Source organism: Anthonomus grandis, unplaced genomic scaffold (assembly GCF_022605725.1).
Source record: "Anthonomus grandis grandis unplaced genomic scaffold, icAntGran1.3 ctg00000121.1___fragment_1, whole genome shotgun sequence".
In the NCBI taxonomy this organism is placed as follows: Eukaryota; Metazoa; Arthropoda; class Insecta; order Coleoptera; family Curculionidae; genus Anthonomus; species Anthonomus grandis.
In genome coordinates, this window is record NW_026088435.1 from 43682 (window position 1) to 174139 (window position 130458).

The window sequence follows — 130458 nt, forward strand, 5'->3', positions numbered from 1 at the left end:
AAATTTACAGCAAGCTGAAAAAATCAATCTCATTTCTTCTCAATTTCTCTCAATCAAATTCATCAATTTCTTCATCAGACAGATGCTTCGTCATTGGTGGCTCTGTTACTTTGCACTTTTGCCAATTTATTAAAGCAATATATGATTCCGCTTCAAAATTGAACTTGGGAATTTCAAATTTTCTTATCGTGCTATTCAAATTTACAGGAATTTTTTTCTCATTCGACCTGCAACTTAATATTTTTCTGTACCCTAATTCTCTTATATGACGACGTGAGTCAAGACCATCGTTAGTATAATATTTTCATGATGGCCATGAAAGCCACTTCGTTGAATTACAGGATCAACTACAGCTTTAAGTTCTTCACTTAAATATCTGCTGCCAAAGGTGAAGAGCTCCAAATGTGCACAATGGTACAGTTTTTACTTGAAACCAAATCTTCACATATACTCGCAGAATATATTCTGTCAACACTTTTAATTTAGGCGGGGGATTTCTTACCGCAATGTAAGCCCGCAAGATACGATTCGCTGTTGTTAGCCATCTTGCGTGAGATAACTTGCCAGGAGATTTATTCGCTAAATTAGATGGACAGTTTCCAGTAGATTTGGCAGTGCAAATCTCGAATAAATATTTTTGATCGCTACTTAATTCTTTTAAATTTACCTCAGGCAAATTAACTTTGATTGTTTCGTAGCACACGACAGGTAATCGCTCACATGTTTCAATAAGTTTGCCGATTGAACCCGAGAATGATAATGGTCCTGTGGTATTTCCGTCCAGATGTCGAACCAAATGTCGCAAAGGCAACTCGTTTGCATGTAGTTGACATATTAGCCATTGCAAAGGTCGTTTAAGATGTAATTCCAACAAATATATTACACCACCGTGAGGCCCAGTGTTAATGACAGTACCATCGCAGCTAACCGCAACTAACTCGCTAACTAATACTTTATTTTCGGTTAAATATTTTAGAATCGTTAAAGCTACGGTCTTTGCAATACCGTTTTCAGGTGTTACGTGTCCTATATAGTAGCTACCTGGTTCCTTTAATAACACTATGTGTTCTTCGACAATGATTTTCCTAGATGACGATTCACCCTGTTTTTTAATGTGAAGAGTTCTATCTTTGCGTCCATCAAAATAGAGAGCTTGAAGACTAGTACCATATTTTATTATATTTTTTTGTAAATCAAGTCGTTGCCTTTTTCTTTGTCGATCTAATTTGGACTTGTCTATTACATAAGATCGATCAGTTTTGGATATCAATCCAACATCTTCCAGAACTGCACTGGCGATCATTGCTCCTTTTCTACTTGATAATCCAGCTCGGTCTATTGCTTTTGCTAATGCAGGAAAGTCGAGGGTTATGCCCGTAGAAGTTGACGGCCCTGGTTCGAAGTCAGTGGATCACAGACTGGTTCGCTTTGCACTGATATATCTGATACATTACGCGAAATGTTTTGTTGACTTTTGTCCTTCGGAATAGAGTATATTACGTGAGAGGTCCCTGCTTTTTCTTTTTTGTTTTTGCTGAAAATTTTACTTGTTTTGGCATCTACTTGCCCTATAGACATTAATCGTGTAGTTCTTTGGTCGTTTAGTATTAGACTTATCACGAAATTTTTGAAGGGAGGGGCCGTTCCGTACAAATTTACCTGGCGGGGAGGCTTAACGTTGTTTAAATTGAATAAAAATGTTTGTGAGTGTGTTTCAAGCTATTTTTAGTTGTTTGAAGCAGCAGTCTTTAATAATATAAAATTTTTTTTAGGGGTCCGGCGGGAGGGTAAAATAATAAAAAGTAAAAAATTGGTTTTCATTATGGACCATTTGGCAACTTTTTTTACTACAGGCATAAAAAACCTAGAGAACCGACCCACCCTAGTGTATAACTCATAAGCCAAGGCAGTTGAAATTATGGAAATTTGTCTAAGAGTAGCTCTATTAATTCTATTGACACCTATTTCAATATTTTTCAAAAAATATAGAAGAACTTGAAAAAAGTGATATTTTTGGGAAGGGGTGAATTTTTTCTTGGAAAATCACAAAATGCGTATAACTCATAAACCAAAACAGCTGAAATTATGAAAATTTGTATAGGAGTAGCTCAATTAATTTCATTAGACACCTATTTTCGCATTTATTGTAAAATCTACAGAGGGTTGAAAGAAAAGGGATTTTTGGTAAAGGGTTGCATTTTTTCTTGGAAAATCCACAATGAGTGTATAACTTATAAGCCAAGGCAATTGACACTTTGAAAATTTGTATAGGAGTAGCTCAATTAATTCTGTTAGATACCTATTTCAGCATTTTTCGAAAAATGTACAAGGAGTTGAACAAACTGATATTTTTGGGAAGGGGTTAATTTTTTTTTTGGAAAATCACAAAATGCTTGTAATTCATAAACTACGGTAGTTGGAATTTTAAATATTGGTACAGTGGTGGCTCAATTAATTTTATTACACACCTATTTCAGCGTTTTTTCAAAAATTTACAGGGAGCTGAAAAAAATGGGATTTTTGAAGAAGAGTGACTTTTTTTTGAAAAATCCACAAAATGCGTATAACTCATTTACCAAGGCAGTTGAAATTATGGAAATTTGTAGACGAATGGCACAACGAATTTCATCAGACACCTATTTCAGCATTTTTTCAAAACACTAAATTTTAATTTCATTAAATACCTATTTCAGCGTTTTTTGGACAAAAATACAGGGTATCCAAAAAAAGTTTTGGAACCAAATTTTTCATAAAAATGTGGAAAGCCTCAAAAAAAACGAACCAGATGAAAAGAAAACACTCAGATTTTAACCAAAACCATTGATTTTATTTAAATTAATTTATTATTACAAAAATACCCTTCTTTACTGAAACTTTCCTAATTGTACAAAAAAATCCCCAGATTTAGAGCAATATCTTTAATACCTTGGCAACACTGCCGAAACCCCCAGTTAAAAAAACGACCCTCAGGCACGGAATTTTAATTTTTCAACGGTGACACGTTGATTGACGTTCTGCGTTGAATGGAATGGAATGCGCGGAAATTTTTTTTTATTTTTTCTATTGCGATCGGACCAAAAAACAACTTTTTTCTCAAAATCCCGACTATATTTAAAAAAAAAAACGCTGTATCCAGTGGAATTTTTTACAAAATATGTAAACAAATATTCAAAACTATACTAAAACATATTTGGTACAAAGAGTATATTATATTAAACAAAAAAACTACAATAAACTTAAGCCTTAACCACCGCTTTCCCCACATTTCCACCCTTGAGCATATCCACGAATGCCTTGAACATATTCTCGAAACCTTCGGTGACCGTTTCATGGTACTTCAGTTTTCCTTGTTTAATCCATTCGGTGTTTTGTTTGATCCCTTCCATCCATCTAGCCACCCATCGTACCACTATGAACCCTTCCACCATCAACTGTTTCGATACGATGGCGAATTGGGGTGCGGAAACTATAGAAATTCACTTAATTAATCATTCTAATAACACTCATTTTAATTACCTTTAGGTATTTCTTTCTCGTTGTAATAAGAGATGGCGCCGCATACAGACACTCTACCAAAGTCGTTCATTTGGTTCATTACGATTGTGCTGATTTCTCCCCCCACCTAATAACAATGAAGAATTATTGTAATTACGTTAATTAATTAGTGATAATATCATACGTTATCGAAATAGCAGTCTACGCCCTTGGGAGCGGCCTTCTTCAAAGCTTCCTCCACATTATCGGTTTTATAGTTGATAAAACTGTCAAAACCGAGTTCCTCGGTCAGCCATTTGCCTTTTTGGTCGGATCCTGCGATACCGACCACTGTGCAACCTAAAAAGTACGTTTTTCAGACTTTACTAGTTTAATATATCAGGATTTGAATATCCCTCAATCTCAAGAGAAACCTGAAAATTTTGAGGGTAGAAACGCGATTCTAGATTAAAGAACTGGGTTGTTATGACACTATTGGTTGGGGGCATTGGGTCCTTAGCAAATTCTTACTATTCTGGAGAATAATTGCATGAAATAATTAGGATATTCTTAAAAGTACGGAAACTTCTTACGGAAATAAAGGGAATTTCTTACTGATTAATTTGATATACGAACGTTTCTTATACCTCAAAAACTTACTGAGTTAGAGGCAATTTTGTCCACCAAGGTCCTGGACTAATCGAATTTAAGGTTATTGAAACGCATCAAGATTTTTATTTATTAACGAACATTTTCAGGTGTAACTTTGGAATGGCTTGGAATATCTTTTTAATTTTATTATTAACCTTGTAGAGCTTCTGAGGATGGATTAGAGAAGATAGAAACGTGATTCTAGGTTAAACTATTAGTAGCTAAGACAGTTTTGGTTGGAGCTGTTCTTTCTAACCCAACAATTCTCCAGCATATTTTTATGAAAAATTAGAATATTTTTAAAGTGTTTTTAGGGTAATAAAGCAAATTTCTTACTGATTAATTTGATATACGAACGTTTCTTGTACCTCAAAGATGTTTTGAGTTACAAACAATTTTCTCCACCAAGGTCCTAGATACATCGAATTTGAGGTTATCGTAACATCAATATTTTTGTTATTGGCGGGCATTTTTGTTCATAACTTCAGAACCACTTCAAATATTTTCATAATTTTTTTCACACTAATATGGCAGAGCTCCTGAAGATGAATTTGAAGGTAAAAACGTGATTTTAGGTTAAAGATTTTGGTAGCTATGGCAGTTTTGGTTGGGGCATTGCTTTCTAAGCCAACTTTGACTTTTCTCGCGACTATTTTCATGAAATAATTGAAATATTCTTAAAAAGATTTTCGGGACATAAATGGAAACTCTTACTGAATAATTTGATATTTGAACGTCTGTTATGCCTCAAAAACTTACTGAGTTAGAGGCAATTTCGTCCTGGACCAAACATTTGGGCATATCTTCGGAACTACTTGGAATATCTTCATAATCTTTTCACACTAAAACAATACAACTCCTGACAATGAATATGTCATTTTGAGTTAAGAATTTGGCCAATTTTACCTATTGTTGATGGTATGCCAAGTCTAAACAACCTTTGCCATTTGTTCTTGAACTGAAATTAACCTGCTAACGGGAGAGGAGCTAATTAAACGCCTTTTAATCATAAAAAGTGACACCGTTGGGGTTGATAACAGTTCTATCAGAATGCTAAAATCTAAGTCTCTAGACATTGGTGCACTTTGTAACTCTTTCGACTGGATATGTTCTAGATTTGTAAAAAAAAAGCTTCATTTACTCCAGTACCGAGGATGGCCAATCGAAAGAGCATAAGTGAGTTAAGACCAATTAGAATTTGGCCAGTTGCCTCAAACCTTCTGGAAGAAACTGTTATTCATAAAAATATTATTTCCAAATGCATGGTAAGGGTTTGGAGAATATTACGATTATGCTATGGCAGTGTTTTCTGCAAGGAAGATTTTTTTTTAGACAACCACTCACTTATTAGTTCAATTAACTGTATCATAGCAATTAATTTCTCCTAGGCAGTTGAGGCAATTAATAGAGGAGCTCCTGAAGATGAATTTGATTGTAGAAATGTGGTTCTGAGTTAAAGATTTTAGTAGTTATGACAGTTTTGCTTCGAGGGCATTGTTTCCGAGGACAATTTTTGCAGAATATTTTCAAAAAGTTTCCAGGGAAAAAAGAGTGTTTCTTACTGTATAGAAGAGTTTAATATATGTGTGTCAAAAACTTTCTGATCTTCTGATTCTGAGGGGCAATTTTCTCCAGCAAGGTCCTGGACCCACCGAATTTGTAGTTATTGAAACGCATATTATCACATCAAAATTTTTAATATTGGTGGACATTTTTGGGCAACTCCGGAACCACTTAGAATATTTGCATAATTTTTTTGCACAGTAATATAGCGAAACTCAAAAGGACGAATTTGAGAGCACAAAATTGACTCCGAGTTAAAAATTTGGGTAGTTAAGGCAGTTTTGGTTGGAGCTCTATCTTCTAGGCGCACTCTTCTTGAGAATATGTTCATGAAATAATTGCAATTTTCTCAACGGGGTTTTTAGGGAAAGAAGAGCCTCTTACTGAATAATTTGATATATATAAACGTTTGTTGTGCCTCAAAAACTTACTGAGTTAGAGGCAATTTTGTCCACCAAGGTCCTGGACCCACTAAATTGAAAGCTACATCAAGATTTTTATTTTTGTGGCATAAAACCCGATGAAGGGCTTACATAAAAGAACTTAAACATCGCATTAATCAACTAGGTTGTATCCTTTGGTTCTGTGTCTTAAGTGATTTAAAGAATCGTTCAGTATTCCCTCCTGGTCTTTGTTAGAGAGATTAATGAAATCTTCATTGAATATGTATCCTTATTTTCTATATCTAACAATTTATAGATTTCGAAAATATGTAAGTTGATATTTTTAAAGACAAATATCTTGTCTTAATAGATATTGGTTCTTTAACTTCGACCTGCTTAAGGACTCCTTTATATGAGGGAGAAAAACCAAACGTTGACGTAGACAATAAATAATTTGTCTCTCATTACATTGGTGTCGTATTTATCTAAGTGGCATCATATAAAGCGTGAATAAACCAATATTCAAAATTATATTTAACATTTGAGGATTTTTATTTGACTGTCATTTTTAGGTATTATTTAACTACTTGGAATATTTTTTCAATTTTTTCACACATACGTAACAAAGCTACTGAGGATGGATTTGACAGTAGAATTATTGTAAATTTGAGTTAACAATTCGGGTATTTAATATTGCTGAATTGTCCCAAGTCCTAGTTGGTGATAGTTTTAAAAGATGAATTGAATGACAACCGATATAAGACTGGACGTGACAGATATTCACACATATCTCCGAACATCTATTAACTCATTCTCTGCTTACCTTTAATTTTAGCAATTTGTCCAACAATACTTCCCACTGCCCCGGCGGCTCCGCTTACCACTACAGTTTCGCCAGCTTTCGGCTTGCATATCTCCAATAAGCCAAAGTAAGCGGTATTTCTAAGAAAAAAAACAATAAATATAAGGTTTAGGGACTACATGGGTAAGCTTGATCTTACCCCGGCATACCCAAGACCCCTAGGGCCAAAGACAAAGGTAAGCCTCCCAAATCGGGTAAAATCGTCGTGGGTAATCCGGAGAAGTCGCCATCGCTGTTATCGCTCGCGATCGTGTGAGTTCTCCAACCGTATTGTCCGACCACGTATTTTCCAACTGGGAATTTTGGGTTTTTGCTCTCAACGATCCTAATAATCGATTAAATTTATAAACTGGGTTTTTTTTAAAGGAAATTACACTCACTTGCCCACCTGGGATCCGATCATGGTGGTATTTAACTCACTTCTTGGCATGTAGGCCCTCATATATGGGTCTACGCTGAGGTAGACTGCCTCTACCAGGAATTCTGGAAAAAATATATTTTTTAAAATGTTTTTCATATGTATAGAATATTAATATATCACTCGCCTCCTAAGGAAGAATTTAAGAAAGTATTCACTATAACTGGGAAGGTTCTTTTTATTTCAAAACTATGCCAAGAATATTTTAAATTGATGATTGTGTACAGTTACATCGGCAGAAAGTATATAATAAATTTAAAGTCATAAGTTCCCGGACTAAAGCGAGCAATTGCGCACCGTAAGGCGTTAAAGTGAAACCGAAGATTCGGTATGAGGACGTAATGCAGCAAAGTGAGACAAAACATCCGATGTCAAGACATATCGTTGGTTTACTGCCCGAAACAAGATAAGTACATTTTTGCGTTTAGTGCATTTTCGTAACTAAACTTTGTATATTATAAATTTACTACATAAACCAGATAAGTGTTAGACAATGGAAAGGTAGTAAATAATATAAGTTTGTTTTGCTCAAAACTGTACGGCTAAAACCTGGTAAATGCACATTTAACGCAAAATGTTACTTATCTGGTTTGGCAGTAAGTCGACGATATTATGCTTGAGAATCGCGTATTCCGAGCCTATAGAAAGAAAATCATTCATATTTATCAAAATATATTGAAATTATTATTTTTTTAATAAATACGCATTTTTAATAATAAAGTTTGTGGGGGTGAGAGCAATAAATTTATGAGAGAAAAAGGATAATAAAAATGAACATACAGACTGTTGATTCCTTTCTTCTATATACTTGAGCTGCCCGTCACTCTCGCTACCGGCCGGTATTTTCGATAATTGGCAAGGTTTTAGGGGTTAGTTACTTAATTTGAGTAACTAGTTAAGTATACATTCGAATGCATGAAAATGGTTCCCTTTTAAGTGCTTGTCCACTTCTCTCACGTCTGGTTCCTCGTTTATTTTTAAGAGGGGAATGAGGAATTTTGGTGTTAGCGAGCAGACATATTTTTAGATATAGGGGTCATTTAAAATTTATTTAGAGAAGTGAGATTAATATAAGTATTTAAATAATTACTGCAAGTAATGCTAATGCCATTACTGAACAAGGTTATATATTAATATTTAAAGTCATAAACATGTCATAAGCCTCCGGACTAAAGCGAGCAACCGGGCCACGTAATAAATCAAATTGAGACAGAAGATCCGATGCCGAGACATAACGCGTCAGAGCGAGACAGAACAGCCGATGCGATTACGTCACGTGCTTAAGAGTCTTGTAGTCCGAGCGTATAGGGATGAAAACGATTTTCTTGGTAATGCGCAAATGTAACTTTCATGTTTATTAAAATGTATTGAAATTATCGATAAACGTGCCTTTTTTACAAAAAAGTTATTTAATTATATAAAAAGCCAAAAAATTTAATAAGACCCGGACTAATGAAGAGAAGATTTAATGTTTTTAGGTAAGTGTGTTGTTTTTTTGTTTACAAGCGTTACAAAGTGTTAAATTTCAATAAAAAAGATATTTTTTTCTTAAATATTAAATATCCTTTATCCAATTTTTTTTAGACTAGAAAAATGCATGTCACTGACTGGTCATGGATTATTTAAATTCTTTTTAGATAAACCGATTAAATTTACAAATTTCACAATTTGTTTGTGGCGTGTTATAATTAAACTGAGATGAATGTTTTATGAGGCTTTTTTGTTGGTATTCGGATGCTTTAAAACCTGATAATTTATTTTTAATTTTCAAAAAAAAAATATTTATAACTCCTTTATTAAGCAATTTGTAGGAAAAGAGTATTGGAGCTTTATTTTGGGTATTCAATTATAGAAGCAAATGCAAAAATATAAACACTTATTTCTCCTACAGTTTTCGAGGTAGGAAAAGAGAAAAATGGTTTTCTTAGATTTTTTAGAAAACCATTACATACAAAAACGTAAAATACTTTCGAAATAATTGTCATCCTTAAGCCCGCCAACTTTTGTCAAAATTAGTTTCCGGCAGACCAATAGTTTCTCTAAGAAAAAATAAAAACCATTTTTAAGAGAAATTTCCGCGAGGGTTGTCTCTTTATGTCTTGACTCTTTTCTTGCTTAGCTAAAAAAACAATTAAATGCTCTTAATTTCATATCCCTAGACCGCACAAAAAACATGACAAGTTTTTTTTTATAACAATTATACAATTGAAGACTACAGGCGAAAAAGGATGAAGGTGACAAATCCAAAGTTTTGTGCAAAACAGATTTTAAATTTAAAAACCTTGTATTTTCTTATAGCTTAACTCTTTTTGGAAGATTTTTTTTTTTAAAGGTAGGCTTGTGTATATGTTTTTACTAAAAGAGTTTAAAACTACTAATTTTTTAACATAAGCATCTAGAAAAAAATTTCATTATGGTTATGTACACTAAATCAGGAAAAAAAAGATGAATGTCCAAACATTTTTTATTCAGTTACATTTAAATTTTTAAAGTAAAGTTGAGCTTTGACACTACCAAAACGTTTTAAATCCTGCAGGTTTTGGTATTTCTTAGCATTGATGGGAATCCTGTTTTCATATTTGAAATTTGAAAGTTCAAATTGTCCTGAAGGTAGATCTAATATACCAACTATATTGTCTGCATTTCTTAATTCGCCTTTGGCTGCTTTTCCTCTCGCTTTTCCTTTTTTGGTAGTTCCCAGTTTTTTTTTTGTAGGCACTACGACGCTTGAAATAAAACCTCCATTGTACGAATCACGATGATCGATCATTCTGGGCTCTTCTTTTTTTATAAGCAGTTCTCTGATTGGGCGGTTTTCAAAGGGACATTTTGTTACATAATAGTTTGTTAAATGATCAGTCCAGCTTCGAAAAATCTCTTGATCTTCACAGCTAACTACTTTAAAGGGACTTGGTTTAACGCGGGCATTTCCAATGTGATCATTCCAACCGAAAGGAAGTTCGACAAAAGCTTTGGAATTGATTAAGCCCATATTACGATCACATTCCATGTAGCTATGTCCTCTAATTGGAAAAACTATTTTTATACACTGAAGTCGGCCTACTTTATGTACAACATAATGAAGCATTCGAAACAAAGTATAATTTTATTCTGTCCACAACACGAATCACAAAAAATCACAAGTTCTTGAACTTCGGGATTCAATTCATTGACTATGTAATTAAACAACATAGAAGCAACTTCGTCTACACCTTTTTTTGCGGCGGTTTCTGTGTACGTATAAAAAAATGCCTCACCACTGGCTAAAACGTGAATATTAAATAAGTAGAACGATAACTGTCGTTTGTAGTATACGTCATTAGTGCTAATGTTTGGCAGTGGCAAGTTTTTTTGATATTCCATAGCAATAGCTTCAATATGGCGGTGTTGTTGAGCTCTTTTGATAAAAAGCCTCTGCCTTCTTAAGGTGAAGTTGATTTGTCACATGTAATGTAGCAAGGTTTGAAGCCTGTGAAGGATCTGCAATTTTTGCTTTATATTCATCGCAACTGCTGCATGTGTCACTGCGCGGGTAACCGAAACTAATATTAAATTTGTTTACAAAGATAGAACGATATGACTGATATGAAATTGATCTAGTCGGATGTAATTCCTTAAACATTTGGAACATTTTCTTAACGTTTAACTCCTCTGGTAGCTAGGTTTTTTCGACTTGTGAAGGCTATAGTGTGACTGTCTACCTTTAAATGATCGAATATGAGCAAAGACAGCATTAGTGGTTTCTTGGTGTAACTTGTTTGGTAACTGGTTTGGTTTGACCATCTTCACCAACATGTCCGTCTTTAACAAGCTTTTGCTGGATGTTTTGAATGCGCTTCGCTGATATTCCATGTAACGACAGCATTGCCTTGTAGGAAACAGGAATCTCTTTGGCTCCATTATCTCGCATTACTCAAACCTTGAAAGAAATTAACTACTGTCAGACAAGTAATGAACTAGAACAATAATACAACTTACCTTATATTTGTAGGAGAATGAGTGATAAACTACATCTTCATCGTTAGCTTTTCTTTGGCGCCGTCTTTTAACTGGCTTATGCGAAATGAGACCTGCCAAGTATAAGGTCTTCTCATTATGGGATTTTATTTCATTAAAGTTTTTAATAATCGCCAAACGGTCTTGAACACCAATTACTTCAAAACATTTTAACCTTGAACAATTACAACTGCTACCAGTTTCATGTGTTTGCAATCTTAGTTTTTTTGACGAGTCAAAAACGCGACCTAATTTTGGCCTTTTTTTAGTAACGGTGAAGATTCACACTCGGCCATCTTAAAAATTCCGTGAAAAACAAGTGAAGCAGATAAAAACTCGCGAGTCACATTACCGCAATGCTTTACATAACTGTTTTCTAATACATTACTAATAATTCCTAATACATTATTCCAAATACATAATTCCTATATATACATAATTCCTAATACATTACTGCTTCCTGTCCTGTTGACGCCCGAATTTACTAGCATACAAGATTTTTTAAGAGTGAGGAATTTTTGGACTCTCATCCGTTTTGTATAAATCGAGTGGACCATCATCTTTTTTCCCCTGTATGGCATATACCAAAACGCACTTTATATGATCATCTCATTTGTTTTCCTCGGTACGGTATAATAGACGTAAAATACTGGATTTTTTTCGCGATTTGGTGTGTCTATCTCAATTTTTCGTTTTTTGGACCCTCATCCTTTTTCCCCTGTGGTCTTCATTTCTTATTTCAAATAGAACTTTAACTGCCTGGAAGTAATTTTTTATTTCCACGAAAAAAAATAATTTTTTTATTCCGTCTAGGTAGTTGTGTGAACTATCGAATTCTACTAAATTAAGTGTTTGAAATGATAGTATAGAACAGCTAATTTTACAAGTGCTAGTACTAGGATTTGCTTCAATTAAAACAGCTTCTTCAATTTGTACTGTAAGTAAAGCTAGAGGCCTTTCGATGTCAAACTTATTATTGTACATACTTAATTTTTAATATCCTGTATAAATGACTTTAGGGTGAAATTAGAAGAAAAAACTACTGATATTATGAGACATCCTATATACAGTACCGAGCAAAAGTGGAGAAACATTTTATTTAATAAATATAAAGCCAGAGTAGTCGACTATTATTGCCAATAAACAAATAACTCACATTATTTCTTTAGGTTCAAAGGAATGCAAAAACATATTTGGTATTTATAAATTCTTGCAACAAAAACAATCTATTTGCTTATCTTTATTTTATGAGGAGCGAAAGTAGAGAAACATTTTTAAAGTTCTTAGTTTATGTTTGCTTATTGAAAGCAATACACAATAATATTTTGTTAATTAATAAAGAATAACCTGTAAATATGTCTCGAGGTATTACTTGGGCGTTATGTATAAAACAGTTGATAATATCAAAATATCAATCGGGTGTTAAGCAAGCAATCATTGCTAAGCAGTTAAGATTAAACCGCTCAGTCGTTTCCAAAACCATAAAGTTACACCGCATTAGGAACTCATTAATAAGTCCACCTAAAACTGGTAGGCCCAGAAAAACGACGCCTAGAGTTGTCGAAAAGATTAAATCCTTAGCTCTTAAAAATCCATTTAACACAGCAGTGCATATAAAATCTCAACTAGACGATGTAAATATTAGTGTCCATACAGTTCGAAGACGTTTAAGGGACAGTGGCTTGCCGGCAGAGAGGGAAATGTACAAGTGTGGGGTTGTTTCTCTGGTATGGAAATGGGCCCCATTGTCACAATTCATGGGATTATGGATCAGTTTAAATATTTAGAAATATTAACTGATAATATGTTGCCATGTGCAGAGGAAAACATGCCATTGCAATGGAGGTTTCAACACGACATTGATCCGAAGCATACAGCTAAAATTATAAAAAAAATTTATGAGGACAAAAAATAACTGTTGTTAAGTGGCCAGCTCAGAGTCCTGACCCATAGAGAATCTATGGGATTTAGTAGACAAAAAAATTCGTAAGGAACATCCCGAAAAATTTAAAAATGGCGACGAGTTGTTTGAAGCTGCATGGCATTCTGTACCCAAGGAGACCTTAGGGAATCTGATTGGATCTATGAAAAGGAGATGCCTTGCAGTTATTAAAAATAAGGGATATTTAACTAAATATTAATTTGTTGTTATTATATATTTTCTTTAAATATGTGTTTCTCTATTTTTGCTCCCTCTTTTTTTTTTAATTAACTTACATATGGCTTTATAATAAGTAGAATTATATTGTTTATGTTTTATTTTTATTATCTAGTTTGGTGTAGTATTTATAGGATAAGAAAATTTTAGTTAACTTAACAAAAAAATAAAAAGTTTCTTTACTTTTGCTCGGTACTGTATATATTGCAAAAACAATACTCACCATTATCCTTTAATTCGGGTAAGGTTTCCTCCTGTAAGACGATATCGGTTTCCTTAGGGAAACCCACGCTACGTTTAGCCAAAACCCATTTTTTAGCAACCACCATTTTGTTGTTTAATAAAATTAATTAATTACGCACTTAAAAGCAAACAAACAAGTTAAGCGGTACGACCGGTGATATGCTCGATTGAGAAGCAACTGTGAAATGTCAGTGTGAAGGTCAGTTTTTGCAATTTTATACGAATTATTCACACACACACTCACGCCTACGGTTATTAACAAATCTCTTATGAGTTATTATGATGATATGGCATGACAACTTGTTTTTTTTTGTAATAAATATTATTTAGGTGAGTATAAAAATTGTAGAGTCATTATGTTCGGTAAATACAGGTACAGATTTATTTTTAGATTAACGCGGGAAAGGCCTACTACCTGAAAATTGAGGTGTCAAAGGTCAATCATTTTACTTATACGTCAGTTGTCAAATTAACATAGGCCGTATGTATCCATGGAAAAGCCGTTATGACAGTTTGCAAAAAATGGCGGCGATGAGCGCCATCTTGGATTATGAGTTAATAAGAATAATTTAGCTGACATAGAGTAATATAATTATAATAGTAAAAAGAAGAGAGAGAGGGAATTTTAATGTGATCAAATTAATACACAACCTGATCATAGTATCAAAGTCTAACTGAATATTTCAGTGGAAATATATAGACTTTGGTAGTACTTTTCGTGAACTAAAAGTGTTAGAGAGAGGCATACTTATGTCTCTAATAGTGTGTAAGACAAATGAGGGTATAGCCGATGACCTTCTTGGCAAGAACAATTCATTATCCTAAAAGTTTCAAAAAATTTAATGAAAAGCACAGGTTGATGATGAAAACTCAAATGCGAAACGTCGGATTTTAAACTTAAATGAATATATGCACTTAATTGTAGTATCCATGAAGAACCTTTAAAACAGTTCAGATAAATTGGAGCCATCTTGAATTAAAACAGTCAATTATGCATAATAAGTCGTTCAAATGGGAGAGAGAGACAAGGGGTAAATGTTAACGTTATCAAATTAGTGCACAACCTGATCGTGGTATCCATGGAAAAATCATTCATCCAAAAACGTCAGTCCATTTACTTATACGTCAAATTATATCCTGGACAAACCATTATGACAGTTCACAACTAATATGGCTCAATTAAAGACTTCAATTAATAATATTGGATGAGAACATATTCCCACAAAAAAATTGTGACTATCTTAGCGATGATTCATGAGGAAGCAATGATAAGTGAAATACGACAACCTGTCGCTGTCCACTAGTTTGCCTGGGATTTCTAAACAGCAAGCAACAGAAGGCGCCATAAGAGGCACATGAGCAAAAACATCCCCCATTTTGAAAGAAGTTTGACACATGCACAACAAAATGGCCGATACCAGTGTGTGTGACGATGTTAGAAATGGAGCTGGATGAGTAAGCAATGACAAGTGAAAATTTAGCTGACGTAGACTAATAATTTCAATAATATGGTTCCAAGTACGTAAAACTCGCCGCAAGAGTGTGAGGAGAATAACGTGTAGCAAAAAAAAATTCGTACAATCTGAACAGATTGATTTATAACAGCACTTTTGGCTGATATAGAAAAAGAGAGAAATCTTAAGAATGACTGCTTGGAAAAGCTGTAATAATAATAATGTGGCTGACGTAGAGTATTTAAAGTATGGTTCCTATAACATTAGAATCGCCATATTGTATAAAAGAAGCAAAGGAGGGTGAAGAGGATGACGTGTACCAAGAAAAACATGCACATTTCTGCCAACAGATCAATCATCATATCAAAAGTCAATCAATTTACTTTTGAAGCGTTTTTCAGTGTTGCCAACTATGAAATTTCAGGATCTACAAAAGTTATCCTCAAAATTCTCCAGATTTCACCAAATACTAGGTCAGTGGAGGAGAGGTTACCCAGTAGTTTTTAAACCAATCAGAAGCTTCCATTGATATCCTGCACTTCCCTGCAATAGGACATCCTGTGAATTTATTTAAATTTTTTTTGAAGCTACAGGATTATTATGGAGCCCAATAAATAAAGCAATTAACAATATAACAATAATTAGCTCTGGAATTCTGTTTATGTAGTCTAAAATTCGATTTCTATTGATGAGGTCTTTCTGTACTTATCTGTAGTCGGTTTAAAATTGGATGATACCCATAAGGACGACACTTAATTTTTCTAGACTTTAAAGTATTTTTTTGTTATTTATATAATTTTTTTATATATTAAATTTAAAGCGGAGTAGTAATGTGTCGTTTTATTTCAGCAGTGAGATGTTCATTGGCAAACACATTTTCCGTTGAAGTGACTTACTTCGACTTACATCTCGCCGCTGACTAAACAATTTCTTCACCATTTTTTTTAGTTGAGTTATTTCAACCAGAACAAATAACTCCATATTTTTAATACAAACATCATTATATTAAAAAAAAATTACAAAAACTTAAGCTTTAACCACCGCTTTTCCCATATTTCCACCCTTGAGCATATCCACGAACGCCTTAAACATATTCTCGAAACCTTCGGTGACCGTTTCATGGTACTTCAGTTTTCCTTGTTTGATCCATTCGGTGTTTTGTCTGATCCCTTCCGTCCATCTTGACGCCCATCGGACCACTATGAGCCCTTCCACCCTCAACTGTTTCGATACGATGGCGAATTGGGGTGCAGGAACTATAGAAATTCACTTAATTAAACCTTCTAATAACACTAATTATAATTACCTTTAGGTATTTCCTTCTCGTTGTAATAAGAGATGGCGCCGCACACAGCTACTCTACCAAACTCGTTCATTTGGTTCATTACGATTGTGCTGATTTCTCCTCCCACCTAATAGCAATGAATTATTGTTATTACATTAATTAATTATCGATAATATCATACGTTATCGAAATAGCAGTCCACGCCCTTGGGAGCGGCTTTCTTCAAAGCTTCCTCCACATTATCGGTTTTATAGTTGATAAAACTATCAAAACCGAGTTCCTCGGTCAGCCATTTGCCTTTTTCGTCGGATCCTGCGATACCCACCACTCTGCAACCTAAAAAGAACGTTTTTCAGACTACCGGTTTCATATATAATCAGTGTTTGAATGTTCTTGGAATATTTGATATTGAGGTTAACGTGAAGATGGATTTGAGGGTAGAATTGTAACTCTGAGTTTAAAATTTTAGTGGGTAATTTTGCAGAAGTGTGCCAACGCTCAATTGCTGGAATGAAATGAATGACTACTTGTATAATACTAGACATGACTAGAACATTGCAACGGCCATAGGTATTAGTCTAATAAAAGTAGTATAGTTAGTCCTAATAGGATGGTTTTCATTAATGTCTTTAAGGTAAGTTACTTATTGGTATAAAAATTGCAGTTATTGGCTCTAGATTGACCAAACGTCTTCATTTTTGTTTATTAAGAAAAAGAAATATGTCACAGAATTTTGATCCATAAACATATACGTTGTTATCAATAGCTTCTATAGCAAGATCTGGTAAGTAGTTTTATTTCTTTGAATCCCAGAATGTGCTTTAACCCAGCAGAATGAGAATATTCTGTTGTTCTTTTTTTGATAGATTTGTAACGTTTTGTAAGATTTTTAACATATAATTGACTTTGTCTGTATATGCTGGTGTACCTTGGATGGGGAGCAGGATTTAACTACATTATATCTAATGGAGATATGCCAACGATAGAAAGAGATACTTGATGCCATATTTTTCTACAGGTGACTAGAATAAAAAAGGCGAACCTCGCATATATTCCAAACTTACATACAATAGTTAAGGCACTATTAATCAAACATATATAAATTTCATAACATCTATTGGAACTAACCCACGGAATACGCCATGCTTACCTTTAATTTTAGCAATTTGTCCAACAATACTTCCCACTGCCCCGGCGGCTCCGCTTACCACTACAGTTTCGCCAGCTTTCGGCTTGCACAACTCCAAAAAGCCAAAGTAAGCGGTATTTCTAACAAAAAAACAATAATTATATAGTTTAATTATTAATTGGGTAAGCTTGATCTTACCCCGGCAAACCCAAGACCCCTAGGGCCAAAGACAAAGGTAAGCCGCCCAAATCCGGTAAAATCGTGGTGGGTAATCCGGAAAAGGCGTCTCCGCTGTTATCGTTCGCGATCGTGTGAGTTCTCCATCCGTATTGTCCGATCACGTATTTTCCAACTGGGAATTTTGGGTTTTTGCTTTCAATAATCCTAATAAAGGATTCAAATTATAAATTCATTTTTTTTTTCGGAAATTTCACTCACTTTCCCACTTGGGATCCGATCATGGTGGTATTTACCTCACTTCTTGGCATGTAGGCTCTCATGTATGGGTCTACACTGAGGTAGACTGCCTCTACTAGGAAATCTAGAAAGAAAACATTTTTTTTATGTTTTTAATACACTAAAACAATTTTTCTAAGAACGTATAAATGATAATTCAATATACTGGGAACATTCTTTCTACTTTAAATTAATGGTGGTGTAGAGTTAGAATGAGAATATTCGTAGTGTGTAAATAAGTACATCGACAGAAAGTAAATAAATTTAATATTTATAAACTTAATATTAATTTAAATTTTAAGGTAAAAAAAAATCATAAGTCCCCGGACTAATGCGAGCAATGGCACACCGTAATCCGTCAAAGTGAAACAGACCATCTTATGCGAGGACGTAGTGCGTCGAAATGAGACAGAAAATCCGCTGCGATGACGTCACATGCTTAAGAGTCTTGTAGTCCGAGCGTATAGACAAAAAAAATAATTTTTTGGAAATTATTTAAATTTCTATTAAAATATATTTAAATTTTCAATTTTTTATAATAAACGCCCCCTTTTGTCGAGAAAGTTAATTATTAAATTATTAATATTTAAAGGAAAAAGATCCGGACTAATGGGAACACTAGTTCATCTAATGCGTCAAAGTGAGTCAGAAAATTTGTCCGTCTAAAGTCTTGTAGTCCGGGCGTAGGAAATACACAAATCTAACTTTCTTGTTTTATAAAATGTATTGAAATTAACGATTTTTTATAATAAATGCCCGTCTTTTGATAAAAAAGTGAATTATTAACATCTAAAAGTGAAAAATATCATAAATCCTCCAAAGTGCAAGCCCAAATGAACACTTTCAACACCTTTTGACCAAAAAGAGCGTAGAATTAATTATTAATATTTAAAGTCAAAAAGTATCATATCTCCTCGAACTATGGCGTGCAACTGGTTCAAGCAAATAAGTGAAATAGAAGATCTGATACGACAACGTTAAAATAAGCCAAAGCGAGACAGAAAACACAATGCTTTCAGGTTAGGTCTTCTGTCTTGGACGCCCATCAAATGTTTAATATATGACTGACTTCAGGGTGAAATTAATATTGAAAACTACTGACAACCTCATGAGACACGCCTTGTATATATTACAAAACCAATACTCACCATTTTCCTTGAGGTCAGGTAAGGTTTCCTCCTGTAAGACGATATCGGTTTCCTTAGGGAAACCCTCGCTACGTTTAGCCAAAATCCATTTCTTAGCAACCACCATTTTGTTTAAAATTATTTAATTAGCCACTTAAAACAAAAAAAACAAGTCAATTAAAGCGCTCGATTGGGAATCAACTAATAAATATGTGTGCGTCAAGGTCCGTTTTTGTAGTTTTAGAGGAATTTTACGGTTATCATTAAAATCTCTTATGATAATTATTATGGCATGACAAGTGTATTTCTAGATAAATATTATTTACGTGGTATAAAATTGTAGAGTCGTTATGTTCGTTAGACACAGTTAGTACAGAGTGTCCCAGAAAAGTATTTGGTAACTTATAATAAGCTGTCAAAAATCTCTCGTATAGTATATTGACAAGAGTGTCGTATGCTACATGATTTGTCAATCCCAAGCATATGTTAGAGAGAAAAACATACTTATGTCTGTAAGAGTGTGTAAGATAAAGAAGGGTGTGACTCTTTTTTGTCAGAAAGAACCGTCCAAGAAAATTGAATGAAAAGTACTGGTTACCTCAAATCCGAAACGTCGGATTTTAATAAAAGTGTCATTTATTTTTAAATAAACGCGGCAAAATCCTACTGTCTAGCTATTAAATTAATATGCAACTTAATCGTGGTATCCATGGAAAATGAAATTGATCATAGTTGCTATGACAAGCAAACGTCACTTTTGACGTTTAATTTACGCCCCATACGTCATCTGTTAAATGACGTATGGGGCGTATAATCACAGTATCCGTGGGAAAAGCGTTATGACAGTTTACAATAAATGGCGACGATTGGCGCCATCTTGGATTAAGAAGTCAATTAATAATATTAATAATAATTTACCTGACGTAGAGTAATAATAATAGTAAAAATAAGAGAGAGAGGGAGGAAATTTCAGTGAAATGTTAACATCATCAAATTAATACACAACAGGATCGTATTATCCGTGCAAGAGCCCTTATGTTAGTTCAATACAAATTTGCATATACGTCATGCAAAAATTTAACTAACCTGGTAAAAAAACGTCAAATTCGTAAAAAAATTATGATCCCGGTTGCCATAGCGACAAACTTCAATAATTTGACTTTTGACATTTCATTGACACATCCGTCAAAATTAATACACCGTTCATTATCGTAGTATCCATGAAAAAGCGATTATGACTGTATGTGTAACTATTAAATTATAGACGACTTGATCGTAGTATCAATGGAAAGAGCAATTTATTGTAGTCCCCTTTGACATTTAATTTACGTCCCATACGTCATTTGACTAGTTAATTAATATAGGCCCTCAAATTACGCGACAGTTTTACCATATATCCATAGGTCCTAATGGCGTAGATTAAAAAAGTCAGTTAATTATAATAAATCGTTCAGGTGGGACAAAAAAAAAAGATTGAAGAAATTTCAGTTTAAAATTAACTTCGTTAAATTAATAGACAATCTGATCGTAGTATACATGGAAAGTTATTATCAAGTATTCCATGGCAAAAATTTGACATGACGCGTTATTTGTCAAACTAGTACACGACTTATTATCGCATTATCCTTGGAAAAGCCATCATGTGACAGTTCGAAACAAATGTCAACGAGCGCCATTTTAAATTTAAAAAATCAAGATGGCGGTCAATTGTCATTCAGCTGATTAGAGAGAGCGGAGAATTTTAACGTCAGTTTATTATACAATTTAATCGTAGTATCCCTGGAAAAATCAATAATTTGACTTTTGATATTTCATTTAGACATACGTAAGTTTCTCTTTATGTATACTAGACCGAAAACCAGTGTTGCCAAGTAAATAGATTTTAAGCCAAGGATTGGCTTCATTTAAAATCATTTATTGTCACAAAAATCTCGAGTAATGCCGTTTTTTAGTAAAGGTTTACCTCAACCCCCAGGCCTGGAAAAATATCTTTAAACCAGTTAACACTGCCCACACTATTCTATTTAGAAAAAAATTAACCATAGGCAGTGTTGCCAACTATGAATTAAAATTGTTTTGACTACAGGACTATTAAGGAAACACAAGTAAATCAGTGAACAATATAACGACATTATAATTTAACGATATAACTTCCTCTGGATCAAATCTGGGATTCTGTTTATGTACTCTAACATTCGATTTCTACTGTGAGGTCTTTCTTTAGGCGATTATAAAGACTGACAAGGACGACACGTTTATAGAAATAGGATTCCACAATCCATGGAGTTCCGACAGGGTTTTTGCAGGGCAGGGGTTTATTCGTTCAGTATTTAGCATGTGGATCTGGTGCTACATACTGTATGGAATATATTCTTTTGCTGCAAAACCCTACATAATTTTCTGCTATAAACTTACTTTGTTTTAATTAATGAAAATATCGATTAAAAGAAACAAGTGTTTACAATAGCTAGTTCAAAGTGTTTACAATAGTACACCAGCTTGAGGACACTCCTCAAATTCGCCTTAAAATTCTCTTGGAGACTATTTTTCGCTATTTTTGGTTACCTGAATTAATGACAACCAGAACAAATGACTCTTTATTTTTGGTGCAAACATCCTTATATTAAAAGAAAAGTGACAATAAACTTAAGCCTTAACCAGCGCTTTTCCCATATTTCCACCCTTGAGCATATCCACAAATGCCTTAAACATATTCTCGAAACCATCGGTGACCGTTTCATGGTACTTCAGTTTTCCTTGTTTGATCCATTCGGTGTTTTGTTTCAACCCTTCCATCCATCTCCCTGTCCATCGGATCGCTATGAATCCCTCCACCCTCAATTGTTTCGATACGATGGCGAATTGGGGTGCGGGAACTAGAACTTTACTTAATTAATCATTCAAAATACATTAATTTTAATTACCTTTAGGTATTTCTTTTTCGTTGTAATAAGAGACGGCACCACATATCGCTACTCTACCAAACTCGTTCATTTGGTTCATTACGATTGTGCTGATTTCTCCCCCCACCTAATAAAATAAATTATTGTTATTATATTATTAATTAATTATAAATAATATTATACGTTATCGAAATAGCAGTCCACGCCCTTGGGGGCGGCCTTCTTCAAAGCTTCCTCCACATTATCGGTTTTATAGTTGATAAAACTATCAAAACCGAGTTCATCGGTCAGCCATTTGCCTTTTTGGTCTGAACCAGCGATACCGACCACGGTGCAACCTAAAAAGTACGTTTTTCAGACTTTACTAGTTTAATATATCATCAGGGCTTGAATGTTCTTGGAATGTTTGATATTGATGTAAGCCTGAAGATCCCGAGGATGCATTTGAGAGAAGAAACGTGATTCTAGGTTAAAGATTTTGGTAATTAAGGCAGTTTTGGTTGGAGCTCTATTTTCTTTTTTTTTTTAAATCAAATTTGGTTCAATCGATAATCTACAAATTATAGTTTATAACTAAAAGCAGAAAACCAAGATGGACGGTTAGTCTGTGTTTGGTTTCATGCTTTAAAATTACAAGATAACAAAAAGTAAAAGGAAATATGAATGTATTGTAAATCACCAGGCATGAAACACTCATTGATGTGATCAGTCACACAAAGAACTGCATGTGCGCAGTCCTATTTTTTCATTTAATTCCAAACTGATTTTTCCCCATAATGTTTTTATAAGTACCTATTTATTAATCGAAGTCTTCTAACCTAGTCCACTAATTTAGAGACAGTACTAGTTAAAGCTACAGACCTATAATTATTAAGTGCTTTTTTATCTCCTGATTTGTCTAAAGGTGTTACAATGGAGTGTATTTACAATTTTTTGGAAATCTGCCTATATTAAAGATTAGATTAATAAGATTTTGTAATGAAAAAAGCAGATATACATGTTTTTTATTAATTTGGCTCCTATTTTCTCAACTCCGGGTGCAGCATTGGTTTGAAGTGATTTAGAGATTTCTTCCATTTAGTGTAATTGGTTCAAGGAACATTGACTTCTAAGCCAACTGTTCTTGACTGTCTTTGAATATTTTCTTGCAATAATTGGTTTTTTCTAAAAGGGGCTCTAGGGAGATAAAGGGAATTTCTTACTGAATCATTTAATATATGAACGTTTCTTGTACCTCAGAAACTTTCTGAGTTTTGCGATAACTTCGGAGCCACTTGAAAGATTTTCATCAATTTTTCACACTAATATAGCAAAATTTCTGAGGATGGGCTTGGCAAGCTGACAGTAATTTTTTTAATGTCACAGGTCGCTTCTCTTTCATCGTCTTAGGTAGAGTGACAAGTGACATTTATTTGTTTGTCATTACTGGAGTCTAGGGACAGTAAGTATGACGACATTTGTATATGGATTAGTATCGGACTAATTGAAATTAGACCAGGTTTTCTTAGGAAGGTGAGTTAATAATTTGGGTAATTAAGACACTTTTGGTCAAACAAATAAAATTCCTGGAGTAACAGAAACACATAATTCAGAACATCTATTAACTCACGGAATATTTTATGCTTACCTTTAATTTTAGCAATTTGACCAACGATACTTCCCACTGCCCCGCCAGCTGCGCTCACCACCACAGTTTCACCAGCTTTCGGCTTGCACAACTCCAAAAAGCCAAAGTAAGCGGTATTCCTGACAAAAAAACAATAATTATATGGTTTAACGATTACTTGGGTAAGCTTGATCTTACCCCGGCATACCCAAGATCCCTAGGGCCAAAGACGAAGGTAATCCACCCAAATCCGGTAAAATTCTCGTAAATTCGTTTCCGCTCACGATCGTGTGAGTTCTCCAACCGTATTGTCCGATCACGTATTTTCCAACTGGGTATTTTGGGTTTTTGCTCTCAATGATCCTAATAATCGATTAAATTTATAAATTGTCTTTTGTTTAAGGAAATTACACTCACTTGCCCACCTGGGATCCGATCATGGTGGTATTTACCTCACTCCTTGGCATCATGGCCCTCATGTATGGGTCTACACTGAGGTAGACCGCCTCTACAAGGAATTCTGGGAAAAGAATCATTTGTTTTCAAATGTTCTTCATTTCCTAATATTGAATATATAAATATTCAATATACAGGAAATATTCTGTTTTCTGTCCTTTAATCCAAGAACATTGAAATTATTAATATCTAAATTAAAAAAATGTCATTAGTCCCCGGACTAAAGCGAGCAACTGGGCACGTAATAAGTTAAAGTGAAAGAGAAGATCCGATACGAGGACGCAATGCGCCAAAGCAAGACAGAACGTCCGATACGATGACGTCATGGGCTCGAGAGTCTCGTAGTCCTAGCCTATAGGGATGAAAATTATTTTTTCTCTAATAAAATTTAGGTAGAGTATAAAGAGTAGGTATATAGGTCCCTAGTACACCAAAATATCTGAGGTGCATTTTCATTATTCATACTGAGATTTAATTACGGTGTCTCAAAATCATGTTTAAATTAAACCACTTTTACTTTCATTCTACTTATAGTAATTTGATTATCTAAAACGTATTGACTTATTTTTACATAAATGGGTCAAATCAGACAAACGTCCAAAAGACGCTATGTTAGACATTACCAATTTAGTGACTTAACCTAAAAATGACATCTTTCAACTGTTATTCCAGCATCACCTTACGTCATTTCAAATTCTTCATTCCTGATCAATAATTCATACGTAAATACCTGAATCTCAAACAACGACGCATATAAAAACATTTAAAACCGAAATGATTATACATATTCATTAAAATTATCGATTTCTTATAACAAACGCTCATTTGTAATAAAAAAGCTAATTATTACTATTTAGAATCAAAAAATGTCATAAGTCTCCGGACTAAGGCGAGCAACTAGGCTACGTAATGCGTCAAGGTGACACAGATCATTCGACACGTGAATGCCGTGCGCGGAAGCGAGACAGATAATGCGGTGTGATGACGTCATATGCTTATGAATCTTTTAGTCCGAGCGTATAGGGATAAAAATGAATTTTTTTTAAACACATATTTTTTTTTTATATTCATCATTATTGATTGATATTATCGGTTTTTGTTATACAATGAAACAATCCCTTAAGATCAAATTTTAGGGCCGATCAATTTTTTAATAATTGTCTACTATATATTTATAAATGACTTTAGGAGAGTAATATTAAAAACTAGGAACAATATTATGAGAAATACCCCTTTTTACGAGCCTTATTGCGAAAACTATACTTACCGTCAACCTTTAGTTCGGGTAAGGTCTCCTCTTGTAAGACGATATCGGTTTCCTTAGGGTAACCCTCGCTACGTTTTACCAAAACCCATTTTTTAGCAACCACCATTATGTTTTTGTAAAAATTAATTAAGTATCCACTTAAAATGAAAAAAACGAATCAATTAGGTATAAAAAACGAACTCGAACAGAACTGTGAAATGTGAGTGTCAAGGTTCGTTTTTGTAGGTTTTGAGGAGATTTACAAGCACACGGTTATCAACCAAATCTTCATTCATTGATAATTACGGCATGACTGGGTTTTTTTTTCAGATAATTATTATTTACATGTATATAAATAGGTGTAGTATCCATGGAAAAATCACCATATCTCAAACGGCTATGGCGATAAACGTCAATGAATGTAATTTTGACGTTAGAATTACTTGTACGTCATTTGTCAATTACGGCTTAATCGTAGTATCCATGGGAAAACCATTATGGCAGTTCACAACAAAATATGGTTGCGGTGGGCGCCATCTTGGATTAAAAAAGTCAGTTATTTATAATAAATCGTACAGGTGCAAGAGACGGGGAGAGAGAGAGAGAGAGATTTGAAAGAAAATTTGAATTAAATATGAACGTCATCAAATTAATACACAACCGGATCGTAGTATGTTAAGTTGATACCTATTAAATTAATCGTAATGCCCATGAACAAATCATATGACAGTTTAAAAAAATCAAGATGGCGGCCATGGGTCTATCAAGCGGAGAGGGGGAAACACAATGTTGATAAAATCAAGGATCACTTGGATTTTAAAGAAAATCGAGATTAAACCGGGTCATTTCGGTGGAGAGAGAAAGTCTTAATTTAAGATTTAACGCGTCAGTGTCATATCAATACATCATAGTATCCATGGAAAATTATTATCAAGTCGGTCATGGCAACAATTTGACATTCCGCTTACACGTATGTTAATTGTCAAATTTTTACACGACTGATTGTATCCGGGGATAAATTATTATGACAGTTCTCAGCAATTATTGGCGGCATATTAGATATATTAAAAAAAAAACAAAATGGCGGCTAACCGTCATTCCGGTCGTTAGAGAGGGGGAAATTTTACCGTCATTTTAGTCATTCATTTAGGTTTTTGACGTTCCATTTACATATGCGTCAGCTGTCAAATCATCAATCGTGGTAACCATGGAGAACCGATTATGACTGTACAACAATTAGGGCGCCATCTTGGATTTAAAAATAAACAAGATGGCGATCATCCGTCATTCAGGTGGTTTTTTTAGGTGCGCTGTGTATATATTTACATTATCATAGGCACTCAAGATAACTAAAGCAACTACTTAATGGATTTAATCTTGAAACGCGAAAACAAGGACATTTCAGGACCAAGACTGATGTCCGACACCTTATTATTATTCAATTTAATCGGATTTAAAGATTAATTTTTGTTTAAATCATTGATGTTGCCATGAATGATCGTTTCTTTTTATTGCAAACTCATCATTATATTGGAAAAATCATTGCAGGAATAAAAAAGCAAATAAAGTGGCCACAATGAGTAAAAAATCAGATAACTTACACCAAATACAACGTGACTGAGATATTATATGCACTTTAATTGTATAAAAATAAATTTTTTATCTTCAAGAGGGTCATAAATCAAGACTGTAATCTTGTAATTTATTCCATACAAGTAATTAATTACCTAAAAAATAAAATGGTGAAAGCAAAAAACGTACGTCCTGAAGGAATACTTCCAAGGCTTCCCGAAGCCCACTGACATTCACCTGGAAGAAGAGGAGCTCCCGGAAATCCAACAGGATGGTAACTCCCCTCTTTTTCTTAATAAATCAACCGCATTCAACTGAAATTTCATTGCAGAATTCTTAGCGGAAGCAATTTACTTAAGCGTCGACCCTTATATGAGGAAATATGTGGCCAGACAACCACTCAATTCCATCATGGTAGGCACCCAAGTAGCCCCGGTAATTTTTCCATCTATTAATTAATTCATGATAAAAAAAATGTCATTAAAGCATTACAGAGAGCAAAAACCCCAAATTCCCTGTCGGTAGATATGTCATGGCTCGATTCGGTTGGAGGAGTCATACAATCCACAATGGGGAGCCAGATGGCGCTGGGGTAGCACCATTTTTATTACCAGAGGCTGACATGGGGGATCTACCCTTGTCTTTGGCTATTGGGATGTTGGGAATGCCTGGGTAAATTCAATAAATTCAGCATTAAAAATTGCTATGACATAGTATTTAAAAGTTTATTCCAGGCACTCAATGAGGCACTCTACAATACTCACTATACCATTTTAGTCTAAACTCATCTAGAGTATTCTCTTTGACTGCCTGAAATAGTCTTTGAACTACTCTTCCAGATGAGTAAAGTCTTATTCCAGGATCATTCGCCTTACTAAATTTTTTTTTTTTTTATAGGAGCTCTGCTTATTTTGGATTGCTGGAAACCATCCACCCTAAAACAGGTGAAACTCTGGTTGTCAGCGTGTGCAGCTGGAGCTGTTGGCAGCCATGTGGGGCAAATTGCCAAAATTAAAGGTCTATATGTAATTTCCAACATTTTTGGTCTAAATTTGCCCATATTTAAGGTCTGAAAGTGATCGGAATAGCGGGTTCAGATGAAAAAGGGGAATGGCTAACGAAAGAGTTAGGCTTTGATCACTTTATCAACTATAAGACTGATGATATTGATAAGAAATTAAGGGAATATGCGCCTGGTGGGGTGGAGTTATATTTTGATAATGTATGAGTGTTTTTCAGCTTAGAGAAATGTTAAAAATAGGTTTTTTCAGGTTGGAGGCGAGGTTACCACCCAAGTGCTAAAAAACATGAAAACCTTCGGAAGAATCAGTGCCTGTGGTTCTATCGCTGATTATAATGAACAAATTCCAAAAGGTGATAATTCTTCCATCTTCAAAGTGAGGAGGGATCTTTACGTACTTTTTGTTGTTTATTTAGCCTCAATGATTCAGCCTGCCATGGTCTTTAATCAACTGATGATGCAGGGATTCCAATGTATGCACTACAAGAACCGATGGGATGAAGCTTTTAAGCAAAACCTGGAATGGCTCAAACAAGGAAAATTGAAATACAAAGAAACCGTTACTGAAGGGTTTGAAAATATGTTTGACGCTTTCGTTAATATGCTTAAAGGCGGAAATGTTGGAAAAGCCATTGTAAAAGTCTAAGAATAAACGGTCATAGTGATGTTTATTGTTTTACTATAATCAGCTGTTCACACTGATGATACATAACCTAAAAATTACATTTGTGACGTAACAGTTGACACATAACCTTAAATATGGTTTTGTTTTGTTGATTGAAATGCAAACAGAAGCACTTAAATTTAAAATATAAGTGCAATCCTAAAGACAATATTTTCATTAAAAAACGCCAAAGTAATTAAGAAAAAAATTTTGACTTCTCTCAATAAGCTGTTCACTTTTACCCGCTTAACTTTGGCAACGTCGGAGACGTAACCTTAAATAATGTTTTTGTTTTGTTAATTAAAATGCAAAAGAAACCACTTAAATTCGAAATAAAATTGCCACTGGAATAAATGAAAGTCCTAAAAACCGTGTAATGTCGAATAAAAAACTCCAAAAACAGTTTCAAAGCAATCAGCTGTTTTCTTCTGTCAACTTTGACAACGTCGGATACATAACAACCTAAAATGACATTGATGTTGTGACACATAACCTTAAATTTAGTTTTATTTTATTCATTAAAATGCAAACAAAAGCACTTAAATTTAAAATATAATTGCAAGTTTAGTAAGTGGAGTCTTAAAGGCCGTATTTCCATTAAAAAACTCCAAAATAATTAAGAAATAAAACAGTGTTCATTACTAAGCAATCAGTGGTTTGCGTAACTTTGGCAACGTCGAACACATAACCTTAAATAACATTTCTGACATGTCACATAACCTTTAATATTGTTTGGATGGGGCTGTTTATTTTTGAAAAAGTAAACAAAACAGTCTTAGCTTTTTCAACAAATAGCATTGCAAAAAAATGGCAAGAATGTGATCCTCTTTATATGAGCAAACTGTCTATTTTAAACCTTTTAGTCGGTGACACTACATACGGACGTCGGTAAAATAAAAATAGAACTCTTTTGCGAGAGTTGCCCGAAAGCATGCGAAAACTTCCTTGCCCTATGTGCCAGCGACTACTACAACGGATGTCTTTTCCATAGGAACATTAAAGGATTTATAGTGCAAACTGGAGACCCCACTGGAACCGGCAAGGGAGGCTCATCAATATGGGGTAAAAAGTTTGAAGACGAGTTCAAAGAACAGCTTAAGGTAGGATTCAATTTCATCAGTAGTGTCTTATGTAAAATAAGGTATCCTAAATAAATATTTATGCTTTAAAACTAAAAAGGTAGTAATGATAAAATGGGAACACATACCTGTTTCTAGCACCACACTAGAGGCATGTTATCAATGGCAAACAATGGACCGAACACCAATGGAAGTCAATTTTTCATAACGTACGCCGCACAACCTCATTTAGATCTTAAATACACAATATTTGGAAGGTAAATGGTTATTTCTATGCGAGAATAAAAGTGACACATAAATAATATATTTTAGAGTTATTGATGGCTTTGGGGCTTTAGATGAGTTGGAAAAACTGCCAGTCAATCCAAAAAATTTTAAACCAATTAAGGAGACAAGGATAAATAGTGTTACGATACACGCCAACCCTTTGGCAGGTTGATTTATCAGACTTTGTTTTAGTTGACTAGTTAATATTTGTACAAATTTTCATGTAAGTTACAACATTTTATATCTTAAGCTTTTACTTATTAATCAGTAATAATTAATAAAGTATCACAAGCATCACAGTCTTTAATTCAGGAAAACCACCCTGCAATAACTAAACTTGCACTGTATTAGATGTGCTAAATTTCCTTAAAATCTCCGGTTCTATGGTGCTTAACTTCTTAACTCTCCCTTGGCCGGTATTTGTAACCTTAATAGGTCCATCGTCCCACCATTGTCTCTCAGCGGAAGCGAATATTATAAAAGCGGTTGCGGGAACCACATAACCGATGGCCGCGATTATAAACACGATCCTCCACTGTAGGGGATTTGTCTGAAATGAAAATGGGAATTATCATTATCAGATTTAAATAAAGAAAAAAATGAATTACCTCATCCGTGACGATATATTGAACGGATAGTGGGGCACATAGGGCGGCCACACTAGACAACGAACTGGCAAGTCCCACAATGATCCCGGCAAATCTCGGAGAGAGATCGATGGGATTCACCGAGTGTCCGAAGAGTATTCCCGAACCGAACACATTGGCCACCGCTAGCATGTAAACGGCCAAATGTTCTTGGGACTGTTTTAGGTATGCCAAGACTAAAAGGAAGGCTGCTGATCCGTAGCATGCTGAAAAACGTCGGTTTTTAAATGTTACTCTTTAGTTCAGGAGTACGTTTTTGCCCTTGAACCTATCCTCAGGGTGGCGTTAAAGTTCAGACAATGTGAACATTTATGAAGTGGTTCTTTAGTTATGTGCAATTTGGTTTGTGGATCTGTATGTTGGAATGTGCGTTTAAGTTCAAATTTGGTGGTGTTTGGACCTTGGTTGACAAAATGGCCTCCAATTCAGGGAGTTTTAAAGGTACAAGAAGTGTTTATATATGAAATTGTTGAGCAAGTAATGCCCTTTTAAGAACTTGTGAATTATTTCGTGGAAATATTCGCGAGAACAGTGAATTTTTTGAATGAAAATTAGTCGAAAAAGTGACTCAACCAAAGCTGCCCTAATAATTATTCTAGAATCACGTTTTTACCCTCAAATACAGGAACTCCATTATAATAATCTAAAAGGATTATAAAGCTATTTTAAGGGAAACTTATGTTATGCCCAAAAATATCTGCTAATGAATACTAATGTTGATGTTAAATTATGGGTTTCAAAAAAACTTCAAATTTAGAAGTCTTTGGACCCTGGTTAGCAAAATGTCCTCAAACTCAAGAGTTTTAAAGGTACAAGAAACGTTAATATAATATGAACCTGTTGTGTAAGAAAGTCCTTGTAAGAATTTGTCAATTATTTCGTGAAACTATTCGCGAAGACAGTCGGTTTTTTTATAAGAAAATTAGCGTGAAAAGTGCCTCAACTAAAACTACCCTAACTTCCGAAATAATTAACCTAGAATCACGTTTTTACCCTCAAATTCATCACCAAGAACTCCATTACAATAATCTTAAAGAATTATGAAGCTATTTTAAGTGGATCCTAATTTATGCCGAAAAATGTCTGCCAATAAATACAAATCTTGATGTTAAAATATACGTTTCAAAAACTTCAAATTTGGTGGTCTTTGGATCTTGGTTAACAAAATGGCCTCTAACTCAGAGAGTTTTAAAGGTACAAGAAATGTTAATATATGAAATTGTTGGGCAAGAAAAGACCCCTTTTAAAATTTTTAAATTATTTCATTAAAGTATTTGCGAAAATACTGAATTTTTCAAAAGAAAAATTAGCAATTAAAGTGCTTCAACTAAAACTACCCTAACTTCCGAAATAATTAACCTAGAATCACGTTTTTACCCTCAAATTCATCACCAAGAACTCCATTACAATAATCTTAAACAATTATGAAGCTATTTTAAGTGGATCCTAAGTTATGCCGAAAAATGTCTGTCAATAAATACAAATCTTAATGCGTTTCAAATTTGGTGGTTTTTGGACCTTGGTTGACAAAATAGCCTCTTAAAACTTAGAGACTTTTTGAGGTACAAGAAACGTGTATGTTGAAAACCCTTTTAAGAATATTTTAATTTATAAAACAGTGAAAAATTTATAAGTAAATTAGCAAAAACATGCCCTAAATAAAAACTGCTTTAACCACCGAAATCTCGTTTTTAACTCCTTATACTAGTGTAAAAATTATTGATTTACGTTCTTACCATAAATCTCGAAGAACTTCCTGGTATTGGTACGAGAGAGGTAACGTTTTTCGATCAAAATGTCAGATAACGGTCCATAAATGTACATCGCGAGCACCCCTACGACCGAAATCAATGAACTAATGTAACCACTCTGAAAGAAAAATTAATTCCTCACTTCATAGGAGGAAATCCGAACAAAATTCTTAAAAAGACTTATACTTACCGCATCCACATTGTAATTCATAACGGTTTTTAAATAAGTGGGTATCTCGTTTTGCAGAAATATGACCGAATAGCCCGAACCAGCGGTGGCGATCACTAGGGCCCACACGTGTGCTGACGTAAGTATTTCTTTCCAAGGGGTTGGTATTACCTAAAAGAGTTTTTTTTTGTTATGTATATCGAACAATTTTTATAAGAGGTGCTTAATTCTTACCTCGGTTTCTTCAGCCTGAGCCAAAGACTCTTCGATATAACGTCTTTCGGCTTTAGTGATGGTAGGGTGGGTAGCAGGACTGTTATGACCAAAAAATAACCACAAAATACACCATAAAAAGCCACAACCCCCAAACAGGTACAAGGAAACCGGCCAACCGAGGTAAGATTTACAAATCGCTCCTGTTAGTGGTAGGCATACAATAGTGCCAATACTTATCCCTATAAGAGGTGCATTTAGTTCCAGAGTCCTATGCAATATGGGTTTGTTGTGTAGTGATGTCTGGGAAGGGATTGAACTTTCTAGCAGTATTACAATATATAAAAACTGAGCTTTACAGTTCAACAAATTTAAGACGATCCGGATCCTCTTGCTCTAATTTTATATAATAATTAAGTAGAGTCGATCAAACCATAAACAAACCTGAATAGACAAACGTAGACATGCGTCCCCTTTCGTCCTGCGGGGCCCAACGTCCTAGCATGGTGTGTACGGAAGGGTAGACGCATCCCTGGCTGATCCCTTGCAGTATTCGACAAGCCATAACCCCCTTGGAGCCGAAACAGGCGGCTGCTAGGGGTATAAGGGCGGTGGCGCAAGAGTTTACCGTTAGGGCGGCAAATAGGATCCATTTGGGGCCGTATTGCTTGGCCGCCTGGCCTGCCGCCACTTGGAGCACCAGGTAGCTCCAGTAGAACGAGGACAGGATGATGTCGCGGTCTTTCCATGTGTAGGTCTGGCAAAGAAGGTGAAGAATCACTGTTATTGGTTTTCAGACTACTAACGTCGTTCAGTTCCTCGACTGTTTGGACGTTTTTCAGTCGTTCTTCTACGTCACTGTCCTTCCAAGTTCTTTTAAGTGAGTATCAGGATTCATTGGATATATAAAACATTATTATAATTAGAAAATTGTAGGAGCTTCAGCGATTCTGGTTAAGCCATTAAAAAAATTCCCACTTTTATATATAAAAATTTAGAAACTCTTTCATGCAATTTATTGAAGTTTGCAGATCAACAACGTTGTGATTTATGATTTTGTTGATTTTAGGACAGTGTAGAGGAAGACCCGAAGATAAATTTTATGTATAAAATATTGTTTTAAGTGGAAAATTACAGGAAGTACAGAAGTTTTGAAGAAGCCATGTCTAAAAGCAATTTTTTCCATAAAAAATATACTTTTTGAAAAACTATTGCAGGCATTTTAAAGTGGTTTTCACTCAAAATTGAGGCAAATTCTAAGGAACGTTTTTATATACGAAGAATTCTTGTAGATCAAGAACTTTATTACTTATTTACAGAGTTATTTTTAGATTTACGAGAGGCTAAAGATGGAATTTAAGTTTAAGATTTAGCAATTCATGTAGGCATTTTTGAGAATAAATAGCTCGAAAAGTTATCGAGGAATTTTCATTTTTATTTTAGGAAATTACAAGGGGTTCCTTGAGGACAAATTTCTATATAAAAATTCTCTTTAAGGTAAAAAATTAAATGAACTACAGCTGTTTCAGTTGAGCTATGCCTGGTATTATTTCTGTCCATACAAATTTCACTTCTGTCCATGATAACTTGAAAACTATTCCTGGCAGCTTAATAAGGTATTTACTCAAAGTTGAGGTAATTCCTAAGGAACATTTTCATGTACGAAGAATTCTTGTAACTCAAAAACTGTCTGAGTTATACTCAGATATACGTGAGGTGGACCTTGGCGAGGCTTAAGATGGAGTTTTATGTTTAATTAACAGTTCATATATAGGCACTTTTGGGGATAACTCCAAAAGTTATTGAGGAATTTTCATATTTCTTTCAGGGAATTATAGGAGCTCTCCTAAAGGCAGATGTCTTGCCAAAAAGTCCCTTTTAGGTGCAACATTCATTAAGCCATAGCTGTTTCAGTTATATATCCATATAAATTTCACTTCTGTCCATGATAACTTGAAAACTATTCCTGGCAGCTTAATAAGGTTTTCACTCAAAGTTGAAGTAATTCCTAAGGAATATTTTCATGTACGAAGAATTCTTGTAGCTCAAAAACTTTCTGAGTTATACTCAGATTTACGTGAGGTGGACCTTGGCGAGGCTTAAGATGGAGTTTTATGTTTAAGATTTAACAGTTCATATAGGCACTTTTGGGGATAACTCAAAAAGTTATTGAGGTATTTTCATATTTCTTTCAGGGAATTATAGGAGCTTCCGTAAAGACAAATGTCTTGCCAAAAAGTCCCTTTTAGGTGCAACATTCCTTAAGCTATAGCTATTTGAGTTTAACTATGCCTGCTATCATTTCTGTCCATACAAATTTCACTTCTATCCATGATAACTTGAAAACTATTCTAGGCAGCTTAATAAGGTTTTTACTTAAAGTTGACGTAATTCCTAAGGAACATTTTTATGTACGAAGAATTCTTGTAACTCAAAAACTTCCTGAGTTATACTCAGATTTACGTGAGGTGGACCTAGGCGAGGCTTAAGATGGAGTTTTATGTTTAATTAACAGTTCATATATAGGCACTTTTGGGGATAACTCCAAAAGTTATTGAGGTATTTTCATATTTCTTTCAGGGAATTATAGGAGCTCTCCTAAAGGCAGATGTCTTGTCAAAAAGTCCCTTTTAGGAGCATTTATTAAGCCATAGCTGTTTCAGTTATATATCCATATAAATTACACTTCTGTCCATGATTACTTGAAAATTATACCAGATACTTTAAAGCGGTTTTCACTTGAAGTTGAAGCCGTTCCTATTAAACCATATCATACGTGAACAGTTCTTGTAATTTGACAGTTGTGTGAGTTATACTCAGATTTATATAAAGATGATTACCTATCAATATTATCGAATCCTTCATAATCTGAGTCATCAGATAAGACCTCGATTTCAAGCGATGCATTTGGCTTTTTTTTCATAGTAAAAAATTCCATTGAGATTACATTCTTTTATGGTTGTATGGATAAAGTGTAAATTAATTTTTTTAAATAATTTACTTGTTTTTTTAAATATGACCACCTTAAATGTGTTTACATAGTTCAAGAGCTTTGGAGTTATAATTATGTAAATCTGATAATTTTGACACTCTAAGTTATCACAGTCTGGGAATTTAATTAACATTACACGCCAAAAAAGTATTATAGTCCAAGTGCTTTGTAAGAAAAATCCTATTTATTGATACAATATTAATAAAATGTGAATAAGTATTTTTTTATATTATTCAGTTATCACACTTATCATCTAAGGCATATAGAGAGTATTAACTAGGACGAACAAAATATAAGTCCAGGAGCTTGAGAAGAAAAAACTGATTATAAAAGTGACTCCAGTGCTAACACTATAGAGTTTTTATCCCTAAGCTCTTGGACTCTGAAAATCGACCCTAAAATGGAAATTTTTTACATTTCAATGTACCTACCGGAATTTTATCGTTAACAGAGGCAGTGCTATCGGTCATGGCGACAATAGACAAGGAGAGAGTGATCCTGGTCATCAGCTCGGTGGTCACCCCTGTAAATAACAGAATGGCTTGCACGTGCCTTTTTCCAAATTTTGGACCTAAAATTTGCCATTAAAATTATTTATTTATAAAACGGATAGTGGTTTTATTACCTTTTTCCATATTTTCCTTGTAAAACGTACTTCCACCCTTTCGTATCTGAATCTTTTATAAGTAAGTTTCATTGATTTCGCTGCTGATTATAAACGAACCAAATTATCACTAAATGTCGTCCGATTGGGTAGTTTGTCCTAGGCAATTGACCGGCTTATGATCTTAATAAACATGTCTATAGATAAGTGCTAAGTCAACAAATCAAAAATAATTGTTTTTTAATCTAGTGCAAAAATTTAAATACGTATTTCACTAATTATCAGCCTATTGAAACTTTTTATCACTGTATATAATATACCAGGTGTCCTCTTTGAATATGTTCGAAATTTCAAACAAGGTTCTTGAAGATGAATTTGAGGGTAGAAATGTGATTCTAGGTTAAAGATTTGGATAGTCAGGGCTGTTTTGGTTACTAATTCTCACTTTCTTTGAAAAGTTTTTCACGAAATAATTGGAATGATCTTAAAAGGGATTAATACAAAGAAAGGGCATTTTGTATCAAAAAATGACATAGGAAAACAATTCTTGTAGCTCAAAAACTTTTTTAATTAGAGGCAATTTTGTCTGTCAAGGTACAAGAATCATCAAAATTCAAGTATTTGAAACGCATATTGCAGCATCAAGATTTTTTATTTTTTGGCGGACATTTTTGGCTATAAATCGGGAACCACTTGGTATATTTTCATACTTTTTTCACAATTATATAGCAGGACTCCTGAGGATGGATTTGAGGGTAAAAAAGTGATTCTAGGTTAAAGATTTGGATAGTTAGGGTCAGTTTAGTTAAGGCATTTTTTTTGCCAAATTTCTTATTTAATGTTCACTTCTCTTGGGAAGAAATTCACATATTAAGTGGAATATTCTTAAAAGGGTTTAATCCAAAGAAAGGAAACTTCGTACCAAACAATTTCATAGCAGAACAATTCTTGTAGCTAAAAAACTTTTTGAGTTGGAGGTAATTTTGTTTGCCAAGGTCCAAGAGGCCTCAAATTTGAAGTTTTTGAAACGCATATCTTAAGTCTCCTTGTAGTTGAACCTTGGAGCGAAGTTGAAGCAACTATATCTATTTTTGGGCATAACCACTGAAAATATTTTCGTAATTTTCACACAATTATGGAGGAACTCCTGAGGATGGATTTAAAAATAAAAACCAGGTCGTATTTACTTAATTATTTAATTTACTTTAAGAATGCTGCTACACATATACTTAGTTACAGTAAATTTTGTTACATAACCTCACTTATCACTATACTGTATATAATATACATATAGGACTTACAAGGTTTTTAATTTCAACCCATTTTTTGTCATTATTCTCCATATAAGTCTAAAAATTACATAATTTATATAACTAACCCCCAAAACAATTGCAACTAAGAATCCATAGACGTCGATCAAATATAACTGATAAAAGGGCATATCGATGGCTGGAGATCGCATATGTGGCGCCCCCCCGTGCCTCGCCACGTACTCCACCCAGTAGATGGCGCTGTCCATGGGCGACATCGGCCTGTCCCCGAACCTTTCCGATAATAATTTCGCATTCTTCTGTGTCCTACAAACAGAAAAGATCGTCAATTTTCGCATCAGATTTACCAGAAAAACTACTCACCGTGGATCCAAAGCCTTATTTACGGCATCAATGATCGATTCTTCCGTGGCGGTTTGTAGATGCAATAAAACGCCCGCTCCGGTGGCTTCTAACGCATGCGCATTATGGTTCTGATCCCCGAATTGGGGCATTACTACGATCGGTACCCCACAGTGGACCGCCTCGATGGTACCAAGCAAACCCCCATGAGAAATAAACAGTTTTACGTTCGGGTTGCCTAGAAATGTAATTTTGGGTTAATTAATTGCGTTAATTTGTTCATTCCGGTGTTGCCGTGACTTAACCTCAACTTTGTCTTTATTGAAGGCAGTAACAAAATTATTACTAACTACTACGTTTTTTTTTAGTTATTTGGGGGTGGCTTACACCCCTTCATCCCCTGAAAATACGTGTGTCTCTGAGACATATCGTGTAATTTATTATCTTTTATTGAGGTGTAACAATTACTGTGATTTTTTAACATTTATCTTTGTTGCTGCAAAAAAAAAATTAAATCTACTATCTATCTTTTGCCTATATGTAATTATGGTTTTTGTCTTAATTTTATTTTAGAAGCATAAAGTCAGATTTAATCCATAAATATGGAAAAAAAATACATTGCGTGCAGATCTTATTTGGGCGACTGTAAAAATTTGATTTTCGTTTCTGATTCTGATGCTTCTGAACTTCCATGACATTTTCATTTTCTTCACAAACTTAATAAACATACCTGGACTGTTAATGCATATGGCCACGATACCAAAAAATGGTCAAAGACTTTAATTGTTTTGTTTCCCTACAATTGGCACTAAACTAAAATTTGTCAGAGTGACTAACATCGAAAGGACACAATCACGCAAAATGGCGGCCCCCTAGTAGTGGTCATTTACTTTATCCTTGAATCGGCAATCCAGGTATATTTATTAAGTCCGTGCATTTTCTTATAAGCAATTATTGTGACAAGTGACAGATTGATTATTCCCTTGTAGAAAGCACTATGTTGTTGCTACTCACAAAGAATATCAAACTGGGGCATCCATTTCCCTAGAAGGACGTTCTTAGGCTGATCCACCATCGAGTCATTGTCTAATTTCCAGACGACCCTTTGGGGAAACTTGGCGAAAGCATTTACAAAAGCCTTTCGCTGCTTCTCTGGAAAACTCTGACTCTTAATCATCGATCCCAGACTGAAGTAGATCACTCCCGCCTCTGCCCCGTTTATCCAGTTTTCAATATCCTGGATATTAACGAGGTTACTACTGGAAACTTCAGAGTGTTCAAAAAAAATCCTTACCAGGGGTAGCTTTTTGGGTTTCCGGTTATGCACGTGAATCCCCCCCACTTCCACGATGGCCGGGGGTAAAGGCTTCGCCCCATCTATAGTGAAATGGGTGTTGACCAGTAGAAGACTGGCGTTATGAGGGTCAAATGCCTCGTACCCAATATATCGCTTGGACAACTCGTTTCCTTGCTTTTCCATGACCAGTTTGTACCTTTGTCGATTAAATAAAATAAATTCCACTAACTAATAGGCGTCACTTACTTACCAAAGTTTGGAATAATGATCCACCAAAGTGTTTTCCACCCTCGATAAAAAAGACATGGGCACCTTAAAGCCTCCAAATGCGGTTTGGATGTAAGCGGGATTTGATGGGAATCCGAACCACTCGGCTTGCCATGCCAAGTGGGTGCATGAACTCAATCCTATAAATGATATATAAATATCAAAAAATATACAGGGTGGCTTAGATTCCTGCCAATTAACCGCTTACCAATGACGGGAGTCTTAAATAGATTAGCCACTCCAAAGAAGCACTCCGTATTAAACATTTCAGCAATTGTAACGTCAAATGAACGATTTTCTTTTAAAAAAGTTTGGAAATTCGGATGGTTCAGACCCTCGTGGCAAACCGTTTGCATGATATTTGACAAACCAATTGGGGCGGAATAAAAGGCTTTTTTACCCCCCGTCCAATCCATAGTCATGACACTTTTAATCTCTTGACTGCCTAACCAGACAGTTTTCACGTTTGGACTTTTATAGTTTCGTTTTGAGGAGGACACTATGGTGACATTGTGGCCCTTTTGGCCTAAATTATCGAAAAACTCCTTGAAGGTGTCGAAGTGCGATTTACCATTGTAGGGCATCAGCACCAAAATGTTTAATGGTTCGGAAAACACGATTAGGGAACAGAGAACCGTTAAAAGCGATAAGCACTTCATCTCGACAAGAAACTAATTTAAAATGTGATTTTTTCGGTTTAATTCTTCGATGACACAAGGGTAATCATATCGTGTAATGTGTATTTTTAAATCGGATTAATCGCTTTTGACTGATAAGGGCGCATTAAGTGTTAAGAAGAACTAGTTAATTAAATTGTCTTTGGATATTGATAACGATGTAGTGAGCAAAATATATAAAATGTCCAACGGTTAAAAAAATATTGAATTTTTTAAGTTTCTATCCGATTTCATGCTCAAATACGGTTTGGATCAGATTAAAATGCGCTTGAAGCCGTTTGTAATCAATTGTGAATTTTTCCAGTTTTTACGGGAAAAAATAAGTAAAGTGGAATGTCTATGGTAGTAACAGCCCTAAGAATTGCATTGGGTCTTATGGGGGTGGCACCATTTAAGGTTTTTTTATTCACAATTTTAAAGTACAGTGTTTTATTAAAGACGGCATATTATATGACTCTAAGTTTAATTTCTTGGGAAAGTTTCCTTCTCCTCTTATGGGGATGGTACCAAGTAACGCATGAATAAAAACACTTTTACCGACAAACAAGGATGACAAGGATCATAATCGCATTATGATCGTCAGTGACACTTGGCAAGAAGAAGGATTTTTTAAGTCTGAAAATGAATGAAAACTGGATAATTTTTGTTTGGTTTCTACCGCATTTCATGCTTCACTTACATCCCTAGTCGCATTAAAATGTGATTTTTTTTACGTAACTGAGGCCATTATAGACGAGGAAGGTCATTTCAATGCAATCGTCAAGGTTACTTAGGTCTGAGATGGATTTTCATGGTAAAAAATGGGTGAAAAGTCAATAATTTTTTTTGAGCTTCTATCGCATTTCATGCTTCACTAACATCGTTAGTCGCATTGAAATATAATTTCTTTTACGTAGATAAGGTCACTATAGACGAGGAAGGTCATTTCAATGCAATCGTCAAGGTTACTTAGGTTTAGTACGTCAAAAAATGAGTGAAAAATCAATAATTTTTTTTTGAGTTTCTATCGCATTTCATGCTTCACTTACATCCCTAATCGCATTAAAATGTATTTTTTTTACGTAGCTAAGGCCACTACAGACGAGGAAGGTTATTTCAATGCAATCGTCAAGGTTACTTAGGTCTAAGATGGATTTTCATGTCAAAAAATGGGGAAAAGTCAATAATTTTTTTTAGCTTCTATCGCATTTCATGCTTCACTAACATCGTTAGTCGCATTGAAATATATTTTCTTTTACGTAGATAAGGTCACTATAGACGAGGAAGGTCATTTCAATGCAATCGTCAAGGTTACTTAGGTTTAGTACGTCAAAAAATGAGTGAAAAATCAATAATTTTTTTTTGAGTTTCTATCGCATTTCATGCTTCACTTACATCCCTAATCGCATTAAAATGTATTTTTTTTACGTAGCTAAGGCCACTACAGACGAGGAAGGTCATTTCAATGCAATCGTCAAGGTTACTTAGGTCTAAGATGGATTTTCATGATAAAAAATGGGTGGAAAGTTAATAATTTTTTTTTTGAGTTTTTATCTCATTTCATGCTTTACGTCCAGCCTTAGTCGCATTGAAATGTATTTTTTTACGTAGCTCAGGCCACTATAGATAAGGAAGGTCATTTCAATGCGATCGTCAAGGTCTAAGATGGATTTCCGTGTCAAAAAATGGGTGAAAACTCAATAATTTTTTTCTGAATTTCTACCGCATTTTATGCTCCACTTACATCCCTAATCGCATTGAAATATATTTTCTTTTACATAGATAAGGTCACTATAGACGAGGAAGGTCATTTCAATGCGATCCTCAAGGTTACTTAGGTCTGAGATGGATTTTCATGGTAAAAAGTAGGTGAAAAGTCAATAATTTTTTTGAGCTTCTATCGCATTTCATGCTTCACTAACATCGTTAGTCGCATTGAAATATAATTTCTTTTACGTAGATAAGGTCACTAGAGACGAGGAAGGTCATTTCAATGCAATCGTCAAGGTTACTTAGGCTTAGGACGTCAAAAAATGAGTGAACAGTCAATAATTTTCGTTTTGGTTTCTACTGCATTTCATGCTTCACGTACATCCCTAGTCGCATTAAAATGTGATTTTTTTTACGTAGCTGAGGCCACTATAGACGAGGAAGGTCATTTCAATGCAATCGTCAAGGTTACTTAGGTCTAAGATGGATTTTCATGTCAAAAAATGGGGAAAAGTCAATAATTTTTTTTGAGCTTCTATCGCATTTCATGCTTCACTAACATCGTTAGTCGCATTGAAATATATTTTCTTTTACGTAGATAAGGTCACTATAGACGAAGCAGGCCATTTCAATGCAATCGTCAAGGTTACTTAGGTCTAAGATGGATTTTCATGGTAAAAAATGAGTGGAAAGTTAATAATTTTTTTTTTGAGTTTTTATCTCATTTCATGCTTTACGTCCAGCCTTAGTCGCATTGAAATGTATTTTTTTACGTAGCTCAGGCCACTATAGACAAGGAAGGTCATTTCAATGCGATCGTCAAGGTCTAAGATGGATTTCCGTGTCAAAAAACTTAAATAATTTTTTTCTGAATTTCTACCGCATTTCATGCTCCACTTACATCCCTAATCGCATTAAAATGTATTTTTTTTTTACGTAGCTGAGGCCACTACAGACGAGGAAGGTCGTTTCAATGCGATCCTCAAGGTTACTTAGGCTTAGGACGTCAAAAAATGAGTGAAAAATCAATAATTTTCATTTTGGTTTCTACTGCATTTCATGCTTCACTTACATCCCCAATCGCATTAAAATATTTTTTTTTACATAGCTAAGGCCACTACAGATAAAGATGGTCATCAATCGGCTAGAAATATAATTTTTATTACGTAGCTTAACCCACCACATAATAGTCATTCTATTAAAAATCTCTACGACTTAATGAGTCTGAGGGGCCTAAAAGTGGGTTAAATACCATTCTCATGCAAAACAAAACACCACCAAATTAAATGTGTTGTGACAAAAAAAAACTTCCTAGTCACTCACCAATAAAAGGCACGTTAAACTTGGTTGCAACCCCATAGTAGCAATTCGTATTGAAAAACTCCCCGATAACCAGATCGTACTGATTTTCCTCCTTAAGAAAATCCCGAAATGACTTTTCTCCCATAAACTCCTCACAAACCTTGGAAAGTGCTTCCAGTAACTTCAGCTGCTTGTTGTAGTGAGCGATGCCAGTTGACATTTCGGTGGACACACTCATTATGTCGACCATTGGTTTTTTGTTTTTTAGTGATATATGCTTCAGACAAAAATAATTATTTAGTTATTATTATTATTTAGGCATTATTTATATGACTTACCCGTATATTCTTGGATTTTTGTTGAACTTTATTATGACTGAGAATGGTGAGGTTATGGCCCCTATGAGCCAACCCTTCAAAGAAACCGCCGAAGGCTTCAAAGTGGCTTAGACCCGGATGTCCGAACACTACCAAGATGTCATAAGTGAACACTAAATTAATGTTTAAAAGGATAAACGTGAACAATTTAATGTCAAGCATTTTTTTGAGTTTTTCCCCTTTCTAAGTGTATTAAATTAATGTATTTTGAACCGATACCGTAGGTAATTTTAGATTATGGTTTTTTGCTCACTGGATCGTATGTCCGAAGAATTTAATACTTTTAGACGAGGAGGTTTTATGCTTAATATATGTTTTATTAATTATTTTTAGCTTCCAATTGGTAGACCCCAACTGAATGCTTTATGTATGTATTGCAGTGATCAAAATCCGCTACACTATTATAAACATAACGATAAATATCTTGAATAGTTTCTTGACCCCACTGATAACTTTTATCACAGTACACATCCTACAGAAATCTGTAAAATTACAAGATTTCTTGCTGTCAAGTGCTGATTGTGCTACAGAGAGAGCTCTACCGAAAGTGCATTTTAATTGCTTATAATCTTAACAAGAACAATTTTATTTTGTCATTGATCTTTTTATGGTAAGAAGATGGGAGATATGGCTGTTGTTTATGATAAAAAAATAAGTGAATTTTAATATTATATTATTATAGAAATCTCACAAAAATCTGCAATATTGCTGGTAAGTAAAACCCGTTACGCAGAGAGGGCGCCACCCCAGTGCACTTTAATTGATTTTTACTAGTTGGGCGAACTCCTGAAACTGTTTTAGTTCAGATACCCGTTTTGGGCTATTACTAAAATAGTTATATATATCCCTTGTTAACTGTTCAACATAATTTGGAATTTTTGCACAAGCATAGGACGCAACTAAATGGAAACTATGACATATACATTTTAAAATAAATAGGTTAGGTATAGATTCCGAAAATCGCGCTGCAACTAAATAGTAACGTCCCATCATTACATTAGCTCCGTTAACTGCAAAACCGATCATATTTTGTTTGTAATCGATGTTATTTTTATTTAAAAAATCTGTAATTTGATTAAAGAAGCTCTCGGCATTTGCATTTTCGACTTCTAACAGACTTAAGAAAGAATCTTGAATTGCTTTATCATAAAACACCCTAACTACTAGACATAACTGTTTTGTACAAGTACGGTCAGTTGACTCATCAATTATTATTAAACTAAATTTCTTAATTTTTAACATGGAAATAAGTTTTTCTTTGGAAAAATGGCCTAGTACATGTTTAATAATGTTTGTCGTTTTAGTACAAGCACACTTTATGTTCTTGGCTATGTTGGAATCTGGAAAGATTGACTGCAATAAATTCGGCATGTGGTCCATAACGCGCATGGGTAAATTGTGTTCAAACTGTTCAACAACAAAAGCACACAGCTTAATAGCTGCATCTTTTACTGCATTATGCGTAGATGCATGTCCTAAAAAATTAGTCAAGCTTCTCTCAGTTTTTTTGCTTCTACAGTTATCTGAGTGCTTTTTTCCAACAGCATGCCTTTCTAGTTGTATTTTGCCTGATTTATTATCTATATCAACGTGACATGCAGAACAGTAAGCAAAATATTCTCCCTATAAAATTCTTTGCTATTTTTACATTTAAAAAAATTCTATAAGAATCATACCTTTTTACTTTTTTCAAGCCAGCCTTTAAAATTACTTTCTTCTTCGCATGAAATCTTCTAAGCTTGGGAATATTTTCTTTTCTTTACAACTTTGGCACTAGTATCACTGGTACTGGAATCACTGACATTATTATGTTAATATTAATAAATATTCACTCCGTAATAATAAACATTCATACCGTAAAAACGGTAGACCTGGCAGCACTGATAACAATATAATTTTTTGAAACCCTAGAGCTTGGAATATTCAGAAAAGTGCAATATAGGATATTTTTCAGGACTATATTGGACTACCTGTGTCTCTCTTTCACTCTAACATTATTTCCCAAGAATGTGTACGGATAGACAAAGACAATTCTTCAAATAAATAATACGATGTAACTACTGAATAGTGACTTTTTTATAAATATTTTATTAACAGAAATTACATAGTAATTTAACATCGTAATAAATTGGTCTTACATTTGTAAATAATAAATTAAGACACTCGTGCCTTACTAATCAATACAACAGCACTATAATACAGAATATCTTTAAAAAAAAAATAACAAAAGTTCCTTAAGCAAAAAAAGAATAATAATTTACATATAAAAGGAATTATTCGAAACAAGAATAACGACAAACGTCTCTGCAATGGGATTAGAGGGCAAATCAGTATCAAAACTATGAAATTTCACACTTCGCAAGAGAGTTTGTTAAAACAGAAACTTGGATACACCATGCTTTATAAGTCATATTATGCCTACTAATAGTTACTAGAGGTTGTGATATGCCTTAAATCTTAGAAACTGGCCACTGTATCTCAACAACAGGAATTATTCTAATTGAATACCCCTGTACTTTTCTCCTTTTTCCATTATTCCAAGTTTGATACAGGGTGTCAAAAATGTATAAAAAAAACTACTGAGACACCTTATATTGCACATAAATAACTTCTATTAGACCATTAAGCACTTACCAGTTTCCAAGATAAGATAAATCTTAATTACTTGCATACCTAGTAAAAAAATTATTACTATTATTATTACGAGAATAAATAATTATATCCTCATTTCAAACAATTCTTAATACCTAATTTTAAATTTAAAAAAGAAGCTATGAACCGTCAACGTCCACCCCGTGTTTCTTTAACAGCTCTTTCAGTTCCATATTTTCCGCTTCCAGGGCGAAATTTTTATTTCTCAATTGGTCTACCGCGTTCGCGAGTTTCTTGTTTTCTTTCAAACAGCTGCCCAATCGCGTTTCCGTCGCCTGAAGTTCGATTATGTACTCGAACGCTTTGGCCAACACGCCCCCTTTCGAATGTCCGTCGTATTGGCCGTTGCCCTTGACGTCCTGCGGACTTTCCGGTAGAATTTTCGCCAGTTTCGCGATCCAATTGTTGATTTTGTCCCTGCGTCGTCTCTCGACTTCGTTGTGGGTCGCTCGTCTTCTTTCGTCTCTCTAAATCATTCAAATGTTATAGTTTTTCTAGGGATTTCATTTTTGGTTTTCTCGTTAACTGTCTGGAAGAAATATTTCATTTTTCTCTTCCAGGCAGTTCTTGTTGACGCACCATGATCATTTGAATGAGTCTTTATTTACAAAAAAAACAACTATACTTGTACAGTGTTTCTTATCGACAATTATTAAAAGATGTTAAGTAATAAATTGTTTACATATTGTGCTTAGTAAAAAATAGGTTTAAAATATTGTGACCTAATTGAGAACGTATACCTTTAAAAAAATATATTAAATCAATTACAAAACATTTTACTTAGTAAAATAGGCATATTATATTATTGTAATTATTAATAATATATATATAAGTTTAAAAATTTGTTTCTATATAAAATGCTATGATTAACACATCAATATTACAATATAGGAATAAATACAATTAGTAGTAGCTCCACTAGGCTAGGCATTAGTTTGCAGCCCATGTTCAATTCAATTCAATTCAGTATATTATGGTAATTAGCCAATTTACAAAAGAAATATAGTATAAAAAATATTCAATAAAATAAGATTTTATATTGCAATAAAGCACTTGAAGTATTAGTACTATCATTAAATATCTAGCATAAAAAACAGATAACATCAATAAAATCAAATAAAATATAAGGACAACAATGGTTTAAAAACAGAGTAACTACAATAGAATAGAAGACACACTTTAAGCAAAGTCAAGATATAAAATTATATTGCCCTTAAGCAGATTTTTAAATTCGTTGCAGTGAACAATGAAACAAATCTATACTGACACTATTTGAGTTAATCATCATTCTATCCATTGCACAGTTTTCACTATGCAGTGTATGATGTTGTTCAAGGTAGAATAATCTAGTCTGTCTGAGCACTGTAGTAGGAGGTAACATTTAAATGAATGTTAAAGTGTTAAGTAATGTTACAGATAGTCTGGATAATGGTAAAAAATGTCTTATCGTATTTTTGGATCTAGCCAAGGCATTCGACAGAGTGCCCCAAGACCTACTTCTTCGGGTGTTGGAATCCTAAGCTGTTTTGGATGTATTTGGCGACTTTCTTAGGGACAGGGTTCCCAAGCAACACCTCATATATTATTATTGTTAAATATATATTTATTCAACGATTTTTTAGTAAATTTTTGGTTTTGGTACATTTATCAACCCTATGTGGTCAAGGTATATTTATTAAACTGTATAATAAACGTATATCAAATACGCTTCTGTTTAAAAAAAGGGAGAAAATTTCGGCATTTAAAAAAATTGACACGGGATTTACATATCTAGTTTTTAAACTCGATTACTACACTTCAAATATTTTATGAAATTCTTCTGAAAAATCACTGTTTTTCGTCCATATTATCTAATCTAATATTGCTGCTTTTATAATAAATATTTATATATAAAATTTAAATAAACAGTGTTATTAAATTGAATATATATTTTCTGCAAAAACATTGCTTTTTATCAACAAAAACCTTACCCCCCCCACCCACCCCAAAGCTGTGCCCAGTAAAAAATTATTTTGCAAAATCAACGTTTTTTTATCCATAATATCCAATCTAATTGCACTGCTATAAAAAATTGCAGTGGTTTTATAGTTTTCTTACTCTTGCCATTGTTTAATACAAATAAATAAAAATTCGTTTTTTTAAGACGTCATGTCCAGAAATCATGTTAATAAGTTATTTATTCCAGGAAGTTGTGCTAAGTCGCATTTTAAAGGCAAAGAAGGATGCCTGGAATAAATTGCTGTTTTATTCCAGGCAGTTGCCGTTAAATGCTTCTTTGAGGGTAGCAATGATCCAGAAATCTGCCTAAAAGTGCACAAAACTGTTGAGAAATGACTGCCTGGACTAAATTATTGCTTTATTCTCAGTTCTATATTCCTTTGTAAAATTTACAGATGATATGAAGGAAACTATGGAATAGGCAAGCATATCTAGGACTTTAATACACTTATTTATGATCTAGCAAATCAATCAGTTTTTATTTAATTTGACATTTGTTTCAGTCAAAAGTTCCCTCAAGCTACAGCAAAGGAACCTAAAAGATCCCATAGATTATTTAACAAATGACTTAATAAAATTTATCATTTTCACGGAATTTTAGAAAATATCAATTAAAAATAAGTAAATTTCTTTGGCTCTTGAAAGTCAATATTTCGATCTCTTTGCCAAAATGCTGCAAATAAACAATTATCCATCACTAGGGCTTTGGTGATAGACCCAACTGTGACATATACTCACTTATTTCATTCCTACTCTCTAATTGGCTTTTAACCAATAAAATAAATAAATATAAGTTTAGGTTTCTTACCTTTTTCACTTGTACCACCACTGAAGTATCTAAAATAGGGGGTCTGGGCGCTATAGGCCGCCCCACACTATTGGCATTGTACTGTTCCGGACTACCCAAAACATATAATTGACCATTAAGATTTGAACTAGATATCACTTGGGGTATTGTCGTTGTAGTTGCAAACCCCGAACTGCTGGTTGTTAAATATTCCTGACTGTCCCCCGTGTCATCTGAGGTGCCTCCCACCTGTAGCACCCTATATGTTATTATCGGACCTGAAGTAAGAAATGTTGGAATAAAGTACAGAAGAAGAATTAGGGGTATCGGTGGGTGAGGCAATTAAGTTTCAGAAGGTGTGTAAGGGTTTTTAGCATTATATGGCAAGGTTACACTGAGACATTCAGTACCTCAAACCATATTTTACTATCCGTTCAAATTCATCATTATAACAATTGAAAGAAATTGCTGCTTTAATTTCCATGCAATATATGTCTTATAAACACACATATAATAAATATGAAATATAGAAACATACCTTCAGAAGTATACTGTACTTCACCATCAGCATCCTCCAACAATGTTTGTGGGGCCATCTGGTCCACAGTACAATGCTCATCTTCACTATCCATTTCCTTAATAGTGTTCAAGATAATCTTCTCTTGAAGCTCCTCTTTTACGATCTCCTGCTTCAGCCTAATAACAACAACAACAACAACAAAACAGAATGTTTATCTCATTATCCTATTAGTGCATGGTATTTTTATGTAACACACTGGCTATGACCTTGCTATATTTACATTATATAACTGGCAAAGGACGTATTAAAGGGTTAAATTGTATTGCGAAAAGACTTTACCTTTTAGCCATAGCATCAAGAATGTTCCCTCATGAAATTTAATGAATATTCGGCAATTATTTTGAATTTTAGTGCGACGATCACGGGAACAAAAGTTTTGATCATGTGATGCGGAAAGGTTATGACATTTCGTGACAGATTTGACAGTGACGGAAGTTTTGACGTTTGGACATTTGACAATTGATTTTGCTGTTTGTTAGATCTGGAAACCAGGGTTGGTTCAATATAAAAGATATCTAAATTTCTTTTAATTTCCTATAGGATTTTTGTTGTTTTATCCGTAAAATGTTTAAATACATTGGCAAGTTTGGTACTTCTACTTGCTACTTCCTTTCTTGGCAGATTGACAGTTTCTATTGTCATTGCTCTCACCTGTCATAGTTGTCAAAAACAGCTGACCCATGTATGATTTATTTATTTTTCCTATTATAAAAGGAAACTTTGGCCCTTTTTCTTCTGAATTTCTTTAAATATTCTACAACCATGGAACCTAGTGATATTTTTTACGACAAAGGCGACTATGTAGAAACGGTAAGGTTAAAAAGTGCCAATTGAAGAATAGAATTCAGAAATGTCTCAATATTTTCAAATTTTAGGCCTCGGGGAATAAAGTTTGCCGTTGGACCGTGCTCTGTGGATCCCAAAATATAATTCTTCAAGGCAAAGTGATTGTCCAAAATCAGGCCATAATCCGAGGTGACCTGGCTAATGTAAGGAGTGGTCGATACTGTATTATTAGCAAAGAAGCAGTTTTAAGGCCTCCCCATAAAAAATTTAGCAAAGGGTATATCCATTTTGAAGTTTCTTTTAAGTATTGCAGAAAATGATTTTGGTTTTCAGTGTGGCATTCTTTCCTTTAAACATTGGAGATCATGTCTTTATTGGGGAGAGAAGCCTTATTAATGCAGCCCAAGTAGGAAGTTATGTATATATCGGTAAAAATTGTGTAATTGTAAGTTATTGCTTAGAATAATAGGCATTTAAATTGTCCCTATTTAACCTTCTTTTAGGGTAGGAGATGTGTTCTGAAGGATTGTTGTGTGATAGAAGACAACACGATCTTAGCCCCAGAAACTGTGGTGCCTCCATTTACAAGATACGGAGGATCCCCCGGGAGGCAAATCGGTGAATTGCCTGAATGTCAGGCAGATCTTATGATTGATTATACTAGGAGTTACTATCAGCATTTCCAACCAGCCAAAGATATTTAGGCTAATGTATATTAATTCATTATTTATTGGAAGCTTGAATATGAACTTAGAAATTGGATTTAGTGAATGGGCAGTAATGTATGAGTGAAATGCTTCGGGTATTGAAATAATTTATATTTATTTTTTTTTTATAATAATATTTATGATAAAAATCACTGTTATTTATTTAAAACCTTGAGAAAACAGTCAATGTTTGACCAATACATGTATCCAATTAAATATAGTATTATTTTTTATATATAGGCCCTTAAAATCAATAAATAAAAGTTGTCAGAGATCATTAAATATTTTATTTCAGTTTAATACTTAATATGGCTTAACAAATACTTTACATAAAACCAAAATTTTGGAAAAGCTTACCATATATAATTACCTATTCTAAGTTAAAGTCTCATAATATAGAATTACAGTTATAATCATTAATAAAAATTAGCAGCTAATAAATTGATAAAATCACTTATGGAAGTTGCAATTAAATTGATTAAATCCAGTTCATTCACAGTCTTCTCCAGACATTTGCAACAAGGAATGTATAGTTTTATCCTTGTTGCCCCTGTTGGCTTCAAATACAGTTTTAACCACTTCCTTGTCTATGTTCGGAAACATTTCCTCAATCTAAAATATCTCTTATAAAGTGATTATATGGTTTAAATAAATTAATAGCCTTACCAAGACAAGACCAGCCTGATTGGCTTGAGGAGAAGGTTGTGGCTCTCCGGCATGTGGGGGAGCAGCGTAGACTTGTAGAGGTTTTACTCCGGTAGAGTCTACTCTTGGTACAATCATTACTGGATAAGATGCTGGTTGGTAACCACTTGCCTAAAAAAAAAATTGGCTTTTATATGAGCTGTTATAGTCACTTGAATTTACTTACGTTATAACTTAAAACCAGATTAATCATGCCTTCGACCCCTTCTCCTTGTTTGCCACTTAGTGCATACCAGTCCTCATGTGTTTCTCCTGCGAGGACTTTTTGTGGAATAGAAATTTGGGTCCAGGCAATCAGTTCGTCCATAGTAAAAGATCTTTCATCAAAAATCTCTATATTCATTGTGTTTATTCCTTGTGGTATTAAGCTGAAATATAACTCATAAAATTTGCTTAAAAGAGATAGTTTTATGCATACCAATAAATGACCTTGTTCCATCTAGGATTCTTTCCACCATTAGAGTCAGTTGGGGTCTCGTAAATATTATGCCCCACCCTAATTCTGCAATAAGGGTCCATTCGAGTCATTCCATAGTTTTTGGCCAGTTTTGCTTGGACAATAGTGATACTTAAGCGACCTGCCGGATTGGGAACATGACCCATACCTACAAATTTTCCATTTACAAGTGAGTCTGATTAATTTAATAAGTATTTAATCTCTCACCAACTGTATATTGTTGTTGCAAAGCAAGAGCTGTTTGTCTGTCAGCGGCCTCTTGTTGTTCTTGGGGCGAAATATTAATTCTGAGGAAATCATCTGGCAGAGGCCCCAAAAGAACCTACAAATTTAACAAATAAGGGAAACGTATAATAACGTATCCAGTGATACACCCTACCCTATTACGTCGGTCCTTGATGCTATTGGAAACTGCGGAAGCCATGTTCTTGCACACTGTATTAAACTGGTTTAAAATTTCCATAAATTCATTAGTTCCCTAAAAAGTAGTTTTTACGACTTGTTTTTGAAGACTTTCTTGTTTAGAAAACGAACGTCAACGTCATAATCAGCTGTAATGGCAGATGGTAGCTGTCATTTATCAGCTGATATTTCTGACTGCGCAATTTACACTCGCAGATTTAATGTAGACCTATATATTTGTGTTCTGTGCTGTAGACACTACATAAATTATTGCAACCCTAATCTCACTTATTTATTTTTTACTGAAAACAGAATCTCCTCACTTGTATTTGAAATTATTTTTACGCTTGAAATGTAAACACTAAAATCTCTTAAATTCCCAAGCAAATCAGCTGATATATCGGACAGATTACACTCATGAATCGCTTGTAGACACCGCCGTCATTGAGTTATCATTGAAAACATAACCTCGCTTATTTATTTTTATTTTTTATTGCTAATTAATTATCTCTCAGTTTCTATAAATTAATATCTAGACGTTAAAATGCGGAGCCGAAGCAATTCGGGGGTGCGCCTGGACTATTACCAACGTATAGTGCATAAAATTATCATGTCCAAACAAAACCCAGTGACTGGCTTATTCCCTTTAAATGAGCATAACAACCATGCCTGGATAAGGAACAACGTTTACTGCATTATGTCCGTTTGGGGCCTCTCGATGGCTTACAAGAAAATGGCCGATCAGGATGAAGATAGGGCCAAGACATATGAACTAGAACAATCCTGCGTTAAACTTATGAGGGGCCTTCTTATGGCCATGATGCAACAAAAAGACAAAGTAGAAAGGTATGTGGTAACCCTTATATTAATATTCATATTCAGGTTAACATTGTATGGCAGATTCAAGCAAACCCAGAATCCATTAGATTCTTTACATGCAAAGTACTGCTCTGAAACTGGACAAATAGTTGTGGGGGATAATGAATGGGGGCACTTGCAAATAGATGCGATCTCCCTGTATTTGCTTATTTTGGCTCAAATGACTGCCTCGGGACTTCAGGTAAAAAACCATTAAAAAACTTTCACTAACTTAAATAAGGAGAATATTTTTAGATCATTTTTAACTTAGACGAGGTGTCCTTCATTCAAAACTTAGTTTTTTATATTGAGTGTGCCTACTGCACTCCTGATTATGGCATATGGGAAAGGGGAGATAAATCTAACCATGGCCTTCCCGAGTTAAATGCCAGCTCTATTGGTATGGCTAAGGCTGCCCTAGAAGCCATGAATGAATTGGACTTATTTGGGGCCAGGGGTGGCCCCTATAGCGTTATACACGTTTTAACTGATGAGGCCCAAAAGTGTCAAGCTGTTTTGCAGTCAATGTTGCCTAGGGAATCCAGTTCAAAAGAAATAGACAGTGGATTGTTGTCAGTTATTGGTTATCCTGCTTTTGCAGTGGACAATCCTAACCTCATAAATATTACCAAGGAAACTATTGTTGAGAAGTTGTTGGGCAGGTATGGATGCAAAAGGTTCTTAAGGGATGGCTATAAGACCCCTAAAGAGGTATAATAGGGCCAAGAGGTTATTAAAATAAGTTTATTTATACTAATTTTAGGATCCTAATAGGTTATATTATGAACCTTGGGAGTTGAGGATGTTCGAGAACATTGAATGCGAGTGGCCAATGTTTTATTGCTATTTAATACTGGACGCGTTATTTTCGGGGGATAAGGATATGGCTATGGAGTATAGTGAACGTTTAGATGAGGTACTGAACGTTATAAGTTGACTTCAAATTTTTAAAGTGAAAGTATTGCAGATTATGATTAAAACCGAGGATGGTATTAAATTGGTACCAGAACTGTATGCTGTACCGGCAGAATTGGTGGCGGCAGAATACAAGGAACCCGGCACCCAAAATCGAATACCTTTGGGTCAAAGTCCGTTTTTATGGGCTCAGTCTTTGTATATCATTAGCAGACTTTTGCAAGAGGTAAATGAAAACTTATATAAAAATTATCCAGTTAGGTCGACCTCTTATAAAGCTGAGTCTAACTTGGAAAGTTATTAAGGTACAAACATCCTTTATATATCAAATTGTTTGTTAGAAATTTCTTCAGCTTTAAGTGTAAACCTAATGAAAATGCCTGAAACAATTTTTGACTAACACGCCAAAGTGTCTTCATTTTAACTGATTTCAAATTGACAATTTTAGCTTTGCTTAGGTCCATCTCTCATAAATCTAAGTATAACTTGGAAAGTTCTTGAGTTACAAAAGTTCCTTATATATAAAATTGTTTATTAAGAATTTCCTCAACTTTGAGTGAAAACCTCATGAAAAATCCTCAGTTAGTTTTTGAGTAGCACTCTAGAGTCTCTTTATTTCTACTAGTTTCAAATTGACCATTTTTGTTTTGTTTAGGTCTATATCTCATAAAGCTGAGTCTAACTTGGAAAGTTTTTAAACTACAAAAGTCCTTCATATATCAAATTGTTCAATAGAAATTGAGCTAATCGTGAGTGAAAACCTTATCGACATGCCTGGAATAATTTTTGAATTAGCATCAGCATGAAGAAAGTTAAACTTTAATAAAAAAAAATATAGCTTAACCAAAATGGCTGTGATTCATTTAATACCACATCTGCAAAAATGTTTTATATATAGAATACATCATGAGGAATTCCTCTAAATCATCCTCAAAAAAAAATAAGTTTCACTCAACAGTGTTTTTTTATGAAGTCTCAAAGTACTGTTCCTGATAAATCTCAGTCTAACTTTGAAAGTTCTTATGCGACAGTAATCCTTTATATATCAAAATGTGCATTATGAATTACTTCAACTTCAAGTGAGAACTTTAGTATTTTCATACCTGGAATATTTATTTCTTATTTTAATTTATAGAACTTTTTGGCACCAGGAGAGTTAGATCCCCTGAACCGTCGCCTATGTGCTGAAAAGAAGCCAGACGTGGTAGTTCAGGTGGTCATTCTGGCCGAGGATATTGAAATTAAGAATAAACTAGCGGAGCACGACATTGTGGTCCAAACTGTTGAGGAGGTGGCCCCCATTGAGGTACAACCCGCCAGGGTTCTATCGCATCTTTATACGTATTTGGGGCGAAATAAGAAACTGGGACTTACCGGAAGGAAATCGAAGGATGTGGGCATTTTGTGCACCAGTAAACTGTATTCGCTTGGCGATCGAATATTCGCCTTTACGCCACAGGTAAATTCATTTTGATTTTTTTTTAATGTGTAAGTTCTGTTTCTTTTGCTCCAGTTCACTGACATGTCTCACAATTACATTGCCTCAGACTATGAACTGATGATTGACATTTGCAAAAGCGAGATTAATTTTCTGAAGTCCAGTTGGCAAAACATGCTCGGACGGCCTTTGGTTACGATTTTATGTCGGAGGTTACATTTAGGTACAAAAGAGTAAAAATTTCTTTTTTGGTAGCTTTTGAACGAGTGCGTTAATTTGCTTTGGTTTTTTTTGGGAAATATATCTGAATGTCATTAATGTTTGCACGTTCGTTTCGGAGCTTTTTTGCCATTGTTCTTTACTAACAGTTCTTTTTTTGTGTGTTTTGTGGGTGTCCTTAATAATTTGTTATGTAAAAAACAGCGAAAACTTGTTTTGGATCAATCCCTGGTTAATATGAGTCTAACTCGGGCAATTTTTGGGGTACAAAAATTCGTTATTTATTAGGAGTTGCTTTATCTATGACAGAACCTGCTATAACAATGCCTGTAATAGTTTTCGAATTACGACAGGAGAAAGTTTAATTTTTATCAAAAAAAAAAAAACACACATAACTGAACCAGAACTACTACTGTACCTCAAATTCAAAAAAAATCTAATTCTCAGGTAGTTGAAATGAATTTTTCTGCAAGTGGTAATTTATTTGTAAAGTAGGAATCAACTGCCTGGAAAAATTAAAAATCGATTAAACTGGCCCAAATAAAATATTTTATTTAGTTTTAAGGTAAATACGAACATTTTAATTGTTAAAAATACAAATAAAATACACTTCTTAACAAAAATCATTTTTTTTTTAAATCCCTTTTTTTGTAAAAAAGACCTGAACTGTCTTGAGGAAATAAAGATAAATTACACTGCTCAAAAAAAAAATCAAATTCTCGGGCATTTGAAGTAAATTTTCAGAAAAGTGGCTTTTATTGCAGACCTTCCCTCCAACTAAACTGCCTGTAAGAAATAAATAAAATGCACTGGTCAAAAAAAAACCGAAAAAGGCAGTCGAAGATATTGTTATTTAAAAAACTCACTTTTTTTATATAAATATTTACTATACAGTTCGTATAGTAAATATACTGCGCACAAAAAAACTCACAAGCAGTTGAAGTTAATTTTTTAAATCATTTCTTCAAAAATTATATTTGAGAGAATTTTTCTAGTAAGGAATGTTTTAAACACTGCTCAAACGAACTTAATCTTCTCAAAAAGAAATTGAGATTTTTTTGTAAAAAAGAGCTCAATTGCCTTGAAGAAATAAAGATAAATTACACTGCTCTAAAAAAACAAAATGTAACTTCTTTATAGGTAAAGTAACTTTTTTGAAAATAAAGCCACATCTGCCTGAATAAAAATCAAATACACTGCTCCAAAAAAAAAGCAATAATTTTTCTAGCAACAATATTTTATACACTGCTCAAAAAACTCAAGAAATAAAAATACACTGCCCAAAAAAAATAATTTTGTCAAAAAGGCTATTTTTTGCAGAAAAGACTTCAACTGCCTTGAAAAAATAAAGTTAAATTACACTGCTCTAAAAAAAATCTTAAACTTAATGCAATTTATCTAGAGAAACAACGTTTTATACACTGCTTAAAAAAACTTAATCTTCTCTTTTTTGTAGAAAAGAGCTCAATTGCCTTGAAGACATAAAGATAAATTACACTGCTTTAAAAAAAAACAAAATGAAACTTCTTAATAGGTAAAGTAATTTTTTTGAAAATGAAGCTTTAACTACCTGAATAAAAATCAAATACACTGCTCAGAAAAAAATCAATAATTTTGATATAATTTTTCTAGCAAAAACTGCTCAAAAAAAACGAAATCTTCTCAAAAGGTCGTTTTCTGCTGCATGAATAACATACAAATCAAATACACATTTTTTTTCAAAAACTTCAACTGCCTTGAAGAAATTAAAATAAATTACACTGCTCTAAAAAATAAAAATTTAACTTCTCAAGCAATTGACATGCATTTTCTGATATTTTTCAAAAAACATGTTTCAACTGCCAAGAAGAAATAAAAATCAAATACATCCACCAGAAAAAAATCAATAATTTTTCTAGCAACAATATTTTATACACTGCTCAAAAAAATCAATTTTCTCAAAAAGCCACCGTTTTTGTAGAAAAGATCTCAAGGAATAAAAATACACTGCTTAAAAAAATGAATTAAATTTCAACTGCTTCGACAAGATACAAATCAAATACACTGCCAAAAAAAAACAAAATTTTGTCAAAAAGTCAATTTTTAAGCAGAAATGACTTTAACTGCCCTGAAAAAATAACGTTAAATTACACTGCTCTAAAAAAAAACTTAAATTATATTATACACTGCTCAAAAAAACTCAATCTTCTCAAAAGGCCACCATTTTTGTAGAAATGATGCCCAGGAATAAAAACTCACTTCTTAAAAAACGAATAAAGTTTTCAACTGCTTAGACAAGATACACTGCTCAAAAAAACTCAATTTTCTCGAAAAGTTTCTTTTTGTTTGCAGGAAAGACCTGAATTTTTTTTTCATATAATATGGTAAAGTACACTGCTCAAAAAAAACTAAAAATTCTCAGGCAATTGAAATTTTTCTCAATTCTGAAACAAATATAAACTTTTTTGTAAAAATAAAGATAAATTACACTGCTCTAAAAAAAACAAAATGAAACTTCTTAATAGGTAAAGTAACTTTTTTGAAAATAAAGCCTCAACTGTCTGAATAAAAATCAAATACACTGCTTCAAAAAAAATCAATCATTTTTCTAGCAATCAATATTTTATACACTGCTCAAAAAAACTCAATTTTCTCGAAAAGTAATTTTTTTCGAAAAAAAGTCTCAAATGTCTGAAAAAAATAAAAATCTATTACACTGCTCTAAAAAAATATATTCTACTTACATCTATGTCAACTCTTTGAAAAAATAAAAAAATGATCTATATTTTTTTAATAATTATGAAGCAAACACGATTTTTTCAAAAAATCACATTTTTTTTCATAAAATATGGTAAAATACACTGCTCAAAAAAAACTAAAAATTCTCAGGCAATTGAAAATATTTTTTGGAAATAAGCAGGTTCAACGGTCTGAAAAACATTAAAAATTAATTACACTGCTTCATAAATAGAGGTTTTTCTTTTTTGTGCAAAAAAACGATTAATTGCCTTGAAAAAATAAAGATAAATCACACTGGTCTAAAAAAAATGTTGATATAATTTTTCTAGTAAAAACTGTTTTATACACTGCTCAAAAAAACTCAATCTTCTCAAAAGGCCACCATTTTTGCAGAAAAGATCTGAAAGAATAAAAATTCACTGGGCAAAAAAATTAATTAAGTTTTCTGCTGCATGGACAACATACAAATTAAATACACTGCCCAAAAAAAGAAACATTAAAATAAATTACGCTGCTCAAAAAAAATCAAAATTTAACTTCTCAAGCAATTGACATGCATTTTCTGATATTTTTGAAAAAAAATGTTTCAACTGCCAAGAAGAAATAAAAATCTATTACACTGCTCTAAAAAAAGATATTTTTTTTTAATTATGAGGCAAACACGAGGTGACTTCAAAAAGTCATCTCTTTTACATAAAAGCCGGTAAAATACACTCAAAAAAAAACTAAAAATTCTTAGACAGTTGAAAATACTTTTTTTTGGATAAAGTGTCAATATCTGAAAAACATTAAAAATTAATTACACTGCTTAAAAAAATATATATTTTTGTCAACTCTCAATACGGTTTATTCAAAAAAAAAAATTAACTTCCTGATAAAATACACTGCTCAAAAAAAATCTCGTGAAGTTAAAACAACCTTTTTTGGAATTAAAGCTTCAACTGCCTGGAAGAAATAATATCAGTACACAATAAAAAATCAATATACACTGCTCGAGAAAAAATCCTACATTTAAGAGAATTTTTCTAGAAACAAAAAATGTTTTATACAGTTCCTTTTGTTTTTTATGTGTTTCTCGGATGTTCTTTAATAATTATGTGGAACACGCTTAAAGAACAGGACAACTTGTTTACGTCAATTTTTTCGGACGATTTTTAAGATTTAAAATGTGTCAAATTGCTTGTTAGGAATTACTTTAATTGTGATAATACCCACATAAAAATGCCTGGAATAGTTTTTGAATTATCATGGAAGAAAGTTAAATTTGTTTGAAAAAAACATATAACTTAACCAAAACGGTTGTACATACCTCATTAAATTTTATAACTAAAATCATGTTTTATGTATGGAATTCATTCTTAGAATATTTATGGAAAAAGTATGAAAATTCCTTAAAATTTTTTGATTATTCTTTAAAAACATCGGTTTTGACCTGACTTAGGTCCACCCCTCATAAATTTGACTGTACCTCAGGCAACTATTGACCTACAGATATTTTTCATTTATAAAGTTTTTTCACTAAAAACTGCTATAATTGAGTGAAAACCCCAAAAAAAATCACTGGAATAGTCTTTGAATTATTACAGCAGAAACTTAGATTTTTGTTAAATAATAAAATTAAAATAGCAAACCTCAACTAAAACGGTTGTAGTTCATTAAATTTTAAAACTAAAATGATGTTTTGCATATGGAATTATTCCTTAGAAAACCTTTCATATCTTCCTAGGAAAAACTAAAAATTACTCAAAAAATGTATGAACATTAATCAAAAACTTTGTCTCTAGCCTGGCCTAGCTCCATCCAAATTGTTCGCCAATAAATGTTTAAACTTTCAGTAAAAGCTACCTAGAACAATTTTTAAACAAAAAACATTCGTGAAAGATGCCAACCAAAACGACTGTAGCTCATTTAGTTTTAAACCAAAAAAAAAAATGATTCAAATATGAAACTGATCCCCTGGAATCACTTGAAAACAAGCTAAACTTTAGTCCATTTTGTTGCATGTCTGTGTCGGGTTTAGAATATTGACATGAGCGAGTACTACACGAGTTACGACTTGGCACTTCTCGCTGACAAACTGACCACTCACATCGCGTTTTTGACCATCAGCTGGCGAAATCAGCTCGGGAGACCCACCGTCACCCTTGTGGCCACACGTCATTACTTAGGTAAAACCAATTGTACCTTCCTTAATTTTAAGCATGCTCAGAAATCTAATTTATGTTAGTAGTAGGACATTTTAGGGTAGTGGATTAAATCAAATAGCTAATATCTTCTCTTTTTTAAGGTATCTTAGCATAACTTTTTGGGCTAATTTTTTTCTTACTAATCATAATGATTTTCTTTTCAATTGCTATTTTTTACACTAGTTAAAGCTAAGTTACGATCGAAGCCTACGTGCCTTAAACCTTGAAGATTCTAAAACGATAGCGTTACGTCTTTTATAATTTATTGAAAGTTGAACATAATTTTTAATTCATTGTAAAGTTTATGTATTGAAACTTATTATCACAATTAGCATGAAAAGACCTACACCAGTGATGGTACTAATGATTTCTTATTATATTTTTTAACAACCCATGTTTTTTTATTTAATCTAGGCAGATTGTTTTTGTATTCTGTTATTTGTTTCGTTGTATAATAATTGCTAGTTAAATGATAATTTTTCTTTGATAACTCTTATAAAGTCAGTGTAAGGAATTTTGTAGTCAATACCATCTGTCGTTGATTCTTCCGCTGCTTCGTCTATAACTTCATTTTGCTTATTATAAATTCTAAGGATCTTCTCAATTAAGGATTTACAATAATACAATCTAAAATGGGGCTCTCAAACAAGATGAACTAGTTAAAAACTATACACTATAGATGAACATATTAAACTAAACGTTAAGTAGAACCCTAAATAAACCCTACTAATCAACTTTAACTAAAAAATACGAATAAATTAATGTATTTACATTTTCATGACTAGTACTCGATGTATTTGAAGGTATTTTTATGGTCATTAAATATGTACCATTTTAACTTTCATTTTAAGGTTACAATTCTAACTTTTCCATTTTTAATCTAGGTTAGTTTTTTATCACTTTTTAATGTTTATTTTTTTGTGCTTCTTAAGGTTTTTGTATTTTTCTCCTTGCAGTCAAATTAAATACGTAACTAATTTTGAATTCTGTTGGGTCGGTAATATTCTGAACGGTGAGGATTTCCCGCTATAACACGGGCTGCAGCATGTGTATGTCTGCCAAAAAAACAAAACCGCTTAATAATTCACAGTCCTGTTTAGCCTATTTTATGTGGTATCGTTGTTGCAGAAAATGGCAAAATTCCTTTGGCAATGATCACCACCATGAAAAAACTGAAATCCGGCTACATAAACGGCACCAGAGTGACCCTGGGCCACCTGAGTGAGTTTTTGAACACCAGCTCGATTACTAATTTGAGTTTCCTCGGGTGCCACGAAGATGGCGTGCCGGACAGTGAGTGTTTTAATATATATCGTGGACATTATCATAGTAATTGTTTTGTTTTTTTTTTCAAAGAACTGAACCCGCAAGTTTACCGATACTTGGAGGAGCATTTGCAGAAGTCTTTGTCGCACAAAGCGGCTCTTCTCACTCCCACCACCCCGAGGAGGCATAACAGGCACCTTTTAAAGAGACGGATGTCCGTTAGGGGGGCCGTGAAGAAAACCAGATCCATTAATGTCGATGGTAAGCTTTGTATATGAGATTATTTGTTTGTTATTATCAGTTTCGTCTTCTTAAATTAACTTTTTTGCGTAATGGCGGGGTTCCTCGGAACTTAGGAGTAAGAATAAAATAGGGTCAAGTGGGGCAAAAATGAGACGCACAAAATTCCGTCGATAAATGAGACACTCTACTAATAATTTAATTCCCATATATTTTTTTATATGAACTGAGAGCAGCAGTTGTAAGGACCTCATGACTACAATTTATTATTCTTCAGTAACCCTATGCACAAAATTAAAATTACAAAATCCGTCACTTTATTTGAGGTAGGTATAAAACTATGGTTTGTAGGTTCTGGAGGGTTAAATTTGAGACACGCACTGAGGTAAAAATCAGACATTGCAGATGTAAATATAAGACATATATTTTTGTTATTTATATACCATCATATATACTAATTACATACAGAGCGATCAGTTGGAAATTAATGAAACTCTAAGGCTAAGATCTTTCTGTTAACTGTTTCAAATGCCCTTCGAAAATCTAAAAATACTGCTAATACATAATTACCCTTATCAATTTCCTTTAGAAAACTATGACAGATATTAATAATTGCAGATTCACAAGAGTGACTTTCACGGAAACCAGACTGATTTATAACCAAAATATTGTTATTATTGCAGTAATTCAGTAATTGTTCTTTTAGAACAAGTTCCAACATATTTATGGGTCTGAATTCACTAGATTAAAAGTATTTTGAACCTTTGGCACAGGAATCACAGTCGACTCCTTCTATGCCTCAGGGAAAATCCCACTTGAAAGTGATGCATTTACAATATCCAACAAACGATGTCCAACAACATCACAAACATCGCACAACACGCGTTTTGAGATACCATTTTCACCACCCCCCACATTTTTAAAATTCGTTAAAATTTTCTTTAAATCAGTTAAAGATATTTCTTTGAAAAATGAAAACTTACTATACTGGTCAGCAGTGGCACCTATCTCATCTGCTAACACTCCATTTAATCTCTAAACCATCCAAATTTTAAAACCTAAAGGTCACCATACTTAATATTAGGATCAAAATGAAAAACACACTTACACTTACTTATATTGTAGATGGTCCTCGTCAATAATAATAACTGTAATATCATAATCAATATAAGAAATTCATAAATCCTTCTGTGATCCAGAGTTTTTTATTTATTTTTTTCTTTATTATGTTATAACCATCAATTTGGACAATCTTTCAAGCAGCCAATCCACTTATCAATTCTTTATAAAATAAAAAACATAGTGTTGGATTTTAGGGTATGTACGAGGTGTTCTTAAATTAGACTTTCATGTCGCTAATTAAGTTAAAATAAGCATTACTTAGATTGTCAACGCCCTGTTTTTTATTAATGCTACTTGGGTGTTTTTTTAATTTCAATCATTTCACTTAAGAGTCTCTTTTTATAATTTCGCTGTCTAGATAGAATTTCTGTTTTTTTCAAAATCAAATGGATGTTGAGACTTTTCAAAGTGCACAGCAAAAACCGCTCTTGTTTTTGAATTACTGTTAATAAGTATATGAGGTTTTGTACTCAATTAGTCTTCAATTAATTTAATAATGTTTTATTCCTACTCCAAAGTACCGACGAACCCTGCCATTGTGCAAAGAAGTTTATTTATTCGTTTAATTATACTAACCATTCTTTTGTTGTATTTTATTGTGTGTACCTAACGCTCTAACGATTTCTTTCTTGGTTTGGCCCCTCTTTTTACAATTAGCTTTGAATTATTGGACGTGGGACACCCCCCCTGCAAAACCCACTACTCCAAACGGTAAGTGTTGACATAGTTTATTGGAATCATCCTGGGGCTTTTGCATGTTCTATTTAAATGCTTTTGCTAGTTTTTCTAGTGACCAACCCCGTTTGAAACTTCAAAGTTTCCCAGCTTCTTTTGATGTTAATCTATGGACAAACGCGTTGACACGAGGATTAAGTTAGACCAGGGGAAACTTTTAAGCAAAATTCTCACTCAATTGGCAAATATGTCGTTAAGTTCATTGTTGCACATTTTTGTTTCATAACCCTACTTCTTAATATATTTTTTTTGAGATTCCTTAATAGGACCAACAGTATGGAATACAGATTCCAAAGGGCTTACTTTTACTAATCCATCAAATAAAATAAGGATAAATCAATTTAACTCTAAGTTACCCTTCGGTAAAAAATGAACCCCGAGCTAACACCCTACTGACAAGTTGACCCTATAAAAAGAGAACTATACCACATTGATTGCATATACAAAAAACGCCTCATTTCATTATTATTATCATCATTATTAATCAAATATTATCCTAGAAGTTCCTAAAAGTTTAATTTACGTTATAGCGGAAACGCTTGGGATGGAAAGCAACGAGACCCTGGAACGTAGAGGCTCGATTTATTACTCCTCAAACACCGACACGGTCGATAACGCGTTGGGTGATTCTAAGATCGAAAAACCCGGTACGTCACCCATTTTGGAGAAAAAACTGGAAATGCCCGTGGTTACGGTAACGAAACACCGTACTCAGAGCGAGAGTCAACAGTATGCCGATACTGAGGTACAATTTTGGATTTATTTAAACTTTAATTTTAACAGTGATTTTTTAGGTGGAGGAGCTTTTTGCGATGTTAAGGGAATCGGAATCTTTGGACGAGCAGGGGGATATTCTTCAGTTCTTAGTGGTGTCCAAAGGGCTGGATTATAACACTGATATGTTGGAGAATGGGAAAGTTGTTACTGTTAGGGTGCTATTAAAAGGTGTGTACGCACCAATAATGTAGTATACTCTCTGTATATGACCTTTAAATTAATAATGTTCAATAAGGCTTTTAAAACTTCAAATTTGGTGGTTTTTTGGGCTTTCATTGACAAAATTGCATGTCACTAAGAAAGTTTTTGACGAATAATAAACGTTCGTATAAGAAATTATTGGAAAATGAATGATCTTACACAACCCTTTGAAAATATTCCAATTATTTCATAAAAATTTTATTGTTTAAAGTGAAAATTTGCTAAAAAACATTGCTCCTACCAAAATTGCCCTAACTATACAAATCCTTAACCTAGGATCGCGTTTAGAAGAGAGTTACGCCCAAAAATGTCTGATAACAGATAAAAATTGTGATTTTATGTGTTGTTTTTAGTAACCCAGTTCAGTTGTGTTAACTTTTAAGTGTTAAGTTCGATAAAGGATCAATTAGAATCCAAGCTGTTCAAAACTCTTTTTCTTTTAATACCAACGTTTCGGCCTATATTAGACCTTCTTCCAGAAAAAATGAAAGCTTTTCGTTAAAATGTGACTGTCAAAAGCCATATTTTTTTGATTATTCCATTTTGTTTATTAGTTTTTCAGGGTATCAAACTGCTGGTGTATAAGGAACAAAAATAATGAATTATAGTCTAATGAAGCTTTAATTTTTCTGTTCGCCCTGAAGAAGGCCTAATATAGGCCGAAACGCTGGCATTAAAAGAAAAAAAAGTTTGAACAGCTTGAATTTTAATTGACTCCTTATCCAACTTAACCCTTAAAAGTCAACGAAAATCTTGATGTTTCGAAAACTTTAAATTTGAGGATTCCCGGACCTTAGGAACAAAATTCCCTCAAACTTTCAAAGTTCTTGAGGTACAACAAACGTTTGTATATGAAATAAAGGACCTTTTTTCGCCTAAATACAAAATTACCTCAAACTCAAAGTTTTCGAGGTACAAGAAACGTTCATATATGAAATCATTAGTAAGTAAATTGCCTTTTTTTTAAGAATAATCAAATTATTGATTGATTTTATTGATCATAAAAACATTATGGTTTAAATTGAACATTTGCTAAAAAAATAGCAAAAAAGTTGCCCCAGCCAAAATTGCCCTAACTATTCAAATCTTTAACCTAGAATCGTGCTTTTACCTTCAAACTCATCCTCAAGAATCCATTTACATAAATGTAAAAGAATTTTGAAAATATTACAAGTGGTTCTAAAATTATGCTGAAAAATATCCGATAACAGATGAAAATGTTCAAAAAACTTTAAATTTAAGGACACTTGAAATTATGCATTTTTAAGACAAAGAGGATTTTAGAATCTGGCAGTTTAACTTTTAAAATTGGATAAATTTATTATTTTTTCTTAGAATTATTTCTTTCAGAAGAGTTAATCTTATTTTTTTTTAAGCCAGGTGACTCTATCTGATTATTTTTACTAAATACCTATTTTTAGGATTTTTAAGCACTTATTTTGATGTCATTCAAACAACTGAAGCCATTTTTGGTTAACACGCAATTTTTTATTTTTATTTTTTTAGATATTTTAGTTTCTTCCAGGGATTTAAAGTTACTTTCAAAAATATGAAGTAATTTCTGGGTTTTTTCAGGTAGTAAAGGGGCATTCCTGGAGTGTTGCTAGGCAGTCGATGCCTATTGTGACCTATTCCGGTAATATTTTTTAGAAGATTTAATGGATTTTAATATGAAAGAAATGACTTCAACTCCCTGAATCCAAAAATTATTTCAATTTCCTGGAAGAAATCAAAAATGAACTCAACTGCTTGGAAGATATGAAAAATTACGTTAAACTCCTGGAAATATGGCAAGAAAATTGCTCACTAGACAAATCCTTAACTTGAAATCGCGTTATTACCTTTAAACCCATTGTCAGGAATCCCTTTAAATAAATGTGAAAGAAGTATGACAATATTCTCAATGGTTCTAAAGTTATGCCCAAAAAGAGCCGATAACATTAAACACTTTGATGTTAAAAACATCAAATTTAAGGACTCTTGGACCCCTCAGAAAGATTTTGAGGTACAAAAAAACGTTCGTATATGAAATCATTCTTTGCTTAAACACCTTTTAAGAATCATCCAATTATTAGATAAAAATATAATAATTAAAAGTGAACATTTAATAAAAAAATTGCAGAAAAATTGCTGCAAGCAAACCTGCCCTAACTAACGAAATCCTTAACCTAGATTCGGGTTCTTAGTCTCAAATCCATCCTCAGGAATCCCTTCACAAAAATGTAAAAGAAATATTAATGAACAAGAACATAAAATTAATTTAAGCACCAGAAAATGCAAAATTTCCGTGACCTTCTTTTTAACATTCTTTGGGTGAACATTTACATACCCACCACAAGGAGGGAGTCTTTAGTGGTGCTTGTTAAAATTATGTTTGTGATAGTGGTAAACAGATATCTTCCTGGTATATTTTCTTGTAGCAGTGGTTTTTTCAAATATATTTCTTTTTAGGTATTTTTGGACTAAACAATTTTAAGAGGACCAAAATTTACAAGATGGTAGGAATGTAATTTGATTTTCAATAAACGTTTGAAATATAGATCGTGTATTCTAAAATACCGCTTTAAATAATCCACCAGCAAACTGTAAATTGACTATAAAACATTCTTGATATCTATGTATATATTCTCTATTTATTGGAATTGCGAGTTATGCCCAAAAATTACTGATAAGGGATAAAATGTACCAAAAACTTGAGGATTCTTGGATGAAATTGGTTAAAATCTATGATATCTCTTGGCCTAAAAACCTTTCAAGAATAATCCATTTATTTCATATAAATATTATCGTTTAAAGTGAACATTTGCTAAAAAAAAAATGGCAACAAAATTGCTCCAACCAAAACTGCCCTAACTATTAAAAAGCCTAACCTAGAATGGCGTTTTTACCCTTAAATCCATCTTCAGGAATCTGTTTAGATAAATGTGAAAGAAATATTAAAATATTTCAAGTGGCTCTAAAGTTATGCCCAAAAATGTCCATAAACAAATAAAAATGTGATGTTCCAAAAATTTCAATTTTGACGTCACTTGAACCTTGTTGGACACAATTGCCTCAAACTCAGAAAGTTTCTAAGATCAATGAAGTGTTCGTATAAATCATTGGGAAATAAATGACCAAAAAACCATTCAAGAACAATCCAATTATTTTATATAAAAATTATCATTTAAAGTGAAAATTTGTTTAAAAAAATGATGAAAAAAATTACTCCAACCAAACCTGCTTTAACTCCAAGGGTTTACCCTAGAATCGCGTTTTTACCTTTAAGTTCAGTTAAGCTCTAAAGTTATGCCCAAAAAGGTCCGATAACATTAAAAACTTTGATGTAAGAAAAACTTATAATTTAATGATGGATAAAATTTCCTCAAACTTAAAAAGTTTTTGAGGTACAAAAAACGTTCGTACATGAAATTATTGGATATCAAATGACCTTTCTTGTCCTAAAAATATTTTAATTTCCCTCACTGCCCAAATCCTTAACGTAGAATCGCGTTTTTACCGCCAAATTCCTCCTCGGGAATCCCTTTACGTACATAAATGTGAAAAAAGTATGAAAATATTTCTTTATATGATAAAAGTGGCTTAGGCCCAAACATGTCTGATAACAGATAAAAATCTAGATGTTTTAAAAACTTATTGACTTTACATATGAAATCTTTGGTGAAGAAACACTACCTCTCTTCATTAAAATATTCCAATTATTTGACGATAAAAATACTGTTAATACCCAGTATAGCTAAATTTCAATTTTCTTTTTATAAAGGTCTATACGAGAAAGCTTGCCAACAAAAGATGTGGGGTTTAGTCAGACATACCGCGGGTATGTTGGGAAAACGCGTGGAAGATTTAGCGAAATCCGTAACCGATTTACTGGTACGCCAAAAGCAAATCACCGTGGGAATGCCGCCGAATAACGAGCACACCATTACCGCCCCTTTACCGGAAAGCGAATTAAGGTAAATTTAGGAACATCCTATTTGATAGTATAGTTTAGCTGAGGCTACTTTACTATAAATTCCAAAGGAAAAATCACTTTGTATATAGTGAGATAAAAATTCAAGGATTTCTACATAAAATTATAATCACTGAAATTCTTTGCCTTATATTTGGTGTTCTTGGACCTCTAGGTCAGAGAGTTTTACATATCAAATTGTTGTACAAGAAACGCCCATTCTTTGTCCAACACTCCTTTAGGAATCTCTCAATTATTTCATGAAAATACTCTTAAAAATAGTGAAAACTTGATAAAAAATTATGCTTCAACCAAAGGTTCCATAACTACCCAAATATTTAATTAAGAGTCACGTTTTTACCTTCAAATCCATCCTCAGGACTTGCTTCATGTACATTTTCGACAATATTCTTATTATATAATGTCAAGAGGTGATGATAGTTCGTCAGATGACGAAGAAGACTACAATCTATTATAATTTAAAATTGTTATACACTGTTCAAAAAGTGCCAGATCCAAAAGTGACATTTTCAACTGTTTTACTCTACATATTATGTTCAATAAATTTGTGAAAAAAATATATTATTCCATTTAAACAAAAGTAACTTTCTAAAATAAAATAGCATTTAAGTACATTAATTATAAGGTAAAAAACAAGTCCCAGTTGCACGCCTTTGGCGAACCGTTTTCAATGTTTATCAGTGGGTAACAATGGGCAAAACTCATAAATTGACCCAAAACCGGGTGGCACTACCTGCAATCAACGAAAAGAAAGAATTTTACATTGAAACTAATACCCAACTAATATAGTGGCATAAAACATTGGTGGATCACCAGGTACCACTTTTGCATACCTAATGAGGTTTTATTGCTCTACACACTTCTGAAATAGAGTATAGTTCAAAAGTTATTCCGAAAATGTCTGCCAATGAATAAAAATCTCGATATTACAATATTAATTTAAATAACTTCAAATTTCGTGCCACTTTTACGTCTCAAGAAACGTACATATACGAAATTGTTGTGTAAGAAATGAACTTTCTTGGCCCCGGACTTTTTATATTAAAGTAAGTAAAACAAAATTTGTGAGCTAACATATACTTTATTTAATATCAATTTTTCCAGTTAATTTCTTGATTTTTGTAGAAAAGATATAATGATCTACATATAATGAATATTATCTAAAATGCGATCAAGGGCCAATCTCTAGAGCTCATTATATAAGCATTATATATTATTAACTTAGTTCTGTGTGATATACCAAATACATTATAAATTCAGTATTATATTATGTAATTATTAGATACCTATACTAACTAATCCAGCTTTGGTAAAATCAATTTTTATTGTATTTCTTTGTAAAGAGAATATTTTATGTATATTTAAGTTGAAGTATTGTTTTGAATCATGTGGCACACACAGATACCTCTGTATCTAGGTGTCATTTATGTCTATTGTATTTATATACTGTGCATCATTACCTAATAAATGAATTGAATATATCATTCCAAATTCCCTCAAGTTAGTTTTTGCTAAGGCTCCTAATACACGAAGCGTACGGCCAGGACGACAGCACGGCAATGTTAACCCAAGAACTGCTCGTATATTTGGCCATGTTCATACGCACCGAACCGCAACTGTTCATGGAAATGCTTCGGCTCAGAATCGGTCTCATTATACAAGTGATGGCCACCGAACTGTCGAGAACTCTGATCTGCGACGGAGACGAGGCTTCTGAGCATTTGCTCAATCTGAGCCCGTTCGAAATGAAGAATCTTTTGTATCATATTATTAGCGGCAAGGAGTTTGCTATTAGCAGCGGTGAGTTATAGTGACAATGAAAAACAAAAAAACATTTTTCAGGTTATTTTTATTGTTATTTCAGTTGGCCGAGGCAATTTCTCCATAATAAGCAATAAGTCTAGCAGGATTAGTAAGGTGAGGACTTTTTATCCCTTTCTAGGTCTACATGAATAAAAAAGACAATTTTTTTTTGTAGAAAAGCCATATAAGTCTAGCAACTGATTCTGCCTCAGATGACTTAATAGAACCGGACAGACAGGGTCAGTGGTTGAGAAGACGACGACTAGACGGGGCCCTCAACAGAGTCCCGAGAGACTTTTACCCAAGAGTATGGAAAGTTCTGGAACGAGTAAGTTTACACCCAGTAAAAAATTTGTAATTGATTAAATGACTTTTTTAGTGTCACGGTATTGATATAGCGGGCAAAGTGCTGCCGCAATGTTTGACCCAAGAAATGACCCCAGGGGAACTAAAGTTCGCCTTGGCAGTCGAAACCGTTTTAAATACCATACCGCAGCCGGAATATCGACAGTTGATCGTTGAGGCCCTCATGGTTTTAACGTTGGTCACCGAGTATAACGTGGCGCCGTTTTTAGGGGGAGTGTTGCAGATCGAGTATTTGGTGCATAGGGCTAATGAGTTGTTTTTGCAAGATCAGGTAAGAAAATGTATTTAATATTACAGGGGAATTCTTGGGGATTAATTTGATATGTATAACGTTTTTTTTTAAGCGGGAGGTTTAGTCGACTGCAGCTGTTATGTTTTGATAGAGTTTTTTTCGTGGAAATTTCACTTCTACGTATGATAATTTGAAAACTACTCAAGAGATTTTTATGAGGTTTTTATTCAAAGCTGAAGTCATTTTTTAAGTACACTTTCATATATGAAGAATTTGTGTACCTTAAGAATTTATTGAGCTAGGCTCATATTTACCAGGGGTGAATTTAAGCGAGAGGCCAAAAAACTTGTATAGATATTTTTGAGTCATACCTAATAAATTTGTAGAAAATTTTTATAATTTTTCTAGGGTAGTATAAAGAGATTCCTGACGATTAATTTCATGTATAAAACATTTTTTTTAATGCAAAATTAAATGAACCTTGGCAATTTTAGTTAAGCTCTGTTTTATACCAATTTTTTTGACCAATATGTAACTTTGTTCCATGATAATTAAATAACTCTTAAAGGCATTTTTATGGGATTTTCACTCAAAGTTAAAGCAATTCTTAGTGTACAATTTCATTTATGAAAAACTTTTGTGGCAGAAAAATTCTTTGAGTTAAACTCAGATTTACCAGAGATGGGCTTAAGTGAAAGGCTATTTTTAATTGTATAGACATTTTTGAATCATACTCAATAAATTTGTGGGAAATTTTTATAATTTTTCTAGGGGAGTATGAAGAGATTCCTAACGATTAATTTCATGTATAAAAAATTATTTTTACTGCAAAATTGGACAAGCTACGGTCAATTTGGTTAACCTCCGTTTGATACCATTTTTTTTGTCTAAAAGGTAACTTTCTTTCTTGATAATTTAAATTAATATTCCAGGCATTTTTATGGGATGTTTATTTAAATTTAATGCAATTTTTAGCGAACAATTTCATATATAAAGAATGTTTGTAACTCATGAATTCACTGAGCTAGACCTTGACTTACCAGGAATGAACTTGAGCGAGAGGCTACAAACCTTGTATAGACATTTTTTAGTCATACTCAATAATTTTTTGAGTAATTTTACCAGGAGAGCATAAAGAGACTTCTGAGGATGAATTCGATGTATAAAATGTTGATTTAGATTCAAAATTGACTGATCTGCGGTCATTTTAGTTAAGCTCTGTTTTATACCAATTTTTTTGACTAATATGTAACTTTGTTCCATGATAATTTAATAACTGTTTTAGGCATTTTCATGGGATTTCTACTCAAAGTTAAAGCAATTCTTAGTGTACAATTTCATATATGAAAAACTTTTGTAGCTGCAGAATTCTTTGAGTTAAACTCAGATTTACCAGAGATGGACTTAAGTGAAAGGCTAAGAATCTTGTATAGACATTTTTGAATCATACTCAATAAATTTGTGGGAAATTCTTATAATTTTTCTAGAGGAGTATAAAGAGATTCCTGACGATTAATTTCATATATAAAACATTTTTTTTAATGCAAAATTAAATGAACCTTGGCCATTTTAGTTAAGCTCTGTTTTATACCAATATTTTTGTCATAAATGTAACTTTCTTCCATGATAATTTAAAAAGTATTCCAGGCATTTTTATGAGATGTTCACTTAAAGTTAATGCAATTCTTAGCGAACAATTTCATATATAAAGAATGTTTGTAACTCAAGAATTCACTGAGCTAGACCTAGACTTACCAGGAATGAACTTGAGCGGAAGGCTACAAGCCTTGTATAGACATTTTTTAGTCATACTCAATAACTTTTTGAGTAATTTTTCCAGGAGAGCATAAAGAGACTTCTGAGGATGAATTCGATGTATAAAACGTTGATTTAGATTCAAAATTGACTGATCTGCGGTCATTTTAGTTAAGCTCTGTTTTATACCAATTTTTTTGACCAATATGTAACTTTGTTCCATGATAATTTAATAACTCTTGAAGGCATTTTTATGGGATTTTCACTCAAAGTTAAAGCAATTCTTAGTGTACAATTTCATATATGAAAAACTTTTGTAGCTGCAGAATTCTTTGAGTTAAACTCAGATTTACCAGAGATGGACTTAAGTGAAAGGCTAAGAGCCTTGTATAGACATTTTTTAGTCATACTCAAAAGTTTTGTGTGAAATGTTTATAAGTTTCCTAGGGGAGTATAAAGTGATTCCTGATGATTAATTTCATGTATAAAACATTTTTTTGTAAGCAAAATTGACTGAGCTACGGTTATTTTGGTTAAGCTCAGTTTAATACCAATTTTTTTGTCAAAAATGTAAACTTCTTCCTTGATAATTAATTTAATATTCCAGGCATTTTTATGGGATGTTCATTTAAATTTAATGCAATTCTTAGCGAACAATTTCATATATAAAGAATGTTTGTAACTCAAGAATTCACTGAGCTAGACCTTGACTTACCAGGAATGAACTTGAGCGAGAGGCTACAAGCCTTGTATAGACATTTTTTAGTCATACTCAATAATTTTTTGAGTAATTTTTCCAGGAGAGCATAAAGAGATTTCTGAGGATGAATTCGATGTATAAAACGTTGATTTAGATTTAAAATTGACTGATCTGCGGTCATTTTAGTTAAGCTCTGTTTTATACCAATTTTTTTGACCAATATGTAACTTTGTTTCATGATAATTTAATAACTCTTTTAGGCATTTTTATGGGATTTCTACTCAAAGTTAAAGCAATTCTTAGTGTACAATTTCATATATGAAAAACTTTTGTGGCTGCAGAATTCTTTGAGTTAAACTCAGATTTACCAGAGATGGGCTTAAGTGAAAGGCTAAGAGTCTTGTATAGACATTTTTTATTCATACTCAATAAATTTGTGGGAAATTTTTCTAATTTTTCTATGGGAGTATAAAGAGATTCCTGACGATTAATTTCATGTATAAAACATTTTTTTTAATGCAAAATTAAATGAACTTTGGCCATTTTAGTTAAGCTCTGTTTTATACCAATATTTTTGTCATAAATGTAACTTTCTTCCATGATAATTTAAAAAGTATTCCAGGCATTTTTATGAGATGTTCACTTAAAGTTAATGCAATTCTTAGCTAACAATTTCATATATAAAGAATGTTTGTAACTCATGAATTCACTGAGCTAGACCTAGACTTACCAGGAATGAACTTGAGCGAGAGGCTACAAACCTTGTATAGACATTTTTTAGTCATAGTCAATAAATTTGTAGGAAATTTTTATAGTTTTTCTAGGGGAGTATAAAGAGATTGCTGACGATTGATTTCATGTATAAAACATAATTTTTAATGCAAAATTGGACGAGCTACGGTCAATTTGGTTAACTTCTGTTTAATACCAGCTTTTTTTGTCTAAAATGTAACTTCCTCCAATGATAATTTAATACCTGTTCCAGGCATCATTATGGGATGTTCATTTAAATTTAATGCAATTTTTAACGAACAATTTTGTATCTAAAGAATGTTTGTAGCTCAAGAATTCGTCGAGTTAGACACAGATTTGTGAGGCATGGATCCTGGAGAGACTAAAATATCTTATAAAAATTTAACTTTCTTTCCAGATAATCTGTTAATGCTATTAACCTCTTAATAAGTATTTGAGATTAAATATTTGATTCTCCTTCATAGTTCATATTTGCCTTAATAGAATTGCCTATTCTCTGTTACATATGTCAGTCTCTTTTTCTATATTTCTTTGCTTGAAAATATTTAATATAGGAAAATATATAAAATGTTTAATATGCCAAACATTTTTTTTGTATATAGGTTGTAGATAGAGGAAGTTATTTTCAATTAAAACCACCCCCTAAGTTTAAAAGTTCCGTATTTGTATCTTTTAAATTCCAGCAGCTTCTCTAATAAAACTTTTCAAAAAATTATACAGTGTATAATTTTGTATATGTTTATTTTTGGTTTGTACATAAAAATGTATTCTAGGCATGGTTATAAGACATTTACTCCAAATTATGGCAATTTTATACATCAATTTCGTAGTTAGACTCAGATTTACCAGAGATGGACTTGTATAGACATTGATAAGTCATGCTCAACAATTTTTTGAGGATTTTTTTTCAAGAGAGTATTAAGAGACTCCTGAAGATGAATTTAACGTATAAAACATTTTTTTAGATGCAAAATTGAATGAGCTATGACCATTTTGATTAAGCCAACTTTTTTGACAAAAATGGTTGATTGCTTATGCAAAGTTAAAGTAATTCTTAACGTACAATTTCCTATATGAAGAATTTTTCTAGCTCAAGAATTCGTTGAGTTAGACTCAGTTTCATAAGGCATAGACCTCGCTCTAAGTCTAAAATATCTTTTATAAAGACGCTTTTAAGTGATAATCAAAATCCTTTGAAGAGACTTCTATGATTTTTTTAAGAGAGTATAGAGAGACTCTTGTGGAACATAATATTTTTTAGTGAGAAATTTAATCCTCTATAGCGGTTTTAGTTAAGCCACCTCTAATAGCAATTTCTTTCACAAAAATGTAACTTTTACCCGCGATAGCTCTAAAACTATTAGAGGCATTTTCATGAGGTTTTCATTTAAAGTTGAATCAACTCCTAAAGAATAATTTCATACACGAATAATTTTCCTAATTCAAGCATTCCTCGAGTTAGTCTCAGATTTACCAGAAATGGTCTAGAACAGAAACTACCTCACCTAAATATAAACTTAAAAACCTTTTAAAGAACCAATATGGGGTTACAAAGAGGTTTCTGAAGGATTTGAGGACACACAACTTTCACAAACCCAATTTTTCTCCTTTCAGATGTCTTGCAATGGGGATGCAACCCTTTGCTGTGCAAAACCGAAGGACCAACGCGAAACCACCAATACAGGAAGTCTGTTGTGCGGGGGTGCGGCCTACATCTGTCAACATTTCTACGATAGCGCCCCCAGCGGTTCTTACGGTACCATGACGTACCTTACGAGGGCCGTAGCGGTTTATTTGGATTGCGTCCCTAAGAGTGGGGAGTTGGAGTGTAGTATTTGTTAGTTTGGAGTTTTTTTGTTTAAGGTCTTAAGATAGTTTTTAGCGATGTATTATATGATGAACAAGTTTAGTTTTGAGTGCAAAAAGTAATTTTTAGATTATTCTACGTTAGTGCAATATTTTGATTTGTTATGTCTAGTTTGGGTCATGATAAAATAATAGAATCAAAATCCAAGGCAGGAATGTAATTTTAATTATGTTAGTAAATTGTAATTTTATTTAGAAAATAAGAAATATATTATATTGAAAATTATTGCCCTTTAGGTGCACAAACTTACTTCAGAGGTTACAAATCATCTCTTAACCACAGCAAAAAGTGGCTTAGTGTTTTTATAGACTTTGTTAAAGCATTTGAAACTGTCCCACCTAATAAGAACATTATGGGGTAAGAGAAACTGCAATAACACTAATGATAAATTATTTAAAAAACAGACACCAGGTTGTTATGAATAATATATATAAAATGAATAATATTTTAAGCAAAGAAGAAGGAATACAAATAGGAGTGCTACAAAGTCTACTTACGACAAAAATAATGAGGTCATTATTTCCTATGAAGATGAAACAGCATTATTTTCTAATTATTAGAATTAGACTTACTATATAGTGAGAACTTTTCTAAATTTAAAAGAATAAAGATAAGGAATTTATTATAATGTATAAATCATTAACTGGGTCAATCCGAAGGTACATACTGTATTTCAATACGGAGGATTGTATAACAATGCTTTACAAACTAAATATTGTACATACATATATCTTAAAGACTTTTAAACCAAGACTTTTTCAAATAAATCAACTATTTACAGAGCAAACAACAAGGACACTATATGTTCACATATTCATTTCAAGCCTCATATTAAAATCAGTATAAATCTTATGCATAATACAAGATCGAGGGCTAGAAGTGACTGAACCATTTCTAGTAGTTTAAAAAATATAAATTTACATTTGTTTTTATATTTAGCATGAAAAATAAATCGAAATTTAGCAAATAATGTAATAGGTATGTTCACAATCATGTTCACCAAAATTTTGCCACATTTTTCTGATAATATACTTGAGACGTTCAGTTGCAAAACTGCTTAAATCCATTTTTATTCAAAAATGAGATAGTGTGGCGCTGTCTTCTTTAAGACGTTTGACATAAGATGTCAAATTTATTTGGCCACAAAACTTGATAAATCCCAAAGAAATTGCCTTCGAAAAAGTAATAACGGTAGCAAAACTTTTTTAATTCTATGTAAATAATGTTTCAAAAGTGGTTTAATCCATTAATCTGTAACGTTTTCAAAACTCTTTTCTTTCATTTACACTTCTACCACAGTAATAATACGCGGAATCAAAACTGTTTTGTTCCGCGAGATCTTACAGGCATGTGTTCCACAAATAATATTTTTATGGTTTAGTTTTGTTTCGACTGCGGTATAAATAGGTACGTTGATTTTGTTTGTGCACTGCTTGAAAGTTAATTTGTGCTGTTTTTGTTAAAAATTTGTTAATATAAAGAGGCTTACACACATTGTGATATGGAAGACTCATTTTGTCTTGCTATGCTACACCTGGTAAAGGCCGAAAGAAATTGCGAAATCCATCAAACTGAAAGAAAGTAAAAGATAAAGTTCAAAGGTAATATTTTAAATACATTTTTAATAGTTAGGTAGGTAGGTACTTAAAATATTTTTTTTTTGTTGCAGGTATAAGCCTAAAACTCTAACTAGACACCCCAAATGTCATCATAAAAAAAGTACTTTTGCCTGTGAAAACTTGTCTATCTATATTCGAAGATTTCATGAAAAATTCTATGAAAATACTATGAAAATTGCGCAAGATGATAACTTTATTCTTAAACATACAGAACCAAATGTTCCAAAAAGGCGCCGTCCAATAAAAGAAACTCGAAATAATTCCGTTTCGTTAAAATATTTTATTAAAACTAAAGATGACACTTTCCAGATTTGCAGTAAAGCCTTTTTATCTATCTTGGACATTTCAAGGTTTCGGGTTCAAAATATAGCTAAAAATTATTTGATTGACACTATACCACCCAAAGAAAATAGAGGAGGATATAGGATAAGTACAAAATATGCCAAAAGAAGAGAAAATGTAAAAGCATTTATTTTAAAGTTAAAATTTGTTTAGTCTCACTACACTAGGAATAAATCTCAACAACAGTATATGCCAAGTGATCTATCCATAAGGCAGTTGTGGAAAATATACTGTGATGAAAACAGCAGCTTGGCTGTAAAATATGACTATTTCCGGGTATTTACAAAGGATTTTAATATTAGCTTCAAGAGTCCTGCCACCGGTGCTTGCTCGGAATGTATAAAACTTAAAAGCTTAATAACTGCCGAAACCAACAGGGATAATAAGGCAAAGCAAATATGCATGCTACGTGTTCATAATCTAAAAGCAAAGGCATTTTATGAAGCACTTAAAAAACCTGAGGAAAATACTTTAAAATTATCCTTCGACTGTCAAAAAAATATGGTGTTGCCCCGAGTCCCGGATCAATAAGCTTACTATTCCAGGCAGCTCTATCTATACAATTTCACAGTATGTGAAGGAAATTCCAATGATAAACAGACTAAGGAACTTAAGTATCACTTCATACACTTTCTTTGGACTGAGAGCGCTAAGGGCTCAAATGAAATATCTTCACTAGTTAATCATAAACTTTCTATGGTAGACTTGACTGATGTTACCTCAATCAAACTTTTTTGGCGATGGGTGTCCTGGCCAGAACAAGAACGTAACAATGATGGGTATGCTGATGTATTGGCTGTATCACTCTAACTCTACAGTGAATGAAATTATTGTGACATTTCCTGTGGTTGGTCACTCTTTTTTAACGGCGGATCGTGTTTTCGGACGAATTGAAAAAAGAGTTAAAAAAAAGGAAGTTATAGTTCATCCTGATGAATATAGGAAATTTTTTTCCGAGTTTTCAACTGTGCTTGATATCGAAAAAGGTTTTTAACTGGAAAAAAACTATAGAATCGGTTATAAAGCCACCTGGGCAGTGGCATTTTAGGTCTGCTCCATGTAAAATAATTTCAATTTTAAAGAAATGGAACTCAAAAGGAACTCAAGCAGTGTTCGTAAAGGGGGAGGTAAATTACAAAAGCGATTTCGGGATATACAAGTCTGTTTTGAAAAAAGGAAAAACCTTGGCTACGTTAAATTTGGAGCCTCTTCCTAAGGAATGTGCAGTAAAACCAGCCAAGCTTAAGGATGCAAATGCTTTATTAAAAAAACATTTTGGTTTAGAGTGGAGAAACATTGAAGAGGTCGATTTAACATTTTATAAAAAAGTAATTGATAACGCCATTGAATCACTTCATGATACAGAAGTTGAAAAAGGAATGGAACCCATGGAAGAAGACGATGGACTAAGAATTTAAGTTTTATTTAAAAAAAAAATATTTGTTTTTAAATTATAAACTTTTACTTATTTAAAACTCCCTAAATCCTACAGATACTGAAACAAAACTTTTTAATTCCATGGTGCGGTAGCAAAACTTGTTATATCCCTATTATTTTTGTCTGTGTGTTGTTATTTTAGTAACAAATATTTAAATAAAGAGTTGTCATAAATGTGTATTTTCATTTTAAACCACAAAAATTTGTTCTTACAAGAAATCTAAAGTTTTTCTCTTCTCCTGTAAAATTGGTTAGCACGGATCTAAAGAGTTTTGGAATTGGGCGCCTCACTTGTATATACACACATATTATGTGAGGCGTCTCATAGCAAAACTCGTCTTATCCATGTTAAGTCGTTCTACGCAAATTCAGAAAAACCTCTACTAAAGTTTTTTTTTGGGATACATGACAAAAATAAATAATAATATAAAATGAGTTTTTAGAAAACACTCACATCAATTTATTTAAATGTAGAATATCCTTAATCGGCTAAAATAAATAAACAAAAATGGATAAGACAAGTTTTGATTAGTCATTTTGGATATGACAAGTTATGCTGCAAAAAAAAATAAAACAACGCCGAGTTTGAGAAAGGACATCTAGATTTTTAAAAGTACAAAAGTCTTAAAAATTAAATTCCTAATTCTCCTTCGTCTTCTGCTTCTCGTGGTTCGCGAAATTGATCTTCTGGAACTTCAGAATTAGGTCCTATCAATGGCTGCGATATTCCATCTAAAACATCTTTATAAAACTTTAAATCCTCTTTGCTCTTCCATTCATTTCCAAAATGTTTTTCTAGTAAATTATCAATATCCTTTAACTTGGCAGAATTTACTGGAGCTCCCATTGGAACAGTGTCTGGAGCAAAATGATCCCATTTTTTTCCTTTTTTTAAAATCGACTTAGGTACCCCAGTATCCGAGTTATAAAATTGTTCTCCTCTAACCATAATATTATTTTCACCAGAGTATTTAGTCAATATAAACCTTTTAGCAAAGGAGAACTTGCTAACATTTTTTAAAAAATCGCCAACTTGAGATTTCCAGTCCATAACCAGACAGTCTTGGCCTAAGTTTACTACAGTACCGTGTTTTTTAAATAAATTCAAATATATTTAAGGATCGATAATCGTCGATATTTTTTTTAATTCCTTTTCAATTCTACCGAATACCCTATCAGGTGGTAAATATGAATGTCCAGGAACAGGAAAAATGATTTCTATGGATTTAATATTGGACGGTGCGATATTTATAAGAAAATGAGATAACATACCTATCATTGTTGAATTGCGATTTTGTCCACCGCATCCGTCAGCACATAGCCTTATGACCGAATAAGAGGACAAATCAGCTTTTGAAAGAACATCATAGACTGCCGAAGAGATTTCATTTGAACCCTTTTTATGTTGATGTTTCATCTAAGTGTAGATATGAACGTTTTCCATGGTCATTATATTTTTTAAGTTATATGTGTATAACTGCCTGCTAAAATAAGCAATCTGGTTGGGGACCTTGGGATTGACCAAATTTTTTTGACAATCAAACGAATATGTTATCATATTGCAGTCAACCTCTTTAAGTTTGGCAAAAAAATGCATTGGCTCTTAGCTTGTGTACACTTTTTTCTATCATCAATTGGTTTTTTTTTATCGACGTCTTTTTCCAATTTTATTTCTTCAGAAAGCTCAATGCATTTGGAACATGCATCGGTTACAGAACTTCCAAATCCAATGTTGTATTCTCTTGAAAAAATGTGATGGAAAAAAGTTTTTTTTTACTTTAATAGTCGCTTTTTGATTGTAGAGCCTCCAAAGCTTGGAAACATTTAAATTACTACTCAAATATTGCCGACTACTTGATTTCGAACGACAATAATGGCTTTCCACTCCTTTCAAAATCTCCAGAAATTTTCTCACGGCCACTCGCTTTTCTTCGTATTTTTTACTTACGCGATCGCCACCACGATTTTCTCTGGGCAAAAGCCCAGTTTCAAGATATCGCCTGGCAATTCTTTGGACGCAATCCTTAGAGATATTAAGAATGTTCAAAAACGTTTTTTGGCAAACTTGTATTTCAAATTTTTGGCAACCCGACTTTTTCACAAAATACTTAACACTTACACCTTTTCGGCTGCTACCTACTTTTATATGTCTATCGCGCTTCGGTTGTGAACATTTACAAAAAATTTTAATATGTACGCATCTTGCTAGTTCTTGGTTTTCCCCTAATAAAAGTTTTGATGAAAGTCATAAACATCTCGGCTGGTTAATCTTATACATTTGTATGTTTTTCCATTGTGACCGCAGGTAGGATAGACTGGCAAACCTTTGGCGGAACGCCTAAAGTAGCAAAACAATTATTATTTTTAATACCCTGTCAATCTTGCAAAAAAAAAACATAAAATACCTTTCGCGTTTTAGTATTTCTCTTTTCCACTAAGATCTGTCACTGATATTTCTTCTGCATTTACCCCGTTCTGCGGGGATAATTTTTTGCTGCATATTAAAAATAACTAGTTTTATAAATTATAATTCCAATAAAAATACCTTAAAAGTTAGTTAAAAACAAAGAACTTGGTAAGAATATCCCACAATAACTCTTTTATAACCTATACTAATCCAAATAATTTACAAAAAAAATAAAACGGGTTATACAAGCGCGGTCGCGCGGATAACGCGCGTTTTGAAACGACAGATCAAGTGGATAAGGCAAGTTTTGCGACAACAGCAATATTTTGCCGTTGAATTTTAATGGGATAAGGCAAGTTTTGGTGAATATTATTAAGGTAGAAGGAGCATATCAACCTAAAGAGAATATTGCCATATTTACCACATTTTTCGTAAAATTTGGATAAGACTAGTTTTGCTATGAGACGCCTCATGTAAAAACAAATGTTACACAACTGTTAAAAAAAAATATTTTTCTTTTTTTTTATTATTATGCACTCTAGGTCTTTAGCACGGTTTTTTGGTGAAGGACAAAGGTATAATCGAGGGTAAAATATATCACAGTAGTGTAAGGTTAATTAGAAAGAGAAAAAGAAATGGAAACAACTTTTTTTTGAAATATTAACGCACACAGGTATTTTTTGTATTTTTGAATGGTTTTTCATAATTTATACTTGGAGTAATTTTTTATGTTTTCCAAGCATTCGAAGTCATTTTCCATATTATTTTACAAAGTTACATTAGTTGCCTGGAATACAGAAAATTCCCGGAAGATATTAAAAAAATATTGAAATCTTTGGAGGGCGTTAAAATTTCCATCAAATATCTGAAATCAAATAGAAAATTAATCCAGGTTTCTAGAAAACCGACAGAATTACATCAAATGTCTGAAAGTCATAAAAAATCAGTCCGAGCATCTGGAAAATAAAAAAAACTAATTCTAACAGCCTGGAATAACACGAAGCATTACTCCATTAACCTGGAAAACTTAAGAAAATCCAAAAAAAGTTCCCAAATATAAAAAAAAATCTGAAACACGCAATAGTTTTTAAAATAAAAACCTAAAATTAAATAAAAACATTATACTGCAATATTACATATTGCAGGGCAGCAAGACCTGGCAAAATTGCCTAAAAATCTTGGAGTAAAACACAATCTTATTACAAATGCCTGGAATAATATAAAAATGCTCAAAAAGTCTGAAAAATGTTAAAAATTCTGAACTGAAAAATTGAAAACCAAAACCTAGTTTAAAACATTAAAATTGAAAGAGAAGTGATTTGAAATACCTGTAAGACGTAGAAAATGAAAATAAAACTAGATTTTATTCCAAATGCCTCGAATATTAGAAAAAAAAACAAAAAAATCTGTAGAACTATAAAATTGTTTAAAAAAATTTCGAAAATCTTGAAATTTAAAATTGAAAACAAAAACTTATTATAAAACATTAAAATTAAAGGAAAAAGTGTTTGAAATACGTGGAAGGCGTGATAATTGACCCACAGTCCCGGAATAAATGAAGATTTTATCAAAATGCCTGGATTATCGATGAAATAGTCTGAAAAAAATCTGGAAAATGTTAAAAATTCCAAAAATTCTTGAATTAGAAATTGGAAACAAAAAAATATTTTATAATTTTATAGAACGTTAAAATTAAAAGATAAATTATTTAAAATACTTGGAAGACGTGGAAAATAACCCTATAAAATCATATTTTATTCCAAAAGCCTGGAATAATATAAAAATGCTCAGAAAATCCAAAAAATTCATCTTAAAAATCTTATATAGCGCCCGTAAGAAAAAACAGAATTGATGATAGTTGTTGGCAAAAGACGAAACGTCGTATTAAAAATCGAAAAACGCCATCATGTAGCACGGAAAAGTGGCAATTCAAAAGTGCAAATTATTTTAAGATCGTTTAAGAGCATAAGCGCAGAAAAAAATAAAATCGATTTTGTAAACGGCATATTTTTAAGCCCAACAATTCTCAACTTTGCCGCAATTTAACCATCTTCGTACCTTTTATAGATCCGAATTTGAAACACCCTGTATAAGATAAACTATTAATTACAGCATTTTTTTTTATCTATGGTGCTCGCTAGTGGCTTAAAGTGTTGATTGAATATTTGAGTTTAATCGACGTTTATTAAGGAATGAACCCACAGGCCCTGAATTTGATAGAAACTAGTGTGTTCGCCAAAATATCAGGACTTTTTTGAAATATTGACGAACCTTATTATTATTATTAAAATATAGCCTAAAACTGTTTATTTTTTAGATCCTTAGAAGATAATCTTAAGGACAAATTATCAATTCACCAAACAATCAGGATAATTTGATGCAAGTTTTGTAAATGCGCTTATAATTTGTTGAACCCCGAAGGTGTCCCGGATTAAATTCCGATTCCGTCAATAACCGTACCCCACTTTCAAATACCGCTCCACATACGCGACACCCGATCTATCAAATTATTCAAAAACACCTCCGTACTTTAATAACTAACCCATAGAAATCGATAATTTAAAAGGAATAAAGATAAGAGCGAAACGTTCGTCGTTAGACCGCTAGAGCGAGAGAGAGACAGAGGTAGAAAAAAAAAGAGAATCCTACGACATTTCCACATATAAGGCCTATCACTGAAACACATAAATAATTGCAATTTTAGAACTGGTTTCTGGCTTCGGCCCACACCGCGGAATAATTGTTTACTTTTTGTTATATGTAAAAAATTGATCCGAGTGGGACGAGCAGTTCTATACTCGGTTTAAGGTAGTAATTTAAACCTGACACACACATTATTTAAACTGGATTAAATTTACAGTATTTTAGATATGGGGGCTTATAATAGAAAGTCTACTAACGTTCTGTTTCCACGGAATTCAATTTGGAACCATTTATGGTGAAATGAATAATCTTTGTTCGGTATCAACATTTTTCAGGCATTCTGTCCAAATGGTAATTAAAATTTACGTCTTGATTACCCTTGTCATCCTCTTTAATCCGACAGGTAATATACAAATTAATTTTATATATTAATTGGCAGTCAATAAAAGGCGGTTACTACGTAGGATAAACCCATGTGGAAACATTCAATTTTAATAGCATGCCATAGAGAACAACAGGTGTTTGTCATTAATAATATTCGCACCTCGCTATTGTCTTGTATTGAGGCAAATACAAGTAGTTTTGTTATTCTCGTATCATTCGTAAATAAAACAAATTTTTTAATTAGGATATAGTGATTTTTAAAGATTAATTATCAGTATACATTTTTAGCGATTCAACATAAACAAAATTACAGTATCTAAAAACGCATGCGTGTCTTGCTTGTAAAAATTAGTCCATTTCTGGAAATATGAATGGAAGAAAATTTGTTCCAGGAGATTGAAATACAAGAAAAACCTTATATTACTCGGAATAGTTTGAACAATGAAGAACATTTGCAAAGAATATTCTCCTAAAAATTATGCTTTTTATTTCATGAAAATATTCCAACTAGTTTTTAAGATATTGGACTTTAAAGTGAGTGATCAATCGTCGTTATTGGGCACTATATCAGCAAAACGTGCCGATAATTCTGAAATTGTTCCTTGGACTAGTTGACACTATAAAGAACAGTTGCAAAGAACATTCGCATGGATATATTCCTACTAGTTTTTGAGATATTATGGACTTTGAATTGAGTGGTCACCTTGAATGCCAAATATGGTTTTTGGATACCATTACCAAAAGTGCCAATAATTCTAAAACTATTTATTGAACTATTTTACACTATTGAGAACATTTAAAAAGAATATCCTTCTGAAAATCATGCTTTTTGTTTCATGAGAATACTCCCATTAGTTTTTGAGTTATTGTAATTCAAAGTGAGTAGTCAGCATGAAGATCAAACATCGTTCTTGGATATTAAAAATTCCGATAATTTTAAAACTATTTGTTCTACAACTTTACGTTATAGAAAACATTTTCAAAGACTATTCTGCTCAATAACATGCTTTTTGTTTCATGCGAATACTTCCAATAGTTTTTGAGATTTTGGACTTGAAATGAATATGAAATTAAAATGAACCAAAGAATGATTTTTTTGAAAAAACGAGACTGAATGGCCTGGAAGAGAAAGTGAAGGAGGTTTGAGACCTCAACTAAAGCTGATTTTATTATAGAAAAAATGCCGACGTTTCGGTCTTTATTTAGGTTATCCTCAGGGATACGTTTGAAAATGTTAATTAATTTATTTAAAAAACCATTATTATACAATAATAAAATAAGATATTTAAATAAATAAGAGACTCAACTGTCTGGAAAATAATCAGGAATTCCTGGAAGTAATAAAAAATGTGGTCAACTATCTGGAAAAAAAAAGAATGTCCTCGACTGCCTGGAAATAATAATAATAATATTGATAAAATAATAATTAAACAAGTGTGAAAAATGGTAATTTTGGCGCCCAACGTGTGATGCCGGACAAAAAAAAAATGACTTAAAAAGTGTATCAAACTGGATAGTAGTGGAAAAAGCGTTCAACTATCTAGAAGAGTATTAAAAGTTCACTCAACTACTTGAAATTGACTAATATTTGAAAAATTACTTAATACTTAATACCAATAACAAGTTCAAGTGCCTGGAAGAAGCAAAGAAATTTTTAAAATGTGTTTAACTACCTAAAAACAAAATAAACACTAGCTACGTTTACATATGGATCAAATGATTTTTTGACTATTTTTATTTAGTACAGCCATGTTTACAAGGATTGATTTTCAGGGTTAAATTAGTGCAGGATTATCTCTAGGATCCAAATATCAGTTGAAGGGAGTTTATCAGTTTAGATAAAGAATTATAGGACACAACAACCTCTAAATCTTTAAAAGTCTTATTGTTATTTAAAAATAATAAAAATAAACTAATATTTTTTTTTAAAGTTTACCCTTGTCCTTTTCTTCTTTATTTTTGTGTACAAAAATAAAAACCTCCTATAACCTAACATCCAATAAAATGTCAAACTTGTCATTTTGGTACTTCAAAAGTTCGTGGTCTTAGGTGTTTACACCAAAAAAAACTAAATTTAATCTACCCTATTTGGGACGCATCAAATTCGAGTATCAAATTTTAGTGCGCTGCCATTTACATCGAAAAAAATAGTCCTCATGACGTCATTTGGTCCGAGTATTAAATATTTGGAACACGCGTTGTAAACGTAGCTACTGACCTCAGCTACCTGGAAGTAACAAAATATTACCCTAAAAAAATCGTCTAATTATCTGAAAATCAATTATTGAAAATTCATCTTCAGAATGTCTGAAAATTGCAATGAATTCCCTGGAAAATAATGTATAACGGTTTCAAGCCGAAATTTGTGATAATAATATATCTGAAATAAATCACAGGTTTGGTTTCAATGATCATCTCATGATTTCACAGTTGAATGACTAACTGCAGAAAGGGGATATGTCACAATTTTAAAATTGTACAGGAAAAGGAAAAAACTACCTAAACTTTGCTTAAAGCTTATTTAACTATTGTTTTTTTGCGGAAATGTACCTGAACCTGGAGGTATATTTTATATATCACCTTCGTCTCTTTTGGTGTTTTTAAATTTCCCATTAAGTTATTGTCAATTTTGACATATGGACATGTCTCCTTTTTGCAGTAAAATAAAACTAAATTCTATAATTTTGACATTTGCTTTATTCAAATAGTACATACTCATTCTACATCGCATTCTTTTTCACTTGTCGGCCAAGCCGAAATGATCCTCCAAAATTCCATATAATCCTCAGGAATAAATTTTATTGTATTTAATATATCAGTCATTTTTTTTTGTTAATTGGTATCTTTTCAAGGTATGCTCTTTTAGAATATTGAGTTAATTCTTTTTCAGCATTTCTAAGCCGGTAAGTATTACTTACAGGGCAGTTTATAAACTCACGGCCAACTATCTGAGTGGTTATTGAAATACTCAAATGTTGGAAGGATGCGATAGAAAACTATTTCTTTTGAGATCGTGGTACACTCTTTCCATAAGATTCATTACTCAGACAGGTTTTTTTTTTTAAAATTGTGGCCACCAACGTGTGAAATCGTACACAAAATCGCTAGACACCTGAACAGTTGAAAATTTTGCTGGATTTTTGCAAGCCTTGGAAATTATTTCAACATAATCCCTGGATGGTGTAAAATCGTTCTATTTTATTAAGCTGTCATTTAATTAGGCCGAAGTCACGGTCGCAAGGCATAAATGAATGGCCTCTCATTGGGAGGAACATTTCAATCTCATTAAATCTCTTGAATTCAACTACAACAACTAAACTCATTATAAAGCGAATCACGGTATTATTTTTATTCTGACCACTATAGTTGTCACAGAAAATGTGAAGAGTTTTATACTTTTGCAAGCTTTGCTGATCTAAGTAATGTTTGAAAAAAGAGCATACGTCATTTGCACCTTTGCCCGCCTCCCCTTCATGGTAGACATAACAAGCAATATTATTAGATCCTAAATTATGTATCCCAAAAGTACAAACAGTTAGCTGTGGAAAGTAGTACAGATCTTGAACCGGAAGTTATGGTAGCGATACATTCTCCATGAAATATATGCAAATACCTAAAGTCTGCTCATCTTCTTGCTTCATCTCTTGTGGACCATAAGCTCAGCAACTGCTACTCTTTTTGCATTATCGTTAAGACAGTCACTCTTTATTTTAGCACTAAGTTCCTCGCAGGTACTGCAAGTGTCTTTTGCTGGTCTACCAAATTTTAAGTTATAATTTTCTTTAAAATAGGACCAAATAGATCAGTTGGTTGTTTTTCTCTAAACATCTCAAATATTGTCTTTACTGATAATTTGCAATATAGATAACGAATTTCTTGGCTCGTATACTGCGATATTTTTACCGGATAGGATTCAATGTGGTTCCGGATATTTGCAATAATAGATCCTTTTATTGCATTTCCACTTACATTTTTACCGCGTATATCCTGAGGGGTTTTGTGATTTTTTAGGAGAAAAACAATACGTTCGCATCGCTTCTTAGAGATTCCATAAATTGATAGAAATGCTTTGATTGAAATTGATAGTTATTCTACACAGAGAAATTTTAAGCATAAACTACCAACTTTCCGCAAAATATTTTAAATATGGTGAAGGCTCATTATCCCATAGTAAATATTCCCAAACTAAAATCGGAACTTGAAGTCATATACTGTCGTGAGGATTTTCGCAATAGTGCCGGTGCAGTAGCCATACTTCAGCTTTTTATTAACATGAATTTGTCTAAAACATTTTCTGAAGCAGTGAAATTATTAAATATTTTGTGCAGACTCCCTATGACAACCGTGGAAAGTGAGAGATGTTTTTTTACTTTAAAAAGAGTAAAAACATTCCTGCGTAATACGATGAGACAATCTAAACTTAGTGCCTTGTCTATGTTGAGAATCGAGAAAACGCTTGTCAAAAGCATTCCAAATTTCAATGAGAAGGTCATAGACTATTTTGCAGAACTAAAGGATAGGAGATTTGACTTAAAATATAAAAATATTGAAGGTAGGTTTCATTTTAATAAATTTAAAATTTTTATTTAAAATATTTACTCTAATAAAAAGGCAAAGTTAATTTTCGGAAAACGATTTAAGCATTTAAAGTTAGTTTTACCCACTTAATAGGGTAAATATCTCGGTAAATATTATTGAGTTTTATCTAAGTCTGTATTTTTTATCTAAAATATGAAAGCTAAAAGATCTTTCAAATACTTTAAAAAATCAATAGTTTGATTTGTTTTTTTTTTATTAGAGTAAACTATAAGTTTTCAAACCAAAATGACCCCCCTGAAGATTGACACACGAGCCGCCACTGTTCTGAACTACTTCTTTTCTTTAAGTCGTCTTTTACCGTTTCGTTTATTGTTAAAAAAAATAATTAAAAAAAACCTCTTGTACTATCTAATAAACATTGAACAATTATCGTAACTGCTTGGCAAAAAAAACCCCAAGAGCTTGAAACACATAGAAACTACCTACTTGCTGGCATAATGTTACATGGTCATATCATATGCCAAGGGAGATATTAGATATTCCTTGCATATTCCTCACTCACATTCTATAAATAACATTGAAAATAAGCATGCGAAAAGTTTGAGTAGTTTTATTTAAAATATAGAGTGTCTAAGAAATAAAATGGAATGGAACTTCATCTTTTACTTGATTCATGTGATTTTCCTGATATTGTATTACTAACTGAGCACTGGTTAAAGCCTAACGAATGTTTCTTAATATCTGATTATATTCCTATATCAATTTTTTGTCGGCAACACTCCATACATGGAGGAACAGCTATTTTAGTTAAACAAACAATTGAAGCTTTTTTCTGTAAAATTAATAAGTATGATAGCTTTCTGTTGGAGAAGGTTTTTGAATTCTCCCTTTGTTTTTGTAAGCCATTTAATGTATATGTTCTTTGTGTTTATAGACCACCCACAGGAGATATTGGTATGTTCCTGGACAAACTTGATTCTCTATTATCCCAATTGTCTTTACATTCCATAGTTATATTGGCTGGTGACTTTAATATTAACTTCACTGATGTAAGCTGGCCATCATATCATACATCCCTTTTAAGTATATTGGAATCTTATGACTTGAAGATGCATGTTCTTTCACCCACACGTATAACATCCTCATCTGCAACTACTATTGATTAATTGTGTACAAATTTAAATGAATCATGTAAAGTACTCTCATCTGGTATTTCTGACCATGAAGCCATTCTCGCTAGGATTCCATGCAATACTGTATTTCCTTCATCTCATTATATAGGAAGAATTTTCAGCAGAGCAAATTTTAATACTTTTTCTTCTACTACAGCTTAGGTTAATTGGAATGCAGTTGAAATGGCTCCTGACCCGTTTACTTTGTTATTTCATGTGCTATGTGACAAGATCAATCAGTATTTCCTAAAAAGAGGCTTAAAATGAAAAATAGAAAACCATGGGGCACAGCAGGCCTCAGAACTTCAGCTAAAAACCTCCGTTTTTTTGGCTAAGTTCTGCAAGTATACAACTAATGCAAACATTATTCTTCATCATCAGAAATATCGTAGTCTATACAGAAAGACGATAAAAGCAGCAAAGGTTAAATATTATAGTGACCGCTTGAATGTGTCCTCAAATAGGCAGAGAGAATGTTGGTCAATTAATAAATGACTTCAGGCATTCTCACATGAAAGTTTCAGAACCAGAAGTAAGACCAAATAGTTTAAATGATTATTACTGTAATTTTCCTCATTTATTGCTCAAGGATATGAATACTAATATTGATCCTTTGCATTATATTCAACAAGTGTCAGTTCAAAATTCTTTTTTCTTTTATCCTGTTAGCCTTACTGACGTTAGAGATGCAATTAAAAGCTTAAGAAACCATAAATCAGCTGGAGCTGATGGGATATCATCAAAATTACTACTCCTTTTGCCTGACTCCTTAGCTTCTGCCATAAACAATTCCTTTCATAATGGCATATTTCCAGCATGTTTGAAAGAGGCAGTGGTTATCCCTCTTTATAAGGGTGGAGATTTGAGTGAGCCTTGTAATTTTCCTCCAATATCTACCCTCTCCAAGATAGTTGAAAAACTTGCAAAAATCAGAGTTTTGTCTTTTTTGCAACACAATTGCATTTTATCTGCAAATCAGTTTGGATTTCAAACGTGAAAAGGGACTCATAACGCTGTTTTCGGCTTTTTGGAGAGTGTCTATGTGTCCTTAAATTCTGGAGAGTCCGCGGCGGCAGTGTTTTGCGATTTATCCAAGGCATTTGATTGTGTAGATCATGGAATACTGCTGTCTAAGCTCAATAATTATGGCTTTATCTGTCTAATCGTACCCAAAGAGTTACAGTATCTGGATATTTATCCGATTCCAGATCCCTTAAAACTGGAGTACCTCAGGGTTCAGTGTTAGGACCGCTATTATTTTTGCTCTATGTAAATGATTTGGGTTCATTAAAACTGCAGGGCAAAGTAGTTCAGTTTGCTGATAATACCAACATTTTATGGAATCATAGAGATTCTGATAATGTTAGAGCCCAGGTTTTTAAGGATCTTATCGGAGTGGTGTGCTGGAAACAAGCTTGTATTTAATGTGGGCAAAACCTTTATTATGGGATTTAAGTGTGACGTTCAGGGCCTTATGTTTAGTGAAAACTCCCCCTTGCAAAACAAAGAAAGCTGTAAGTTCCTTGGTATTACCATTGATGTTCGCCTTCGCTTCGAAGATCATATCCTAAATCTTGCATCAAAATTGTCCTCTGGATGCTTTGCAGTAAGAATGGCGGGGCATGAGCTGGGAGGGGTAGTTGCACGTTCAGTGTACTTTTCTCTTATTGAGTCCCATCTTCGTTATGGCTTGCCTTTTTGGGGTTTAAGCAACAAGGGATTATTAAACATAATTTTTGTGATTCAAAAAAAGGCAGTTAGATACTTATATTCCGCTGGGTTAAGAAATTCTTAGAAACCTCTCTTTATATCTCAAAAAATCCTAACTCTTTTTTCTCTTTTTATCTTAGAAACAGCTAAGTTCTCTTATTCATAAATGTCCTAAACCTCCCTCTAACACTGGTCATATGACTCGCCAGGTTAACGATTTTCCCGTACCAATCCCTACATCCTCCCTCATCAAGAACTCACTTATATACCTTAGCAAAAAAATTTACAACCATGTTTCTCTATGTATCAGACAAATTTTAGAAGTTAAGAAATTCAAAAAGGAATTAAAATCACTTTTATTATCCAGGGCATATTATAGCCTTGACGATTTTTTTAATGATACCTTTTAACCTGTGCTCTGACATCATTTTAGTGTTTTAGTTTTGTTTCCTATTAAATATTTTAATTTACTTCCTCTAAATTCTGTTTTATTGACAGCTTTACTTATTTTTTAATCAAATTTATCAAAAAGATGCTTTTTTTTTCTCAATCTGTTTTGTTATGATTAATTTTGGTAATGTGTGTAAATTTTATGGTAAAATGTTTTAAATGTTATGCTTGTTTGAAATTTGAAATTTAAAGTGAATTTGGAATTTTTTAGTTTTTAGGATGCTTGTACACAAGATTTTGTTGTCTTACGTAATATAGCACATTTTCTTTCTTTCTATATGAATATGCCATTTAGATATTCTGGGCATATGCATGCAATGTGTTTGTACTGTCTGGGATAATCCATGATTCATGATTTTGTGATGAATTTCTTTCAAGCAATGGAATATTTTTAAATCCCATGCTGTCTAGTGGTTCAAGGCATACGGGTATTTAATTCATCACTTATTTTAGACAGTTAAGTGGTTTTATTATTCCAGGCAGTTGAATGATTTTTTACTGCAGCAGTTGGAATATCAAATGTTTTTCTCTTTGATTTCAGGCATAGTTGAACCGCAAATTAATTTTTATCAGAGGCATTAAAACACATTTTTCAAGATCACTAGCACAGGAGTTTTGTTGTACAACTGATTTTTTTAGTACAGTTATTTGATCTTATTATTCTAGGTAAGATTATAAAATAAGTTTGATGTATAGGAGTTCATTTTTTTCAAGCAGTTCAACACCAGATCTTTCTCAAAATCCCTGGTAATTAAGCAGTTTTATTATGCCATGAATAATTTTTCTTGAGCAGTATACCAATGGTTTTACTTTGAACCCAAGGCAGTTAAATAGCTTTGTTGTTTTTTTTGCAACAATTGACATACAAAATCTTCCCTTTTTTAATAGATTTTCTTAATGTCACTGTCAGTTAATTTCTGTTTTATTTTCTACGTTGTTGACCCATGTATTATTTTTTTGTCAAGCAGCTAAATAACTGATTTTAGTTAATTGATTTTAATATTCTGAGTATTTTTTTGACCTTAACACCGAACACAGGCCAAGAAACTTTGACGATTAAAAAATATCTTTTTGTGTAAGTGTCTTTTGGCTAATTCTTCACCGCATAAGATCTAAATAATTGCTAATAATAAACAGTTTTGCAGATCATATACTCATGACATAAGCCCTCGATCACATGACAACTCTGCATGACTAATAACTGAAAAAATAAAAGACAAACCGCATCATCGTCAAAATTCATAATTTTTCACGTGGGCGTACCGAAAAGGTTAACGATTCTCCGCAGGTGTAGCTGCCTTATATGCGCAATAATTACATCTCACTTCCTTATGTCCTTGGAACTAAAATAATTTGGATTACTTTTAAATTTCATTCAGACCATTACATTGTTTAGGAATTATGAACTTTTACACTCAATTACAATTTCGTTGCAGGCATTCAAGACCTTTTTTTATTTTTTTAGGTATATATAAGTATTATTCTATATAATTTGAATAATTTGGAATTTTCTTCCTCCTCAAATTTGACGCTAAGTTTTCATTCCATTAATTCTAAGTCTTATTCCATAGATTTTAAGTAACTTACAATTGACTTCCGAGACTATGAAAGTAATTTTTTATGTATGTATGTCACTACGTCAGTCGGTACCACCAAAAGTTCCCTTAACTCTTTATAAATTATACATTATAATTTATTCTGTTCTAGACTGTGCTGAAAAACAAAATAAATAGGGAGTGTCCTCACATACTTAAAACAAGCGTTTAGCCAAAAGTTCAGCCCACACTCTTCTTATAGTTGACATTCGGGTCTTTTATTTCGACTTAAGCCACTTGTAACAAGCAGATTAGTTGGAAGTTATTAAAACGTCGGTTTTGGGCATGAGAAACATACCTGCGACTTTTTATAAATTAAGTCACTGAGTATTCTCAGTAATGAGTTATTCACTGGTATAAGTCCTTTATAAAAAAAACTATTTTTAATACATTATTTATTACTTAATGTCAAAATACTTTTTGAAAAAAAATCCATTCTTTTAGACGCTGTATTTCGCGAACAGTTGCTGCCACAAAAAATCTTATAGAGAGAAGTTTTGTGGAGAATTTCATTGTTCACATTTTAGCTAAATACACTTTTTCTTATAAATTCGTTATTTATTGAGTTATTCTCGAAAAACTAATATAAATCCTCAATTAAAAAAAAATATTTTGCCTTTTACACTTCATATTTCGTGAAAAATTCTTTCTACAAAAATATTATAAAAATGAATTTAATTTTTTCCGAGAAATTCAATGGTAAAATCAAATTTTTGGTAGTACCAATGGTTCTCCCAAAAATCAACAAACTTATTTAAAAATCAAAATAAATTCATCAACATGGTACTCTTTTTCAGCTCATTTTTCCCGAGAAATTCAATGGTGAAGTTAGATTTTTGGTACCATCAATGGTTCTTTCAAAATCAAGAAACTCATTTAAAAGTCAATGTAAACCAGTCGATTTGACACTCTTTTTCAGCTAATTTTTTACGAGAAACTCATTCAGTACCACCAATAATTTTCCTAAAATCGTTAAACTTATTTAAAAACCAAAATAAAACTAGAGTAATGTTATTATTATTATTATTATTATTATTATTATTATTAAGCAAGTCGAAGAGAGGCTGTTCTCGAGCGGTGAGATGTTGACTGAACAATGAATCTTGATCAAATGCGCAACGCTATGCGTTGATGGGCGGAGCTTACGTTGCGGCCTTGAGCTATATCTCACCGCTGATTTTATGTACGTGTTCCGTATCTGTTATTTTAGCTAAATTTTTTTGGAAAAAAGATGATCAGAAACAAAGAGAATATAGTGTGAAAACCTGATGAAGAATGTATGAGAGGAAGAAGGATGGCAAACCATTTTTTTTATTCAAAATTTAAATTCATAGAAAGAACATTCGACCAGAAGAATGTAAGTGAGCAAACGAACGGCGTTTTCTCGTTCGAACCTGGGGGCGGAAAAACCACGGAGGCGGCTGTTATACCTTCTACGGTCAAAAGCAGAGGAATACTGGAAGGTCATCGAGACAGAGAGAGACAGAAAAAAAACCCGACCGCCAATTCTTAAAAGCATCGCAAATCATTAATTTTTCAAAACACTTATATGCTCGCTCCGTCCTTTTCTCTTCTTGGTGCCGCAATATCCGCATCTCGCTCTTTCAGTGCAACAAACATTTCAAAACATAAAGTCGTTGCGGTTATTACTAAATATGGAATACAATTACGGCATAAGAAAGGTGCGAAGAGATATGTTCAACGAGCACAGTCGTTATTATAATAACCGATGCGGATGTCGTATGTTGGTGATCTAGCCCCCCCTCGTGTCTACACCAATGGTGGGGCTCCGATGGGAGCTTTTCTACTGGTCCACCCACGTGCTCCCCGGACTGATCCACGCAACATTTTTTTTAAACATAGGCGGGTAAAATTCCAGCAGAGATTAGATGAGGAGCATTTTGAAAATTCAAATTTATACACGCCTCGATGCTTTAATACGATAGATGAGGAGGTTTAGAGAGGAGCTAGACCTCCTCAAATCTGTCATATCCATAATATTTTCATAAGGCAAATGAGGAGATTCGCATAATGGTAAATGAGGAGGTACAAGCCTCAATTTCACGTTAATAGATCAGATTATGTAGTTTCTAAATTCAACTTAAGATTGTAAAACTCTGATTTATAATTAATTTCTTCAAGTGACATGAGTGATATTGAGATGAGTGATTGAAATCAATATTTTCACACATTCATAAGGAGCTCACATTTATTATAAGAAGCTTGATGCCTATCACATGAGGAGCTTTATTAAGTACGTGAGTAAACTTTAAAATAAACGATATGAGGAGCTAATATACTACTCTAATTTAATTAAATGAATTATTCAATTAATTTTTAATTAAAAGTTGTATTACGTTTCAACGATCATTTCTAATTTATTTTCGTTATTAATTAATTAATTAATTAATTCTCATTGAAAGTACGCTTATGAAGAATATCTGCAAGAATAATACCACGCGAAGCATAGGGACGTCGATCAACTGGTACAAGTGCCAATAACTTGTTTCATGATTTTATGTGGTTAATAAAGTTTGAATTTTGCTTCAGGTCAGTAGAGCCTTGTGGGTCAAACTTACATTTTTAGTTGGTCTACTGAAGATATAACCATCAAATACACTTTAGTTGATTAACAATGATTTACTTTTTAAATTTGATAATGATTACTGAAGCCATTACCTTTGATAATATTTCAGTTATTATTCATACATCTTACAAACAAGTAACGACTTAAACTGTGTGTATCTTCTGTAGAAATCGACTTACAGTTTTGAGTGTTATAAACAAAGTTGTAGAATATATAATTTTCTATTAGAATCTGTTTGAATTTTGCTAATAGCATCACCAGCTTAAGAGCTATCCTCGTTTAAAATTTACTTCACGTTATTTTGGTTTGTCCTCAATAACTCTTGATCTATTGACGATAAAACCATAAAATAAACTCCTATTTATTAGGAATATATTACTCTACAGTTTTGATAATAATTATCAAGACTCTAAACCCAACTGCACTGGAGCTATGGCGAGCGTTTTACGTACAAGCAAGTTACAACATAACAACTGTGCGTGTCTTCTTTAGAAGTCCATCTACAGTCTTGGGCGTCATAAGCAAAATGATACACTGATTGATTGTCTATCGGAATCTTTTTAAATTTTCGCGATAGCATGGCCACCTTAAGAGATATGACCGTTTGAATTTTGCGTCACGTCAGCTGGACCTAGCTGCGTCACGCTCTGAGTTTTTGCTTGATAACTTTTGAACTACGTAAGCTAGAGATGTAAAATAAAGTTTATTTAGTCGGTCATGGTGAGGACTTCAATATTGATTATAACTGCTGGAGCTCTAGACTTAATAGCATTGGAGATATCTTGGGTTTTATACAAAGTGACTTGTTCAAGGAAACCATAGCAGAAAAACTACCTCTATCTTCTGAGAAAGTTGATCTACGATTATGATCGTAATAATAAAAATTGGAGACGATTTCTTAGAATATTTTTTTTAATTCCATTGATAGTTTAGGAGTTATCGCCAGTTGAATTTTGCTTCACGTCAGCTGGACCTAGCTGCGTCAACCTCGAGGTTTTTGCTTGACAACTTTTGATCTACGTAAGATAAACACGCGAAATAAAGTTTATTTGATTAACTACGGTAAGCACTATAATTTTGATAATAACCACTAAAGCTCTAAACCCGATACCGTTAGAGATATCTTAGGTTTTATAATTAGTGCACTTTTCAAAGAAGCCATGGCAGAAACACTGCCTATATCTTCTGTGGAAGTTGATCTACAGTTATGATCATAATAACCAAAGTTAAAGACTATTTAAAGACCTCGAAGTATCTTTTTAATTTTTTTAAATACTATGATTAGGTGAGGAGATATCGTCAGTTGAATTTTGCTTCACGTCAGCTGGGTCTAGCTGCGTTAACCTCCAGGTTTTTGCTTGATAACTTTTGATCTTCATAAGATAAAGATGTGAAATAAAGTTGTTTTGATTAACTCCGGTAAGCACTATAATATTGATAATAACTACTGAACCTCTAAATCCAATACCATTAGAGGTATGTTCGGTTTTATACAGACTGTCCCCTTCAAAGAAGCTATGATTGAAAAAATGCCTATAACTTCTGTGGAAGTCTATTTACAGCCATGATTATAAGAATCAAAGTTAAACATTGCATAATTTAGTACAATATTTTTTTAAATTTTTTTAATTATCAGTGATAGATTAGGAGTTATCGCTAGTTGAATTTTGCTTCACGTCAGCTAGCCCTTGCTACGTCAACCTGGTGGAAATAAATTTGAAATAAATTTTATTTGGTTAATTATGGTGAGCACTATAATGTTGATAATGATCACTGAACCTCTAAACCCAATGCCATTGCAGATATCTTGGGTTTTATACATAGTGTCCCCTTTAAAGAAGCTTTGACAAAAAAATTGCTTATATCTTCTGTGGAAGTTAACCTACGATTATGATCATAATAATTAAATTTAAAGAATGCTTAACTATAAATCAAAAACTTATTATTACTTAAAAAGGAGTTATTGCCAGTTGAATTTTGCTTCACGTCAGCTGGTCCTTACTGCATCAACCTCCTGGTTTATATTGATAATTTTTGACCTACTGGCCCTTGAGCCGTGAAGTAAACATTAATTCATAGCCAATAGTTGCTTAAGTTGAAAAATAAATGACGTTCAGAGGCGTGCCTATAATAAACTAATAATACATCTCTTACACGTAAATTATTACGAATCTATGAATCGACTGATTTAAGTCAAAACCAGTTGACCGTCGCCGGAATCCAGCCCGCCCTGAATGAAATCCTACACATTTTCAATCTATTTACGTGATTAATACAGTAAATTGAAGCGAGCATGCCGAGGAACATTGCTTGAGTATCCTTTCTGGAAAATCGAGAATTTCCTTAAAATTAAAAAAAAAAAAGTTAAATTTTTTTTTAACGGGAAAGTGCGCGCTTTTTACGCTCATGTGACGCTCGATGGACGTTCCGAGGTGGAAAACGTGACGCGAAAATGCCCCTCGTTACGGACGGTTCGTTTTAGTTGGAAAATGGTTTAGGATTTTCTGTTGCGGTTTACTTGCTGCCATCTATCATGGGTTTTATTCGGTGGTTCACTAATTTAAGGTACGTACTAATTCAATTTTTGGATCCTATAATAATTACTCAATCGCTTGTTTTAGGATTATAAAATGTACAGGTTATATTATTTATTTAATTAGTGTGCCTGTATAGGTCGTAAAATCAGTTTTTTTTAAACAAAATTTCGGGCAAAAACCTTATTTAAACATTCCAGACAGACAGTGTATATTTGGTCCAGGTGGTAATTTCTTAAAAAATGTCGAATGTAAGAGTACCAATTTTCTTTATAGTTTTTAACAAGAATAACAATAAATGAATGAAATTAATGTTTAAAAAAATACCTACATTTAATTTATAGGCATGTCAAGGGTGTTGTTGAACCCTCTCGATTATATCAGGCAATTGATAGGCCACTATTTAGATTTTCCAAGCAATTGAACTAAGTTGACAAGATTTTTATGAATTAACAGGAATATTCTTAAAAAAGTTTTACTGGAAGTAAGGAAATTTCTTTCCAAGTAATTTCATATAAGAACGTTTCTTGTAACTTAAATACTTTCCGAGTTTGAGACAATTTTGTCACCAAAGGCCCAAGAGCCATTAAATTTGACTTTTCAACGTATATTGGACCAGCAAGATTTTTATTCTTTAGCGGATATTTTTTATCATAACTTGGGAACCACTTGAAATATTTTCGTTATTTTTCCACTTTAGTATAGTGAGGTTCTTGAGGATCAGTTCGAGACTAAAATCTTAATTATAGACCAAGAATTGGGATAGTTAGAGCATTTTTGATCGGCACATTTTTTTGGCTAAATTTCTTATCAAAATTTCAATATTCCTTCAAAAAATTTTGTGAATTAATAGGAATGTTCTTGAAAGAGTTTTACTGGAAGAAAGGAAATTTCTTTCCAAATAATTTCATATATGATCGTTGTTTGTACCTCAAAAACTTTGTGAATTAGAGGCAATTTTGTCACCAAAGGTCCAAGAGCCACCAAATTTGAGGTTTTTAAAACGTATACTATATACTTTAGCGGGTATTTTTGGTCATAACTTGGGAACCACTTGGAATATTTTCATGATTTTTTCACACTAGTGTAATAAAATTCCTGAGGATTAATTTGAGGGTAAAATCATGATTATAGACCAAGAATTGGGATAGTTAGAGCATTTTTGGCCGTGACACTTTTTTTGCAAAATTTTTCATTAAATTTTCAATATTCCTGGCAAGTTTTTCATGAATAATTCAGAATATTTTTGAAACAGTCTTACTAAAAGAAAGGGCATTTCTTTCCAAATAATTTCATATACGAACATTTCTTGTACGTCAAAAACTTTCTGAGTTAAAGGTAATTTTATCAGCCAAGGTCCCTAGATCCTCCAAAATTGAAGTTTTAAATCTTATAATGCAACATCAAGCATTTTATTTTTTAACAGACATTTTTGGTCATAACTTTGGAACCATTTGGAATATTTTCGTTATTTTTTCACATTAGTATAGTGAGGTTCTTGAGGATCAGTTTGAGGCTAAAATCTTAATTATCGACCAAGAATTGGGATAGTTAGAGCATTTTTGATCGGCACATTTTTTTGGCTAAATTTCTTATCAAAATTTCAATATTCCTTCAAAAATGTTTGTGAATTAATAGGAATGTTCTTGAAAGAGTTTTACTGGAAGAAAGGAAATTTCTTTCCAAATAATTTCATATATGATCGTTGTTTGTACCTCAAAAACTTTGTGAATTAGAGGCAATTTTGTCACCAAAGGTCCAAGAGCCACCAAATTTGAGGTTTTTAAAACGTATACTATATACTTTAGCGGGTATTTTTGGTCATAACTTGGGAACCACTTGGAATATTTTCATGATTTTTTCAGACTAGTGTAATAAAATTCCTGAGGATTAATTTGAGGGTAAAATCATGATTATAGACCAAGAATTGGGATAGTTAGAGCATTTTTGGCCGTGACACTTTTTTTGCAAAATTTTTCATTAAATTTTCAATATTCCTGGCAAGTTTTTCATGAATTAATCAGAATATTTTTAAAACAGTCTTATTAAAAGAAAGGGCATTTCTTTCCAAATAATTTCATATACGAAAATTTTTTGTACGTCAAAAACTGTCTGAGTTAAAGGTAATTTTATCAGCCAAGGTCCCTAGATCCTCCAAAATTAAAGTTTTAAATCTTATAATGCAACATCAAGCATTTTATTTTTTAACAGACATTTTTGGTCATAACTTTGGAACCATTTGGAATATTTTCATGATTTTTTCACACAAATGTAATGAGATTCCTGAGGATTAATTTGAGGGTAAAATCATGATTATAGACCAAGAGTTGGGATAGTGAGAGCACTTTTGGCCGTGAAATTTTTTTTGCTTAATTTTTCATCAAATTTTCAATATTCCTGGCAAGTTTTTCATGAATTAATCAGAATATTTTTAAAACAGTCTTACTAAAAGAAAGGACATTTCTTTCCAAATAATTTCATATACGAACATATCTTGTAGCTCAAAAGCTTTCTGAATTAGAGGCAATTTTGTCACCAAAGGTCCAAGAGCCTCCAAATTTGAGGTTTTTGAAACGTATATTGGACCAACAAGATTTATATTCTTGGTCATAACTTGGGAACCACTTGGAATATTTTCATCACTTTTTCACACTAGTGTAATAGGGTTCCTGAGGATTAATTTGAGAGTAAAATCATGACTATGGATCAAGAATTAGGATAGTTACGTCCGTTTTGGTCAGGACATTTTTTTTCTTGGCAAGAATTGAGTAACAGCTCCACTTATACCCAATATGTCTCCAATCGACTGGACAATTTGTTTATATTTTACTTACGTAACCACTACGGACGAGGAGAATAATTTCCTAAACTTCATAAGGGCCTAAGAAGAGATTAATTTGAATGCATACAATTTAATTTCTAAAATATATTCCCTAATAAGGAGATATTTATGTTGGAATATAGTATATAAAAAAACCTATATGTCTATCCTTCGAAAAAATATGGATCAAAATAAAATTACGTGAAGTAAAAACAATTCTTTCTCTCTCTGTTCGCTTCTAAAAAATTCTCAATTAAATATTTACTCTACCTAAAATGAAACAAACAAAAATGGCCATTCATTCATTAAATACAAAATGTGGCAAATCGGCCATTTAAGGTCCGATAAGACCTATTAAAAAAAAAAGTGGTAATTGCAACTTAATTACCGCACAATGATATGCAAAGAGAAATCTAACGTTTTCTCTCAAATAAAGTCGGTTTATTCAGCAAATATGTGACATAAAACGCGTAGGAAGCGCCACTCTTTCGTTTTTCCTTAAGGCCATAGAATTACGATTCTTAATGGTCTTTTATTAATTTGTACGAGGTCTACTCAATATTTTTATATCAAGTAAATGTGGCACATACCACATCTCTGCAAACAGTCTTGAATTAGCATTAGGATCTTGTGTTTTACGTACGCCCCTGGTGATGCAACTAAAAATCGAACTAAAAGCAGCAGCACTCTCTCTCTCTCTCTCTCATTCTGCCAATTTATTTTTGTCGAAATCCGAACTATTTTTGGATTTTTTTTCGTATTTTTTTCGAAAATTGCGCTCTATGTCGTAACACTTGTTTACATTGTCTGGTAACACAGTCGTTTTATAAATAGGGTTATTTTGCCATAATTTTTTTTTTCAAATGTGATTCGATTGGCACCTACGACGTTTTCGCCCAAAAACCGATCGTGTCCGTAGGCTCTTAAGTGTGAAATACCCAAAAATGAGTCGATAATTTATGCTCGATTGCGTCCGAAAAGATAAAATTTGAATATTAATAATTTCTTTAAAAGGAAAAACTATGTGGATTCGCTTGGTATAGGTGTGACGCAAAAAAACCAATTTGTTGAAATGTTATGGTCTCTACGACCCGTTTATGCAGATTAATCTACCAGGACTGGTCAAGAAAATATATAAATACGAAACAGCCCAATGTAATGTAAAGTAAAATTTAATAAGAAACAAAAGTTTCTTATTAAAACTCAAAAAAAAAAATCAAATATGTAGCTCATTACTTTCTTTAATAGGACAACTGAAAACTTGTATTAATACACCCTGTATATTAAACCCGCCTATCGAATAAAAAATTAAATTCTAAGCAAATGTGGTCCTTATTATTTTTCTCTAATGTTAAAAATAACGGAGATATTGACTATACGAGGTCTGGCTATTAGATAACGAGACCGGTTACGAAAAAGGGTTTTATTATAAAAATTATTATACATTCGAATGCTCCCCTTCAATATACTTCCCCCCCCTCGCCACACATCTTTCCATACGTTTTTTCCATTCATCGAATCAGTGCTGGAAGTCTTCTTTGGTGAGGGCCTTTAGGAGCTCTGCCGTTTTTTGCTTTACCGCTTCCATCGACTCAAATCGGGTCCCTTTTAAAGCAGATTTTATCTTCGGAAACAAAAAATAGTCGCACAGGGCCAAATCTGGCGTTTACGGCGCGTGTTCGAGCACTGGAGTGCGCTTACCGCCCAAATACTGCTTCACAGATAGCGCGTTAAGGGCAGGTGCGTTGTCCTGGTGCAAAATCCACGAGTTTTTACACAACTCGGGCCGTTTCTCACGAACTCGTTGTCGCAGTGTTACCAAAACTGACAAATAGTAAGTCTGGTTGACAGTCTGACCCTCTGGAACCGATTCAGTCATCACGATACCGTTAATGTCGAAAAAAACGATCAACATTGCCTTGAATTTTGATTTGGACATCCTTGCTTTCTCAAAATCTGTTGCTCGCAAAATCTCAATTGCCTGGAAATATTAAAAAATTAGTCCAGGAGCTTAAAACTCATAAAAATAATCTCAATTGCCTGGAAATATTAAAAAATTAGTCCAGGAGATTAAAAGTCATAAAAAATAATCTGAGTTGCCTGGAAATAATGAAAAATTACCAGGAGCTTAAAACCCATAAGAAATTATCTCAACTGCCTGAAAATATGAAAGAATTAGTCCAGGAGCCTAAAACCCATAAGAAAATCTCAATTGCCTGGAAATATTAAAAAATTAGTCCAGGAGCTTAAAACTCATAAAAATAATCTCAATTGCCTGGAAATATTAAAAAATTAGTCCAGGAGCTTAAAACTCATAAAAATAATCTCAATTGCCTGGAAATAATGAAAAATTAGTCCGGGAGCTTAAAACCTATAAGAAATTATCTCAATTGCCGGGAAGTATTAAAAAATTAGTCCAGGAGCTTAAAACCCATAAGAAAATCTCAATTACCTGGAAATATTAAAAAATTAGTCCAGGAGCTTAAAACTCATAAAAATAATCTCAATTGCCTGGAAATAATTAAAAATTAGTCCGGGAGCTTAAAACCTATAAGAAATTATCTCAATTGCCGGGAAATATTAAAAAATTAGTCCAGGAGCTTAAAACTCATAAAAATAATCTCAATTGCCTGGAAATATTAAAAAATTAGTCCAGGAGATTAAAAGTCATAAAAAATAATCTGAGTTGCCTGGAAATAATGAAAAATTAGTCCAGGAGCTTAAAACCCATAAGAAATTATCTCAACTGCCTGAAAATATTAAAGAATTAGTCCAGGAGCCTAAAACCCATAAGAAAATCTCAATTGCCTGGAAATATTAAAAAATTAGTCCAGGAGCTTAAAACTCATAAAAATAATCTCAATTGCCTGGAAATATTAAAAAATTAGTCCAGGAGCTTAAAACCCATAAGAAAATCTCAATTGCCTGGAAATATTAAAAAATTAGTCCAGGAGCTTAAAACTCATAAAAATAATCTCTATTGCCTTGAAATAATGAAAAATTAGTCCAGGAGCTTAAAACCCATAAGAAAATCTCAATTACCTGGAAATATTAAAAAAATTAGTCCAGGAGCTTAAAACTCATAAAAATAATCTCAATTGCCTGGAAATAATGAAAAATTAGTCCGGGAGCTTAAAACCTATAAGAAATTATCTCAATTGCCTGGAAATAATGAAAAATTAGTCCGGGAGCTTAAAACCTATAAGAAATTATCTCAATTACCTGGAAATATTAAAAAATTAGTCCAGGAGCTTAAAACTCATAAAAATAATCTCAATTGCCTGGAAATAATGAAAAAATAGTCCAGGAGCTTAAAACCCATAAGAAATTATCTCAACTGCCTGAAAATATTAAAGAATTAGTCCAGGAGCCTAAAACCCATAAGAAAATCTCAATTGCCTGGAAATATTAAAAAATTAGTCCAGGAGCTTAAAACCCATAAGAAATTATCTCAACTGCCTGAAAATATTAAAGAATTAGTCCAGGAGCTTAAAACCCATAAGAAAATCTCAATTGCCTGGAAATATTAAAAAATTAGTCCAGGAGCTTAAAACTCATAAAAATAATCTCTATTGCCTTGAAATAATGAAAAATTAGTCCGGAAGCTTAAAACCTATAAGAAATTATCTCAACTGCCTGAAAATATTAAAGAATTAGTCCAGGAGCCTAAAACCCATAAGAAAATCTCAATTGCCTGGAAATATTAAAAAATTAGTCCAGGAGCTTAAAACCCATAAGAAAATCTCAATTGCCTGGAAATATTAAAAAATTAGTCCAGGAGCTTAAAACTCATAAAAATAATCTCTATTGCCTTGAAATAATGAAAAATTAGTCCAGGAGCTTAAAACCCATAAGAAAATCTCAATTACCTGGAAATATTAAAAAAATTAGTCCAGGAGCTTAAAACTCATAAAAATAATCTCAATTGCCTGGAAATAATGAAAAATTAGTCCGGGAGCTTAAAACCTATTAGAAATTATCTCAATTGCCGGGAAATATTAAAAAATTAGTCCAGGAGCTTAAAACTCATAAAAATAATTTCAATTGCCTGGAAATAATGAAAAATTAGTCCGGGAGCTTAAAACCTATAAGAAATTATCTCAATTGCCTGGAAATAATAAAAAATTAGTCCAGGAGCTTTATTCAACCTTTATTCTGGGCGATTCAGGCGTCTTCCAATGCATCAATTGCCGCTTGGTTTCAACATCGTATTGAAAAATCCACATTTCGTCGCAAGTAATCATGTTTTTCATCAGTCCGGGATCTTCTTCTAACCTTTCAAGGAAATCCGAGCAGACCTGTTGACGCAAGAGCTTTTGGTCAGGAGTCAGGTTTTTTGGCACCAACTTCGCACAGACTTTTGTCATGTGTAATTCCCCGTGTAAAATTTTTCTAACCGTTTCTTTATCGGCGTTTACAGCTTCGGCAATTATCCGGGTGCTCATTCGACGATCTGCACGCACAATTTGGTTGATTTTGGTCACAGTTTCCGGAGTTGAAACAGTGACAGGGCGACCTGACCGCTGGTTATCTTCAGTGCTCTCTCGGCCCTCACTAAGGCGCTTACACCACTCAAGAACACGCGCACGAGAGAGAATTTTCCCCATAGGCCTCTTATAGCACTCCGTCGGGGTTTTTTTCAATTTAACGAGAAATTTAAGATTGATGCGTTGCTCTTGTTTTTTGTCACACATGGTTTTCGGCACGAGAAAAAAACACGTTCGTTTCAAACCGCTATTGCACGAATACTATAACAGTGACGAAAACGTGTTTTGGTACGTGCATAGACAAGATATCTACATACCCAACGCACTACTCGTTTTTTTCCCCGCACCCGTCTAGGGCGCCCTCTAGGCACGCAGTCTCGTTATTTAATAGCCAGACAATTTTGCCACCAAAGGTCCAAGAGCCATTAAATTTGACGTTTCAACGTATATTGGACCAGCAAGATTTTTATTCTTTAGCGGATGTTTTTGGCCATAACTCGGGAACCACTTGGAATATTTTCATAATTTTTTCACATTAGTATAGTGAGGTTCTTGAGGATCAGTTTGAAGCTAAAATCTTAATTATAGACTAAGAATTGGGATTGTTAGAGCATTTTTGGTCGCTATATTTTTTTGGCTAAATTTCTTATAAAATTTTCGATATTCCTTCAAAGGCCTTTGTGAAATAATACGAATATTCTTAAAAAAGTTTTACTGGAAGTTAGAGAATTTCTTTCCAAATAATTCTGTATGTGAACTTTGTTGCACCTCAATAACGTGCCGAATTATAGGCAATTGTGTCACCAAGAGGCGCCAAATTTGAGGTTTTTTGAAACGTTTGTTAAACTAGAAAATTTTTATTCTTTAGCGGACATTTTTGGTCAATTTGGGAACCACTTGGAATATTTTCATCATATTAAACCCGCTTATCGAATAGAAAATTAAATTATAAGCAAATGTGGTCTTTATAATTTTTCTCTAATGTTAAAAATAACGGAGATATCGACTATATGCTAAAAAATTTTAATCGTCAATAACTTCGTTATTTTTCATTTCAGAGCCATATAATGTAAAACAACTGTTACTTAGAATTTAAATATCTATCGTTTGGTAGCATCATATACAGGGTATACCGTAAGAAAAAAGGGCATTTTAGTGAATATTTCGAGAAGAGTGCCACCGAATTTAAAAGATTTTTTACCATTAGAATGAGCCTAAGAAAATACACAATTTTTTAATTTAAGCAACTTAGTAACTCTTATAATAGTTTATATACTTCAAAGTGATTTTTGAAAAAAAATTATAACCTAACCTCAATTATTATAAAGTTCTATAAAAAACATCATTTGTTTTTCAATATGGCGTCCATTTAACATTTCAACACTATGATTTTCCTGTCGTTTATTTTCTATGCAGATTTTTAGGGAAGTAAAATTGTTTTTATTTTTTTAAGCGAATACCATGCGTCGGACGAAAAAAAACCAGAAGATCAAATTTGCTAAGAAGCGATTGAGGAATTTAAAAATAATTTTTATTTTGAGAAAAAGCAGTGGCGTAGTATTTTTTTATTAAAAATATTCAATAGAAGACCTATAGGGACGCCACTGGCAGAGAAAAAAAAATTTTTTGCACATCAAAAAATGCCTCTTGGTACATAGAATACAAGTACCAAATTTCATAAAAATGTATAGAATATTGTTTAAGTTATTATTAAAAAACTGATTTTTTTTGAAAACTTTAACACCCTGTATCTCAAAAGTTAAGACGTTTAGGACATATATTTATAGGAACTTTTTTCCTTAAAATTGATCCAGGAATCACTCTCTTAAATATTAGCACTTAGTCTTTAAGGAACTGCCTTAGTTGATCATACTTTCATATTTTTTTCAGCATCAGCATATATAACTGGAGTTTTCTGTTGATAAATAAATGATAAGGCCCGTGGCTTTCGAGATGCCACCTGGCGACACGATTAAAAAACAAAATGGCCTCTGTCACACTGGTCACGCAGTATTATTATACCAGGACTGGTCAAGAAGATATAGAAGATTTCTTCATAAGCAGGGAAACTCAATATACTTTAGCCAGAAGTTTATACTAAGCAATATATCACCATACAAAAAAAAAACAGTTCAATATAACTATCAATGTGAACAATTTTTTACTCTCGTGTCTTGCGTGTCCAAAAAGGGCGGCATTGCAAGCCACGTCAATTTTCACCCAATACGAGGCGTCCAACTGTTATTTGAATGTCAAAAAAGGCTCTTATATGACAAAAACGTAGTTTTTCCTGTAAGCGCCAACACCGGCCCGCATGTAGGTAGTATATATTATTATTAAGAAACGACCGGCGGGCATATTGTAGAGTGGTAAAATAGGCATCGGGCAACCTAAGAACGCCCGTACGGGTTAATAATAACTCGGAAACGGGCGTCTAGTGCCAAATATGGTTCAATCTCGGGTTTCACGACGGCCAAATCGAGAATAAACCGGGATCGAGAGGCGGCGACGGGATCGGGCGCGAGCGTCCCGACGCCAGAAATAAACGACGCCGCGCCGCGACGCCAATTCTACGGCCTTCTACGGGCCAGTACGATTTTACGTTTATCCGCCCGGTATCCACAAAAAAAATTAAATAAACGGCCAATTTTTTTTTTTAATTATCCTAAGAATCAATTTTTTTTGAGTTTTCTAGTTTAAACAAAAAAAAATAATATTGTCATGTCACTTTGGTGACGCCACTGCTGTCTGTGATATTAGTACTTTAAGGAAATGATTGAGAGTAAGTCATAGAAATTGATTATATATTGAATTGTGAATATTTAGGAAAAAGGGCGACTGAGCGATGGCCTTGTAACAAGTGGCTCAGGCATTTCGCTTTATAAGTTCATTTTCTCTTTATTATACAGGACGTTTATTAAACAAATGTAAAATACAATTTTAATTCAATATTAATCTCGATATTAATACATATTTCACCATAAATTTACCGTAATATTGCTTTTTGCATTTTGCTTTTTGTGTGACACTTTCTTACACTTTTTCACTTCAATATAAGTCTTTGGGTATATAATTTAATATTTGTTTTCTTTTTGGTTCACAAAACTGTTTAAATCCTCTCGCGATAATACCCTCAGTAACCAGTCTGACACTTTTCTTTTAAAACTAATAAAACTTTCACAACATTTAATATCATCAGGGATTTTATTATATAGTCTTGGAGTTAGGTATAGCCAGCTTCTCTGTCCGCACATTTTTTTGCATTTTGGAATAATAACTTTATTTTAAGACCTTAAATTATAGTTTGTTTCGTTAGAAACTAAACTTTCTTGAGGTTTCTTAAACGATCTTAAGAGCATTCTATAACAGAAAAGCTGTCTAATATCCATGTCTAACACCACTTATGTCATATAATGTATCCGATGGAAAAAACCTACTTTTGTTAAATACAATTTTAAGTGCCCATTTTTGAGTTATTTCTAAACCTGTAACATGTGAGTTTAGCACTCCTCCCCAACCAATTATTCCAAAAATCAAATGTGACTGCACTAATGAAAAATATAGAGTTTTTAATTGATTCGTTGACAGGAAGTCTTTCAAATAGTTTAATTTTGGCATGACACATCTAATCTTTTGAACAACATATTTGATGTGATGGTCCCATCGGAGGTTGTTGTCTATAATAATTCCCAAATATTTTATAGTCTTTGTCGCAGGTATTGCTTGATTATCCACTATTATGCCTTGACAGTTTATTGTTTTATCATTGGGAGAGAATAATATGCATTTGGTTTTTTCAAGATTTACAGTTAATAAGTTAAAATCAAACCATTTTTTAACTAGCGAAAAATCCCTTTCTGCTTGAATTTTTAATTCCTCCCATGTTTCTCCCTTAAACAAAATAGTAGTATCATCAGCAAATGATATAGTTTTACCATTAATGTTCAGTTTAAGTAAGCCATTTATATACAAAACAAACAGTAGTGGTCCCAAAACAGTCCCCTGAGGAACGCCACAGGCTATCGACCCAGCCCCACTCATTATAAACTTTCCGATTATAGATAGAAAAAAAGGTACCAGCTTTCTTGTTATATTTTTTACTAATATACATAGATACAAAGTTGATTAAATTCGTAAAATTATGTACTTTTTTTACGCTGATTACATTAGTGAAAAAAAGAAATTAATTGATCAACCTGTTCGAGAAATATTAGCAAAAATTTACTTTTTTCTTATGCTACACTCTATATACTCTAACACCAATCGATAGGTATTTAAACTCTAAGTAAAAGTTGTTTTATACTCCATGGCTCTAAAATCAAAACTAAAGTAGTTATTGAGGTTTTAAATAAAGGGCGGCTAAGCGACGACCCCTAGAGAATCGATCTCTCGCTATCGATTGTGCATCTTTATAAAGAGTGTTGCAAAAAAAAAATTATAAATTTGTTGCTATATACAAAGTTAAACTAGTATTTTTTTACGCTGATTACAATGGCGAAAAAATCAAATTAATTCATCGTCTCGTTAAGGAAATATATACAAAAATGTACTTTTTTCTTAGGTCATAACCTGCAAATTATCTCACCAATGGATAGGTATTAAAATTCTAAGTAAAAGCTGTTCTATACCATATGCCTCTAAAATCAAAAATAACGAAGTTATTGATGTTTTAAATAAAGGGCGGCCCAACAAATGCCGAATATCTCGTTTAGTAATAATAATAACTTTTGCTTGTAATGTGACATGCACACAATCAACCCATCTGTAATTTTTTTAAGTACTTCATTCTTTAAGTAACATTCCACTATGTCGGTTTACGACTCATCAAAATTGAGCGGCAGGGGAAAATGACGGTAGAACAGAATAAGCTTTGAACACTCCAAACTGTTTTTCCGTTAAATCGGAAAGTTTTATTTCATACAAGACAAATTGAAGAGCGAATCCTCAGCAGTTCGATGAACCCAGTTTCCTCACTGAGGGATCATTAGAACCGGAGATATCAAAAAAAAGAAAAAAGCGACCAAATCATCGTGCGTCGTTATCGCAATGTCAAAATATATGTTTTTTTTAGGCCAAAATTAGCCATTCTTTTTTTACTCATTTCGAGTTATGTAAAAGCAGAAAACCTAATACTGCAGTAGCCTATATAGGAATCTAAAATAGGCCAATGAATCACACTCGCAATTCGTTTTATTTCGTAAAAAGTATCCTATTTTTAGCCTATCCGGAGTTTGTAAATAGTTTAATGCATACTAGAAGGAAGACATGTACGTACATACGTAAGCTAAATATAATTTTTAAAAAACCCGCTTACTACTACACTCAATCATTAATCAAATTGAATAGTCATCTGTCATTGTTTGACAATTGACAAACCGTTTATGACACTTCATTGACGGCTGTGAATTTGGACAGAGTCAACTGTCAAGATTTATTGTGTATTTTGTAATTTTCTTGTTCAATAACTAATTGATAGATGATGCTCTTAGAGAATATTTGTTTGAAGGAATAAATGAACATTTTCTCCTAAATCCTTGGGAAACAAATTATTAATACATTCGACTTTCATTTTGACTGATTTATATTTTAGCAACATGCATACTAGCAGACGTTTTCTTAATTTGCATACGAATAAATGTTAAGCAGCTTATTATGGTTATCGGAATTTTCATTATAAGGTAATAACATTAATTACAACGCCGGTTTGATTAATTGCCGAATTATAAGTGTTAAAATGAAATATGATCTTTGGAAATCGGTTGCGCGTGCGCGTCACGTACGATTTCTAACCTAGAAAAGACCTCCGATATGGTCTCAACAGTCATCAACAGTAGGCTGTGTCGTCACTGGACATATGACATTCTATCTGTTACTTGTCATAAACCTACATGTGATATTAGGGTGACGTTAGAGCCAGAGAATATTCGGACTAATAGGTGTAGGCAGTGACGTCACTTATCATGGACCCGACCCGAAAAATGAACGCTCTTATTGTTAAGGAACTTCGGCATATTTTATTTGTCACTTGACAAATATTTCTGTCAAAATTAATTTAAAATAATTGACAAATGCCAACAAAAGCGTTGAAAGCGTCAGAGTAATAGTATATTAGGACCAGTAAGCGTAGACTGTGACGTCATTTGTCATGAACACAAAACCTAACCTTAGAAATTTACAAATGGATACTCTTGCTGTTTACCCCTTTGGTTTTGATCTTTGACATTCTATCTTGCCACTGGTCCGTGACTTATAAGTTATGTTCAAATTTTATTATAATTTACAAAAGTCTTAAATATGATATTAGGATGACGTCAGAGCTATAGAATATTAGAACCAATAGGCGTAGACTGTGACGTCACTTGTCATGAAACCGACCTTAAAAACCCAAGAAACGAACACTACTATTGTTTAGAACCTTGGTTTTGACATTTGACTTTCTGTCTGTCACTTGTCAAATGCCTATAAGCTATGTTCAAATTATAATTGATATATATTTACAAAAGCCTTAAATTAGATATTAGAGCGACGTCACTTGTCATGAACCCAACATAACCTTAGATACCAAAAAATGAACACTCTTATTATTTAGGATCTTGGTTTTGACATTTGACATTCTATGTGTCAATGACCCATAAGTTATGTTCAAATTATAATTGACATATACTTACAAAAGCCTTGAATATGATATCAAAGCATTAGTAGGTATATTAGGACGAGTAACCTTATAAAACTCAAAAAATGAAAACTACTATTATTTCGAACCTTGGTTTTGACATTCTGTCTGTCACTTGTCAAATATCTATAAATTATGTTCTAATTATAATTGAAATATATCTACAAAAGCCTTGAATATGACATCAAGGTGACGTCAGAACAATAATATTTTAGGACAAGTAAGCGTAGGCTGTGACGACACTTGTCATTAAACTCGACATATTACGTTAGAAAATAGATACTCTCATTATTAAGCGCCTTGGAAATTTGACAATTTATTTGTCACTTGTCAAAAGTCTGTAAGTTTGTCATGTACCCGACATAACCTTACAAACACAAAAATTAACAGCCTTATTGTTTAGGACTTTGACATCTGTCACAGTTGACATTTAGCATCAAATATGAGATGAAGGTTAGAGCAACAATCTATCGGTTTAATGTCATATAAATTAGTCAATGGCATATAAATCAAGTGACGTATCAGATTTAACTTTGACAGTTGTCCAGATAACTCTCTTAGGTTGCCTCTCGGTCTAATACATGTAGAAGTGACGTTAAGTTTGCCGTGAGCGATTTTCATTGGCCAAATTAATTTCTTTAAACGGCAAAATGAACGTCAAGTTTATAAATTGTTGTTGGCGTGTTTTTGAAACCTGTTTAAATTTCAGAAACGTCTATGATGCAATCGGAAGTAGCTGAGGACACGCCCACTTGCCTAAAAACGCCGCCCATTGATAAAATGACTTTTTCCACTGCCAATGTTTTATCCGCCGAAAATTTAGTGAAAACGGAACCATTAAAGTGAGTCGATCAAAATTTGACTCTTCACTAGATTTGCGTCCATTAGCATCCAACTACGTTATATAATAAATAACATTTCAGGTCACAAAGGTTAAGGAACATAAACCTAGAAGACGACATCGAAAAGGTGGAGGTGGACTCGCAACAATCCTCATCCACCCCCAGCGAAAGTGACAAACCGGAGTTTATCCCGATCCCGGACTTCTCCTCGATCCCGGAAGAAAACCCCAACGAGTCAGTGAAAAACTGGCTGAACAAAATAAACGAGATCCAAAACAATGCCGCCCAAAAAAAGTCGAAGGTCGCTCAGAGCGTTTCTGCGCCTGCGCGTGTGGTCAAGTATCAAGACCTACCGTACATGGGGGAGATCACTTTGGATAACTCCAAACCGAGACGGGGCAGGAAGCCTAAGAAAGCCGACATTTGTCATCTGATTTACAAGAACTACGGCACGATATTCCCGGGCACGCCGAACCCTAACAGTTACCTGGAAAAACAGAGTCCGAGTCTGAAAAAAAACCTGGAAAAGGAAACGGAAGTCGTCAATAACAAAAGCGATGTCCAGAGCAAGATCATAAGCAGTCTGCTAGAGAAACGCTTGACCCAAGAAACAAGGAAGTCTGTTATGGTGAGTCTTATTTATAGAACACGCGTGTTAAAATTAGTTATCCGTCATTTTTAAAATTCAGTCTCGTGCCTCAACGAACCAACACGAGCCCCTGAACTTATGCATAAGGGACCTAAACCACTTAAAAATCGACCTTCTAAACAAATCCCCCACCCCAGAAGTGAAGTCTGAGCCCCACTCTGATGATGAGGTGGAACTGGTGACTGAAACGTCGTCCCCTTCACTGACCGTCAAGGGAGAACTGAGGTTTCCGTCCGTCACCCCCGACAGCATGTCCACCAGCAGCCCCTCGGACACACCTAACACCCCCGAAGGACAACCCCCCGGAGGGTAAGTCAAACCTTAATTAAAACCTATATATAAATAATCATTCTAAAACGGTTTAGATACGTTTATTGGCCCAATAACAACCTGTTCATCCATCCGATGGCCCTTCAGCAGCAACTAATGATGTACCAACGTCTGGCAGGCAATATGAACTATACGCTGCCAAGTCACAGCCCCAGACCTCCGCCTCCTGCTTCCACCAATCAACCCAAGTCAGAAGCCACCGAAAACTTACGGAAAATCGTACCGAAGTCTTCGAGACACCACCACTACCATCACCAACATGCCGACGTCAAGTCGAAAAGGAGCGCAAGTCTGAGCGAAAAGAATCCCGCAAAAAGGAAAAGATCCGCCATTTTTATACCCCCGATACCGACGGAGAATACCACGAATCCGGCCACCGAGGTGAGCATTTGCAAGTTCAAGTTCACCGGCGGTGCGAAGCCCAGTTTGCAGGAGAAGAAGATGCTCTCGGTGGATTCTGGTGGGAATTTCAGGTAAATTGCAGTAATATCATATTCACACATAAGCCTAGTAGAAAGTCAAATCGTGTTAGTAACCCAAAAACTAGGTAAAACCAGTGCTGCCAACTGACATTTAGTGACTTAAAAATGGCGCTTTATTGATTCCAAGCGATAGCACGTCGAACTTATAACCTCAAAACTGTTGCCTTCCTTGGACATGATTTAAAAAAAGCATTTCCATGATTTTTTCAGTAAAAAATGAAGAACATTCTAAGGTGCCTCTTGAAACAAAAATCAAGCTAATCCGAGCACTAGTGATGTATAAGTTATCCGAAAGTGTCTTTTTTCTTGAATAGGGTCTCCAAAAACTTGGGTAAAAACGCTTTTAATGCATGGATTTTTATGATGTATTCAATGGACGTTAGACAGCAGACCAAGGTACTTTTTAACACAAAAATTAAGCCAAGTACTAGAAGCGGAATTTTATTCCAAAGTCTAGAAGTCGAGTTATGGTCCAAGTTATCTGGAAGAGTCTTTTTCTTGGATATGATCTGCAAAAACTCATATAAAAAAGCTTCTATTTCATAGATTTTCATCATTTTTCCAATGGAAGCTAGAGAACAGTCCAATGCATCTTTTAACGCAATAATTGAACCAATCCAAGTACTAGAAATGGAGTTATGTACCTGTATTGCAAATAATTTGCTAAGTGTCAAATGTCACTTAACGACAGTTGGTGGCACTGATATTAAATTTGACAGATCGTTTTTTAATCTGTCACTCTCGTGACAGATTAAAATGGGGAAGACAATGCCAACGAGTTGCCTAAGCAGCGAGGCTTGACATGGCAACGCTATTTATTTTACGCGTAATATTAATGAAATTTACTCTTTAATTATATTGCTACTTTAAATAGAGTCACAGGTTCAAGATATGTGCGTATACTGAAAGATAAGTTGATCTGGCAACAACGTAATGTCAATTGGTTGGATCTTGTTGGCCATGATCCTCCGTAATCGGGTCGATTAAAACGTTGCCAAATTTAATTTATGGAATGTCTTGATTTTTATTGAAAATTTCCCTATTTTGCAAGCTCCCAATTTATTTATTATAAGGTTACAAGAGTTATGTGAAAATATCGAAATCTGACAACAAGGTAAAAGCCAAGCGGGCGGAACTAGTAGATCTAGGAGTCTTAGTAGACGAGGCAACTATTGCCAAGCGTAGCCAAATTTATCATTCAAATTTGCTACTCTCCAAGCAACGTTGCCAAACCAAACTGTTTCATTAAAAAGTTCCTAGCAATTTATTATTATTTTTTTAATTATCAGGTACTACAGCGGCACAGGCGACAAAAGCATGCGCGGCTACGAGTTCTTCCCCAGGGAAACCTTACAGCAGCAAGTGACCAACACTCAAGGCTCCAGCACCGGGGCTTTTTTGCAAGCCAGCGGGGAGAAAATCTACCCCGCACCGCCCCTGGAAATCACCGGCGGTACCTCGACCTCCGATTTCCTCCTCACCCCCGATTTGCCGGGATCGAGTCTCGCCTCACCCCAATCGGACTGCGGCAGTACCGGCAGTCAACAGCAACCACTTCTACGTAGCAACAAGAAGCGAAAATCGAGAAAGTCGATGCAAAGGGAGAAGCTGGAGCAGACGTTTAAGGAAAAGGGTTTTCTGATCCAGACGCAGCAGCTGGAATCGGCCGAGGGGGCGACTTATTGTAAGTTCAGGCAGCTGAGGAAGTTCACCAGGTACCTGTTCCGTTCCTGGAAGGATTATTTGCCGGGAAACGTGCGGGAGTTGAGCGAGAACGAGCAGAGGGAGCTGCAAGGGGGTGACGGGGGGCCAGTGGAGTTACCCACGGACGTTCTGGATATTTCCATGAAAACTGAAGATGTACCGAGTTAGGGCATGAGCAGGCAACATGACGTGTAAATGTTGATTTTTTTTTAACAATTTTTAACCAAAGATGGCTATTGTGACGTTTTTTTTTTAAGTGTGATTGTAGGATAAAGACAATTTTGTACAGGGTCAACTGGTGCTAATAATATTTCTTTAGCCCTATGGGCTTATGGTAATTGTTTTTTCTTTTATTTTTTTTTTGTAAATATTTGTTATGTGTATTTTAATTTGGTCTAATCTAGTCGGTAGTATAGGAACTTATTTATGCCACTTAAGCGGTATAAAGTGCAGACTTTTCTTATTAATTGTTAATATTTAATAAACTTTTTTGTTCATATATGTTGTTTTTTCTTTTAAATTAACGAAAGTTAAGGAATAACCAAATATAGTGAATTTATTCGTCCAGGCAGTTGAGGTTAGAAATTCATTATGTCAAAGGGAAAACGCCATCGGTTACGTAACCCAACTTGACCACCCCAACTGTCATTTATTTCAAATTGGGAATGTCTAATGTTCACCTTTGGCACTAAATCGACTACATTTGTAGTAGCTATTAAACCAAACCGGAAAATCAATTTGTAATAATGCGCCCTATCGTACAAAAAAAATAATTTATTGTCAATATGACCACGCGTTTATACATCCAGTAAAGCATTAAGATTTCATGTAAACGCATGCAGAGCTGTCAACGTCATTATTCACTTGTTACTTGTCAATAAACGTCATTAGCTAGAAATGGGTGTATATTCTCTTTCCTTGTCTAAAAGATTGACATACATGAATTTTGACGTTTAATGACAAGTGACAGTCGTGACCTTGACAGTTCTGTTGACTAGGGTGACTTAGTATCCCCTTAACTTCAATACAATTGTCAACGTCATGGTCGTCACTGGTCAAACGACTTATCTGTCAATGTTTTAAAAAGGAAAGGGAGGATATTGGTAGAGGATATATGGTAGAAATCAACAACAGGTTGTTTTAGAACCAAGGTTTCTTAGATCTGATTTTTCTAGTGTTAGCTGTGTTAAAGGATGCTCTTTAAACAACCAGAGCTGTACTATGTGAATTATGAAACATCATTATCTTGGACAAGGCAAGAGAGCATATCGCTCTGCTACATTCTATTTGCAGAACTGCCACTCCAGCGCTCCCTAATTTAACCTCCTCTAAGAAACTAAGGGACATGACATGTGACAGATCGTGAATTATGACAAGTGACAGATCGTGACAGTTCCAGTACATCCTCATTTTAGCCATATTTTAGCGAGTAAGCGGTTTTAAGCGGCTTTAAGCGTCTTTAAGACATCTCATTCGAGCGATCAAGTCATGACGTCGCCGTATAAGCGTTTGTTAGCGGTCTCCTGAGACCGCTAATAAACTCGATATGTCAAAGTCAAAGGGAAGCTATGGTTTTTTCGATAGATTTCATGGTTTCGGTCAGTCTCCAAAGCGAATGCAATACCGATGAAAGGTAAAATATAGTTGCAAAAATATAGCTAATATTTACTAATATTTAGACTCTGACAGCTGTTAGACATGACGTCATTCGAGAGCAACCATATGATGACGTAACGCTTAAGACATTGTAAGGCAACCGAGTAAGACGCTTACTCGCTAAAATATGGCTTTTATCTCGTCAAAGAAACTGACAGATATTAATGACGTTTGATGGGACTTCAGATTTAACGAATTCCCTCTCTTCTTTTGTCTAAAAAATTGACGGATATAAATGACGATGTTTAATGACAAGTGACAGTTCTTTCTTTTTTAACGTCATAGCTGTCACTATTGTTAAACGTCCTATTAGTGAATGTTGCATACAAAAAAAAAAAAGAAAAGGAGGGACTTATAAGAAGAAAGCCCGTAATAAGTTGTCGTGTAAACTCAATAAATCTGCTCATAATGGAGCTAAAACGGTACTAACTTTCTAACCGAATTATAGTACTACCGGAAATAAATAAGACGATTGAATTTATGCTTTTAGGCTCTTGAGACTAACATTTTGAGAGTAGACTGTAACTATTCATTATCTAATGATTTTTTTCGATAGTTCTTAACGCTTAAAAGACACGAAAACTCTTACACATTTAGAAAGTTCTTCCTCTCGAAAAGAAGTTTTAAAGTTGGCAACGTCGCTGATAGACTGACCGAAATACCCATTCACTCGAGCACTAATCAACCAACCGTTCCATGACTAAAATGTACTTTCAAACGTGATGCAACGTTGTCAACTCGTGCCCTATTAATATGCTTTTAACTTTTATTACTTCTACTTGTCATCGGGTCAGTTTTAGTAATTCCACGATTAAAAGCAACCGGTTAAGAGAAAAACAATTTGATTATTTTAGAAGATTTTCCGATAAAAAGCGTAACAGCGTCGGCTTCTCTGTGGCGTCCAGACGTCTGGCGTCTGGACCGCTCGACTTCCTCTGACTCCGTTCGCTTCCAGATTGTGTGTTTTGTCTCGCTCCAGCGTAAGAATAACGTGGAAAAGGTGTCGGATTTTTTTAGTGAAAAAATGAGGAAAATTTCACCCACTTTCTGGATTAACTCGAAGACTTGGGCTATGATTATGGCCCTCAAGAATCTGGTAAGTTTACCACATTTTATGGAAGAGAAAACAGAATATATGGAGTTCTTTTATGAACTGATTTGCATTATGTATTTCCTATTTACACCTTTTTTGAACTTTCATTTTTCTGTAGGCCTTGGGCATATGCATAATAATAGGCGGAAGTATCTGGCTGTCGAGTAACCAGGTTCTAGATACTTTCAAAACGTACTTCGCTTGCGGGGTTTTTATTGGAATTATCAACATTGTCGCTGGAATTATCCTGATTACCGCCCTGATACAGGTAGGAACTAATAATAAATTAATTTAAAAAGTGTGCATTTAAAGAGGACTCGAATCTGCACCCTAAATTCTCATTGAAACTGGAGAAATTCTAGGCATATTGACAACGTCGTAATAGATTTGCCACGTTGCCAAACTTTTCTTCGAAAAAATTGATTTATTAATCATTTTTAGGGTAAAGAAAACGTCGTTCTACTATATCTCCTTATAGAGTTCGTCATCTTATTCACTCTAACGATATTCACGGCCATGAACAATTTGGATTTTGAGAATTTTTCGCCGACGTTTCTGGTAGCTTTCTTCCTTTGTAGTAAGTATATTAAATGACAATATTTGGCAACGTCGCAGTTCAATATGCTGCCTATACAATACACAATTATTCACCAAAAGTTTTCGCCTTGGCACCCCTGAGAAAGACGTGTAGCCAGCTTAATGAACCGCGCCGAACAAAATTTAAAGTTGCCAGGCATTTTTTCAGGTTAAGTAACATGCTTCCTACTATGCAACTCATTTTCAACATCAAATCAATTGGAAAAATGTTTTATTCAACTTGGCAACCCTGACCTGTCAAGTGAAAAACGTCAATTGTCTAAATAATTTGACAATTTTCGTCGGCCATTTTTTTTACCGTATTGACAAATGTTTTCTCAATAGATACCGTTTTTGAAAGCTTAATATAAATTGTTGTCATAGGGCAACAGTACAACTCGTAAGGGTTCATTCGTCCCATAGTTATAAGCATTATTCCACTTAATATACACTTAGCAACATCACGGTTTAATATGCTGCCTGCGTGAATGTTAAACGTCAACTGTCAAAAATTCGCCATTATCTAACGTTGCCAGTGCTGGCGAACACCGAAATTGACACTTGTTTTCGTTTTTAGTATCTCTTTGGATCGGATATTACAACGTTTACCTTTTTTACTTGGAATTACAAAAATATAATAACAGTTCCGTCCAAGCTGGTGTGGAAGAAATCGCTTGTAATACTCACCCTAACCCTATGGAGTCATTCCCTGAAAAATCTTTGGACACCACGACAGTATAGAAGAAGAAGAAGAAGACGAGAGTCTATGTAGTATGGTATTAACTACGTTAAGGCTTATGCGCATGTTTAAATTATTAAGTGTTTAGCGAATAAAATGCAACGTTGCCAATATATTTTCAACTAATGTGCCTATACAGGGTGTTCGAAAAATAGACGGAAATACTTCAATGGGTGATTCCTTGTAAAAAAAAATATGAGATAAAGTTTCTATAAACATGGGTCCGGAAATGCACAGTTTTCAAGATACAGGGTGATAATTTTTTTTTTTTAATATTAAATTTAAAAAAATATTTACTCGATTCTTTTCAAATTTGGCAGTATTACTTGTTGTATTAAGAGGCTAATTTAGCCCTAATTAGATTGAAATTATAAGGTCCAGTGGCGTCTCGGGGGACATCTTAGCAAATATTATTGGCAAAAAAATGTACACCACTGCAACTTTAATATTTGCAACTTTTTGGCCTCTTGTATTTTTTTCGTATCTCACTTCGTTTTCGACAAAAAAAAATAAATACCGTTTTATTGCATGCCACTGGACATAATTGGTTTATTAATTTTTGGTAAAAAAATGACCGGTGCCTTGGAAAACAAAAAAATCATTTCTGCATAGAGGTTTGACATTGACAAGTGTCAGTTATCCTATTAATATCCTAATATCAATATTGTATCACCCTGTATCTTGAAAACTGTGCATTTCCGGACCCATGTTTGTAGAAACTTTTTTTTACTAGGAATCACCCATTGAAATATCTCCGTCTAATTTTCGAACACCCTGTTTAGAACGAATAAAGCATTTTCAAAGTTGACATGGTTTCCTGATAACATAAATTTCAATTGTCAAAAACGTCAAACTTTTGACAGCCCTTTTTAGGATAATTTAACGGTTTTATAGGGAATATATTTAAAACTTTCTTATAAGCATTTCATATAAAATTTATTTTTAGGTTATGTGATACAAAATGGTAAATAAAACATATATTGGGTCAAAAATTGTAAATTTTTGAGACGATTTTTATTTTCGGACTAAAGGCGATCAGCAGGAAGTCTTTAAGAACTGTCGTCCAACTGAGCCAGCATAAACCTAAGATAAAACAATATATTGGGATTTTTTTTGACTTACCTTCGTTTTAAGTCAAATAACTCACTTTATATATTAATTAGAATAAAGTAAGATATCTCATTTTCAAGCTAAAAGATCAGGTTTAAAATTGGCGTAAAAAAATATATTTGAATATCAACTTTTGCAATTTAAAAAAATATTGATTTGAACTTTACTTATAATTTTTTTTTCATTAAAAATGCGGGACTTCCGTTCATTCTTCGTCACATAACTCACTCTCTATATCAAATAGGATCAAGTGTGATACCTCATTTTAAAGCTAAAAAATGAGGCTTAAAAAAATTATTTAAATAATTTATTTATTATCTTGAAAACTAGCTGCACTAATGGACTATCGATACCCCCGCCCTAAACTTATACCAATCAAACGGTTAAGTTTAAGTAGGGCGAGGTTCAAAAAACAACTTACCCAAAACCACTAAATTACCAAAAAAAGGTAAGACCTTAAGGCTAGCAGCCTTAGCCAGAGATTCTAACCAAAGGAAGCTTACTGTAGCAAACACCCCTAAGAATATACTCAGCCATGGTAAGTACAGTAAAGGCAAATTCTAAAAAAAATATAATAATTTTTTTAGACATAATTTTATTTTACTACTTACGTATTTGAACCCTAAAAATAATAAATAAATAAGCAGCGAGTGTCCTAAATAGTGGACTAAGACGATTGCTAGTTCGTATACACTAAAGGGGTTTTGTTCGTTTATTATATCAAAAATTGTCATAAGTAGTCCATAGCACGTAAGCACCTTAAAACAAAAGGAATAAATTAAATAAAGTACAAATTTTAAGTTGGCTTACCGAGTGGGTTAAGCCTACAAAGAAAATCTTGGATCTCCTCTCTGGATATAGCAACATTTTTAACCCACTTTTTAGCATTTGAACCTGGTTCATTTTTATTGAATAATTAATTACATACTGTATCCTAGCGTCAATATTTTCTGAGGTAATCACAGTCGAACATATAAACACAATTTTTATACCGAATTGTTATTCACTTATCACGTATTACATGCAGTCGTAATGAATAAAAACCCTCCTACGCTTATTTAATTAATAATAATGTCTAATAATTAAATTAAAAGGTTTTAAAAGTGAAACTCCGAGTGGCATTTATTAGGTTTCTACTTTTATAATGAAATATTGTCTTGCTTTTTTAAAATTCCACTAAAGAAATCATGCGTACTACTATTGTCAATTACATACCATTGCGACTATAGTGGTTTGATAAGATACGTTTGTTTTGTCAGGCAAAAGATAAAAGATCATGTCGATAAGGATGGATTATATAGAAAAAAAGGAGTGGGGGGGGGGAGTCACAGGTCAAGTCATGATTTAGCCATAAAAGCAACTTTTGTGATATATGCGTTTTTTTACTCACATCAACTTTTCATTAATAAGGCAATTTAAAAAAAAATCAGTTGTTGAAGTTGATTTTTATGTGCAAAAGAAATTTATCAAAGGGATTTTTTACACCAATTTAAAGCCTCATCTTTAGGCTTTAAAATGAGGGATCACACCTAATCCTAAGTGGTATACACGGTGAGTTATGTGACTAAAAATAGGCACAAGTCCCGGTTTTTAAATTAAAAAAATTTGTAAATAAATTTCAAATTAATATATATTTTTTTAATTACAAAAAAAAAATCAGACAAATTTTTTTATAACAATTTTAAACCTCATCTTTCAGCTTTAAAATGAAAGGTTACCTTTAGTCCTAGATGATATACGGGGTGACATAAGAATGGACACAAGTCCAAGCTTTTAATTTAACACTGTGTTATCTCAACCAAATCCAAATTACGAAATTCACAAACCAACATTTATATTTAATAGACAACAATGTTTAAAACTATGCCACCACACAGAAAACTGTTGTTCCAACAGGCCAGTGAAAATAAAACCCCATTTGACTACCTGAGGTAAAGTCCAGTGCAACGATATATTAGAATGGTCACCAGCATTCCACCTGCCAAACAATGTCATCCACCTTCTATTTACATTGTTTGAGAAGTAAAATGCTGGTGTTTTGACGGGTGACCATTCTAATATATCATTGCACTGGACTTATATAGGAGCGTCTGCGACTATATTATGACCGCCACGTCCGACCCTAATTTTCGTGTTTTTTGGGAAATAAAAATTCATATCTTTGGCTGTATGGCTAGCGAAACAATGAAATTTGGCATAGGGTCTCTCAATATATTGAGAATGATGGATCCGTAAACAATTTTTTTTTTCCAGTACCACCAAACGGAGCGGTACTGTCTCAAAGTCAAAAATTCGTAAAAAAATGGGTCAAATTCCTTTCGGGTGCGAGAACTCAAATAAAAAGCTTTTAAACGACTTGAAATTTTTAGGACATAAGGGTCGGTGGGGGCTTAAGAACTGTATACTTTTGGGCCAGATCGGTATACAGGCTGAGTTATTATAAGCGAATAAAAGTGACTAAAAAAAAATTCAAACTTCTCCAGAGGCTAAAAAAAAAATTTTATAAAAAAAGCGTTTCGGCGAAAAGACTTAGTTTTATAAGAGATTTAACATACTTGGAGCTTTATTTTGTAAAAAATTTATTTTACGAGTTATGGCATGGCGCCAAACGATACTTATTTCGGAAAAAAAGTTTTTTTCAAAAAATAGCTTCATCCTTTATCATTCATATGCCATATAACCGAAATTTTCGTAAGCCATACAGGGCGAGCAATAATGAACTTTACCCATGAAGGTCCGACCCGAAAATCACATTTTATTTAATAACTTTTTCGTAGTGGCATCTGGACCATTTATATTCTTAGGCATTAAATACTTTAATAACTCCATTATTTGTGTAAAATTACAATCTTCCAACTTTAATAGGTTCTGAGCAATTCGAATTTTCGCGTTTAATTCATTTGCGGCGTCCCTGTACATGGTGAAAAGATCAAATAACATCTAAAGGATCCGAAATTTTGTTTTACAACACATACTAAAATTTCAGGGTTCCAGCGATTGTACAAGTACCCGAAAAATGCGATTTTATGAATTTTTTTTGCGTTTTTCAGGTAATTGGAGGTGTCAACCTACTCTAAAGAAATGGCTGGTGGGAACAATACTTTGACGCATGGTGGCCGGGACTTGGTTGGGTTTTTTGTAAAATTATGAATGAAAATGAACCGGAAACGATCAGGGAAAGGAAGCACCGAATCAGAAAATGAATGGGCTTTCCGAATCTGTGCATATCAATTGGGGAAATTGTGTATTGCGGCCAAGAAAATTCGACAAACATTTTGACGTCCTCGAAAAATGCCGTTTTTTTGACAAGTCAGTGGTTTTATACCGGGGTGAGACGAAATGAAATTTGCCCTATTATTTTATTAAAATTATTCGAATATATACACGGGTCAGTCGTAATGATCTATTTAATTTAAAATAAGAATTTAGATATTTGGTGAGTTTTATGCTATTTAGTTTATTATTAATAAATGTTAACAGTTCTTAAACATTGCTTTTGAGATATAAATACAAATTTTTTGAAATTATTGATTTTTAAGGTTAGTCGAGTATCATAACTTTTTTGGTATTGGTGCGATTTGGTTGAAATTTGGTACCTAGTACCTATTTCGGATAAGATTAATAAATTTTTACAGATATTTGACATGCCTATGTTTTAAGGTCACGTGAATACCTTAACTTTCTTCCTATTTGTCCGATTTGATTGAAATTTGGTATTTGGGGTTTGTTTAGGATGCAGTTATTAATTTTTGACAGATATTTGACATTTGACTTCAGGGTCACGTGACTATTGTAACTTTTTTGCTATGAGTCCGATTGGTTCAAATTTGGTATTTATGCTTTATTTAGGATACAATTAATAAATTTTGACAGATATTTGACATATTATATTTTAAAGTCACGTGACTATCATAACTCTTTTGCTATTGATTCGATTGGGTTCAAATTTGGAATTTAAAGTTTATTTAGGATGCATTTGTTGATTTTTTACAAAATTTTAAAATATTAAGTTCTAGGGTCACGTGACTATCAAAATTTCCTATTTGATTGAAATTTGCTATTAGATGATATGTATATATTTATAGATAATATTTTGTATTACCCTATTCCGTTTATCTCAATTAGTTAAATTATTTCTTAAATTTGCCTTTAAAAAAAAATTAAAAAATCATCGGTTTGAATACATAGGCTTTAAAGGGAACTTATCTTCTTTCGTAATATTGTAGCATTATTATAGAATTTGAAAAATGTTGTCATAAAGCTTTTCATTACTTTTTGAATGGTCTTTAGCCAGAAAAAAGAAATTTTGAATTTGGAGCATATTTTGAAAAAATTTTCATTTTGGTCCGGATTTTGTTTGAAAATGGATAAATACAAATAAATAGGTTTTCCGTTTATTTTAGAGTCAAATCGGTAATAACCTTTTTCAAAGGTACTCTGAAGTAGTACAGGATAGAAAAATAAAAAGGTAAAATTTTTCCATAGGGCTCATGATAGATCGATATTTATGTTTTATAGTTTTTTTCAATTTTCTCCGATTCTATGATAGCTAGGACCGATTCGTTTTGACATACGGATACCTCGTAATATTCCTGAGAACTTTTGTTTAAAACAAAAAGTTATCAGACTTACAGTTAATTTAGAAAAAAATAAAAATCATTTTTTCGAAATTTTTCTTGGGTAATCCCTTTCGATTTTCGACCAAAAAAAATTATTTTTTTATTGAGTTTTTTTACTGGAAATTGTTAGATTAGGGCTTACTTTAAAATTTGCCGATAATCAGTTTAGGAAAAAAAAATTGTACGGTGAAAAAAAAACAGTTTTTTTGTTTTTCCCACATTTTTACTTATATCTCGGCTTCTATAGCTTCGATTCAATTTATTTATGGTTTTTATTATTTTTTATTCTTCTCCTGTTAATTCTTTTTATATCTTATTACTATTGGCTCTCAAAAATAAAACTGAAAAATCCACGAAAAAACCCGGTTTTCTTATCCCCAAACATTAATTCTTACGGGATCTAATCTTTCTCTTTATATTGTGGCACTCGTGGAAAATTTTGGCATAAAGCTTTTTTACTAGTTTTTGAATGGTCTTTAACCGGAAAAAAGAAATTTTTAATTCGGAGCATATTTTGAAAAAATTGTCATTTTGACCTCGGATTTTGTTCGAAAATCGAAAAATGCAAAGAAATAGGTTTTCCGTTTATTTTAGAGTCAAATTGGTAATAATCTTTTTTAAAGATACTCTGAAGTAGTACAGGATAGAAAAATAAAAAATTGAAATTTTCCCATAGGGCTCTTGATAATTCGATATTTATGTTTAATAGTTTTTTCCAATTTTCTCCGATTGTATAATAGCTAGAACCGATTCGTTTTGACAGGCGAATACCTCTTAATATAGCGAAGAACTCTTATTTAATACAAAAAGTTGTCAGATTTATAGTTTATTTATAAAAAAATAAAAACCATTTTTTTGAAATTTTTCGTGGGTACATACATACCCCTTTCGATTTTCGTCCAAAAAAAAATTTTTTTTTCTTGGATTTTTTAGTGAAAATTTTTGTCATTATTTTAAGAAAAAAAATGATACCGTGGGAAAAAACCAGTTTTTTTTGTTTTTCCCACATTTTTACTAATATCTCGGCTTCTATAGCTTCGATTCAATTCGTTGATGGTTTCTTTTATTTCTTATTCTCCTCCTGTCAATTCTTTTGATATTTATTACTATTACTTTTCAAAAAAAAATTAAAACAAATTGACGTAAAATCCCGTTTGTTCTATTTCAATAAATAGACCTTTATGGGAACTTCTCTCTGAATTTTGTATTTATGGTTTATTTAGGATACAACTAATAAATTATGACAGATAACTGATATTTGAGTGTCAGCCTAGGTCACATGACTACCGTAACTTTTTTGCTATTGGTCCGATTCTGTACCGAATTTGGTATTCAGGCTTTATTTAGAATACAATTAATACACTTCGACAGATATTTGAAATATAAGACAGTATATTGACACAAAACGCGACTATATAACAAATTATGGTTCTTTGAAGCATGATACCCCAACCACTGGTCATCTCTTTCCTTGGCATATAAACGTTGGTACACCTGATAATTTTTGTTTTTTTTTAAGAATTCCTTTGTAGCCATTCACAGACAAGACCTAAAGGTTCCAAACTGGTCCCCACGGACCAAAAGTATAGGAGCGAAGCGACTATACTTGTTAAACGCGGGAGCCGCGTTGGTAGCACTACTGGACGTGTTAAAAGTATCGTAAATAAATGTCAACTTAAACATTTTTGTTTTATTACAAATGAAAATATTGAGAGAACTTTTGTTTTATTATCATTAACACATTGAGCTCCGCGTACCCACCGGTGGGCATTTCGTCTGTTTCGATGACGTCTCTCTTATCCTTCCACTTCAGGACTACAGTTTTGTCATTATCTTGCCGAGCTACAATTCCACCTCGGTTCCTGAGGATTACTTCCTGAGGATTACCTTTGCGGTTTGCTCTAATTATACCAACTAAATGCGTTTTTTCGGTCAATCAGTCTTTTGGCTAATGATACGCTCGTGTACCAGTTGTCAGCGTAAAGTGTGCGGCCACTGTCCAAAAGACCTTCGATCAATTCCATGACTACCTTTTCAGAAACTGCAAATTCACTTGATTTTTCTCTGCCGGTATATACTTTGAAATCCCAGGGGTATCCTCCAGATACACACAACTTGAAAAGCTTTATACCGTAGCGGTGTCGCTTATTGGGTATATATTGTCTGAAATAAATGAGTCCTCGAAACGGGACGTTACTTTCGTCGATACAAATGTCTTTTTCGGGCATGTAGGAGGACTTAAATTTCTTTTGCAAAGAAATTCGGATATTTTGTAAAGTCGGTCATCAGAGGGTCTGTCCTTCTCATTAACACTTACATGGAACATGCCCAAAATACCTTCAAATCTGTTTCTACTCATAATTGTGGGTATGCGATTTTGGTACAACGATTTGGTTGACCAATAATCCCGTAACTGAGGCATTGGAAGAAGGCCTCGCTTTCGCATTTC

General features: G+C 33.3%; 12 protein-coding genes, 1 long non-coding RNA gene and 1 pseudogene across 17 annotated transcripts; 6 read left to right on the forward strand and 8 right to left on the reverse strand.

Moving 5' to 3' along the window:
* Window positions 1-3189: 3189 nt before the first annotated feature.
* LOC126749485 (prostaglandin reductase 1-like) lies at window positions 3190-13937 on the reverse strand. The gene is made up of 7 exons (XM_050459178.1): window positions 13729-13937; window positions 7314-7416; window positions 7073-7258; window positions 6895-7013; window positions 3680-3834; window positions 3517-3622; window positions 3190-3466 (listed from the first exon to the last, which is right to left on the reverse strand). Exons 1-7 carry the CDS (start codon window positions 13832-13834, stop codon window positions 3237-3239), a joined length of 1005 nt encoding a protein of 334 aa, XP_050315135.1. The 5' UTR covers window positions 13835-13937; the 3' UTR covers window positions 3190-3236.
* A 2247-nt stretch (window positions 13938-16184) lies between these two features.
* On the reverse strand, window positions 16185-19428 carry LOC126749486 (prostaglandin reductase 1-like). Its single transcript, XM_050459179.1, has 7 exons — window positions 19221-19428; window positions 18055-18157; window positions 17815-18000; window positions 17638-17756; window positions 16669-16823; window positions 16509-16614; window positions 16185-16458 (listed from the first exon to the last, which is right to left on the reverse strand). The coding sequence occupies exons 1-7, from the start codon at window positions 19324-19326 to the stop codon at window positions 16229-16231; spliced, it is 1005 nt and encodes a 334-aa protein (XP_050315136.1). The 5' UTR covers window positions 19327-19428; the 3' UTR covers window positions 16185-16228.
* Window positions 19429-21783: 2355 nt separating this feature from the next.
* LOC126749488 (prostaglandin reductase 1-like) lies at window positions 21784-25642 on the reverse strand. Its single transcript, XM_050459180.1, has 7 exons — window positions 25432-25642; window positions 24126-24228; window positions 23907-24071; window positions 23730-23848; window positions 22286-22440; window positions 22124-22229; window positions 21784-22075 (listed from the first exon to the last, which is right to left on the reverse strand). Exons 1-7 carry the CDS (start codon window positions 25535-25537, stop codon window positions 21846-21848), a joined length of 984 nt encoding a protein of 327 aa, XP_050315137.1. The 5' UTR covers window positions 25538-25642; the 3' UTR covers window positions 21784-21845.
* Window positions 25643-26631: 989 nt separating this feature from the next.
* LOC126749480 (prostaglandin reductase 1-like) lies at window positions 26632-28668 on the forward strand (annotated as a pseudogene).
* Window positions 28669-28928: 260 nt separating this feature from the next.
* On the forward strand, window positions 28929-30307 carry LOC126749503 (peptidyl-prolyl cis-trans isomerase-like 3). Its single transcript, XM_050459199.1, has 4 exons — window positions 28929-29477; window positions 29531-29767; window positions 29885-30003; window positions 30059-30307. The coding sequence occupies exons 1-4, from the start codon at window positions 29475-29477 to the stop codon at window positions 30183-30185; spliced, it is 486 nt and encodes a 161-aa protein (XP_050315156.1). The 5' UTR covers window positions 28929-29474; the 3' UTR covers window positions 30186-30307.
* Window positions 30250-36582, reverse strand: LOC126749481 (putative inorganic phosphate cotransporter). Its single transcript, XM_050459171.1, has 8 exons — window positions 36411-36582; window positions 36217-36356; window positions 33238-33550; window positions 32815-33035; window positions 32602-32751; window positions 32397-32529; window positions 30622-30866; window positions 30250-30563 (listed from the first exon to the last, which is right to left on the reverse strand). Exons 1-8 carry the CDS (start codon window positions 36418-36420, stop codon window positions 30345-30347), a joined length of 1431 nt encoding a protein of 476 aa, XP_050315128.1. The 5' UTR covers window positions 36421-36582; the 3' UTR covers window positions 30250-30344.
* A 987-nt stretch (window positions 36583-37569) lies between these two features.
* Window positions 37570-43844, reverse strand: LOC126749482 (UDP-glycosyltransferase UGT5-like). Of its 2 annotated transcripts, XM_050459172.1 has the most exons (7): window positions 43573-43844; window positions 43256-43511; window positions 39550-39706; window positions 39297-39495; window positions 39017-39239; window positions 38024-38240; window positions 37570-37966 (listed from the first exon to the last, which is right to left on the reverse strand). In XM_050459172.1, the coding sequence occupies exons 1-7, from the start codon at window positions 43771-43773 to the stop codon at window positions 37687-37689; spliced, it is 1533 nt and encodes a 510-aa protein (XP_050315129.1). In that variant the 5' UTR covers window positions 43774-43844; the 3' UTR covers window positions 37570-37686. The 2 variants fall into 2 exon arrangements, with proteins under 2 accessions (XP_050315129.1, XP_050315130.1); XM_050459173.1 differs by lacking the exons at window positions 43256-43511; window positions 43573-43844 and adding an exon at window positions 39775-40257.
* Window positions 43845-45669: 1825 nt separating this feature from the next.
* On the reverse strand, window positions 45670-50040 carry LOC126749493 (upstream stimulatory factor 2-like). Its single transcript, XM_050459187.1, has 4 exons — window positions 49908-50040; window positions 49587-49744; window positions 49070-49326; window positions 45670-46730 (listed from the first exon to the last, which is right to left on the reverse strand). The coding sequence occupies exons 1-4, from the start codon at window positions 49916-49918 to the stop codon at window positions 46383-46385; spliced, it is 774 nt and encodes a 257-aa protein (XP_050315144.1). The 5' UTR covers window positions 49919-50040; the 3' UTR covers window positions 45670-46382.
* Window positions 50041-50299: 259 nt separating this feature from the next.
* Window positions 50300-51395, forward strand: LOC126749497 (dynactin subunit 5-like). The gene is made up of 4 exons (XM_050459194.1): window positions 50300-50438; window positions 50504-50691; window positions 50748-50859; window positions 50918-51395. Exons 1-4 carry the CDS (start codon window positions 50391-50393, stop codon window positions 51116-51118), a joined length of 549 nt encoding a protein of 182 aa, XP_050315151.1. The 5' UTR covers window positions 50300-50390; the 3' UTR covers window positions 51119-51395.
* Window positions 51395-52830, reverse strand: LOC126749496 (toll-interacting protein-like). Its single transcript, XM_050459193.1, has 6 exons — window positions 52663-52830; window positions 52491-52605; window positions 52245-52431; window positions 51993-52194; window positions 51788-51937; window positions 51395-51733 (listed from the first exon to the last, which is right to left on the reverse strand). The coding sequence occupies exons 1-6, from the start codon at window positions 52744-52746 to the stop codon at window positions 51611-51613; spliced, it is 861 nt and encodes a 286-aa protein (XP_050315150.1). The 5' UTR covers window positions 52747-52830; the 3' UTR covers window positions 51395-51610.
* Window positions 52831-52912: 82 nt separating this feature from the next.
* Window positions 52913-77034, forward strand: LOC126749495 (probable phosphorylase b kinase regulatory subunit alpha). Of its 3 annotated transcripts, none has more exons than XM_050459190.1 (18): window positions 52913-53531; window positions 53586-53745; window positions 53799-54254; window positions 54307-54459; window positions 54511-54684; window positions 55594-55917; window positions 60854-61001; window positions 62148-62312; window positions 62376-62546; window positions 64305-64358; window positions 64913-65127; window positions 65177-65327; window positions 69124-69316; window positions 70850-71133; window positions 71198-71250; window positions 71312-71464; window positions 71516-71773; window positions 76557-77034. In XM_050459190.1, the coding sequence occupies exons 1-18, from the start codon at window positions 53230-53232 to the stop codon at window positions 76782-76784; spliced, it is 3642 nt and encodes a 1213-aa protein (XP_050315147.1). In that variant the 5' UTR covers window positions 52913-53229; the 3' UTR covers window positions 76785-77034. The 3 variants fall into 3 exon arrangements, with proteins under 3 accessions (XP_050315147.1, XP_050315146.1, XP_050315148.1); XM_050459189.1 differs by lacking the exon at window positions 60854-61001 and adding an exon at window positions 55972-56119 and having other exon boundaries at window positions 52916-53531; XM_050459191.1 differs by lacking the exons at window positions 60854-61001; window positions 64305-64358 and adding an exon at window positions 55972-56119 and having other exon boundaries at window positions 52917-53531.
* Window positions 77035-100008: 22974 nt separating this feature from the next.
* Window positions 100009-118715, forward strand: LOC126749489 (uncharacterized). 2 transcript variants are annotated; one of them, XM_050459182.1, is made up of 6 exons: window positions 100009-100259; window positions 114919-115051; window positions 115133-115679; window positions 115741-116009; window positions 116066-116503; window positions 117802-118715. In XM_050459182.1, the coding sequence occupies exons 2-6, from the start codon at window positions 114927-114929 to the stop codon at window positions 118382-118384; spliced, it is 1962 nt and encodes a 653-aa protein (XP_050315139.1). In that variant the 5' UTR covers window positions 100009-100259; window positions 114919-114926; the 3' UTR covers window positions 118385-118715. The 2 variants fall into 2 exon arrangements, with proteins under 2 accessions (XP_050315139.1, XP_050315138.1); XM_050459181.1 differs by lacking the exon at window positions 100009-100259 and adding an exon at window positions 110006-110318.
* A 2392-nt stretch (window positions 118716-121107) lies between these two features.
* On the forward strand, window positions 121108-122829 carry LOC126749499 (uncharacterized). The gene is made up of 3 exons (XR_007665091.1): window positions 121108-121233; window positions 121407-121542; window positions 122119-122829. It is a non-coding gene; the product is annotated as an uncharacterized LOC126749499 (long non-coding RNA).
* Window positions 122830-123196: 367 nt separating this feature from the next.
* On the reverse strand, window positions 123197-124606 carry LOC126749498 (uncharacterized). The gene is made up of 4 exons (XM_050459195.1): window positions 124201-124606; window positions 124002-124148; window positions 123812-123950; window positions 123197-123363 (listed from the first exon to the last, which is right to left on the reverse strand). The coding sequence occupies exons 1-4, from the start codon at window positions 124291-124293 to the stop codon at window positions 123266-123268; spliced, it is 477 nt and encodes a 158-aa protein (XP_050315152.1). The 5' UTR covers window positions 124294-124606; the 3' UTR covers window positions 123197-123265.
* Between the last annotated feature and the right edge of the window lie 5852 nt (window positions 124607-130458).

Excerpts from the sequence above, each read along its gene's own strand:
- LOC126749485 (XM_050459178.1), bottom strand. The coding sequence starts at position 13,834 with ATGGTGGTTGCTAAAAAATGGGTTTTGGCTAAACGTAGCGTGGGTTTC. Across the intron at positions 7,014-7,072 it reads GGGGTCTTGGGTATGCCGGG|AAATACCGCTTACTTTGGCT; the intron begins GTAAGATCAAGC and ends TTTTTTTCTTAG. Across the intron at positions 3,467-3,516 it reads CGAGAAAGAAATACCTAAAG|TTTCCGCACCCCAATTCGCC; the intron begins GTAATTAAAATG and ends GAATTTCTATAG.
- LOC126749486 (XM_050459179.1), bottom strand. The coding sequence starts at position 19,326 with ATGGTGGTTGCTAAGAAATGGATTTTGGCTAAACGTAGCGAGGGTTTC. Across the intron at positions 17,757-17,814 it reads GGGGTCTTGGGTTTGCCGGG|AAATACCGCTTACTTTGGCT; the intron begins GTAAGATCAAGC and ends TTTTTTTGTTAG. Across the intron at positions 16,459-16,508 it reads CGAGAAGGAAATACCTAAAG|TTCCTGCACCCCAATTCGCC; the intron begins GTAATTATAATT and ends GAATTTCTATAG.
- LOC126749488 (XM_050459180.1), bottom strand. The coding sequence starts at position 25,537 with ATGGTGGTTGCTAAAAAATGGGTTTTGGTAAAACGTAGCGAGGGTTAC. Across the intron at positions 23,849-23,906 it reads GGGATCTTGGGTATGCCGGG|GAATACCGCTTACTTTGGCT; the intron begins GTAAGATCAAGC and ends TTTTTTTGTCAG. Across the intron at positions 22,076-22,123 it reads CGAAAAAGAAATACCTAAAG|TTCCCGCACCCCAATTCGCC; the intron begins GTAATTAAAATT and ends GTAAAGTTCTAG.
- LOC126749503 (XM_050459199.1), top strand. Across the intron at positions 29,768-29,884 it reads AGTTCAAAGAACAGCTTAAG|CACCACACTAGAGGCATGTT; the intron begins GTAGGATTCAAT and ends ACCTGTTTCTAG. Across the intron at positions 30,004-30,058 it reads AAATACACAATATTTGGAAG|AGTTATTGATGGCTTTGGGG; the intron begins GTAAATGGTTAT and ends AATATATTTTAG.
- LOC126749481 (XM_050459171.1), bottom strand. Across the intron at positions 33,551-36,216 it reads CTGTTAACGATAAAATTCCG|ACCTACACATGGAAAGACCG; the intron begins GTAGGTACATTG and ends CTTCTTTGCCAG. Across the intron at positions 33,036-33,237 it reads GTCTACGTTTGTCTATTCAG|GGATAAGTATTGGCACTATT; the intron begins GTTTGTTTATGG and ends CACCTCTTATAG.
- LOC126749482 (XM_050459172.1), bottom strand. The coding sequence starts at position 43,773 with ATGCTTGACATTAAATTGTTCACGTTTATCCTTTTAAACATTAATTTA. Across the intron at positions 39,496-39,549 it reads GATCATTATTCCAAACTTTG|GTACAAACTGGTCATGGAAA; the intron begins GTAAGTAAGTGA and ends TAATCGACAAAG. Across the intron at positions 38,241-39,016 it reads GCCCCAGTTTGATATTCTTT|GCAACCCGAACGTAAAACTG; the intron begins GTGAGTAGCAAC and ends TTACATTTCTAG.
- LOC126749493 (XM_050459187.1), bottom strand. Across the intron at positions 49,327-49,586 it reads AGTACAGTATACTTCTGAAG|GTCCGATAATAACATATAGG; the intron begins GTATGTTTCTAT and ends TTCTTACTTCAG. Across the intron at positions 46,731-49,069 it reads TGGTGGTACAAGTGAAAAAG|AGAGACGAAAGAAGACGAGC; the intron begins GTAAGAAACCTA and ends TGAATGATTTAG.
- LOC126749497 (XM_050459194.1), top strand. The coding sequence starts at position 50,391 with ATGGAACCTAGTGATATTTTTTACGACAAAGGCGACTATGTAGAAACG. Across the intron at positions 50,439-50,503 it reads AAGGCGACTATGTAGAAACG|GCCTCGGGGAATAAAGTTTG; the intron begins GTAAGGTTAAAA and ends TTCAAATTTTAG. Across the intron at positions 50,860-50,917 it reads TCGGTAAAAATTGTGTAATT|GGTAGGAGATGTGTTCTGAA; the intron begins GTAAGTTATTGC and ends ACCTTCTTTTAG.
- LOC126749496 (XM_050459193.1), bottom strand. The coding sequence starts at position 52,746 with ATGGAAATTTTAAACCAGTTTAATACAGTGTGCAAGAACATGGCTTCC. Across the intron at positions 52,195-52,244 it reads TGGAACAAGGTCATTTATTG|CTTAATACCACAAGGAATAA; the intron begins GTATGCATAAAA and ends GTTATATTTCAG. Across the intron at positions 51,734-51,787 it reads ATCAGGCTGGTCTTGTCTTG|ATTGAGGAAATGTTTCCGAA; the intron begins GTAAGGCTATTA and ends GAGATATTTTAG.
- LOC126749495 (XM_050459190.1), top strand. The coding sequence starts at position 53,230 with ATGCGGAGCCGAAGCAATTCGGGGGTGCGCCTGGACTATTACCAACGT. Across the intron at positions 55,918-60,853 it reads TATTCGCCTTTACGCCACAG|AATATTGACATGAGCGAGTA; the intron begins GTAAATTCATTT and ends TGTCGGGTTTAG. Across the intron at positions 71,465-71,515 it reads TATGGAAAGTTCTGGAACGA|TGTCACGGTATTGATATAGC; the intron begins GTAAGTTTACAC and ends TGACTTTTTTAG.
- LOC126749489 (XM_050459181.1), top strand. Across the intron at positions 116,010-116,065 it reads GAAGGACAACCCCCCGGAGG|ATACGTTTATTGGCCCAATA; the intron begins GTAAGTCAAACC and ends AAAACGGTTTAG. Across the intron at positions 116,504-117,801 it reads GATTCTGGTGGGAATTTCAG|GTACTACAGCGGCACAGGCG; the intron begins GTAAATTGCAGT and ends TTTAATTATCAG.
- LOC126749498 (XM_050459195.1), bottom strand. The coding sequence starts at position 124,293 with ATGAACCAGGTTCAAATGCTAAAAAGTGGGTTAAAAATGTTGCTATAT. Across the intron at positions 123,951-124,001 it reads TATTTTTAGGGTTCAAATAC|AATTTGCCTTTACTGTACTT; the intron begins GTAAGTAGTAAA and ends TATTTTTTTTAG. Across the intron at positions 123,364-123,811 it reads TGGTAATTTAGTGGTTTTGG|GTTTATGCTGGCTCAGTTGG; the intron begins GTAAGTTGTTTT and ends GTTTTATCTTAG.